Source organism: Ursus maritimus, unplaced genomic scaffold (genome assembly GCF_017311325.1).
Source record: "Ursus maritimus isolate PB19 unplaced genomic scaffold, ASM1731132v1 scaffold_6, whole genome shotgun sequence".
Lineage (NCBI taxonomy): Eukaryota > Metazoa > Chordata > Mammalia > Carnivora > Ursidae > Ursus > Ursus maritimus.
Window position 1 is genome coordinate 37369248 of NW_024426774.1, and position 120426 is coordinate 37489673.

Here is a 120426-nt window from a genome sequence, read left to right on the forward strand (position 1 = left end):
TTATCACATTCTGAAGTCCTCTTGCTTGTTGTGGTTCAACTTCCCGTCCACCTACCCACTGAAGTGTCATTTGCTTGGGAGCAGACCTTTGCCCCACTCACCACTGTGCCTACAGATCCTGGGCCCAGCACCACCCACTGAAGCTCTTAATAAGTGTGGGCTTGGGCAGGTGTGACAGCCATATCTGTTTTCTAGGAGTGAGAGAGTAGATGGCCTTTGAGCAACTCTCAGAGCTCACCCTTCCAAGCCGCCACCATATGGCCCCATTCCATTGTCTTTTTTTTTTTATGTTCAGTTAGCCAACATATGATACATCATTAGCTTTTGATGTAGTGTTCAATGATTCATCATTGCCTATAACACCCAGTGCTCATCACCACACGTGCCCTCCTTAATACCCTTCACCGTTCCATTGTGTTCATGGCATTTACTACATTACATTCTTGGGCTCATCAGCTGTTTTCTCCCCTCTCTATTGTAACAGGAAGCTCTCTGAGGACACAGACCTTATGGGCTGTGTCCACCACTCTCTTGCCGGCACCAAACAATTACTGGCCTCGCTCAATGTGTGCTTACTGAACGAAGGAGTAAAATGTATAGAAAGCAAAGTTGGCTTGCTTAAGTTGTCAGCCACTTCAATGTCGCTGGGTTACTCATTTAGCAAAGGCCAGCCTGCCAAAGGTGGTTGGAGCCTGATAAGAAATTCCATGATTGGTGGGCAAGCTAACCATCCCTGGAACACAATGGTCAGCAAGGACGTTGTCAAGCTGCAGGATGAGAACATGTGTTTTGCAGATGAGTACACTGAGAACTAGAAAGTCTGCATGGACTGAAGTGGTCTCAAGCATAGAAAAGGAACCCGCGGCAAGCTGCACAGCTTTCTTCTTCTGGGCGAGCCAAGCAACCATTTCCTGTGGCCTCAATCTGAGCGTAGACCCTATTCTAAGAATACTTACTCTCACCTATTGATAGTGTTAGGTCAGTGGTCCTTACACTCCAAGGGGTATAAATACCACCTAGGCCCCTGCTTCTCAAGCTTTAACACCCAAAAGCTTCCCCTGAGGATTTTTTAAAATGTGGATTCTAATTCCATAGATCTGGGATACAGTTGAGATTCTGCATTTTAACAATTTCCCAAGTGAGACCAATGTTGCTAGAAAGCTTGTTTAAAATGCAGATTCCTTGGGGCGCCTGGGTGGCACAGCGGTTAAGCGTCTGCCTTCGGCTCAGGGCGTGATCCCGGCATTATGGGATCGAGCCCCACATCAGGCTCCTCCGCTATGAGCCTGCTTCTTCCTCTCCCACTGCCCCTGCTTGTGTTCCCTCTCTCGCTGGCTGTCTCTATCTCTGTCAAATAAATAAATAAAATCTTAAAAAAAAATAAAATAAAAATAAAATGCAGATTCCTGGGGTGCCTGGGTGGCTTAGTCATTAAGTGTCTGCCTTTGGCTCAGGGCGTGATCCCAGAGTCCTGGGATCGAGCCCTACATCAGGCTCCTCAGCTGGGAGCCAGCTTCTTCCTCTCCCAGTCCCCCTGCCTGTGTTCCCTCTCTCGCTGGCTGTCTGTCTTTCCATCAAATAAATAAAAAATAAAATCTTAAAAAAAATTAATAAAATAAAATGCAGATTCCTGGGCTCAATCTCCAAGCTCCGAATCCAGAAGGCCAGTAGGAGGGGCCCAGGAATGTGTTTTAACCAGCGGCCCAGGTGGTTCTGATTCAAATGGTCTGCTGACACATTTAGAGACATTTTGCACTTGACCATTGTCGTCAAAAAACTCAAGAAGAGTGATGAGCTAACAAGCTGCCTTGAAGAAAGGTAGCAAATGGCAGCTGGAGAAATAGCAGAAGGGTTTGGGCCGTGGTAGAGAGGGGGCTCTTTACGGATACCCTCTCGTGGGTGGTGAGGAAGAGTGACACAATTAACACTTGCAATACAGTGTTCGCAGATGGCCCCTGTTCACACACCTGAAAATGTCGCGCCCAGAAGCTCAGGCCTGGGCTACTGAAATCTTAATACAGAGCAAGGCGTCATTCATGACAATACAACGGGCCTGGGTTCACATTTAGGAAGAAACAGCAATAGTCTCTTTTCACGGGCGGTGAGAAATGGGGAGTATTCGAGTCTAACTCCATCTCCTACACGCTCCCTTTTGCTCTCTCTGCTCCAGCCACAATGGCAGCTCCTCTACCCAACAAACACAGCACCACCTCGGGTCTTTCCACTTGCTTTTCCCTCTGCCCAGCATGCTCTTTCCAGAGAGGCCTTCCCTCTTGATGCAGCCACGTTTCTGCTCTGTGGTCTCCTACTTGGAAAGGGCTTCCATAATCCCTCGGTCTAAAGCAATGTTCGTTATCCCCCTACCTTGATTTATTCTTCTGCATAAACTTATCACCACCAGACACTGTAGAGGACCATTGTTTCTCTTCACCATGATGGAATCTCCCAGAAGAGCTGGGACCTGCTCTGTTCCATTCTCCTGATTAATCCCCAGTGCTTTGAACAGTGCCTGTCATGTGATCCATGCTCAGTAAAATATTTGCTTAAGGAGAAAGGAAGCCATGACCACAGTGATGGAGATGACTGCCCCTCTCTGTACCCTGATACCTTTCCTTCCTCCCGGTGCCTCCAGGCCCCAAGGTTCTTACCACCACCCTGCCATGGATAAGAAAAAGCATTTAACTCTCCTTAATGACTAATGCTACCCTGAGTGTGATTACATACGGTTTTCAACAAATTTGGAAGAGACCAAATAGGGTAAGGTCAGCATGGAATTTATTACTTCAGGTGAATAGAAAACTACAGGTGAGCTTCAAGTCGGCACAGGTATTGGACAGGTATTTGGACGGCATGGGTCTGGGTCACAGGGAACAAGCCCGAGATAACATAGGACGGGGATCATGGGAAGTTAAGAAAATACGAATCAGGCAGGGGCTAGCTGCCGATTAAGCCCAGGATGGGAGCAGATGCTGACTGCCTAGAACAGGGGTCAGCGAACCAGGGCCTGCAGGCCAAATCTGGTCCATTGCCTGTTTTTGGAGATGAGGTTTTCCTGGAGCCCAGCTGTGCCCATTTACCCGAGCACATCGGGTGCTTGCTTTTGCACTAAAACAGCAGAGTGGGGAGACTGCAACGTAGACCCCAGGCTGGCAAAACCTAAACCTGGTCCCTTTACAGAAAATGTGTGCCCACCTGGGTTAGAAGATTTTCCTAAGTAGAATTACAGTCAGGGAGGCAAAGGTGGGCAGTACCTACATGAACACTTTGGAGGAGACTCAGAACTTGTCAACTCTGCTTCTCATGACAGGATTTCACAAGAAGACTCGGAAAACCAGCTGCTCAGGGGAAGGAAGGCAGGCTCGGGGACCAGGAGACGATGCAAGTCACGCAGGGACCCGAGGCAAGGGGAACAGTTTACCGCACAGGCTCCATTTCAAAAATACACGATACTGAGCTGAGCTTGCCTGACAGGAGCAGGAAAAGGAGTGGGGACACTCGACAGCGCGAACCCCAAGCTGTGGGAGGGGAGGAGCGAGCGGCATGTTTCCCCAGGTGTAGACGGGGACAAGTCACTCAGGGCTTGAAAGAGACAGAGGCTGCTGGGGACAGACCTCAGAAACACCCCAGCCAGCATCCTCAGGAATTGGACATGATTCTGTAAATGCGGGCTTTGCCCTCCCAGGTTGGTTAGTCATTGGATACGGCTGTCCCGGAAGGAGGCATGAGCTTGGGCGAGGCGGGTACCGTCGGTGTCTACAGCTGTATTTTCAGCTGATACCATCCCCAAAGAAGGCTGGGGGCTGAAGGCCTTCCCCCCGCAGTTCCCAGCAGCTGGGGAAGAAGCTCTCTTCCTGAAGGAGGATATGGGCAGCACGTCACAGCCTCCACTGCATTTAGACGATGATTTCAGAGAGTAGGTGTCTCATTCTCTTGGAGCTGACATTATGAAGGCGATAGGCATTTACTCTGCCATTCACTCATTGTTATTAGTTATATACAATTATACGTATGATGTCTGGTGTATAATTGTATTCCATATATATTGCACAACTACGGAGTGGCTGGCACCGGGCCAGGCTCTAGACATGAAACAAGACCTCTGCCCTTCAGAACCCCACAGTCTGGGGAGCAGAGGGAGAGGGACACGCACAGCCCAGCTGAGCAGTGCTGTAAGGGAAGCAAGCCCAGGCCTGGCTCAGCACAGAGAGTTGGGGCTCGGGAGTCACACCGAAGGCTTCCTGGAGGAGGTGGCTCCTGGTCCAGCCTCTGTGACTCAGGTTTGCAGCTAGAGGTAGAACAGAAGAGGTCTTCTTTTTTTATTTCTTAAGATTTTATTTATTTATTTCACAGACAGAGAGAGTGAGAGAGAACAAGCAGGGGGAGCAGCAGAGGGAGAGGGAGAAACAGGCTTTCTGGTGAGCAGGGAGCCCAATGCGCGGCTCAATCCCAGGACCCTGGGATCATGACCTGAGCCGAAGGCAGATGCTTAACCGACTGAGCCACCCAGGCGCCCCAAAGAGGTCTTCTTTTTACCCACTCACACCAGGCAGGAAGTTGGCTGATACAGAGCGTTTGGCTCCCTTCTCTCTTACCTGGAACCAACACCCCAGGGTCGCCTCTGGTTCCTGGTTCCGTCGTAAACCATGGTGCCTGCATTCCCTGCCGCTAGATGGCAGTATTGGGTCAGAAGTGCTGGCACAGCTAAGCTGCTTTATTGCAGGTCAGCCCCAGATCCCGTTGTGGTTTATCCTGGGGGTGAGCTGGTGGGAGTGGTGGTGAGTTCCTGGGAGTGGCAATAGGATTTTCTTTTTTTTTTTTTTTAACTTTAATTTATCAAATTGCATATGGCATATATATTCGTGTGCCCAAAAAGATTGAAAAATCAAGCGAATGGTAGAGTATTGCTCTCCATAGTAGACTGAAACAACTCTTCCATGGTTTCCTAGAAAATGGGAAACTGGAATTGTCACGGGAATGATCTTTTCTTACTACGTCCTCCCTCCGTCCTGGCCAGGTACCAGGTGTACACATTGGTGATGCTGTACTTAATTGCTTCGTGATCTCCAGCTGGCACCGCCTTCTATCACTTTTGCCTGTTCCTCCAGCTTCTCTAAGTAGATGATGATTGGAAAGCAGCTATTGTCTGCAATGTTCATGATATGTTAGAATCAGAAGATAGGTTGGATTTCCCTGATAATTTACAGATGCAAAACCAGAGTTGGGAGTCTCATCTCAAAGGTAACCTGGCTCATTTCCAGTAATCTCCTTTTGACGGGATTAAAATTCTCATTTCTTATTGACTAAGCCAGTATTGTCTCTGTGTTTCATAACTTTAGGAAAATTGTATTTTAGAGAATACCAGCAGATATTTTGCAAAGCAAAGTTACTCATTCAACAAACATGCATCAGGCATTTGCCAGATGCAAAGTGCTGCGTGAGGGTGGAAAGTCGCAGTTCACTGGTGGTCTCAGCCTTGCAGACATTTGCCATCAAAGTGGGGGAAGCAGAGGATATTACAGCACCAAGTGCCTTTATGGAATGACCTTTTAAAAAAAAAGAGAGAGAACACAAATGGAAGAACAACATGTTAAAAAATGATGGACAGTTGTATCAACTCTCATGAGTTAGGGAGACGATATAGAGGAAGAAGGGTGCAAGCAGAGGAATGAAGCCGACACTGGGATTGAGGAGCCGGTGGCAGAGAGACACTGCAACCCAGGAGAAGCCAGGATCCCCTCTCTTACCCACATGTGCCTGGAGAGAAGGTTGAGGAGGGATTCCCAGGTTTCTTGAGGGTTCAGAGCAGGGGTGGAAGGCAGCAGGGAGCACAACACGGACCATGCACAGCAGGCCACTCTCCAGCACCCCCCAGGGGAAGGGGGATGGACTTGCTGTGGCAGGTGAAATGGGTCTAGAACATTCACCAAACAGAAAGATGGCAGAGGTGAGCCCCGATGGGCACCTGGAAACCACCAAAGAAGTCTCATGATCCTAATCGCCCATGATAATAACTTAGTTGAGAATACCTATGCTGAAAAGGGAAGGAGAGAAGGAGGACGAGAGAAGGAAAGATCATAAATCAGTGTTATTTAGAAATGTGGAGAAAAGTGCCAGGTAAAGAAAGCCAAAAGAGTTGTAAGTGGTTTCAGTAGTCTCATTACCTTACCATTTGGGTGTGGTTGTGTGTGTGTATGTGTGTGTGTGTGTGTGTGTTAAGTAGTTTCCACACCCAATGTGGAGCCCCTTGTGGGGCTTGAACTCACAACCTTGACATCAAGACTTGAGCTGAGATCAAGAGTCAGGTGCTTAACTGAGCTACCTAGGCACCCCTAGGAGTGGTCCTTGATTCTCAAAATTTAGTGTGCCCTCAAACCCTGAGGAACCTTGTTCTAGATTCCAAGCAGGGATAGAGAGCAAAATGGAGCCAAGCCCCAAATTCTCTCCAGGCCCACCTCCTCCTAACTGTGGGACTTTGAGCCGAGAACTTCACGTTTCTGTCTTCCCATCTTAGCAAGGGATCGAATCAGGTCAGAGCTTCTTGAACTTTTTGAGAGGTGGAGTTTGAGAATCTAAAGCATTATCAGAAAAACACAGTGTACTTTGCACACAAATTCAGCGTGTTCCTAGACCATTCAGGGTCCCTGGATTTTTTATTTCACTCTTTGGGAAAGAATGTTCTCCAAGCACACGTCCCTTTCAGCTCTGATGTTCAGGCTGATGTGGATTCTGGAGGCTGTGGGCAGACTGGCTGGGGAGAGAGGGCGGCACCACCGGCACAGCCGCTTTAGAGTCCTAGCCCCTGGGTCGTCTCCCGCATTGAATGGGCACCTCACACTGCATTTTATGGGATGGAAGAGCTGGTCACTAACTTGGCAGATATAAATCTCTCCCACCCTGACCAAGACACTGGTGGCCAAGTCTCCTGGGAGTGATGAGGGACCAAGGACATCCCGGGCTAAAAGAAAGCAGAACATCTCAGACGAGTTTTATTTAATTAAAAACTGAGGAAGATAAGTCAGCTTGGGGAAGTGGCCCCAGCTCTACCCTTCTCCTTCAGATCCTAGAAAGAATGACTTTTCCAAATAAGTAACGATTTTGATAATGGCCTTGGTGCTCATTCCTCATCCAGTTCATGGCTCAGATGTTCTGATAAGGGCTAGGACAATCTGTGAAGTTGTGAGGCCCAAAGGTCTTCAGTCATCTTTTCAAACCTAAGAAGACCTTTCATCCAGACAGAAGCCAGGGTACGGTTCTGCCTATTATCTCGGGCCATTGGAGGCCTCTAGATTGAGTGCTGAGTTCAGACCATTTCGGGCCTAATCAAAGGAGCCATTGGCTCCTGATGCTTCCCTAATCTCAATGAGATTAATTGAATCTGTGGCACATGGCCAGCTGGTCAACGGTCACAGGGCCAAGTTCTTAGATAGGAAGAGCAAACTCAAGGCCACTAAAGGTGTGAGCCACCCACAGGGACATGTGTGCTGGCAAAGGACTCCTGACCACTGTCCATCATCCTTCCAGCCTGGAGGAGAAGCCATACCTAGAAGGATGCTGTGACTTGCCTGCCCAAGATATCTATGTCCTGCATCATCAGCCTACTGTCCTCCTCTTCTCATTCTCAGCCTCAATATCCCACTGTTACATAGTGACGGTTATATAACATAGCAGAAGAAGGTTGTCAAGTGTCCCATCTGAGATTATGCCATCTTTGTGGGGTTTTTGTTGTTGTTGTTGTTATTTATGGTATGATTTGATTATACTAAATTAAATGTCAGACAAAAAAGCATATATACGTTATGATTGCATTTAGACAAAATTCTAGAAAATTCAAAATAACCCAGTGACAGAAAGCAGATCAGTGGTTGCTAAGGAACAGGGGCAGTTGGGTGGCAAGGAGTGAGGGGAGGAATTACAGTGGGCCATGAGGAAAACCTAGACTGTGACAAATATTTCCTTATCTTGATTGTGGTGATGGTTTTAGGAGTTCATACATATGTCAGTCTTATCCAGTTATACATTTTAAATATGTGCAGTTTGTTACATGTCAACTAGATGTCAATAGAGCTGTTAAAAAAATGAATCTTTTAGGGGCGCCTGGGTAGCGCAGTCGTTAAAGCGTCTGCCTTCAGCTCAGGGCGTGATCCCGGCGTACCAGGATCGAGTCCCACATCAGGCTCCTCCGCTATGAGCCTGCTTCTTCCTCTCCCACTCCCCTGCTGCGTTCCCTCTCTCACTGACTGTCTCTCTGTCACATAAATAAAAAAAAAAAATGAATCTTTTAGTGTGAAATAGTTCAACAAGGTTGCCAGATTTCTGTCAACAACAACAAAAGAGCATTTATCTATACCAGCAATAATCAATTAGAAAATATAGTCGCATCTACGATATCAGCAAAAATCACAAAGCATCTAGGAGTTGACTTGATAAAACATAGGATACCGCCGTGGGGAAATTTTTAGATTTTTAAACTCTATTAAAGAATTTAAGAGAACACGCATTTGATGGGATCACTCAATATTATAAGGATGACAATTCTCTGTAGGTTGATGTCAACACAGACACAGGTATAGAAAGTCCTTGATTTATCAGAAATGCACAGAGCTCCAAGTGAGAGAAAGTACAGTACCATCTGAACAAGGATGGGGTTTTATTAGCAAAGAAGATGTTAGGATGCAATCCAGTGTGTCTGCTGCATGACTAAGCATGGTGGAGGGAAACATTTCTGACCTGGAGTCAAGAGCCTCAGGTTCGAATACCAGCTCCCATATAAGAGCACTGGAACTTAGAGTCAATCTCTTAACGTGTTTGGCCTTTTACCATCATCCATCAAAGCAGAGTCTAGACCATTTGATCTCTGTAGTATGTATATTTAGCTCCGCATTTTGCCATTGAAATAACAGGCTTCAGAAAGGTTGAGTGAGTTGCTTCTTCCCCAGCTCCCTGTTCTATGCCATCAACTTCCGCATAGCGACCCAGGTAGTAAGGAAGCACCTCCAGCCCCCGGAACCTCAGCGCTTGTCCTTTACAAAGATAGCACAGGACTGATCTCCATTAATCCTCTCGGCAGGGGCGCCTGGGTGGCTCAGTCGGTTAAGCCTCTGCCTGCCTTCCGCCCTGGTCATGATCTCAGGGTCCTGGGATGGAGCCCCACATTGGGCTCCCGGTTCAGTGGGGAGTCTTCTTCTCCCTCTGCCTCCCCCCAGTGCTCTTGCTCCCTCTCTCTCTAAAATAAATAAGTGAAAACTTTTTAAAAACTCCTCTCAGCAAAGCCCAGGGACAGCCAGCGCTGACTCATGGGAGGATCAAAGCTCTGCAAACTTCTCACAGACAATGGCCGCAGCGCGTTATTATCTTGGATGAACAAAGTCCTGGCACGAGGTAAATGCTTGATAAATATTTGTTGAATGAGTGAATTTGTAGAATTCCATTCTACAAATGGGAAAATTGTGGTCAGAGAAGCTGATGGGGCCCCAGGACGGCATAGCCAGGGATCCAGGGTACCTGACCACAAATCCTACACTCTTTTCAATGGATGGCAATGCCTAGTTCTCATGTCCGTTAAAGATGGGGAGCAGAGGCGGGAGTAAGAAGCAGGGACCCTCCCCAAGGGTCCCTGAAGAAGAAGGGCAGCAATAAATTGTAAAGGCTGCAGGCTGAGTCTGTGAATGATTCAAGATACAAATCGAGGCGGTCTTGTTATACTCACTTGAGGACCGGAGTGGTCTCCCGAGGCCAGGGTGCAATGATCTCTGCTGGAGATTGGCATGGAGAGGATAGCATGCAGGGCTAGTGGAGGCTTTCCAAAGGGGGCGGAGAAGGTAGGAAAGGGAGCACCCTGGGGAGATCCCGGGACGCCCAGACAGGCCTCCAGCAACACATCAACCTTATCAGCAGAGTCAAGGGCCGTGCTTTACTAATGAGGTACAGAAGTTTCCTTGTTTGTTTGTTTGTTTGTTTCTCTTATAATGTGGATTCAAGCTTCTTTCTATGATTATGGGACACTCACCCCTTGGTCCTGACATGCACCCTGAGGATGAGAGGAGAAATGGCTCACACTCAAAACCAGGCAGGGCAGTGAGTGTAGCTTGTGTGGAAGCAAAAGCCGCAGAGGCCCCGTGCGTGGAGTGGGCAGGTGCCTGGCGCTCAGCATGGCTCTGAGAGCACCAGCCAAGGGGGTTTCAGTGGCTGAGAAGCAGTGGTGACTGGGGCAGACCGGGCCCTGGGAGCCAAGGGGTCTGCTCCTCCCTGGACAGCTCCCCCCTGGGCTCAGCTTGGGCCCGAGCTGAGCTGAGAGGAAAGGTTGGGAAGGGGGGGACATTGCTGCTGCAGCAGGGGGGCTTCTGAAACAGTAGCAAAACCTCATCTGTTCATTCATTCATTCATTCATTCACTCACGCATTCAATAAATGTTTCTTTAGCACCTGCAGTGCGCCAGGCACTGATTTCCCCGGATCTTTGGTCTAGTAGCCAAACTTGCTGGTGATGAACTAAAAGAGAAATTTCCAAATGTTGAGTATGCATCCTTTTGCATTTTTTGCATGTAGAATGAAAATGCAAAGAGAGGCATCTCTGGCATAGAGGAGACAATTCTAGCATCACTCCCAGAAGGGCTGCTTCTCTGCTGTTCCCTAGCTGTGCAGCCTCAGACAAGACACTTACCCTCTCTGGATCTCAGTTTTCTCTGGGTGAAATGGGAGTAGTAGTGTGCATCATGCCTGCCCAACAGGTGGTTGGGAATGCATACGTCCGGCTGAGCTGTGCTGTGCAGATTATGGTTTGGCATTTTATTCTAACCTTTGGCGATCTGGATTCTCTTTCAATCGGTCTCCCCAACTACAATGAAAAATATCAACCAAAACCAGGATCAAGAGTTTGTCCACTTGGGCCTATTTGGAAAAGGAGTCAAGTAAACGGTTTGAGACATCAGACTGGTCGCATTCAGACCAACACATCTTTCTAATAAAGGTTTGATTCCCACTTAACATGGCCAATGCTGCCCTTTGTCTAGATACCGGGGTTTCCTCGGAAAACTTTGCCCTGACCTTGGAAAACAACTCCTATCAGAGCTATTTTCAGCAGACAGCCAAAGAAAGCTGACAGACTCCAGGGCCCTGAGTTACAAAGGGGGTAGTTTAGTCAAATAATACTTAGTTGAAATTTAACCAAATTGTCAAAAGCTTTGGTCAAAGGAGAAACTTGGGCCAGAGCTGGACATGTGATTAAAAATGTACCTAGCCCTGAAACACACACACACACACACACACACACACACACACACACACACACACACCTGTCAGCAGATGGGGCGATCCCTCCTCTCAATGGACAGTGTGCGTGGTCATGAGCTCTGCCCACATCATGGAATCCTGTAACTTCCCCAGCTGTTTTTCCAGGGCGTGGGCTTTAGCATTCTATGAAATGTTTATAAGGATATTGCTTAAACAGACCTGACGCCCTTTCTCATGGGTCTCTAATGACTTCTCCACTCCGTGCCAGGCATTTGTTGCCTGTGTAATTGAAGATCCTGCCAGAAGGCAAATAAATGCCAGGAGAGTTGTCACTTGTAGGCAAAGTTTGTGGCATTTTATTCCTTTTTTTAAAAAAAAGGTTTTATTTATTTACCTATTTATTTATCTAGAGCACGAATGGGGAGAGGGGCAGAGGGAGAGGGGGAGAGTGAATCTCAAGCCGACTCTGCACTAAGCAGGGAGCCCGATGCGGGGCTGAATCTCACGACCTGATCAGAAACCAAGAGCCGGACGCCCAACCGACTGAGCCACCCAGGCACCCCACATTTATTTTATCTGTTCACTTGGCCATCCCACAGGCAGTTCCTGAGAGCTCTCTACTCTCAGACACTGTGCTAAGCTCTAGAGATACACAACAACACACAGCCCCTGCCCTCGAGAAAGTTACAAATTATAAACAAAAACAGAACTAGAAATGCCATTACAAACCTCAACCCTTCAGTGTGTCATTGCACTCCCGAGCTAATCTTATGCTGATCATTTCCTCAAAGTTGAAATCCTCCCAGGCATAGGTCAATAGACTGAAAGTGGGCAGTCAAAATTTTTTGGTTTTTGTGGTTTTTTTATAATAATTTTTATTATATTATGTTAGTCACCATACAGTACAGCCCTAGTTTTTGATGTAAAGTTCCATGATTCATTACTTGCGTGCAACACCCAGTGTGTGTTTGTGAGAACTTTACTTCTTAATCAAATTTCCACAAAATTTAAAATTTAATAATTCCACTGGAGTTTGAGGTACAAGAGGAGAGACAATACCTCAGGGAGCCCCAAGATTTTCCCTTTAGCCTCAGACCAAATGGAGCCTTGGATGTCCCTGTGCTCGCTGACCATGCCGGGGAATACCTCAGGCTTCCATCTTGAAACCTGCCACTCTCGGAGACCTTGGCCTCAAACAATCTGCAGAGCATTTGGTGAGCTATCACTTATTGTGAGGCAGTCGCAAATGTTTGGAGAACATTCGTGGGAAGCATCCTGATGAAAAATTTAGCATGGTTCCTCCTAAGTGAACTCACTCCCAGGGCCAGTATTAACAAGGAGAAGACCAGAATGATTTTGGCATTAATAAGTCCTTCGGCCCTGATTTCCGCTCAAGTGTCCTGTGAAGTTGGTGAGTGTAGGTAGGTCCCTGTGAATCAGGATGCCCCTGGGAAGTAAGATAGAGTCTGACTCCTCATCTTGCATTGATGTCACCAGTCTGGGCTGTGCAGCCAGACTCTGTGAGTTTGAATCCTTGTTCCTTCCTCTGTTTCTTACCTAGGAAGAGCTTAAGTTTCCTAACTTCCCTATGCCTTAGAGTTCTCATCTCTAAAATGGGTTTTAATGTGTTATGAAATGGGTAATTCATTTAAGTGTGCCCAGTAACAGTGAGCGTTCAGGCAATATTAGCTGGAACAGCAAGGACACGCGGGAGGGACGCTTGGGTCTGCAGCAGTGCCATCGGGAGGTGTCCACAGCTCCTCTCCCTGCCCACCCATGTGCCTACAGTGGACCCCCAAACAATCTCAGTTTCAGTGGCACAACGGTGCTCCGATTCACACCCGCCCCCCACATCTCCTCCCGAGATCAGGTGCTCCTCGTCTCTTCACACAGTTTTGGCAGGAGTTCCCATTTCTCCACCTCCAGATCTCTCCCCATCCGGCCAGTCTTTCCTGCTGCCTCCAGAGTAATGGTCCAAAACCACAATCACACCTCTCTTCTGCTCAACACTTTCGTTGACCGTCCATCACCTAGCATGGCAATATCCAAAATGCTGTCACTGGCACATCGGCCATTTCTTTTTGTCATCTCTTCAGATGTCCCTTGTGCCAGGATTTTGCCTGTGCCTCTCAGCCCCTTGCCCTCACTGAGCACTCTGCACTGTCTTTTAGGGACCTGGAGTCTACGCTCTACATTTCCTGAACTCCTTTGCCCACTGCATCTTGTTAGGACCTCGGGGATGAGGGTGAGCCAAGCAGCGGGAGTGTGGAAGGCGAAGGAGGAGCCAGTCTTGCTGGACAGCCGTCCCTGGCAGTTCGAGCAGCTGCTGGTATGGCAGCAGGAGTGCAGCGGCTCTAGGTTCCAGCAGCCTGCCTGGGGGGTGGCCCCTCTCAGGGGTTCAAGGCCAAGCCGAGGAAGCACCACTTTCCCGGATCCGGAAATGGAGGCACCAGCCACCTCCCACCCTGCAGAAGCAAGTGTAGACACCTGAAACCCAGCTCAGGGGCATTCACAGCCTTGAATCCCCTACTTTTGCTGTTCCAGCTCTTTTGCTGTTCCAGCTCTTCCAACAGCTCGGTGACCAATCCCCTGTATTAAATGTCCTCATTTGAAATGCCCAGGACAATATCTGTTTTCTGTCCTGGACTCCTGTCCTATGGGTCATGTATGACTTTTCTCTAAGTTGCTCCTAAAACAACAGCAACTCACCCTTGTCCTAAGCAATGACATCTATGAGCTCCTAAGTTGGTGTCTGTTTTTCTAATCTGTATTAGAACCAATGCATAACTATTAATATTATTATATTAATAAAAAAGTGTTCATCCATGTACCATCTAAAATCACGTCCTGGGCTGATACATACCCCATTCTGGGTATACACACACTCACCGGGGATACGATGCAGCCTCCCCTTCACCATCTGGCTGCGGCCTCTTTCTGGCTCCCATCCCTAGGTCCCCCCTATGGAGACTCCTCCCTTCTCCTCTCTCCTTTCCCTCCCTGAACCTCATGCTTTGTTCAGCAACAGCCTATTTTTCTATGCCTTTGCATGGTTGGTTCTCTATTCATGAAAGTGAATCTTTCATGAATCTTGACTCCTTCCCTGACCAGAAAATTCTTTCTTACTCTTAACTCAATCATTCCCCACATTTTGAAGTTTTATTCAAACTTCATCCTAGTCAAAAGGGAGCTTTAACTCTCATCATGTTCTCTACTATGTTTTAGATTCAAAACATAACTTCCCCCCAACACACACAAATTTCACATAGTAGGTCAGAATAGGCTTGTTGAGCGAATACTCGAGAAGTAGATGCATCGTCTGATGCTTGTGGCTTTGTTGGGATAGAAGCTGGGGAAAGGCTAGCCTGGAGGAGGGGACAGAACGATGTGTATGAGCACCATGGAGCACAAGGTGTGTGTTTCCAGAGTGACCCATATGGGATATCCCAGTAGGTCGAAGATAGGAAGAACTACAGATGCCAGCTTTAAAGAATGAGAATTTAGTGAAATACGCTTTGCACTGCGCCTTTACCGAACACAAGGGCCCAGCAGCCACCTCAGGATCTTTTATTTCTTTGAGTTCTCTCTTCATGCACGTGCACTGTCAGGTTATTTGGTCTAGAGTAAGAGGACATTTCTGAGCCAAGAGTAAGCCAACCATGAATGACTCAAGAGGTCAACAATATCTGGACTATTGTCCTGTCGACATTTTCTAGACACGTACTCCATGGAAAGTGCAATGCTAAGCTCTGGTTTAGAAGAATTTTCAGGAAAGTAACCAAGATTTACCTTTAAAAATTATAATATGGGAATAATAAAGGTCTAAAAACAAAAGCTTTGGAGTCCAACGGACTGGGTTCGTGCTCCCATTTGACAAATAGGAAGCAGTTACTAACCTTTTCATACTTTAGTTTTCTCTTCTGAAAAATGGCAATAATAACACCTTATAATATTGTTTTGAGAATGTGACGAGATAGTACAGAAAAAGCACGTGCTTAGTGTTCGGTTAATAGAAGCTATTGTTTTATCACTATGAATATAGCAGAACTAATGGAACAGAATAGAAACTGGCATTGGGGACATTGGTCTAGGAGAGCAGAGAAAGCAGAGACCTCGGGAGGGTTGTGTGTGGGGGGAGTGTGGAGCTGAGCCTTGAAGGATGTCTGTGGAGCGGCCAGCCTGGCTCCGAAGGGCTGATGACTCACAGCTCTAAAGCAGAGAGAATGCAGGGTTATAAGGTGGGGGTGACAGGCTGGCCAAGGGTCGCTTGGAAGAGATTTTTCTTTGAAGTGTCAGGCTGACTTTGAGGCCAACTGGGCTAGCTTTCAACCCTCAGAGGGCAAGGGACACAAGGACACAGGGATATAGGACAAGCAAACACTATTAGCTTTACAGCCAAAATAGGAGCCTTATAAACAGCCTTACAGGTAAGTTTTGAGTTCTGTTTTGATTACATCAGCCTGCAAATCATCCCCACTGCTTGTCACGTAATCCACAGGATTTGTCTCTACTGTGTCACAGTGAAGGAGAACCCACAGGGGTCCTTCAACTAACACATAGGAAGGTCTCACGTTCCACAACAAGGTTATTCCTAAAAGTTATTTGTAAAAGGACATTTGGTCGAGTACACTATTCAGGGCAATCTGTGCAGGAGGATTTTTTTTACATTGCAAACCACCACCCACGATATTTGTTTATCATATTTGCATTTTCCCTCCATTGGGTTCTTCAAGCAGGCAGACCTCTGAAAATGCCAAGGATATTGGATGGTTGTTTTTTGGTTTTGTTTTTTTAAGATTTTATTTATTTATTTGACAGAGAGAGAGACAGCCAGTGAGAGAGGGAACACAAGCAGGGGGAGTGGGAAAGGAAGAAGCAGGCTCCCAGTGGAGGAGCCTGATGCGGGGCTCGATCCCAGAATGCCGGGATCACGCCCTGGGCCGAAGGCAGACGCTTAACGACTGAGCCACCCAGGTGCCCCAATATTGGATGGTTTTAAGGCAGATTCCATTCTAGGTACTGGACAGTTGTTTACGGGGGGTTCTTTAAGGAAATTCAATGATCGAAGACGTAAAATACACATACGCAAAGCAAAGCTTAAGAATGTCTTTTAAAATTTTTTGTTGAAGGCTGTACATCCTGAAATTCCACCGAAAGGACTTAAAACGGCACATAATAAAAACACAAGGTTTCCAGGACCCCACAACATGGTCAACTGAGCTAATACAAGCTCTTCCCTCAGCACAGCTAAAATGTGCAGGTTGAACCATGACAGTTTTTCAGAAATATAGCTGAGGTCACAAGAAGGAAAAAAAGAAAAATCCCCAGGTGCCAGAATCAGAGAGAGAACTGAAAGAGCAGTCAACAGTGCGGTGAGGCTGGGGTGCCCGGGGTGATTGCCAGACCTGGAAATAGGCCCGGGTGGTCATGAGTGTGGATTTCCATACCCTCAGGAGCAGGAGATGAGGTCTCAGGGCCTGTGAAAGACCCAACATGGGCACTGAGATGCCTGGTAGGCCAGTGCACCTTAGCATACCAGGCAGGGATGGAAGACACTACCCCCCAGCCCAGGGAGATGGGAAGAAGCTTGTCCCCAAGAGAGAAACATAAAAATCAGTCCAGAGCTGGAGATAGCTCTGAGACACCCAGCAAAGGCCAATGCAAAGCCCTCTGATCCCCTCTGACAGGCGTGTCACATTCCTGAAGGACTTGACAGTTTACGCAGGGCATTCACAGGGCAGAGAGTGTCACGACCATTTCACAGATAAGGAAGTGGAGGCTCAGGAAGGCTGAGTGGTTTGTCCAGGATCACAGGTCAGGTAGAGAAATCTGGGCCCAAACCAAAGTCCTTCCTGTCCAGAGCCCTTTGTCTAGCAGAAGGACGGGCAGCTCAGGGCACCTCGGGCAACACCCAGGACAGGGCAAGCTGGCCCTGCAGACACCCTGGGATCAGACACTCTTGTGGAGGGGCCGGGCCTCAAATGAACGCCAGTCATATTCTGATCACCAAGAGGCACGTCACCTCTTCTCTCCCGTCTCCGCAGTGCCCATGCGAGTAGGGAGCATGAGGAGAGGGGATGTCTAGTGGGACCTGGGGAGGCATTACACTTTTGGAATTGAAAACTGTTCCCATGAAGTGAGTCTTTTTTTTTTTCCTTGAAAGCCACTTGAACTTTGTCATTGCAATTACGCTTATCTCTTCCTGTGTTTGCTTAGCTTGTGGGCAGGAGATGTCATTACCCTCTCCTAATTTTATGGAAAACTACTTACAAGTGTTAAATTTTGAAATAGCCACAAACCTCTTCTCCCTCAAGACTCACACACACAAAAATCTGGCCCAAAGGAGGCCATGGCAGATTGCCTGAGAAGGCCCCATCTGGAATCTTGGGGAGAGAGGAGGTCCTTGCCTCGTGTTTGTCAGGCTGTCCATTTGTGGTGAGAGCTGGCAGGTCTTCACCACTTGCCAGCCTCTGGACCAGCCTCTGAGTGAATCTCGCCCAGGTGCTGCCCAGACTGGGTAGGCAGGGAGTAAAGGGCCAGGGAGAAGGCTCTGGAGGGAGTCAGACGCCAGAAAAGGAGTACCCACCTCAGCCTTCCTGTGAGGGCTCTGGGATGGGTGCTAACTTGCCCTAAGAGAAAAATTCATGACCTTCCTTCCATTCTCCACCTTAAAGCCCAGAGTGCAGTACTGTGGGGTGAGGTGACGTTCGTGGTCAAGGGGAGAGTGTCTGGATGTGGACCCAGGTATCCCTTTATCGGAGGAGAGATGCTGGGCAGGCAGTGGCTGCGTGGGAGAGCATGGTGTATCCAGGGCACCGCCAGGAGATCCTCCCAAACTGAGCACTTAATGGCCTCAGGGAGAGGGGGTTAAGGGCCTCATCATCGCCATTTCCTTGGTGATTGTTTCATTGGTTTTAAAAGCTCCCATTCTCCCCATTGAAGCAAGTTTCTACTGATTTGCTCCCTGATAAGTGTTTGAAAAGTTCTTTGGATAGGTGGTGGGTGAGATGGGGTGGGTAGGGTCTCAGGTATGACTTGAATTTCGTCCAGCGCTCAGCCACTGCAGTCACTAGACAGACACACACCAGCTATCAGCCTGTGGAATTAGTCTATGCACCCAGATACCATCTGGGATCACATGGCACTCTGGGATTTGGGTAAAATTAGCTTGAGTTCTTCCAAAGCCCTCGCTAAGATTTCTGAGGGTCCTTGGGGGGATTTTGCTCCCATACACACCCTGCTTCCTGATACAGATTGTCCCTGACTTATGTTCAACTTAGGATTTTGGGCGTTTAGGGTGGTGTGAAAGTGATACTCATTCAGTAGGACCCATACTTTGTGAATTGTGATCTGTTTCCCAGGCCAGTGATAATGCGGTACAATCATCTCTTGGGATGTAGGGTGGCCACTGTGAGCCTTGGCTCCGTCAGCCACGTGATCACAGGAGTAAACAATCAATACACTTATAGCCATTCTGTACCCTGTAAACTTTGTTTTTCACTTTCAGTACAGTAGTCAATAAATTACACGAGCTATTCAATACTATGTTATATAACAGACTTTGCGTTAGATGATTTTGCCCAACTGTAGGCTAATGGAAGTGCCCTGAGTACGTGTACGGTGGGCAGGGCTAAGCTAGGATGTTCAGTGGGCCAGGTATAGTAGATGCGTGTTCCACTCACGGTATTTTCAACTTACAATGGGTTTGTTGGGACATGACACCATCATGAGTTGAAGAAGATCTATGTGATTCCAGGCGTACTGTCTCATCTCCATGGCATCAATCCCGAAATGAAACTTAGCCCTTCATCATTTTCCATTTGCACCTGTATTGATTAATGAATTACCTTTACCGAAGCACCTGAGGTCGTCAGGAGGGAATTAAAGAAAGATGGCTGCGGATTCCCTTGGCGGCAAATGAGCGGCTTCACGTGCAACAGGACCTTTCCTGGAAGAGCTTCGTGCCTCACTGCCCCTGGGGGTGTCTTTGCGCCCCATCACCCCACACCCACGCACTGGTTCCCCTCCTTCCTGCACTGCTCTCTTTCCTTTCCTGATGTCCAGGGGGAGAAGGGAGGCCTCTCCCAGCGTCCTGCGCAGCCCAGCAGCCTTCCCCGTCACCGCCTGACCCCTCGCTGATCACAGATCTTGGGTTTCACTCACTCTCTCTCCCAAGGAGCTTCTCCAGCCATTTACACACACACACACACACACACACACACACACACACACACACACACAGTTTCCTCTCAGAGGGGAATTCTGATGCCAGTTCTTAAGATAATGGATTTTTCACTTCCTTACATATACATATATATGTATATGACAAAATAAAAGTCATTGTCCGTGGGGCCCCTGGGTGGTTCAGTCGGTTGAGCACCCACACCCAACTCTTGATTTCGGCTCGGGTTGTGATCTTGGGGTCGTGGGATCAAGCCCTACATCGGCCTCACAGCTTGGGATTCTTTCCCTCCGCCCCCGCCCCTGGCTCTCAAATAAATAAATAAATCTTTAAAAAAATCTTTGTCCCACTTGGAGGAGAATAGGATCTAATATGGGTGCCCTCAGTACAATGAGACATATTAAAAGGTACATAATCAAGGTTCAGAACAAGACATGCTTGTCACCCTTTGAGCCACTCTCCCACTGCCAGCTGGGTGCCGGGGCATTTGTGGTGCCTAAAAATGGCTGTGAGTTCTGGACTTAAAAGCCTGCTTAGCGTTCTCCAGGGACCGTCCTGACCCGTGGCCTGGAAAGCACTGTGTCCTGGGCACTGGCAGAGGAGGACCGAGCAGAAAGGGCCGAGTGGAGCACCCCTCCATGCCGGAGAGAAAGGCTTACTGGTGCTGGGATCTGCGTGACAGCCGTCAACCAGTGCCCTCTGCCCATGCCGCTCAGAAGGCAGTGATCTCTCCATGGCAGGGCGTATGCTAACACCACCTGTCAGGGATGCCGGAGGAGGGCTTTGACATGGAGCACATGCGGGGATGAGAGGACTTCTCTGGTGCTTTGCGGGATCCACCTGTCCACGTTCTGGAAGTTTGGAAGAGTATGCGTGAGGGAGCTGGAGATAACAGGGCATGCCGCTCCTGTGGACTGACACGCTTGCGTCAGTGCTGTGCTCCCAGGCTTGTCCTCTTGTAGTGTCAGTGCCCTGGCACAAGCCCTCAAACACTCACGTGTCCCCTGACTCCTAGGCAGCCAGAGCAGATGCCCCGGCAGCCCAGACAGTTGGCAGCTGAGGGAGTGAGCGTGCAGTCATCCTGGTGATTGTGCTGCAGGTGAGGACAGACAGGGTCCCCTGGCAGCAGAGGGCACCGTCCAGGAAACAGAAAGCTCTGGCTGCAATCTCACCACCTATCCTGGTACAGGCTGGAGTGGCAGAGCAGGACTGCAGAGGAAGGAGTAAGAATGGACAGGGAAGCGAAGAGAGGAGCTGGCACTCGGGCCCACGGTCACCCACTGCCAGCCCTGTTCACATCATCTCGTGCTGGAGTCTCACCTTTGCATACTTGCCTGGTTAGACACACATACATATGCACACACACACACACACACACACACACACACACACACACTGACCCTGACTGCCCAGCCCCAGTGATTCAGTGATGGGAGGGGATGTGCCAACCTAACTCTCCATATTTCTTATTTTCCTTTAACAAGAAGATCCGTGGCCTCATTATCTTTTGACGGTTTTTATTTACTGACCTATCATGGACACCTACTAGGTGCCAGGTATTGGGAATACCAAGGAAGACATGAAAAAGAATACACAGAGAAATAATCCCAGTAGGATTTGGAACATAGGTATTTGCAAAGCGCTCTATGAGGCCAGAGGATTTCTAGAGGAGGTGAACAGGTGGAGAAGGTGAAGGAAGGGCAGAGGGTGCAGCGGGAAAGCAAAGCCGGGGCATGGCCCCTCTGACGTGTGCAGTTGGCCCAGCAAGTCCTACCTGCTTTCTCTCTCCCACCCCATCTCTGCTGATAAAATGCATCTCGATTTCTGCACGCCCAGTTTCCATGGTTCCCACTGCCCGTCAGTACGCCACGCTTTGTTCGACACCTTTAAACGGAGACTGATGTGGACGGCGCAGAGCTTGGAATTATCAAGAGGAATCCCAGAATACAAAATAGCACTAGGGGCTTATGACAGCTTTCTAAAAATTAAGTTCGTGTAATGATAAAGATGGAAGAGATCGTAAGGTTATGTAAATAAGGTGAAGTTTTGAGTTTAAAAGGACTTTTTGGTATTTTTCTGTGTGTCTAGATCTAAGTACACACACGTATATATGGACACACATACGTATATATGCACACATCTCTATGCACGCAGGTGCATACGTCTGTGTGTACAGATATGTATGCACACACGCACACACACACACCTGAATGGAGGATCGGCACATTAAAGGTGGCAGGAATTTAGGGCTTTGCACTGGACTGACATCCATTAATGTTTGCTGGATTAGAGCAAACCTCTGCTGCGCCCATCCTGTTTTTTTATTGTTGACCATTGCTCTTAGCAGTTAATGTTTGAACCTGGCCATAAAGGAGTCGACAGCTGCTGACCTATGTCCAACATCCGAAGCGGAAGGAGCCCCCTATAAATCGGCCCACACTGGGCAGCCCCGCCAGCAGAGCTGCAGATCCGCTGTGGAGCGAGCCTTGACGCCACCATGAACTTCTCCGGCAAGTACCAGCTGCAGAGCCAGGAAAACTTTGAGGCCTTCATGAAGGCAGTTGGTGAGTGCTGGGCTGGACACCAAGGCTGGGGGTCATGGCCGTGAGGGTCATGGCGGTCTGCTGGCGGTGGTCAATCAGAGTCTCGACGCTGGGATGGAAGGAAAGTTTCAGGCTTTGCACGGACCACAGGCCATGTTCTGCACAGGACTTTTGTAGTCATTTGCAGCTTGCGCTTTTGCTCACTGGCCAAGGCCATTCCGTAGGCAATCTCTGCAGGCACCTCACTGGGTGACCTCCCTCATTCATTCATTCATTCATTCATTCATTCATTCATTCATTCTTCTAACAAATGTTGATTCAGGGCCAACAACACACTGAGCTCTGTGCTGGATGGGTACCAGAGAGACAGGCAACTTGGAAATGAGCCCCAATTCCAAGTCAGAGTTTAGAGAGAGAAAAAGAGAAGAGATAAATACAGTAAAGTATCCCGTCACGTGTACTGAGCACTGACTCACTACCAGGCACTGCGCTAAGCCCTTAATATGCAATATCCCATTGAACCCTCACCAAAAATCTCTGAGTTGGGTACTAATATTTTTCCCATTTCACAGTCAAGACAACTGAGGCCTAGAAAGGTTAAGTAATCCCGGCCAAGGTCACATAGGTAGGAAGCATTTGCGTTGGGATTTGAAGTGGATGTTGGTTCCAGAGACTCCACTTTACTCCTCTGTGCCCCCCAGAGTCCTGTGCAGAAGGATTGGGGCTCACGGGGGGCACGGATGGAAGGTTTGCTGGTGGTGAAGGTGAGCCTTGTCTGGGCCTTGGCGGATCAGCAAGTTGTTCCTAGGGGCAGGGGGAAGGGAGCGTGCTGCGGATGGAGGGAACCCTATGGGAAAGGGGCAATGTGACAAAGAAGGGGGCCAAGGGGGAAAGTGTGGGGAAGACAGCAAAGGTGGGGAGAGGAGGACCTTCAGGGCTAGCCGAGAGCTGGGCTCTTCTCCTGTAGCACGTCACACCACCTCTGTTCCAAACCCCTGACCTGGGCCGCAGGACCCTCTACCCCTGCTGCCAACGTGGACCTCACTTTGCTTAACGGTGTAGATGTGCCCTGAAATGTGTAAAGGTCTGTCCCAGGGCAAGGGACTCCCACCGCGTCTTCCTCAAGAGCCTCGACGGCAGAGGTCGAGGCGGGGACGGGTGGCCAGAGGCTCGCCGGGCATTGTCCTGGCTGGCCCGTGTTGTCCTGGCATTCATTGCTCCCTCTCTCACTCTCAGGAGGGACCTGGCCGGAACACAAACTGTGTGGTCACTCTGGGTGTGGAATGAAACACTGACACTCGGAGCAAAGTCTGGCGTGAGATAGGAGAGCGAGCGGGAACCAGGGCGTTCACTAGAGGAAAGGTGCTTCGGGACACAGGAGTGCCTTCTTTATAACCACCCCCCTCCCCAGTGAAATAGTGGGCTGCCAGGTCAGGCCGAGTCAGGCCACAGATCTTTCCTTTCAGAGGTCAAAGCCCATGTTGCTCACAGAACTCAGTCCGTGCCTCTGGCCTCTGCGGAGACACGGCAACTTCCTGTCTGGCTCCACACCACAAAGTTTCTCTGTGACCACCGCCCTGCAGCTCCCACCTCTGCTCATCTCTGAACCTCAAATGATTTCCACCAGGTCTGCCTGAAGAACTCATCCAGAAGGGGAAGGACATCAAGGGGGTGTCGGAAATTGTGCAGAACGGGAAGCACTTCAAACTCACCATCACCACTGGGTCCAAAGTGATTCAAAATGAGTTCACCTTGGGGGAAGAGTGTGAGCTGGAGACCATGACTGGGGAGAAGGTCAAGGTAGGAGGTGCCCCCTCACACCACCCTCTGCTTCTGGAACTTTCCCTGGAACCTGGCCCCAGGGCTTCATCCTGCCAAGCTCCCACCTCACAGTTCCCACCATGGACACCTTATCTGTGACTCCCACTTCTGGGGTGGGAGCCAGAGAGACCAAGACAGCTCTAGGGAAGACACTCTAGGGAGGCCCTTCCTATTTCCCTGTGACTGTCTGTCTGGGTGCTCTGGCCCAAGAACCCAAGTTCTCTCACATGGAGGATGTGGGGGGACCAGGCACAGCTTCTCCCAGGCCCAGCAGTGGACAATCAGGAGTCCGTGAAAAACCCTAAACAGAGCTGTGACGTCATCCTTGAGCCCAAAGTAAACTGGCCTTGCTGAGCCCACAGCTGCTGGTCATGGGAAGAGACTTCTTGAAGGAGGTTCTTGAAGAACACCAGAAAACCAAGGCCTCAGGCAGGCCTTCACCCCAAGCGTCAGAGGTCACTGAGCCCCTGGCCTCAGCTACCTCATCTGTAAAATGGGTATAGCCACCCTTCCCTGACTGAAGGCAGTGGGCAGGGTGGCATCACTCCACTGGGCTATGGCTCAGGGTGTGCCCTGAGAGCTGGGTGTGCACTGTGAGAATGGCCAGGTGATGGCAGAGAGATCTAGGCAGTGGGGTGCCCCTCACTAGAGACTTTAGTTCCCCTGGGAAATTCCACACACCTAGCCTAGCCAACAAACAGAGCAGCTGTCTTCACCCCTCCCCCTCCAGGCAACTTTGTGCCTTGGCCTCAGCATGTTGGTCTTTTAACCTCTTCTGACAGCCTCTTATTTCTGCTTCTACACATATGACTTTACAGGTCAGGAAATCTGTGATACACTTTAGGAAGGAAATTCTTTTGATATGCCCGTAGTAAGGGGCAGGCCATCATGGGTTTTACCACAGGCCTCTTCCAAGTGTCCATCTTGGAGGCATTTTTAACCTTGGCTAGGGTCTTCTGTTTCCTGTTGGGTTTCTACTGTCTCTTCCTGGATGCATAAAGCTTAAAAAAGAGACCACAATAGAAAATATAAATGTGCTGGAAGAAACATAAAGCAAAGCTAAATAGGTATTCTCCCAACCAGCCAGTATTTGGAACTTTGCTACTCCCTCCATCCATCAGCTTGGAGAACTGGGATTTTACCGATGTAATCTTGGTGCTTGCAGCTGAGGCCACTTAGGTGTCCTATGCTCATTTCTAGTTCATGTACCATAAATTAAAAGTTTGATTAAAGAAGCCCTGGCATTTTCTTTAGCTTTTAAATGCACCTCCTGCCTTTAGAGCTGGAGGACTGGGGGACCTGAGTGGCTTGGCTGTTGTCACCAGGACCCAGGCAAGGGAGCCAGTGTCACTGGCCAGGGTCCTGCTCCCTCCCCAGACTTTCCTCACAGCTCATCTCTTCTCTCCCCTGCAGGCTGTGGTCCAGATGGAAGGTGACAATAAACTGGTGACAACTTTCAAAGGCATCAAGTCTGTGACCGAACTCAATGGCGATGTGATCACCAATGTAAGTTGGCACTCTGAGCTGGTGGCTCCCAGTGCTTGAGGGGAAGGGACAGGTAAAGTGTGAGCAGCAGCTCCCCACCACCTTTCCTGTGCTCCACCTCGGCTACCACTTACTGAGGACCCAAGATGTACCAGGCAGTTTACACATATTAGCTCCATCTTCCCATCAACCCTGACTTTTCTAAGTGGGGAAACTGAGGCAACAAATAGCCAGGGAATGGCAGAACGAGGGTTCTTCTGAGCGGGGCCTGTCGCACAGGGCTGTCATCCACAGCTGCACACTGCACAATCCTACAGGGAGCCACTCCCACTATAGATGGTGTGGACTCGTGTACTTATTACCTTCTCGAAGCAGGTGCTCGTTAACCACCGACTTGTTGTTGTTTAACATTTATCCATCCATTTCCTTATTTATTTATCGGGGGTGGGTGGGGAGAGAGAGAGTGGGGAGAGTAGCAGAGGGAGAGGGAGAGACTCCCAAGCAGACTCCCCACTGAGTGCAGAGCCCAATGCACGACTTGATCCTGCAACCCCGAGATCATGACCCGAGCTGAAATCAAGAGGCAGACGCTCAACCGACGGAGCCACCCAGGTTCCCCAACCATCTTGTCCTAACAAAACTAGTAGAGTGTATTCGGATAGCGTTCCAACAGATAGAAGTACAGTATCTTGAGGAAGCGGTGTTCTTTATTTAATTCATCAAAGACCCCACAGATGTTGGCAGTGGCCCCCTGCTGGTGCTTCCCCACCTCTCTTGAGTCCTTTCAGGCTCTCCTTCCATCCCCACTTTCCAGGTCGGTGTTGACCACCCCAACTTCCCCCTCTTCCTGCTCTCCTCATCACTATCCCCCTTTCCGTACCTATATCCAAATAGGATGGGGTAAGAGAGGTGCTTGGTAGAAGGAGAAACAGGGTCCTGCAGAGCCACCAGCATGACCCACCTTTCTCAGTCTCCCTGGGTTGTAGCCATAAGACTCGCTCACACGTGTTTACAAGGAGAATCATATTCATAGCGATTTTACAGCAGCTTATAGGAGTGGCACACTCCACTTGTGCAATCATCCTTGCTGCCTGATTCGGCCATGTCCTGTCCCTGATTTGGGGGTGAATAGTACAGTGTTTCTCCTGCAATTCTTTGCCCCCATGATGTGCTTTGGGGAGTAACAGAAGGCAGAACACTACCCAAGGAGTCTGTCACACCCCTCCTTTTTCAAGTGGGAAAATCCCTCAACCAGGTAGGGTGTGAGGAGCACCAAGTAAACATGCGGTTTCCACCCTGCTGGGCACATTCACAGCAGAGCAAGAAGGCACCAGCAGGGTGGAGGGAGATGAGCTGGTCCTGGACTCAGTCCTGGCCAAAGTCCTTTGATAGGCTTTTTTTTCTGCTTTGATATGCTTTTAATATTTCCCCAAATCTTCCCCTCAGCTGTGAGGCAGGCAGGATGAGGGATTTAATAAATAGGTTGACCTGTCCAAGGTCATCCAGCTAATGAGCTATAGAACCAGGGTTCAAACCTAGATCTTTTCATTCCATTCCATTGCTGCTGAAGCTAAGGGGCTCCTTTGGTACATAGTAGGCACTCAATGAAACTTGGAGAAAATTGGATTGGACTGGACTTCTTTGGATGGTCTTGTTCTCACAGCCATCGATATAGAAAGAAATTCACTAAAAGGCAGGACAACCCTTCACATGAGGAAGTGAAGTGACACAGACCTGGCATGGGATTTCAGAAAAGATTGCCCACCCTTCCTCTGATCTCACAGAAGACAGAGAAATCTTTGGGTTGTTTCATATGCTAGCATATTTGGGATGTTTTTATAGCCTTACTTACCTTTTACGATTCAACATTAGAACATTTTGTGATTTTTTTTTTTTTTTTTTTTTTTTTTTTTTTTGCTTTCAGACCATGACGTTGGGTGGCATTGTCTTCAAGAGAATCAGCAAGAGAATTTAAATAAGTCTGCACTTCATATTCTTTTACTGTGTAAAATTAGTGTAATAAAGTGAACTTTGTTTTAAAAAAAATCTTTTCTTCTCGATGGCTTGTCACTGATGGTGCTATTGGTATCAATGGGCCCTGATCACTCCCCAATTTTTGTAAATCTTGATGCCCTGCGTGTTCCATCCTGCTGGGTCAGGTCTGAAGGGTGATTCTCACCCTGAAAACAGACCCCAGGCTGCCCACGCAGGTGATCCTACAAGAAACAGGAGATGTGGCTGCATCTGTGAGGCAGCCCTGGAATGATCCTTCACAGGCAAGGAGCTGGAGCAAGACAGCGTGCTGGCTCCCTGTGGGGACAGAGAACGGCAATGCTGGGCAGGCAAAGGGGAGCTATGCCCACCAGTGTGGTCACAGCAGCCCCACCCACCAGGGGACATGAACAAAAAGAGCAGACCCTGACCCACCAAATGAATAATTTGCCCTCCTCGGAGAGGGCTGACCGAGGAGCTTAGCAGGAGGCACCAGAAGTGGACAGAGGAAGCTCAGGTGGAAATTCCCCCCATGCTATGGGCAGAGGCAGAATGTGGAAATAGGATTTCTCTGAGCAGCACTTTGTATCAGGCTCTGGGAGCTGCTATAGATTGGGTTGCACCCCCCCCACCCCTAAAATTCACATGATATAGTCCTAACATCCAGGACCTCAGACTGTGACCTTATTTTGAAATAAAGACATTGCAAATATTATGAGGTAAGTTAAAATGAGGTCATACTGGAGTAAGGTGGGCCCCTAATCCCATATGGCTGGTGTCTTTATAAAAGGGAGACATTTGCAGATAGAGACACCCACACAGGGAGGACGCCATGTGAAGTTTGGAGTTCTGCTGCCACAAGGCAAGAATGTCCCAGAAGCTAGGAGAGAGACCTGGAACAGATCCTTCTCTACCTCTTCAGAGGGAGCATGGCCTTGGCCTCACCTTGATCTCAGACTTCTGGTCTCCAGAACTGTGAGATAATACATTTCTGTTGTTCAAGCTGCCCAGTCTGGGGTACTCTGTTATGGCAGCCCTAGCAAGCGGACAGGGTGCTTGTTCCCCATATCCAAAGAGCTGCCAAGCTCGGACATTTCTACCTTCACCATGTCTTTCAGCTCCCAGAACTATGCCAGCCCACAGAAAGTTCTCAACAAAGACACCTTAATCTGAACGAACCTGTCACTTTTCCCGCCACTGCTCTTCCCACTTCTGGAGCTGAAACCCCATTACTCATACTCGTTCCTTGGATGGTCTCACAGGCCTTATCTCCCTGCTCCTCTCTCTCACCTACCAGTCTCCACTAAAAGTCATCTTCCTTAAAAACAGCACTGATCATAACGCTTCCTACGTCATTGCCTAGCACACAAGAGTCAAACTCTCAAATCTTCACGTCTCTGTATCGGGGGTTGGGAAACTTTTTTTTTTTTTTTTTTAAGATTTTATTTATTTATTTGACAGAGAGAGAGACAGCCAGCGAGAGAGGGAACACAAGCAGGGGGAGTGGGAGAGGAAGAAGCAGGCTCCTAGCGGAGAAGCCTGACGTGGGGCTTGATCCCAGAACGCCGGGATCACGCCCTGAGCCGAAGGCAGACGCTTAACAACTGCGCCACCCAGGCGCCCCAGGGGTTGGGAAACTTCTGTAAAAAGCCAGAGAGTAAATATTTTCAGCGTTGTGGGCCACCCAGACTCTGTCACAAATCCCCAGTTCTGCTCTTAGAGCATGAAGCAGCCATAGGCAATACACCAAAAAATGCACATGGCTGTGTTCCAACAAAACTTTATTTATGGACACTGACATTTGAATGTCATAACATTTTCCTATGTCATAAAATAGTATTCTTCTTTTGTTGTTTTTTTTTTTTTTTCAGCCATTTAAACATAGAATACCATTCTTAGCTCACACACCATATAGAAACAGGTGGCAGCTGGATCTGACCCAGGCTCTATAGGCTGCTGTCCCTTGCTTGATATGGCCTGCCCCACCCTATCTAGTTGCAACCCTTTCCTATAATATGCATTCCAATAAAACTTAACAACCTCTCATCCCCCCAGCAACTTAACTGCCACCTCCTTCAAGAAGGCTTCCTAAATTGGACCGCTGAAAGGACTCTTTCCCTCTGGCATTTTACCAGCACGTCTATTGGATGAAATTCTTCCTGCCTTACACTGTACACAGTATTTGCCTTATGTTCTCCCTCCTTCTCCTGTGTGGAGTGGGGTCTTGGGGAAAAGGGAGGCCATAACTTGGGGAACTAAGGCACCCTTAAGAAAAGAATTTCAGAGCTTCAGTAAGAACTCAGAGTTGGGAGATACAGGGGGGAAAATCCTATAGCACACTACTATATACCATTCACAAAAATAAATTCCAGATGAACTAAAGAGCTAAATGAATAAATGTGAAATATTAAAAATAGATATTGTAGATAAACAAGTATATATTGATGTATAGAAGACTTTTTTTTTCCAAAATGTTATATATTTACTTGACAGAGAAAGAGACAGCAAGAGAGAGAACACAAACAGGGGGAGTGGGAGAGGGAGAAGCAGGCTTCCCACCGAGCAGGGAGCCCCAATGTGGGGCTTGATCCCAAGACCCCAGGATCACGATCTGAGCCCAAGGCAGACGCTCAAAGACTGAGCCACCCAGACACCCCTACAGAAGACCTCCTTAAACAAGGTGCAAAAACCATGAAGGAAAAGACTAATTCATATTACTACCTCAAAAATATAAAGTTTTGCATGAAAAGACACACTATAAACAGAGCTTCAAAAAAAAAAAAAAAAAAGCAACAGGGGTGGCTGGATGGCTCAGTCAGTTAAGCATCTGCCTTCAGCTCAGGTCATGGTCCCAGGGTCCTGGGATCGAGCTCCGAGTTGGGCTCCCCGGGGAGCCTGCTTCTCCCTCTCCCTCTGCTGCTCCCGCTGCTTACGCTCTCTCTCTCTGTCTCAGATAAATACATAAAATCTTTTTTTAAAAAAAGCAACAAAGTGGAAGAAAATATTTGTGACTTACATAATAGAGGTTAATAGAATATAAAAACCAGTAAGAAGCCCAGCAAGTCAATGGGAACGTGGGATGAGCACATTAATGGGCAACTTACAGTGTGACATAGGCTGAGTCTCAAAGTAATCAGGGAAGAGGGAGGTAAGATCAGAGAGATATCATTTTACAAATCAAACTAGTAAAAAGTAAAAGTATTGATAACATGGAGTGTTTGCAAGGCTGTGAGGAATGGCTCTCCCATCGCTGGTACAGATGTAAATTGTTACAGTCTGTGTGGAGCGCCATTGAACAATACCCACTAATATTTTCAATGTGAATTCCCTAATGCCTAGCAATGCCGTTGCTGTATGTCTCCCTAGAGAAGTGTTTAAACACATATGAAAAAAAAAAAAGCATATAAAGGTTACAATAACCAAAAACTGGAAGCAAATGCCGATGAGTAAGAAAAGGTTAGCTAATCTGTGGTATAGCCATACTTCAAAATAACCTGTGGTAGAGTAAATGAATGACGTAGCTCTGTAAGTACTGTCATAAAACTCTCTCTCAGACAAAGCTTTTTTTAAGAAAGCAAGTTTCTGAACAGTATCGCCTATAAAATATGTGAATTTCATTAAAATAGGAAACAAAATTATTTATATAGATACACATGCATGTTTATGACCATGGATTGTTGGGATGCCGGATGGTAGCCATCCCCATCTGGTGCGGGAGGTCAAGAGAACTTTTTGCATTATTTATATTGAATTTTCTGCAAGGAACTACTTGTGTGGAACTATTTTTTTAAATGAGCCATGAATTTCTTTAGAAGTAGATGATTTAGAGTGAAAATATTGGGCTTGAGGGGCCTGAGTCGCTCTGTTGGTTGAGCGTCTGACTCTTGGTTTTGGCTCAGGTTGTGATGTCAGGGTGGAGAGATCAAGCCCCAACCTCCCTCCCCTGTCCAGGCTCCATGCTCAGCGTAGAGTCTGCTTCAGATTCTCTCTCTCCCTCTTCCTTTGCCTCTCCCCACCCACCGCTCCCGCATGTGTGTGCTCTCTCTCTCCCTCTAAAACAAAACAAAACAAAACAAAACAAAACAAAACAAAAACAAAAACACTGGGCTTGAAGACATGGTTCTAATTAGCTATCCCTGATTTTGGACCATAGTTTTCTCATCTGGAAACTGGGCAACACAATACCTCTTCTTGTGGCTTTGGTAAGGGACAGATGAATTGATGCACATGGGGGTGCCAGGGTGGCTCAGTCAGTTAAGTGTCTGCCTTAGGCTCAGGTCATGATCCCAGGGTCCTGAGATCAAGTCCCGGGTCAGGCTCCCTACTCAGTGGGGAATCTGCTTCTCCCTCTCCCTATGTCTGACACTCCCCCTGCTTGTGCTCTCTCTCCCTCTCTGTCAAATAAATAAATGAATAAAATCTTTAAAAAAAATGATGCATGTGCCATCCAAACAAGGCATGTCATTACTGCCCCTTGGATTCCTGAGAGAACTGCAGTGGGGTCTGACCCCCAGACCATTAGCAGCAGCTCTGTTGTGCCCAGGGAAGCATCCGTGTGCAGATGAAGAGGCACAGAGAGGAAAGAGGTTTTCTAGGACCATGCAGCTGATGAGCTGCACAGGAGGAGGAATGTAGTAGAAACAAGGTCTCTTCAACCAAGCCTCTCGGGATCTGACAAAATTCCCAAAGCCGCCTCCTAACTGAGATTTTCCCCGGGAACAAGTCTTGCTTTTGAAGGGGTTATGTGTTTATGCCCAAAAAGAAATTTAATTTTATGCTGAATTTGGATTTTGTACAGTTGCCCAGGAAACTCTGGGTCTGAAGTCAACTTTAAATAAATTGAATAAACAGCTGTTGATGGTATCAGCTATTTTCGACTTGACCCCTCTCCCCTCCTGACCCTGTCCCCTCCTCTCCACTTGTCCTGTGGGCATTCCAACAACGGAGCACACTCTGTACAACCCATGAGTGCTGATTGACTTGTAAAGAGCCAGTTTGGGCATCTATATTCATGCAAACGTAGACTTTTCCAATTATCTTCTTTTTTCAAAACTGATTCCCATTAGGGTAAAGAAAGCGATTTGGGGGGTAGGGTGTTGAACTTAATCTATATTCGATCTTCAAAGTACTTTTCCTATATATACTCGAGGCACATTGACCACCCCATGATATTCTGGGATTTCATGGAGTAAACATGGGGTAAACATGGAGATATAAAATTAAATGTATCTTCTCCACACAACCTGGCCTCTTTCAGTCAAATCGGAGCATAGTACTAAGCTCTATGATCCCCAGGAGACTTGCTATCTAGGGGAGTGGAGATCAACCCATAATCCATAATGGCGACAGCAAGATCCATGCTGTGATCCTGGGGGGTACAAGCTCCAAACATTTCAGCTGACTCTCAAAGCATTCAAGGATATTTGCCTGGCCAGGAGGCATGGTATAAATGGAGACTTGGCAAAAGATGAGGCAGAGAAAGGATACACAGTCTCTGTCTTGAGCTCACTGAGCCCTGGAGCCATCAGAGAGCCACGCAACAGGAGCTGAATCCTGGACAGGCAGAGAGGGATCAGGAAAGGAAAGAGGGGTTGCTATGGGGAATAACACTCCACCTCTCGATCCTTCTGCCTTCCCAACTGGGGCCTTCCATTGGCTGAACAAGAAAGCAGAGATCAGCCTTCTGAGAGCTGGCAGAGAGGGGTGGGGGACGAGTTCACACCAGAGTTACCGAACACATGTGCTGGCCAGAGTTACCGAACACATGCGGTGTGCTGTGCTTCTCTGAGACTGATGAGGTGCTCCTGGTCAACCTGAGATTGGGTGATGTGTATGTAATGCAGGGCCAGGAGTAGGCAAGGGAGTTTCCAGAAGTACTGTTTATCCCGTGCAACTGTGCACACCTCGGACCAAGAGCTTGCACCTCTGACTGTCGTAATGGCCATTCTCTCTGCTGTGTGCCCCAACCTACTGATTCCCTCCTGCATCCTTTATTTATTTTTTTTTTTTTTAAGATTTTATTTATTTATTCGACAGAGAGAGAGACAGCCAGCGAGAGAGGGAACACAAGCAGGGGGAGTGGGAGAAGAAGAAGCAGGCTCACAGCAGAAGAGCCCGATGTGGGGCTCGATCCCACAACGCCGGGATCACGCCCTGAGCCGAAGGCAGACGCTTAACCGCTGTGCCACCCAGGCGCCCCCCCTCCTGCATCCTTTAAAGAAGCAAACCCTGAACGAGTGGCCCAAGCCGTGGCTATATCTGGCCCTAAATACATGGTCTGTCAATACACTCATTGGTGGTGCCATGAGTGAGTGGCTTAATCGGAAGGAGAGTAACCAGAGGTCTTAGATTTGTTAGGCATGGCCCAGAGGGGTACAGGCTGCAGAATGCAGATTTCACTCCAGTCCAAGTAAAGATTTCTTTAATGCTGTTTTTAACTATTCATTCTGTTACTTTCATGTAGCAAACCCCATTTTTATAAATTGCCAACACCACAAATTAAGGTGTTCTTCTCAAGTTGAGCCGATTGCCCTGGTATAAATATTCTCACCCTGGCCAATGTCAAGCTATTAATGTGATGTTGCCGACTGCAGAGTTTGGAAGAGAAGTGCACAGTCAGCTCGCAAGAGCTGGCCACCCCCTGCTGCTCCTGTCTACCCTTCACCTTCACTTTCTCTGTAGGGGAAGGGATCCTTGACAGAACCAAGGCTGGAGTGCCCATGGAGCGCTTAGGATGGGCCAGACGCCGTTCAATGGGCTTTCACATTTTATTTATTTACTTTTAAGATTTTATTTATTTGACAGAGAGAGGGAGGGGCTGGCAGAGGGAGATGGAGAAGCAGGCTCCCCCTGCAGAGCAGGGAGCCCAGGACCCTGGGATCACAACCTGAGCTGAAGGCAGTTGTCCAACCAACTGAGCCACCCAGGCGCCTGGGCTTTCATATTTTTTTTTTTTAAGATTTTATTTATTTATTTGACAGAGAGAGAGACAGCCAGCGAGAGAGGGAACACAAGTGGGGGGAGTGGGAGAGGAAGAAGCAGGCTCCCAGTGGAGGAGTCCAATGTGGGGCTCGATCCCAGTACTCCAGGATCACGCCCTAAGCCGAAGGCAGATGCTTAACGACTGAGCCACCCAGGCGCCCCTGGGTTTTCACATTTTAAAAGCTTAATTCTCACAGCACATCTGTGTGGTAGGTAGAAATGAAGAAACGGGCCTGGGTGAATTCACCAGTCCCAGGTTATATAGCTGACCTTAGGAGAGCTGAGATAGGAACTTCACTGGTCTCAGTGTCCCCAATCTTAAAGAGTATACTATTCTCTAAAACTGCATTGTCTAATACAGCAGCCAGGAGCCACATTGGTTATTTAAACTGAAATTAAATCAATTTAAAATTCAGTTCCTCACTCATACTAGACACATTTCAAGAGCTTGAATAGTTCCATGTTGCTAGTGGATACTATATTCAACAACAGAGACACAATATATTTTCATCATCACAGAAAGTTCTGTTAGCGCTACTCTAAACAGACTGTCAGAAAGAAAGAAGCCACACATACTTGCTTGGAAATACAGATGATTTAAAGGCCTTTGTTGACTGCTGTATCATAAAAACTCAAAATATGCAGTTTTATGTCTCTTCTGCTCTGAAATAAGCAAATTCATTCACTTATCCATTCATTCAACACACATTAACTGAGCACCTACTGTGTTCCAAGACCTAGGCTAGGTTCTGGGGCTAAAAAGATAAATAAAGGGACACGACTCCTGCTCACAATCTGATGGAGGAGGCAGACATGTAAAAAGGCAATTATAATGCCATGAGGAGATTGTTCTGGTGTGGGGTCTGAAGGTGATATGAGAGACTCAGACAGGCAGCCAGGAGAACCTAAGGCATTCGGGAAACTTCAGAGAAAGGATGATTTCCCAACTGGATATTGAAAGATGAATAGGAGTTGACAGGTTTCAGATACTTTAGATAGAACATTTCAGAATTCAAAGAGAGGGGGCGCCTGGGTAGCACAGTCGTTAAGCGTCTGCCTTCGGCTCAGGGTGTGATCCTGGCGTTCCGGGATCGAGTCCCACATCAGGCTCCTCCGCTGAGAGCCTGCTTCTTCCTCTCCCACTCCCCTGTTGTGTTCCCTCTCTCGCTGGCTGTCACATAAATAAATAAAATCTTAAAAAAAAAAAAAATTCAAAGAGAGTCCCTAGGAGAACATGAGTCACTCAGGGACCCGTGAGTGAGTGGGTTTGACTGGTGTCTAGGATGCAATGGAGGTGAGTGACTAGAGCAGAAGTCAGGTGTTCTTGGGCAGTCTGCTGAGGGACAGATGTGGGGGAGGGGACAAGGGAAAGAAAGAGTTTCATTTTGGATGTATTGAGTGTGGTGTGCCTGGAGAACATTCGAGAGAGCATGTGGGGCTGGAGCTCAAGAGCAAGGCTGGGAATATAGAGTTAAGAATATCAGCCTCAAGGTGGTGATTAAACCAAGAGCCTGGCTGGGCTCATGCAGGGAGTGTGTGCAGAGTGAGATGAGAATGAGCCAAGAATGACCAGAAGGAACAAACCCAACCCCAGGAAACACCGACATATCAGGGACAGGTAGAGAAACGGGGTTAGGGAAGAAGATGGAGAAATCACATCAGAGGATCATCACAAGGAAGTGATATCCAGAAATCAAGGGCTGGGAGTGTCAACTGATGCAGAGAAGCCAAATAACATATGGACTAAAAGCCACCCGCCAGAGTTGACCTTGTATGAGCCATGTTAGCGGAGCTCAGGAAGCCAGCCTGCAGTGGGTTCAGGAAGAAATGGAAAGTGAAGAAAGGCAGATAATAACTATGAGAGGCAAGTCCTTTAAAAAAAAATACTCAGCTCTGAAGATTATGATCAAAGAATCCTCAGCATGTTTGTTGATGAAGAAGGCAGTGGATGGAGGAGGAAGGCAGTGGATGGAGGAATGTCAAGGATCCAGGGTGGAGAGGGCATTACAGGTGAAGCAAGGCCCGAGGATATCAGAGGGAAAGGGGTCCAGAGCACAGGTGGAGAGTTAGCTTTGTGGGAAGAGAGGGGCTCCCTTTCCACTGATGTGAGAAGGAGGGAAAGAGGGTCAAGCACAGACAAGATGTGCATGAATGTGGGAAGAGGATTGAGGGCGTCCCATCTTCTGACCTCTGTTTCTCTATGAAGCAGGAGATGAGCTTCTGCTGAAAGCAGAACACTAGAGGACAGGAGTGAAGGCTAAAATAGCTACTGGGCAAAAGGGAGAGAGAGCCAACGAGGGGCACATGAAACACTTCCGGGCTGCACCCAAAGGCCAGCTGAGGTTGGCAAGGAATCTGTAGAAGTGCCTGTGTTCAGAGAGGTACTGTTCTCCCTGGCATCTCCAGGAGCAACAGAGGGAAAACAAAGCAGCTGAATGAATCTAGGGTTGGGACTCTGCAGGGCAGGAAGAGAGAATGGACAGAAAGGAAGGAGGGCTGATGAACTGGCTTATCTGGAAGGAAGTAAACACAGGAGGAGGGTGAAACACTACAGTATACATGATATCATCTAGTAATCTGGGGTGGAGAAAAAAAGACAGAGAGGTGAAAACGTAGGAAGCAATGACCAGAAAGTTAGACATCAAAAATGGAGAAATTATAACCAGGAGAGAGTATTAATGGAGAAACTGGAAAGACATCTGTCATTGAGTAAATTAAGAATCTGTGAAGCAAGAGGATTAGATGACTTTTGTAAGTGGACATTGAAGGCACCAAATTTGAAGCAGAGGGGATGGAAAATAAGACCATGAATATGGGAGAATAACCAGCAGAATGGCAGAGGACAGTGACAAAGAAAGGAAGAGGCTTGGAGGAAGGTTTTACAGGAGGGCAGGAGAGTGATCATTTAAATGTGCACTGGGTTTCTAGGAGAATGCTGGTGCCATCTCTAGGCCTGTTAGTATGAAGGCATGGAAGACTGTCAGTCTCCCTATGACAGCTTCTAGAGAAGGTGGTATCCTTGAAGAGCTGAATGCCAGGTATGAGTATCTGCAAAGAGGTAGCACACTGACCAACTTTGGGCCAGTTTTTGACATGTTTGCAGAGCCACTGGAGAGGTTAAGAGGGAGGCAGCAGGTGGTTCTGAGGATGAAGGGGGGGATGGAGGAGCTAACACTTTAGGCAGAGATGATAAATATGGGGTTTGGGGGGATCACTTGAAGATGGTAGCTAGAGCTCTGGAGTCAAGGGTGGCCCAGATGGTATGGAAGACTTGGTGACACCCCCAAATGGAGAGCTTTACTCCAGGATTCCCCTAAAATATTGGTGAGAATTTTAGAACTCCAGAAGATAACAGGACAACTAGATTGGCTGATTCCAAGAACCTCACTCTTGGGTGAAAACCTCCCAGGACATGGTGGCAAGTTGAACACGTCCCCAAGGAGATATTAACCTAGGCTTATGGAGTCCGGATTAGACATTCCTCCTGATGAGAAGAGCAGAGGTCCCAGGGCATAGGCAGTGAAAGAAATTAAGCAAGGGAAATCATAATTATTCCCTACTAAGAACAGAAATTTCCTGGAGGCCTATGATGATGTCTGAGCTGGTAAAGACCATTCAGGCACATGTAACCAAATAAAACTCCCAAAACCCAATTCTGCTAAACCCAAGACCATCAGGTGTGTGTGTTTCCAAGTTTCTCCCTCAGCTTCATCCTGCTAAGACTTCAATCTGGTTGGCCAACAGCCAGGAAAATCTTAGATATTGTGCTAAGTGGCACCCACATCTCGGGGAATCAAGGCTTGGCAGTGAGGGTGGGGGAAGCAGATTTCTAGGTGTTTTAGAAATACTTTCCGAACAATACTTAGAATCCCGACCTTAAACTGAGGCCTCAAATGGCTAGGGCAAAGCTCCACCTCTTTCTGCATATTCACCTCATTCTCATATTTACTAAGAGGTTTGGGTTCTCTGAGTAGAACCTAAATGGCCCAAACACAGCCCCTTCTTTGTAATTCCACGCTAACTGGACATCACCCATCCTCGTCATGAGTATTCAGACCAGGAGTAAGACCAGCAGTGCCAGAGACACGCACAGATAGCTGAGCAGCCCCCTGAGACTCCAGGCACCTGCCACACTCAGCTCAAATGTCATCTCCTCCATGACACCCTCCCCAATGCACACACACCCCCACACCCACATACCAGACACATGCCCTCCACTGCACCTCCCATATACTTTACCATTGCATTTATTATACTGGGCTTTAATGGTTTGCATTTTGCCTCCCCAGCTACATTTGAAGCTTCTTTACCCCTAAGGCCGTCCACCCAGTAAAGATTCGTAGGACAAGTTGGGCTAGGCTGGGCTGGGATAGAGTTCAATTGAATTGAACTGAGTTTAAATGAACCAAAATGAACTGAGGAACACAGAACAGTACATTCCCACAGCAACAAGAGTGCACATCATCCCCCCTTCCTCATCCAGGGTCTTCTGAGAAACCCACTACCTCCAGAATGTCTCCCCGCTTCCCCAGCCACGGTGCGCCCCCGCCCCCCCACAGGTCCTCATTACTTCTTATGGAACAGAGCCGGGGCTGGCTCATTGCTGGGCTCGGCCATGACCTGCATGGGCTGGTTGCTCAGGGCAGCCTCGCGCATCTTGTGGTACATGAACTCGTTCTGGCGGAACATGCGCAGCTCCATCTCCGTCTGCACCCGCATGGCCTGTGGGACACAGATACACCATAAGCAGTGATGACAGGTCGCCGGAATATATTGGCTTCTGACCTACCCTGGTCCTCTTGCAAAGGGCAGACAACAGAGTAAATGGCTCCCAGTCACTGAGATTCAGCTGTATCCACTCACAGGACACACAGACACACACACTCATACACACACACACACACACACACACTCATCCTCTAGGGGCCTAATGTCCTGGGAGTGGGCTCGGTTTGTTGGGGAGAGGGAGTCAGACCCCTGAGAGAGTAGCTCGAGGGATTGTTCTCAGCAGAGAATGTTCGTTTGCAGTAACTGACAAATGGGGACCTAGATTTGAACCCTAGATCCTGCACATAGGTCCCAACGAACATTGTGGGACGTTAGGCAAGTGACAATCCCTTCAGGGCTCAGTTTCCTCACACATGAAGTTGGTGGGATTCCTTCATACTTCACAATGGACCAGGAAGTTTATAGTATGTGACATACAGAAAAGCCCCCACGCTCCCGTATTTCTATTCAAGAAATATTTCTTAGGCTGAGGACAGAGCAGTGAATAAGAGAACAAAGGCTCTGCCTTTGTCAAGCTTAATATACTAGGCATAAAGTTAGTCTTCTCAGACATTTTATGACACCAAAGTCTGTCCCTTTCCCTGTACCATACTGCCTGAGGACAGTCCTTTGAACCCTGTCACCCTCAAATAAACCAGCCCTTCAAAGCACAAAGGAAACTAGCAATTATTAAGAGCATGCCATTTGCTAGGCACTGTTCTGAGTGCTTTTCACACATTAACTCACGGAGCCCTTATCACAACCCTATCCCTTTACTCCATTTTACTGATGAGGAGACTGAGGCCCACACATGCCACGTCTGCGCTCACACAGCTGGACTTCAATCCCAGCAGCGTGCTCCCTGGGCCTGTGTTCCCAGCTCCACTCTACGCAGCACGTCTTCCAACGTACGCGGCTGCACGCACACTGCTGGGTAGGCCTTCTCTGTTCACGCCTGGAGCATCTCGGGCTTCAAACCTCACCTTTGCCATCCACTCGTTATGTGACTGTGGACAGGCTAGGCCCCTTCCCGGGGCGTCAGTGTGCTCAGCTATAAAACAAGGGGAGCGGACTAAAGCATTTCTGAATCCCCTTCTGGTCCAGTGGGCAGTCTATGGACTTTCCAAAAGCAGAGTCCAGAACCCAGTTCCCATCTGTAGAGAGAGCTCAGACCAGAAGAGGTGAGCCCTGAGATGCTACTTGCCTCTAAGTCCTTGGTGATCGGGTGGGAGGGTCCGTGCGTCACCAGGAGGATGGCGTAGGCTTTGCAGATCATCCCGTGCCCCACCTCAATGTTACCAGCATGCCAGTTGGTCAGCCCTGCCCGCATCACGGCCATGCCCAGTTGGGCATTGTTGGGATGGTAGAGCTTCCTGTGCGGACACAGCACGTAATTGTCACAGATAATCCCAACCTTCCTTACATCTGCACAGCATCTGACCACTTACCAAGTACCCTCATTGACGTGGTCCATCTGCTCTCCCACAAGTGCTGTGAGGCATCCGCAGCCCATGGGGCAGGACTGAGCCACAGAGAAGGGGAGGAGCTACCAAACACCCCACATGGTGAGGCTGTGGGAGCTGAGACTCTGCCCGGGGCCATGAAGCCAAGTCCTCCTGGGCAAAAGAGTCAGGACTCTGCACAAGAGTACAGGAAGCGGGGAGCTCTCGGGGACACCCCAGCCCTCTTCCTGGAAAGTAGAAGTTCAGGGAAATAAAAAGAACTTGAATATCCTTCTTGGGACAGAACTGTATTCTCACCTCCTTGGCACCCTCCTAAGAGAGCTTCCTTTTAGCATATTGTATCATTTTCCTGGCTTTTGTTTATGAGTAATATTTGCTCAAAAAAGGGAACCTGCTTGTGCCAACTTACTCATTTGGCCAAAGATACAAAGTCACATGCCAGCGTGGACATGGAAGGCAAAAGAAGACATTGGCAGAGGGAAGGCAAGGGCTTTGCATTTTATAATCTGTAAGCAAGGATGGCTAATACCTCTTTTATTCATTCATTCATTGATTCATTTATTTATTTATTTTTAAATAAAAGGTTGCCTGTGCTGACTGCTAGGGGGACAAACTTCCTGAAGCACTTAAAATCCAGAGGGACTTAGCCTGAAGAAAACCAAAAGCAGAAGATGCTGCCCAAGTGATAGATGAGATGGAGGGTTTGGGAAAGACCAGGGATGACAGATAGGTTTCATCGCAGGTGCCAGCCCTGATGATTTGTTCATTACTACTCAGAGCACCGCAGTAGAAAGGCTCAGTCGTAAAGATAAGGCGGACCAGCATCCACTACCGATGCCTGCTGTGGGTTACAGGAGGGAGAGGACGCAGCGTGTGTGCTGTCTGTTTGGCAGCCCTGGAACAGACACACTGCAGGACACTTTCTGAGACCCAGCACGGCTACCTACATATAGCCGTCCACCATCCTCCTGGCGTAGTATGAGGCCTCCTCAAAGGCCTGGAGGTAGGAGAGGACCTCGGACACGGTGCTCAGCATCCGCAGCGTGTAGAGGTTGGTGTCGGCAAACACTGGCTCCTGCTTCTGCAGGCACTCCCGGCACAATTTCACAACCTGGAGGAGACACAGGCTCTGTCCATTACCGCCTCACTCACACAGGGGACCATCACCATGACACTGACGCTCATTCTTTTAAGGTTGAGGACATTGCTGACAGGGGTGGAAAAGCACCGGTTTGTGATCTGAATAGTTAAACGGTCCTATTTGGCTACAGTGTAGGGATGAAGAGGGTAACGGTGGGAGATGGGCTGACGTGGCAAAGTGAGGCGTTCTCATGATCAGCAAGTAGCAGAGAGTTACGAAAGGGAGAGACTTATTGATTGATTCTCACAATGCAGTGACATAGGTACTACTAACATTCCCATTTTGCCAGATAAGGAAACTGAAGCACAGAGAAGGTAAGTACTTTGCCAAAGTCACACAGGTAGTAAAACATGGAGCAAGAATTCCAACTAAGCAGTTGTGCTTTATCTTAAGCACCATTCCTGTGATTCTCCACCCTAGTTGCGCTCTAGAATTACCTGGAGACCTTTTTAAAAACAGCGGCGTCTGGGCCGTACCCCAGACCAAGTGCAAGCAAGTATGTGGGGGAGGGAGCCTGGCATCCGTACCTGGGTGGTCCTTATGCACAGTGCGGTTGGACAATCATTCCCCCATGGAAATGTTCTAGATGAGCCGGTAGAGAGGTGGGTCCCAGGAGGCTGGGAGAACCACTGGGAGGATGTCGCATTGGTTCCGGTGAGGAATAAGACGGGCCTGACCCCAGTCAGCCTGGAGTCAGACTTTCCTGACTGATTTACGTGTCCACACAAGCTTCGGTTGCCCCTACAAAGTCAGATGGTCTCTAGATTTTAGTTTCTCATGGTTCTCCTCTTCTTCCCTTGCCACTGTCATGGGAGAAATGCCACACAATTCCTTCTGTTTCAAATGAGTGGAAGCTAATTTGACTTTGAGACTCTCCCAGTCCCATGAGGCAACTGGGTCGGGGTGTGACAAAATGTGGGCTGGCAATCCATCCATCCGGAAGACAATCCTCTTAAACCCATGGGGCCAGTGTCCAGCCCTACACCTGACCCTGTTCAGTTCACACGGAAGAGGAGAAATCAGAGAAATGGAACCAGCAGAGCCCTACTGGTTGCTCCAGCTCCTGCGTCATGTGTCTGACGTGGGTTTTCCGTATTGTACAATAATACCCTATCGATGCGACCGTCTCCCTGCCTGACAGAACTCCTGGGAGGCAAGGAGCAGGTCTTGCGTCGGTCACCCCACTAAGGGCTCAAAAATGTGCAATGAACGAGTAAATGAGGAGGATGAAGATAAAGGAAAAGCAGATAGAAACGAACACAAATTAACCTCTCGCGGTGCCATTCCTTAGTGGCTCCCAAACCCAGCCACACGCCTGCGATGTTTAAAGAGCTGGGAAACAAACTACTGATTCACGGTCTGCTGCAGACTGGCCGAATCACTGAGGGGGTGAGACGCAGGACTGCGCGTTGCCAACAAGCTGCCCAGGTGAATCTGATGTGAATGCTCCGTGGGGCAGTGTTTGGCGGGGGGCGGGGGGTGTCTCAACTTTGGGTGCCTGATGCGATCTCTTGAGGGTTTTAAAAATCCTGACGTCTGGGTTGCACCCCAAGAGATTTTGGTCAAGTTGTCCTGGGTTGTGTCTGAGCATCAGGAGTTTTCAATGGTCCTAGTGTACAGCCAGGTGACAACTCTCGCTGTTTCCAGAGCCGGGGCTGAGAGCTCAGTTAGTAGAGACTGAGAACTGTAGCCAGGATGTGCATTCAACTACTAAAAGCCAGCGACCCACTGCCATCTCCATTCCTCCACCTCTGATGCCACCCTGAGGTATCACAGATCCCCCAGGGACATTCGTCAGGCTGCCTGTGCTCTCCCCACACCCAGTTTCAGGAGGCTGAACAATCACGGAGAACATACCTCTAAGAGGCACAAAGGCAAGAAGAGTCACAGAGCAAACCAAGGGACATCCTCCAGAAAAACAACCTGCTTCGTAGCCTCCCCATCTCCACCCCACCCCATTTCCCCCCTCTTACCAGAGAACCTTTCTGTTCTCTTCCCCATCCCATCCCTACAAAAATGAATTCTTACCTCATGGTACAGACCCTCAGAGCGAGCCTTGTCAATTTTTTCCAGTGTATCCTTGGAGAATTGTATCATCTCCTTTACCACCTCCTGAGACGGCTGGGAAAGAGAGGGACGAGGAGTTGGAGACCCCTTCACAAAGCACCCCACTGCATCCCTGAAGTCGCCATCTTTGACATGCAGTGTCGTGCAAGATTGATGCCTTCCTCCTTCTGAATGCTTCGCTCCCATGATCTCTACAGCTCCAGATCTCTACAGCTTTTGCAGCTCCCTCACCAAGCTTCCGACTCAGGTACATTTTCCACTGGCCAAGCCCCAGAGTCTTGCTGCCAGCCAGTCATTCCCCACCTTGTGCTCATGTCTGGGTTTTTGGACCCCAGAGCATAATCTGACCTTGATCTCTGTGGTATTTTCTCTGGCATTTTGGATTTTTATTCTGTCACCTGAAATATTTTCCATTGTTCCTCTTTACTTCACGTCAACCACATATTCCACAGGTACGCCCTTGCATTTTAGTCTTCGCTCAACTCACCGATTTAAATACTGACCAGCCCCAGGCTGAGGACAGAAACTTAAGGCTTGACCAAAAAAATCTTACTCAGTTTGCCATTGAAGTTTATTAAAGAGGGGATTTGTGACTGTGGGCATTCAAATCCTTCCAAAGTATCTTAGCATCAGTTCCTATTTCTTTGTCTTGACCATGTGATATCATGAGAGAGTCTGTCAGCTGTCTCTGTGAAATCTGGATTCATTAGGCTTACAGTGTTTGCCTGAGCGATCTAATGATCTTTTTTTTTTTAAGACTGACTTATTTATTTGAGGGGGGAGGGGCAGAGGGTGAGGGAGAGTGAGTCTTAAGCAGACTCTGCACTGAGCATGGAGCCCAATGCAGGGCTCAATCTCATGACCCTGAGATCCTGACCTGAGCCAAAACCAGAGTCAGACACTTAACCAACTGCACCACCCAGGTGCCCCTCTAGTGATCTTTTTTTTTTTTTAAGATTTATTTATTTATTTACTTTTGTGTGCGAGACAGAGAGAGCACGCAAGGGCATGAGCAGGGCAAAGGGGAGAGGGAGAAGCAGACTCCCTGCTCAGCAGGGAGCCTGATACAGGACTCGATCCGAGGACCTGACCTGAGCCAAGGCAGACGCTTAACTGACTGAACCACCCAGGCACCCCTCTAGTGATCTTATTTTTAAAGAATGAGGCTTTGATATTTCAGGGAAAAGGGTACCTTAATTAAAAAGCCCATGAGGGCATCATAATTTTGAAGAAAAAAAGTGCAAACTTCTTACTGTCCAAAGAAAAAGTTTACTTGCTGTGCTCATCCATACCAGAAACTCTTTCCTGGAATTAACTTTTTTTTTGCTTAGGTAAATCTGATAAAACTTTTTTCCAAAATGAAAATAACTTTGTTATTTATTTGACCATAAAACTGATACATGGAAACTAAAAAATTAAAACATATGAAAAAAGCATGGAATAAAATAGAAAGCCCTAGAATCCACCCAAAAATGAACACAGCATTTTAAGAAACATTTTCCAATGCATATATACAGGAATAATATTTAAAATATTTAACAACTGGCATAGGAAAGGCACTGACCAATCAGAACAGACACTGTGACCATAAACAGCAAGCACGTCAATCACAGCCTTATCAGTATGTACTGGCCGAACTGCATTCCTGTAGGCGTGCACATGCATGTGTGTATATGCCAAGAGCACCAAATATTTCTTCTAACTGGAAGAGGACCAGATTTCTGTCTATAGCCTGTTCTTTCACTCAGTGGGTATGGATATTTTCCCATACCAATATAAAAATATGTCACCACTTTTAATAATTGTAGCATTTTCCACTGTATAAAGCCAGAATAATTTATTTAACCAGTTCTCCAGTTTTCCACATTTTTCACTATAAGGAATTGAGTTCAGTGGCTCCATTTAGATTTGCTGCTTACAGTGTTTTGTAAGGTCACCTTCACTAAACTACCAAAAAGTAACAGAAGGATAGGCATTCGTTCCCTTACAAACTCCCTTAATAGATGGAGATCGGATCTTCCCTTAGTCTCCCAGCTGTCCTGAGCCAGTTCTACAGTGTCTAGCTTGCCGTACGAGAGGCCCCTGGCCAGGGCCGCTTGCTTCTGGGTCAGAATCTCCTAAAGGAAGGGGCTTCTCCTCACCTCACCTACTTTGGCTTCTATGGAGTTCTGGTCTACCCCCACATTTTTGACTGTCCTCGTTTCCTTCTGCACCTGGCCTGCCTGGAATCCTTCTGCCTGTCTACCTTGTTGCATGGCCCAACTCCAACCATTGATGCTTCCACCACTGCTGTGACTTCTGCTCACAGACCTCACCCCTCACCTTTGTCTTGATCTTTGATATGGGCTGAGACTTCTGGCTTCTGGCTATCTTCTAGTCCAAAGAGTATTACTTAGCCTTCTGTTAACTCAACCTTGTCTTGGTTCCAGACAAGTAATTTAAGTGCATAGTCCCTTTCCTAAACTCATTTGAATCAAGCACATAAATAAGAGGGGGTCCATGTCTCACCAGTTGTACAGAGCTCTGTAACTGGCAGTCTAGCGGTGTACCACTCGTCTGCCAAATCTAGATTTTTGGTATCCTCTGTAGCTTGTTGCCCAAACAGTGGCTCATAAAATCAATCTAGTTTATGACCACTGGTCTCTAATCTACTGTAAGTTCCATCATCTTTAAAACTCAAAATTCTTAGTGAATCTTCTGGAGTAATCAATAGCTTGCAGGGTAGAGTTGGAGAATACCAAGAGGTCAGATGTTAATAAAAAGTCTTGTTGAATTTGATATTGTAAGGAAAAGTGTGACTTCAAGCACTGGAAGTGAATCAAATTTTTTCAAGGAGGCAACTGCCAAGATTCTCAAAACAACCTGGCTAGAAGGTTGTTAATTACATGTGCAACATGTGATAAAGCTATTCTGAGAAGGGAAATGGGGCTGTTCCACTTGGCTCCACTTTTCAGAGTAAAGGCAGGAGGAAAGCATGATCTGCACATAGGATTAAAGGAACCCTACAGAGAGAGACTCCCCTCCCTAGAAACACAAAGTAAATAGAAAACCAGGAGGAAAAGAGTGAGGAGCTGGAGCAGCGGGAAATGCCAGTGAGGAGAAGCCAGAGGAAGGCTAGAGGAGGAAGGGTAAGAATCAGAAGAGGGGGAAGAGTCAGCAGAAGGGGAGGAGCCACTGGAGGGAGAGGAGCTAGAAGAGGAAGAAAGGAGCCAAAGAGGGATGCTGGTTCCCCAACCTTGAAAAACTAGTACATTCTTATTGTGAAAACCAGGGGTAAGGGCTAGGGAGAGAGAAAAAGAAAAACCTAATCAACCTAAATAAGGAGGCTCCAAAGCTACTGCTGAGGGGAATTTTCTACATTTTGGTGTTATTTTCTCATTCTTTTAATGTTTGGTTTTTATTTTTATCCAGGTTACCATATACATTTAACTTTGGAAGGGAGAAAAAAGTCTGGTCTCTTAATAAAAAATTAAGTAGTGGTGAGAGTTATGAAACAAATACTCAGGGCCCCACATCACGAGGGAAGACTGGCTGGCTTTCAGATAAAACGCACAGTATCCCACAGGTTCTAGAACGTCAGGGTGAGGGTGGACAGGAGCTTATTCTTTCCTGTAGCTCCTACAGTACTGTGCCCGGTGCCCTGCACATATATGCCCATATACATTTCCTAGAATACAGAACCTCTGAGTCTGTGAAAAGAAGGTTGTTCCTACCAAAAAAACTCATGTTAAGGGTGCCTGGGTGGCTCAGTTGGTTAAGCTTCTGCCTTCAGCTCACGTCATGATCCCAGAGTCCTGGGATCGAGCCCAGCATCACGTGCCCTGTTCAGTGGGGAGTCTGCTTCGCCCTCTTCCTCTGGCCCTCCCCCCACACATGCTTTCTGTCTCTCACTCTCGCTCTTGCTCTCTCTCTGTCTCAAATAAATAAAATCTTTAAAAAAAAAAAACCTCATATTAATCCACAGGTCCCAACTACTTTGTATCCTGCCTGGGAAGGGTGACTCTCGACTTGTCCACACTAAGCATCATTGATCTGTTGCTTATAGCCTTCTCCTCCTCCTTCTGTCTGTATCAAGCCTGACTATGCTTACATAGGCATATGTGCATGGATCTGTGTGTGTGTGCGTGTGTGTGTTGTCAGTGTACGTGTCCCTTTTATTTTTTATAAATGGTAGCATACACAGTGTTATGGGTTGAATTGCATCTCCCAAAATTCATATGTTGAAGTCCTAACCCTCAGTACCTGAGAATGTAACCTTTTTTGGAAATAGGTCACTGTAGACTTAATTAGTTAAGATGAGGTCATAATGGAGTAGGGTGGGCCCTTAATCCAATATGACTGGTGTCCTTATAAAAAGAATACCAGGTGAAGAGAAAGAGACACACACAGAAGGCAGACAATGTAAAGAGATAGGCCTGAGAGCCAAGGAGAGAGGCCTGAACGGAGCCTCCACTCACAACCCCCAGAGGGAACCGACCCTCTGACACCTTGATTTCAGGATCCAGAACTGGGAGAGCGTACATTTCTGTTGCCAGCCACCCACTTTGGGGTACTGTGTTATGACAGCCCTAGCGAACTAATGCACATGGCAATGTTTGGCCCTTAATTCTTAAGAAATAGAGCTCATTCCATATTTATACACAAATATCTACCTCATTGGTTTTAGTGGCTACAAGGTAATTTAATTTAAATACTTCCTTATTGGTGGTTATTTAGGTTTTACTCAATTGTTGTTCTCAACAATGCAGCAATGTATCTCTTTATACACATAACTTCGTGCACGTATGCAAGTAAATCTGCTAGGTAAATTCTTAGAGGAGAAGTGCTTGGGCAAAGAGTAAAAATTATTGTATCTTAAGAATAAAAATAAGTTAGTGGCAGGGCATCTGAGTGGCTCAGTAGGTTAAGCGTCTGCCTTTGGCTCAGTTCATGATCCTAGGGTCCTGGGATCAAGCCCTGCTTTGGGCTCCCTGCTCAGCATGGGAGTCGGCTTCTCCCTCTCCCTCAGCATCGCCGCCCCCACTCGTATGCACTTTCTCTCCCTCTCTCTCGCTCTCTTAAATAAATAAATAAATAAATAAATAAATACATAAATAAAATCTTTCCCAAAAAAGTTAATGGCAAAAAAAAAAAAAGTCTAGAATGGCCAGAGGATGAACAAGAGAAATGAATCAAGTGGGGAAATAGTGTTATCCAAACATTAGCACTGACAGCATCGAGTAATGAATTAATCGAGAGTGGCCCCGCCATCTGTACTGAGAAGTCAGTTTTGCTTGTAGTCTTTGCTCTAATCAGAGACAAACTTCTGCCCACACATACGATGCAGAAGTTAAGTTCATTAAGAAGCATATTTGTGTATTTGTATCTTAAATGCACCGGTGGACTGTGGGTTATAGAGAAGGGCTCGAACGGCGTCTCCAGAGGAGTCCAGCTCCTGGTTAAAAACCTAGGTCTAATTTTTCAGACCTGACCGCAGACAATTAGAAAGGTTCTACCTGTGTCCTCCCAACATGTCTGAAGGGAGTCCAGTCGAGGACCCCAGCACCCTCCGCTGCTCATGCTCTTTACACAGTTGCATTCTGAGCCAGGGGCCTTCATTTCTAGGTCTCTTTATCTGAGGCCCTGATCTCCTGAGGCCTCCTTACAGGAGAGGAGGGGGTAAACTTAAAGACACTCTCACTCCAACTCAGAACCCAGCACTTTTCCACTCATAGCCCTTCCCCTGTGCCCTCTCCCTCTCTCTCCCCACCTCAGGCTCCATAAAAGTGCTGGAGTCCTTTGTTCTGAGCCCCTCAGCAGTGAGAAGACCCCCACATCTGTGCTGATCCACCTGCCCGCCACCTGTGCACCCTTCCATGGGGCAAAATGGAACAGGAGGAGTCCAGTTTTAGCCTTTGGTTTACACCATGGCTGCGCTCTCTCCCAGCTTACCTGAGCTTCCGACATCCCCCTCCATAACCCTTTAGCTGCTCAGTGGTGTCCCCACCAACCACGAACAGGCTACTCAGGGGTTCAGCATATTAACCAATCTCCACATTGCCCGATGTCCACATTACCCACTCCAGGGGACTAGGAATATCTTTGTGATAACCAGGCAACTAATCTCTTTGCCTATCTGGTCTCAATATATGAAATTCTCAGCATTACTTAACCAGCAAAAGGGCAAAGAGAGGAACTAAAATGTACTCAGTGCCCACCCTATACGCCACTCCCTTTACATGTATCATTTTGTTCAATCCTCCTAACAACCCCTTCTACTGGGTGCTATCATTCCTATTTTACAGATGAGAAAACTGAGCAACTTCCCAGCGCAAACTCCTGGCAAGGGGTGGTCCCAGCTAGCTGGGACCTGTCATCAGCGCTCTGTCCACTACCCCGTAGCAACAGCTCCGGCTGGTTCTCCAGGAACTAGCAGCCAGGGTGCGCTGGTTAGTGGGGAACTCCAGCCTCGCCGGTGCCTGGAGAAGAGGGTCGCAAATACCCCAGTAGCAGGGCCACACGTACCTTTGGGTCATCTTTCACCCCCAGAAACAGGTCATCCTTCAGCTTTTTTTGGCAGTGCTCACAGGTGCAGTCAAAGTAGTACTGTTTCTTCAGCTGCCTCTTGCGCTCTTCACTGACGTTAAGGAAGTCGATATAGGACACTGTCAGCTCCTCTCCTTCTGAGATCTTGCCCAGGGCCCGGAGCTCAATTCTGGAGAAGGTAGAGGAAAGAGGAAGTCAGACCCAGGGCCATCAGAGTGGGGTTTCTGCTCTTCAAGGTCTCAAGGAGTTGAGTCTCAAAGACAACGTCCACTAGTGCTCCAAGAAAACTCCCAATCCTCCCTCCGCCTGGCCCCGCAAAAAAGGGGAAAAGTGACCTAAAGGACAGTTTTCTGGATAATTCTGTGCTACTCATCGTAACAATCAAATCTGTTCCATTGAGTTAACTGCTCTGAAATCCAATTAAATAGATTCCGGGTAGAGGGCTGGGCCTGGTCACAAAGCCATAGCTTCCATGCCTGCAATTATCTCGGTACATTTAGCTACTGATTGTCTGCAACAAAGGGGATCGACCTCCCCATTTCACAAAGAAGGGCGCTGCCACCCTGAGACAGGAAGGAACTTCCCCCGAGGTCCCACAGCACTTTGGCAACAGTCAAGATCAGAAATCAAGTGCCATTCATGCTTCACCTCATCATGCGACTCTCCCTGGACTGTCTTCAGTCTGCCTCCTGGGTCTGCCATGCGCAGGAAAGGAGATGCCCCAAAGCCCTTGATATGTGGGCCCTGCCAATATTCTAAATAGTTCCATGTGGCCAACTCCTGGGCCAGTGTTGAGTGTGGATCTCTGGCGTCTGGTCCTGGGGTAAGTCAGCAGTTCTGCTCTTTTTTTGGGGGGGGGGGTGGTCGATTTTTTTTTTAATAATATTTTTTTATTATATTATGTTAGTCACCATACAGTACATCCCTAGTTTTTGATGTAAAGTTCCATGATTCTACCAACCCCTTCTACAGGCATGGCTCCATCATGATATTCAACAGTGATTCAGTGTCAGCTGAGTTAGGATTTCTAGCAGCTTTGCTTCCCGTCATGATTCAGCCAATTCTTGCAAGGTCTTAGAGTATCTCATATTGTTTCAATCGTGTTAAGAGAATTTTCAAAAATAAATTAATTTAATGTCACTTAAATATGAAAATATGCATGCCCCATTTTACCTTACTTGGAGTGGGGATCAGGGGATGAATAGTGACCACCACTCCATTCTCTCTTTTCTATCTCTAACGCCCTGCAATTCTAGAGTTCAGCTAATTGAGCCACACATGGACAATTTATTCAAGCTTTTCTTGGAGAGATTAGAAATGCAGCCCAGAGCCACGGAGACTTAGAACCAGGAAGGTCCCCAGAGACACTCTCATCTTGACCTTTGCTCTATAGAGCAAAATGGAATCAAATGCCCAGGGGATGATGGGAATCGTCCAAAGTCACGTGCAATGCAGGCCAACACAGACTCCAAGGCACCAACCACGCCTACTCCTGCCTTCCCAGAGCCCAAACTCTCATGCAGAGTTTTGTTCTTAATCCAAAGAACATTTCAAGTACTTTCAAACCAAACCTGAGAAAAAGACCCATCTGAGGCAATTTTTTTGTCATTAAGAAAAGTCAAAGCAAAATCTAACCTAAACCACTAAAATCACAATTTGCCAGAAGCAGTAAGCAGAATAGTGTGAATAAATATTTATCAAAAATATCACAGTTACGGGTGCTATTTTCAGAAGCCAGTCTGGGTGGGAAGTTGGGGGTTATAAACAAACACAGTCCTTTAGTAGGTCAGTAACATCAGCAGTCCTCATTTTATGATAGGCAGGACTTTGAGGGACAGTGTGGGCTTTGCTAAGGTGATGTGGACTAGAAGGGACCGTCATGCTTTGGGATTGCGAGAGTGAGAGAAGTAAGGCGTGAAAGATGGGGAAGAAAAGAAGCAAAGGAAAGCAAAGGCGCAGCAGGGAGTGGGTGGGTGAGGAACAAAACGATTCCTGTATATGCATTTAAAATACAGCATTCAGCAGAGACGAGACTCTGGGGATGCAGGAGGACATCACAGACGGAGAGCAGCCAGGAAATCGCGGGAAAGGGCGGCCCCAGCAAACCAAACAAGTGAGGGAGATGGGTCAGAGGAACAGGGATGTTTGCAAAGACTGACCCACCTCATCTGGGTGTGAAACATGGATTTCACTGCCTCATGACTGAAAGACAAAACAGATACCCGAATGGAAATCATTACCGTTGGCTAGTCCAGTACAGCTAGCAAGGGGGCACAGCATCCCAGCTGATGCAACCGATGTTTTGGCCATCACAACCACCTTGACATCCCAGCCCCCGCCAGCAGGGCTCCCTTGACAAGACGCAGCCTGGTATAGTGGAAAGTGCACTGGATTTGGAATGAGAAGTTCTGGATTCAGAGGTCCTCAGCCTTTCCTGGGCTCAGTGTTCTCAACTGTAACCTGGTAAGGGGATTGCCATGAGACAGTGCATTTAGAAGTAGGTGGTAAAAATGTAACGGGATGCTACTCGCCAGCATCTTGGCCGAAGAAGTGTTGCCTCTTTGGTGTCCATCTCCGGGACCGTGTGAACTGTGTGTGGAGACTGGTTATGTCACACAGGTCGTGTATAAAATTTGTTGGGGTTAGAACTGCGTTCTTTCCACTATGGCAGGCAGCTAGGCTGTGACTGCAAAGTCACCTTTTCTTGCACAACAGCCAAGAAGCCAGGTAAAATGTGGCTGCTCAAAATTAGCGGATGCAAAGAAGCCAGAGCAGACACCAGAAATGATCTGCAGAAAGGGCTCCCGGGTTCCTGTGGCTGTCACATGTAGTGACAAGGGGAGCCCTGGGTCACCACTGCTTGGGGGACTGGCATCCTGAAAGCCCAGCCCCATATGTGGCTGAATTTGATCCTTGGCCAACCAGGCTAACCTGGGACAACAGCCCCTCTGAGGAGGATTCCATGAGGTCCATGCCAGTGACCCCAAGAAACTTAGGAAGGGAAACGCAGATGCTGGGGGAAAATTATCATCTGGGTCCCAAATAAACTTCTCTGTCTTGAGTGACTTTCTTACTTGCTTAAGAGCCTGGTGTCATGCAGGCCCTTGCTTCCAGAAATAGGAAGGAAACGGGAAATCAGAGTCCCTGCTAGATTGGGGTTTAGGCTTGATTCCTGACTGAGAACCAGAAAGCATTGTCTCTGGTTTCCAGGAAGTTTTGGGGGGAAACCTGCTCATTGTTGATGGCTCAGAGTTGACTTGCATCTGTCATGAAATCTTCTCTTATCTCTAAGAGCAAAATTAGTAATATTGCTTAGGTCTTGTTCCCCCAAATTCCCCCAGCCCTGAGCCATGGACAAGGGTCTCTTCCTGTTTGCTGACTTCTCCACTTATGCCCACCCCCAAGACACATTCTTTGTCCGTCCCCCGATCTGTGCCTTTGGAGTGGGGGGTGGGGAGTTCTGGCCTCTAAAGGGCTTCATCACCCAGGGTCCTTTGCTCTCTGGCTTCTGGTTAGAGTTTGGCCAATGGTAGGAGACCAGAGAGTGGGAGGAGAGAGAGGTTGGGGTATTTAGTCTCCTGGCTCCCTCTCTGCCTCACCATGGTTCCAGCAGTGGCTGCTTTCTCTACCAGTATAGCCAAGCTATTGGGTGGGGGGTGGAGAAAGGAACCTCTCCCATGGCTGCAGCTCTCACCAGCTATAAGAACAGTATTGTACACCTACCCCTCTAGGTCTAGAGGGGGTAATGGTTTCATACTATTGCTAGACTCTGGACATCTCACTATTCCTTGTTAGTTTCTTAAACTTTACCCTTACTTCTGCAGATTGTCCTGTTATTAAATTCTCTTTGGGTAAACTCTGAGTGTGCCTTCTGATTTCTGCTGGGACCTTGACTACTGTATGCTCCTGCCAAGCACCTTCTCAGCTGATGTTGTTCTGCAGTGACCTCTAGATAGATAATCCCAGGCTTCGAGCTTTAAAACAGTAGTCAGATGTTTACTTAACACATCTAGGCAGCCTCAAGAAACATGCGAAGACTCAGAAATTACCCACGTGGAATTCTTTGCTATCCTCCTCATTACCCTTCTCCTATCCACAATGGTTCTAGAATGAAATTTCTATTTGCTGCCCATCCATGCTAGTTCAGGTTCCATGGTTTGCTTTAGGTCAAGTGGAGAAAACACCCTAAGGTCTCCCCATCCCCACACACCATCCCCAGGTAAAGACATACTCACTTGCCGTTGTTAAATATGACAGTGCAGTTGGGCCAACAGTTGTGGTTCACCAAGCCCAGGTTGGGGAAGATGCCCACACCCACGGCCTGCAGGCCTCTCTGGTCACTGAGTGTGAAGCCATTGCAGTTAATCTACGCAGAGGAAAAGATCAAAGAGTCAGATAACATACATAAATGAGGGACAGAACACCATCCTGGCTGCTGAAAGTTCAAGAAAATAGAAGACTCAGTCTCATCCTAGAGATGCTTAGAGAGTCTCCTATTCTCTAAGTCACTCCAAAGGACCCTCAAGATAAGCACCCTGGGAGAGTACCGTACTTGCTAGAAGGCAAAGCCACCTCGGAAGTTTTGAGTAGCTGTATTCTACAAAGGTCAAAGACAGAACTTTTGGTTCTGAGAAGTCTCCCCCTTTTCCTGATTCTGGGTCTCACATGAGTCTTCCCCGGTCACTGTCTTGGTTTCTCTCTGTGCCCTGCTCTGCCTGACTCTGTCTGTCTGTGTGTGTAGGGGTGCGGGTATTACGTGGCCCGAGCCTGTTTAGCCACTAGGCTTCTTGCCCCACCTCTTGGACTCTTACGGCTACAAGAGGTCTGGCTTTGCTGTGCCAAGGCAGCACTCTCCAAAAGTCCTTCCTCTCCTCTCCCTGATGTCCACAGCCCACGGCTCCAGGCTCTCCATTATCCTGCCCACCATATCTGGGAAAAGGAATGGTCTCATTTCCAAAGTGACCGGCGGGGGTGATTGGGTCTTTGCTTTCAATATGAACAGGAGAAAAAGCAGAAAGTGCAGATAAACAAGGAGGTAAATTTCTACCCAAATCTACCGTTTGGAGATAACAAATCGTTTGTGTGTGGGATGAGAGCTTCCAAGAGGGAGGGAATGACTTCCTAGTAAGCAAGGCCAGAAAGAAAGGGGATGAAAGTTCTTTACTTTAGGCCTCTGTCCCCTCTAGTCCCTCTCTCAGCCTCCCCCGCCCAGCAGCCTCTGAATAGGTCTTGGCTGACCAATCCCAGCTTCCCCCCCTCCCCACCCTGGCCACGTTACGAGGCACCCTACCACGCCAAAGACGTGCGAGATATACTGCATGCTGAACTGCTGGCTCTGGGGCGGCCAGTACTGCAAGAAGGTGTCCACGTCCATCCACAGCTCCTTTTGTTCCTCCTCCCCAAAGTGCTCCACGTGGTTCTGCAGCTCATCCACAGCGACCAGGCAGCCCTCCGTGAGCCCGGTGCCCTCTCTCTCCACCCGCCACAGGATGCGGGCTGCCAGCCTGGGGAGAGGGGCAGGGTTAGGGTTGCCCCGACACATTCATTCCTTCCGCAAACACTTACTGAGTACCTATGGCGAGCCAGGCAGTATTGAACTATACAGACGGGATTTCTTTTACCACGGAGCTTTTTACAGTAGGGGAGACCTAAGTTAAAAATTTCAACTAATGTTACGTGCTATGCAGAGAATAAAATAGGGTAACATGATGGAGAGTGGCTGGGGGAAGGGAAGCCACAGTGGTCAGGGGAGGTGACATGGAGGAGGAGCACTCGAGCTGAAAATGGAATGAACAGAAGGAGCGGGCTCTGTGCAGATGGGGAAGGAGCAGTGAGTACGAAGACCCTGAAGGAATGAGCTTGGCACAATGGAGAAACAGCAAGAAGGCCAAGGTGGCTGGAGCATAGGGAGTGAGGAGTAGAGAGCAAATACAGGTGGAGAGGTGGGCAGGAACCAGGTCATATGGGGTCTATGAGACTATGAAAGGGATCTGGGGACACTGAGGTGTGGCAGCCTGGGTCTCTCCTGATAGTACGGCTAACTGAGAAGGCCACTGGAGAAGGAGCCTAACAACCTGGGTTCAAGTCCATTTCCAGTTACTGTGTGACCCTGGGCAATTCATCTGAACTTCCCTGAACCTAGCCCCAGGAGGGATAATACACATCCCCTGATGTGGTATTTAGAAGACAAAGTAATGTAAAGGATGTCCACGTGTGTGAACTTATTTATAGTCTTAGTGATTAGAGAAAGAGGTGGGAAAGACAATCTAGGTGGGGAAATAGTAGGGGCAAAGGCTCGGAGGCAGCCAGAGCCTGGGCATATGCAGGAAGCAGGGAGGGGCTGGCCTGGCTGGGGCACAGGGCTCTGGAGGAGGAGTGGAGGCAAGGTGGGACAGGAGGGAGCCCTGGAGAGCACAAGGCATTGAGTGTGAGACAGGGGTGCACTTCACCTTGAGGACAGTGAGGGTCCTCTTGTTAACTGTTCAGCCCATGCCAGCCAGATGAAGCCTATGACTGAGGGACATTTTGGAAACTCTCAGTTACTCCCTGAATGCACACTGGATAGGGACCTTCCAGAGGCGGTGGCCTAAGGCAGATCCAGTCCCTGAGGGACCCCCTTGGCAAAGAACAGGCCTGCTTCTCCTCTGGTTTGGGTCACAGAGTTATTTCTGCCAAGATGCCCTGCTGGGGATCCCAGGTGCTTGGGAACCAAGGTACCCCCACATGGAGCTCAGGACAGCACTGGAGAAAATAAGGGTCGGGTAGGGTGTCTGTTACCTCTAAATATTAGGGAATGGTCACAAAGCTCAGAGGGTAACAGATTTCAACTCAGTATCAGAAGAAACCACCAACTGGGACTATGCAGATAAAGTGAGTGAGCTCCCCATCACAGAAGGTAACATTTACTTTGTGCTTTAAAGACTAAGTAGGATAGTAAAGAGCCATCTGTACTCCCACATTTACTACAGCATAATTCATGAGAGCCAAGATATGGAAACAACCTAAGTGTCCATCAATGGATGAAAGGATAAAGAAGATGCAGTAAACAAATATAATGAAATTTTATTCGGCCATGAGAAAGCAGAAAATCCTGCCACTTAAGACAGCGTGGATGGACCTTGAGGGTATTATGCTAAGTGAAACAAACCAGACACAGGCAAAAACTGCATGGTATCAGCTATATACGGTGTCTGAAAGAAAGAAAGAAAGAAAGAAAGAAAGAAAGAAAGAAAGAAAGAAAGAGGAAAGAAAGAAAGAAAGAAAAAAGGAAAGAAAGAAAGAAATTAATTCAAACTCATAGAAACAGAGTAAAGTGGTTGCCAGGGTCTGGGGAGTGGAGGAAACAGGGAGAGGCTAGTAAAAGCACAAACTTTCAGCTATAAAACAAGTAAGGAGGATGCCTGGGTGGCTCAGTCAGTTAAGTGTCTGCGTTTGGCTCAGGTCATGATCCCGGGGTCCTGGGGAGTCCTGGGGGGTCCTGGGATCGAGCCCAGTGTCATCTCAGGCTCTGCTCAGCGGGGAGCATGCTTCTCCCTCTCCCTCTGCCTGATGCTCCCCTTGCTTGTGCTCCCTCCCTCTGTCTCTGTCAAATAAATAAATAAAATCTTTAAATAAACGAATGAATGAATGAATGAATGAATGAATAAGGCCTGAGGATCTAATGTAAACCATGGTGACTATAATTGATAACACTGTATTGTATCAGTGAAATCTGCTGGACAGTAGAACATAAAGGTTCTCACTTGAAAAAAAAAGGATGACTAGGTCAGGTGATAGACGTGCTAATTAACTAGGTGGGGGGCATCCTTTCAAAATGTACACATATATCAAGTCACCATGATGTACTGTTTAAATATCTTACAATCTTATATGTCAATTATACCTCAATAGAGCTGAATTTTTTTTTTTAATTTAAATAAAATTGCAAAAGAACATTTTTTTTTAAAGAAGCAGGAGTTCAACAAATGGAACTAAGGGGGATGTGGAGGCTGACTGAGCCGTTTCATTTTGTAGTTTCTTAAAAATTTCTAGGGTATGACGATTTCATTCTGCACTTTAACTTCACACCCTACACACCCAGTGAAAATGCTCCCAACTTCATCTTCCGCGTCTCCTCAGTTCTCCACTCTCACTTCCAAGGCACCGACCCGCAGCCCTATCTGGCAGTGTCAGCCCGGAGATTTCTGGCCACAGCCGCCCAGGGTCGCCACTAACTGTTGCAAGTGGCTTTTGCGTGTAATGAGTGCAGGGGGGGTGTGCACAAGCCCATGGACTAGTGGGCTATGGTGCTGGAAAAGCTCGGCATTTTTTCTTGGTTTGCCTCTCTCTCTTTTTTTTCTCTTTGCTCATTTGTTTTGTTTCTTAAATTCACATATGAATGAAATCACATGGTATTTGTCTTTCTCTGACTTATTTCACGTAGGATAATACTCTATAGCTCTATCCGTGTTGTTGCAAATGACAAGATTTCATTCTTTTCTATGGCTGTGTAATATGCCATTGTATATGTATATATATTTATATATATACACATCTTCCCTGTCCATTCATCAGTTGCTGGGTACCTGAACTGCTTCCATAATTCCATGATTGAAGATATGCTGCTATCTAACCATAGAGACCCACTGATGACTACCAGAGGGGAGGGAGGGGAATGGGGAAAATAGGTGATGGGGATTGAGGAGGGCATCTGTTGTAATGAGCATTGGGTGATGAATGGAAGTGCTGAATCACTATATTATACACTTGAAACTAATATTATACTCTATGCTAACTAACTGTAATTTAAGTAAAAACTTTTTTTTAAAAAGCTCTTCTTTAAAAAAAAAAAAGATTTTATTTATTTATTTGACAGACAGAGCACAAGCAGGGGGAGCAACAGGCAGAGGGAGAGGGAGAAGCAGACTCCCCACTAAGCAGGGAGCCCAATGCCAGGCTCGATCCCAGACCCTGGGATCATGACCTAAGGCGAAGGCAGACACTTAACCGACTGAGCCACCCAGGTGCCCCTAAAAAGCTCTTCATTTTTCAAAGGTAGCTGCTGCTATTGAGCTCTGGCTCATTTTGCCAAATCTTCAGATTTTTTTTTTCAAGAGAAAGCAGAAACCCTAATTTTTTTAATGTGGAAATTCCCAGTTTTTAAAACATTGGCAGATCAATTTTTTTTTTTTAATTAAACACTAGGGAGGCATTGAGAACGGGTCTGCAGCCAGCTCCAGCCAGTGGCTGTAGACTGGAATGGTGCTGTAGACACCCAGTTCTAGATGGGCTCCCAGACACAGAAGTGCCCCTCTCCAGTCTCTTTGAGGCTCTATCCTGACTTGCGCTCAGCCTGGCTTCCTTGGGCCTGGGAATAGTTGTCACTAAGGCCTTTTCCCGCCTGACATTTAGGAATCAAATGTCACCTAAGTCCCACCCCGGGGGCCCAGCTCTGACCTGATGTTCTCATTGGGCACCTTCCCATATCTCTTCATGGCCGAACACTCGTTCTTGTGATTCAGCCAAGCATCCTTCTGGCAGGTGCGGTCACAGTAGTGGGCAAACTTGCACTGTCCACAGCGATGCAGCTTCTCCTGCCTCTTGAAGCAGGTATGGCACACAAAGTTAACCAGGCTGGAAATGGAGGGAGAAACAGGTGATTGAGGTGGCACAGCAGAAAAGGACCACACTAGACATTGGGCCCCAATGTGGGAGACACTACTGCACCCTGCATATAAGTCTTTCAATTTAACTCAGCAAGTGAAGATTTATGACCCATATGCGGTAGGCACTGGGAGTACATAAGCCACCAGAGCAGTGAGTGAACCTGCCTGAGGAGGCTATGATAGCGGACCCATGGGGTGTTCCTGGGACACACTGGAACAGACACTTGAGGAGCCCAGGAAGTCTTCCAGGCCAAGGGACTGGGTGGAAATTCCTCATGGTCCCCTCGCCAAAAGCCACAGGTCACTGGCACCATGGCGTGGGAGGGAGCGCTCTGTGTGACATGACCTTCTCATTCTTGAAATGCAATGTCTCTTTCCCTGAAGAATAAAACTCATAACTATCCATAATATCATAGAACATGAAACATGATATATTTTACGCAAAATGGGATCCGTGCATTGTGATATATGTCACAGTTCTGTGTGTTTTGTAAAAGTAACAATTACAAGGTCACTGATGTCAGTGAGGTCATCCATTGTATTCTCCTAGCCCAGAGAGCGAGTGGCAGTGACACAGAAGATCGTGCCTGCCCACTCAGTGGGAGAAGGAGAGAGGCGTAGGAAGATGAGGTTCCTTACCCCGTGCTTCCAGCCCCCAGTGTTCCCAAGAGAGCTGCGTGTCTCCCAGGTGAGAGCCGTCTTTCAGGCAGAAAAGGGCATAGGTTAGCATGAAGGAAACAGACTTTAAGACATAACCTAACACCCAGAGCCAGTGAAATCTAGTATGAAGTACAATATCTCAGTATCTCTGCAATGTGGAAAAAAGAAATCCTGGCCACTAAATCAGAGAAATGGTGAGAAGAAGTGCAGCAGTATGCACAGAAGCACTGAGCTCCCCGGGAAAAATGGGTATGGAAACTCAGGCTGCAGTTTAGAGTCTAAAGAAGGATCTCAAAAGTAGAGGAAAACAGGGGCTTTTAGAATCACAGAATCCTAGAGCCTGAAGTAAGAACCTTCAATAGAACATACAAGTACAGAAATCCCTTGTGTCTATCCCTGACCATGCCTTTTTGAAATTCCCAGAGTGAAAAAGAGTGCGCTGCTTCCAAGAACAGTTAGTCCATTGTTGGCCAGTCCTAACTACGGCAGATTTCCTCCTTGTGATAGGCTCGAATTTGCCTTCCCAAGATACATTCTCCTGTCATCTAATTTGGCTCTCTGGATCCTTGTCCTGTGGAACAGGCGTGGGCAGGTCAGTGCTTCAAGAATTTGAAGACCGCTGCTGTGACGCCCCTTCATTTCCCCTTTCTATGTTAAACACTCCCAGTCCCTTCAACAGTCCCATTCTGGTCTCCGTGTGCCCACAGCGGGTCCCTGCAGCCAAAGGAAGGTGGGCACAACAGGGGAATCAAGCAAGATCCAGCAGCCAATGCCAGGGCATCAGGCTCAAGGATCAGCCCAAAGGTCAGGCCTTGTGGTCCCAAGACAGCATCAAGAAATGGAGAGACAGATAGAGAGCCAAGCTGAGGGCAAAGCACGGGATGTTGCTCTAAGCTAGGTCCTGGGTTTCCAGTTTTCAGTCTCTGGGTGGCCAACTCAACACACTGCTGTGTCCCCATCTGCTGTAAGGAACATTGCTAATAATTGGTTATTAACCATGAAGTACTCACAGGCATGGAAGGTTAGTGGTTATTTACAAGTTTAGAGCAGATTCAAGGTTATCCCCATAATAATGTCTTCCTCACTCCCCTGCAATCCCTTAAGCTTTCCCAATCAGAGAGGAAGGGTAGAATTACACTCACATATCTAGAATTGCAAAGAATCTGCAGCTCATCATAGCTACGCCACAGAGGGTAGTCCCTGCTTGAGAAGGTCATTTGCCATGAGCGCTCCAGCAGAACAGAACACACAGGCAGGGACCCTGACCATTTAGTGGAATCAACAAACCCCTAGAGATGGGAAGCTATGAATTTCTCGCAACTGCTTCAAGTCAAGATGGCATCTGGCAGGAATGTGAAGTTCAACAACAGAGACTGAACTGCTGAAGAACCCAAGTAATTTGGATCCCAGTGAGGTTCCAAATTCTGTCTCCTGGACACTCAAGGGTGGATGCTGGGTCACAGTGCTTTGTAATTATGGTGCCCAGAACAGAATATAGCATCCAGGTGTGGTGCTATTCACATTTCCTGGATCTGGACATTGTGATTCCATTAACTTTTTCAGCAAAAAATTCACAGTTATTTAAGATCAAATGACAAATCTAGTCACTAGAACCTCCCCAGTTTTCTTAAAGATGCTGCAGCCAAGTCAGAGCTTCCCCTGATGTGTCTATATCATGCTGCATTCTTAAAATATCTTTGAGGTATGACTGACATACATATCCAAAATCTTTAACTTGATAGACTCTGACATATGCACATACCTGTGAAACCATCACCATGACCTAGACAGTGAACCTATCCATCACTCCCCAAAATTTCTTCATGACATTGAATTTTTTTTAACCTGAAGTGGGGGCTTTCCCCTTTATCCCTAGCTCTTAGTATTCCAAATGGTCCAGATCATTTTGAACTTTCGTTCGGCCATGACTTCTATCGGTATGCTGAGCCCTGAGTCATCTACAAATCTGAAAGCAAGTCTTAGGTTGGGAAGGGGAAGGAGGAGCAGATGCCCACCTCTGGGGTATCAGGACCCAGAACAGGAATACAAACCCAAGGCAGGAAAGAAAGGGAAATGGTCTGGAGAGGGGAGAGTTAGAAGCAAGCATGATCATACTGGCTGTCACTTGTGACTTGTCACTTGGAGCTCCATGCCCATCTGCTCCAGGGGCGACCATCAGGGAACAACCCCACATTGGGACTGCTCTACCATTTCACACCCAAACTGATATTTTTAGAATATTCAAGCATAATATCCTCATATTTTTATTCATACAGATATATTCACATTCATAGACATATTTCATGTGGAAATTGAAATTTGCACCTACCAAATACTATGCTTTGCAGTTCTCACACTATTTCACTGTTTCACATTTTAAACAGAACCACACACTCCAGGTGGTCACCTAGAATAGCTTCATCTTTGTGGGCTCTACTTATTTCTAATATATTTAAACTTTAGGAAGATGTAGTAGCACAGGGGCTGGAGACATGAACCAAGGCCTGCACAAGCTCCAGCAACTGAGAACATTAAGAACTTGCTCTTGCAACAAACACATGGTGGAGGGGTCAACCAGATGACCGAGAGTCCTCCATATTAACTTCCAGGCAGAATACAATGTTTATTAAGGGATACCTGATTTTAAAATGTGCTAATCTGAAGTTTATGCAACAGTGATTGTTTTGAACCGAGACCAACATTTTTTTTCCCCCCAAGGAAGAGTATTTTATCCCTGACATTGTTTAGAATTGCTGGTGCATGGTGATAATAAAAACCAAATCTTTTAGTCAGGTTTTTTAAAATCAGTTTTGTTATTGTTTTTAAATTCTATGCAGACAACACCCCCTTACTGTCTTCTCTGGGGATGGACCTCTGCCATTACCACTTATAAAGCTCAAATTTTCTTAGCCTGGCTCAAAAGGAGACAATACATCTGTCCTGGAGCCTGCCTCAGGATCCCATGAACTGACTTAATACACTTCTAATGGGGCCTGATTATAGACTAATCTATCTGCCATGAACAATAGCTATAATATGTCCACAGAAATTCTAGTGGAAAGACCCTCGTGTCTTCCAAGTCACTAACAACCACTCTGACCAGGAGAAGGCTAGAGACAGAGCCCCTGTGCTGCAGTGTAAAGACTTCACCCCAGACTGGGTGATGGAGAGACCTCTGCAATCACTATACAATCAATTATCAGTCCTTTAATCAATTCAGCCTTCAGTTCAACAACATCTCACCATCATATTGTCTCATGAGAGTCTTTTCAAACACTCTATAATTTTTAATTACTTTTCATAAAACGAAAATGTGATTAATTTGGCATGATTTTTTTTTCTTATAGTGAACTCATAGTGGGTTCCAAATGTTAGCCACCAAACTATCCAAACTATTTTCTACAGGCTCACACACTTGTTTTATAATCTATCCTACAATTTTGCTAGGGCCTAGAGTCAAGTTTTAAATCCTGGTGAAAAGCATTGTGAGTTATCTCCTAATTTAGATCTCCTTGGGATGAAGCTGACCTTTCTCTCCATCACCTCACCTGCTTAGCCATGACGCTGGAACTGGGAAGGAGAAGGGGGTTGTGTTTGAAGCAGATCCGAGCTTCTCGAACTTTAGTGTGCACACACATCACCAGAGATCTTGTTAAAATTCAGGTTCCAGCTCAAAAGGTCTAGACTGGGGCCTGAGATTCTGCATTTCTAACAAGTTCCTAGGTCATGCTGAGCTGTAACTTCGAGTAACAAGAATGTAGAGGTGACAGAAAATCTGCTCCTTCTGGTGGGGTATGCACGAAAGTGTTGGGCAGGCAGGAAGGGGAAATTTAATTAAAAAACAAAACAAAACAACAACCTGTTTCTCTGATCTCCATCTCCCTGACTGGTGTCAAAATGGGTATTATGGAAGGTCAGACCTGGAGTCAGTCAGAGCTGGGTTCAACTCCTAATTCCAGTAACTACCAGGGGTGTGACTTCAAGCAAGTACTCTTAACTCTCTGAGCCTTTGTTTCCCTATGTGAAAATGGCAATAACAACACCTTGATCTTGAAATCTTTCAGACAGATGAATATTACTTGTTAATGAAACATGCTTACTATTTTAAGAAATTCAAGCAAGAAGAAAATTACAAAGAAGTTCCAAAATCCCACCACTCTCAGAGTGATTTTGAAGACTAAACGAAATGTAAAGCAGCCAGCTCAATGAGCCTTGCACAAGGGGAGTGCTCAGGAGCTGCCGGCCTGGTCCACCTGCCCGTCTGTCACGTGGGGAGGTCGGGCCAGGTGATCTCAGAGCTCCTGATCCCGTCCAGCACCCACTAGTCCTCAGGCAGCGACCAGCGAGCAAGACCTCCTAGCTAGAGGAGAACCCCTGCAGGAGGGGCAGGTAATTCTCTGACAGAAATACCTCCCCTCCTACTTACTTCCCCCAGTGAGAGAGAGAGAGAGAGAGAGAAAGAGATCCAGAAGACAGGCAGTCCTAAAACCACTTTTTGGATTCCAAGAGAAAGATGCTTCTTCCAGCCAGGCTTAGCCAAGCGACCTTTGGCAAGTCCCATTTCTCCTCCGAGTCTCTTTTTCCAGTGCCCACAGAGCATATTAATGCCCATTTTCACAACACCTTGCAATTTTCAAAGAGATGTTGTAAGCAACTCTCCTTTATTAAACCTTCACAACAACCCTTTAGAATAGTGATCACTGTCCTCACAGGGACATTATTCTTATAGGGGTTCCTGCTGCCTGCCACTGTGCCCCGCACAGAGGACAAAGGAAGCCGCCAAAGCCCACCTTTGGGCTCTGCCTGCAGCCCCGAGTGTGCTTTGCCCTGGCCAGTGGGTCCTCACTCACTCCTTGCTCTGCAGTCCTGCCCTGGGTTATGTCATCTGTCAGAGTCAAGAGGCTGGAAGGGCAGCTGCTGCTCAGCTCCTTGTATGGAAATAACCAGTTACTGGACAGATAAATGCAAAGAGAAGGTGCCTGCAAGGTGGACAAGCCCTCCAAAAACACAGCCAGAAAGGACTAAACCAACAACTCTGGCTTTCTGGACTGCTAAAAAACCCCTCAGCCTGCCAGGGGCTCTTTCCTCAAAAACGGAGGGGAAGGAAGCATGTCTTAAAGAACACCCCATCCCTCAAGTACCCAGAGGATTTTACAATATTTTCAATTCCTTCTTTCCTTCCTTCCTTGTTTCTTCCACTCTACCTTCCTTTTGCAAGCATTTATTGGGCATCTACTATGTGCTGTGCATTGAACTTGGTAATAGAGGGCCTTAAAGATAAACAAGACACAAACCTTGCCTTCGAGCAGTCCCCAGGCTGGGCTGAGGCATAAACACATATAGGCAAGGTAAGGCATGCCATCCAGGAGTGCAGGTAACTTGCTGCAGGACTCAAGGAAGGGAGACCTAACTGACACTGAGGTAGGGGAGGCTAGGAATCAGGGAAGTCAGTCATCTACAAGGGGAGGAGGCACTGTTCTGACCCTCTAAAGATGGGCTGAGTTTATACTCAGAGAATGTCAAGTTCTTCCATGGAGTGGCTCTGGCCTGAGTCAAGGCATCCATGTGGGGGGCGCAGGCATGTATTGGAGACAGGAGTACCTATCTGACAAGATCATAGGATACACCACACTGGGAAATAATGCTGGAACAATGACCAGACACGGGGGCACCTGGAATGTTACTCTCAGTAGTATGTCCTTATTCTCTAGGCAAAGGGGAGCCACTGAAGACTTTTGCAGAGAGCAGACACACGCCCAGGCCTGGGAGATTCATTTTCCTTTTCCCCGTGGCATCTACTTAATGTTGTTTTTAAATGCCCCATGTCAACTCATAAGGGGATCGCTGGATTCATGTTTGCATTACACATACCTCAGCATAAGAATTTAGGTGATACTGCTTCCTTAGGTCAGATCTACGTATTGCCTATTTACAACATCTCTTCTATATTAAAGTAGCAATTCTCAAGATTTTCTCTGCCACAACTCACACGACGAAGTTCACACACCCCACTCAGACCTGTCTGCATTTCCCACACTGGGGCTGTGATCGTGCCCCATTTCCCTTGCTCAAAACACATCTTCGGATGCACGTGACTGAAGATGACATCATTGTGGGGACAACCCAGCATTTGATCTAATTTATATTGAAAAAGCAATTATTCTCAAACTTCTGCATTTAAGGATTATTTCATAAAATTTAGCAATACAGCTCATAACAGGTCATGTGACATTCCACGGTGTCTTGCCTCTGCATCCGAAGTGCCGAACTAAAGACATATTTCTAAAGGCGCCTGGCTGGCTCAGTCGGTAGAGCATATGACTCTTGATCTCAGGGTTGTGAGTTTAAGCCCCACGTTGGGTGTAGAGCTTACTTAAAAATAAAACAAAATAAAGACATATTTCTAAACCTGCTATGGTTATTCTCAACATCAAGTGTAAATGTTTAACAACTCTAAGTTGAATAACAAACAGTGACTCAATTCATTTTCTGAATACTGAGTGTAAATGTTTAACACTACAAGTTGAATAACAAACAGTGATTCATTCATTTTCTGAACTAACTGTTCGGGAATTTCCCTAATCCCTTTATTAAATGATTTCCATTTATAGCACCAGTTGCCCTCACCACCCATCCACCAGCTGTTATCAACTTCAAGGCCACAGTGTGTTGGTGTGTATGCCACACTAATCCTGGTGTTCCCACAAGCCCACATAGAATCACAGCAGCTAACAGCCCAGCTGTCTCCAGTTATGACCTGAAGCTCATAACTTCTCCAATTTTCAAAAAAGCCTGGCTGGCATTAGTTTCTTTTAAAGTATTCTGCTTTTTCTTATGTTCTCACCTTTGGTTTTTCCTACACACATATGCATGATCTCCTGGGCACTTTGAATTCTTTCAACAGAATCAGTTAGGATCCAGTCCGGTTTTTATTTATAGAAATTTTTTGTAAAAATCCACTATCCTTGATCCTTCTTAACATCTTCTGTGATGAGTTGGATTAATATGAAATTCATCTTACTGGTTGTGATAGGCTGAATGATAGTCCCCCAAAAATGTCAATGTCCTAATCCCCAGAGCCTGTGAATATTTTATACTACATGGCAGAAGGGACTTTGCAGAGGCAATTAAGATGAAGGCTCTTGAGAAGGGGAGATAATCCCGAAGCATCCCGGTGGGTCTAATGTAATTACAAAGGTCCTTATAAGGAGGAGGCAGGTCAGAGGGGGAAAAGATGCTATGCTACTGGCTTTGAAGATAGAGCCCAGGAATACAGGCAGCCTGTAGAAACTAGAAAAGTCTAGGAAACATAGCCCTACGGACCCATTTTAGATCTCTGACCTTCAAAAGTATAAGATAATAAATTTGTGTTGTTTAAGCCACTAAAATTTGTGGTAATTTGTTAGCAATGGTAGGGAATACATTGGTTTGTTATTACAAAAGCACTTTTCTTCCTGGATAATCACATGTATATTCCTGTTTTTTACCTATTAGTTTCTGGATCTAACCCTTCTCTGGTCCCAGAACCAGATTCTGATTGTTTTGAAATTGATGGATGGGTGTCGTTTCTTTGATTAAGACTAAATATTGTTAATGGGACTGATAAGAAAAGAAGAAATTAAGTAGGCAATGCTGGGGGGTGGGGGGCAGTGAAAAGTGATGGCTGGACAAGATCCCAGGAATCTCATCCTGCCCTATGACTCGTCTGTGTATGACCTGGGGACGGCCTGTCACTTCACTAAGCCTGTTTCCCAATCTGTAAGAGAGGACTGAATATATTCAATGGGTCTCAACCTTCTCCTGGGTTGAAAGTGATTTTGTAAGTCATGAAAACTATAGGCTTTCTCTCCAGAAGTAAAAAGCATGGATGCATATCCACATAAACTTTGATTCTCCAAATCTAGGTCTCTCCCTAGCTAAGGATCCATGAACCCAAAAGCTAGATGTGCTCTAAATTCATGATGTCTAGGATTGTTAAAAAAGGAACCATCAAATAGTATTTTTGGCTCCTAGAACTGCTCATGAGCACCATTTCCATGCCATTTCTTGTGTTTATGCTAAAGTAAAATAATAATCAGAATAAGCTCCATTTATATATTAGCCCAGCACCCCTCTGGTGCTGCACTGGAGTCCTTCACATGTACTGAAGAAATTGTACAACCCATAGAATCTCATGCCGGAAGGGATCTTCAGGGTCAAATGACTCAATTCCCCTCTATTGCCCGACTCCCCACGGACATCGTCTCTGCCAGGTTGTCATCAGGAACTACACAACCCTGGAAATAGCCTTTCCACCTCCAGACAACACTGGCAGACCTGGTCTCCCATTAGGCAACAGAGTCTCAGTGTTGGGCCTAAAGGGCCTAAAAGCTCGTGGTGACCCAGGAAAAGGTTTGGGACTCATACACCTTTGAATAGTCCCAAAATTTTCTTAAAACAAAAACAAAAAATGCAAAATGGACATCAGTAACAATCACAATAGCGAAGTTATAAAAATCCATTCATCGTAAGGTGGTATCTCTACAGGTCCAGGGCCTACTTAGTTCTTAGATGGCTTGAGCTCTAACTAGCACTACGCCCTCCACACTTCATTTTGATCAGAAATATGACTGTAACTTCTGCTCAAGGTGTTAGGTTCTCACCCTTCTGTCAATTAAAAAAAAATGTTCAGAATCCTCTGTCTTACAAACAACAGTTCGTTATTTGTAGATGGCTATTAGGAGAAGAAGCTCTCCGATATTATTGTAAAACATGCTTCAAATTCCTATCCTGGCCAAATCTGATGCTATGACAGATTGGCCCTGAATCTATTTGGTTGTGGGTTTTTTCGAAGATGATGATGATGGTGATGGCGGTGATACAATTTTATACATAGTGTAATAAATCATGCCCCATGGACCTTGGTCTGTAGGTCAACTGGGTTAACCAACTGATTTTACAGTTTGGAAAGGATGGGGATTCTACTTCAGAGAAGTGAAAGAGTCCTTCCAAGATGAAGCATCAAAAAAGATAAGGATCTTATCTTGCTGAAGACCTGAGTCATTCTTAAGGTTAGAACCATTTATCTTCTTCTTTTTTTTTTTAAGATTTTATTTATTTATTCGACAGAGAGAGAGACAGCCAGCGAGAGAGGGAACACAAGCAGGGGGAATGGGAGAGGAAGAAGCAAGCTCATAGCGGAAGAGCCTGATGTGGGGCTCGATCCCACAACGCCGGGATCACGCCCTGAGCCGAAGGCAGACGCTTAACCGCTGTGCCACCCAGGTGCCCCAGAACCATTTACCTTCTTATTCCCCTTGACATAAAATGAACTAAATAAGCTATAAAAAGGAAAGTGAAAGAATGCAATGACAATAAGTAACTGAAATAAAAATAAACTAAAAAAAAAAAAACACCTTACGCTTGGATATCATTTTGAAAGATACAAGTAAGATAGAAAAATGAATAGTTTTTTAAATAAAGGACATGAAAAATTAAAGAAAGTCAAAAGTGGTTGAGGACAAGGTGTGCCTGGGTGCCTCAGTCTGTTAAGCATCCAACTCTTGATCTTAGCTCAGGTCTTGATCTCAGCGTTGTGAGTTCAAGCCTCACACTGGGCTCCACACTGGGTGAGGAGCCTATGTAATAAATAAATAAATAAATTGATTAAAATAAAAGCAATTGAGAATTACAAAAGAGGTAAGATCAAAAGAGCTAATAAACCAAAATGATGCAGAAGGAGTCAAACAATTTAGAAGTTCTGAACATTAAGGAGTAATAAACAAATGAGTTACACATACAGTTTTCAAATGAGGGCATCAATAGAAAATAGACGAAAAAAATCACACAAAAAAGGAAGGTGATGACAAATAAATGTATTTTTTTAAAAACCTTTCACCTCCCTAATAATACAAAGATTGGAAACAAAATAATACTAAAATAAGTTTTTATAGATGAAGTTGGAAAATATAAGTCTAAGTTAGCTCTCTGTGTTGGCCAGTGCTGGGATAAGGAGGCAAATGCTATATTGCTCATGGAGAAAACTGGTATAATTCTCTTTGGTGGGGTGATTTGGAAATCTATATTAAGAGCCTTATAACTGCCTTTTGAATCCAAAATGTAGACTTCTAGGAGTTTATCTTTAATAAATAATCAGAGATGTGTGGAAAGATCTATTAGGAAAAGTAGGAAACAACCTTGATATCCAAAATAGGGCACTTGCTAAACTGATATAGAATAGTCAACAAAAGGAATACTATACAGTCATTAAAAATGCTTTAGGAGGATAATAATGGTTTGAAAAGTTGCTCACAATTTTGTGAAAGGAAGAAATGTATACATTAATTATAATGAATCTAAGATATTGCCAATTATTAAATATATCATTTTTTACCATTAAGAAACAAACAAATGCTCCCAATTAAACCATGAGCCACAGATTGTAGGATACATCATGAATTCAGAGATGTCAAAATGAAATATATATCCTAGATTTAATAAAATCCTATATTGTGTCATATTCCTTTCATTGTAAAATAAACTGCCCCCCCCCCATGTTTTAATACAGCACGCTAATTTTAGGGAAGCATTTTACCATCAAGGTGTACAAGGTGTACATTTAATGTGTTTCTTCCACCACCACCCCGCCTACAAATCATTGAGAATCAAGAAAATATTTTATATGCATATTTGCATGAAACAATTGTAAGGATCCAATTACACTTCAAGTAAAACAAAACAAAACAAAACAATCATAAGGATATATGCCAGAATGTTAACAGTAGTTTTCTGTGAATGTTAAGGGTGCAGGAATTTTTATTTTCTTACTTTGGTTTTTCTATAATTTCTACATTTTCCAAAATAAGCAAAAAAAAAAAAAAAACTGAACAAGACAACATCATGAATTCCCAGATTAGTCCGATCTCATGTAGAAATTAGCAGGATCACTCAAGCTAAGATATCATGGGCTCCTATTCTCTGTCCTCCCGAAAACTGGGCGCAAGAGAGCACAAGGGGTCGAGAGCAACTTTTAACAGTTCATCTACTACCCCGGGGGGTTCATCCACTTTAAAAGACCATGTCCATGAAAGACAGCTCCTTGGTAAACTGACCTTACCCACCTACTTCACCTTCATCCCTTTCCAGCACCCAACCAAAACACCTAAAAAGGATGGCAAATAGCTTGTTCTTTTAAATGCCAGTTTTGATTGATTAGTAAGGCCTGCTTGGAGCATCCTGATAGAAAAAATCCTTAGGCTAAGTTGGAATTCAGGAAGGAGATGCCAATTGATTAGCTATACCTGGCAGGGATCATGGTGGCCCAAGTGTTACATATTTGCCAGCCCTAAAAAGATTGTCTCTATTCTTGCTCCTTTATCTTTAAGGAGACCATCTGTTTTTCCAACCAGCAAAATTCCAGAGATCCTAACCAGACCAAGGACTATATTATAAGGGCATGGATTGTTGCAGTTAATGCTAAACTAAATCTATCCTAACAAAGACAATGCAAACTTGCAAGTCAGTCTGAGACATTACAGCATTATATCTTAAAGCTGAATATCACATACATTATGATCGGGTATTTCCACTCCTAGGATACACACCTCATGTATCTGTTTACCAAGAAATAAAAGCAAAAATGTCCCTTGCAACCACTTGCAGAAAGAATGGAAAAATAAACTGGTACAAACTGACACTTCAGTTACATATAACCATAAGGATGAATAATAAAACTAACACTGAGTGAAAGAAGCAAGTGGCATGAAGTCATATATTATACCATTGTTTCAAAGATCAAAAATAAAACACAAAAACTAAGTCATATATGGTTTAGGAATACGTACACATGTGTAAAACCATTACTCAAAAGGCAGGGGAATAAGAACATAAAATTCAAGATACTAGTTACCTTTGCAATAAGCTGGGGACTGGATAGGGAAAGATAGAGAAGACGCAATGTAATGGCATACTCTAGTTAAGCAGGATGATGGTTTCATAGGTGCTCATTTATTGTTACATTTCATGGATGTTCACTTATTGTTATGCTTCATAACACTCATATATACAATATATATCACATATTGTTGGAAAGAATTTTCATTTAATATAGCACTCCACTAAAAATAAAATCTTTCCTCATGTTTGTATTTGGAGGGTAGGGCAGAAAGCCTGGATTGCAATAACATGGATTAGAATGTGCCTCTTTCGTGAGTGACTCAGTCCTACCTCCCCACTCGGGTTTCTCATCTACAGCGGCGGAGTCTCGGCAGGAGGCTAAAATAGGAGGATACGATGGGCAAAGGTTTCCGTTGCTGCCTCTCCAGGCTATCCAGGTACACCCAAAAAGCAGCCCCCTCGTCTTTGCGGTGACAAATTTGGGAAAAATCACTTTTTAAAAGTATCTCTTTTAGATTTCTTTCAATCATTTAAAGGATCATTTACCCCAATTATCCCAATTTTTATTACTGTAATAATAATATAACATTTTGTTAGCATATTATCTAAAATGTACACTGAAGTTGTTTTGTAGTTGTTACTTCAAATGAATAATGATTTATTTATGGTAAGAAAAACACGTAAACATCCTAAATGCTCAGTCATAAAGAAGTGGTAGGAGAGCACATCGCGATTAAATACTATGTTTATGAAGAGAACTTGGTAACAAAGAAGTGGCTAAATTGTTAAATGTAAAACATCAGTTTCTATAATAAGATCCCAGCTGCGTAGTACAAATGAAACCTATGTTTTAAAATAAACTGGAAGGAAATACACAAAAATGTTTAGGGTTAGCATCTTTGTGTGAAGATATATTTTTTTTCTTCCTTAATTTTACTTTTATAATGGAAGGAAAGTCCACTCAATTCCAAACACTCTTAAAAGGGATACTAATTGGCTATATTGGCTTTTGGGAAATGGAGGCACCAATGGATGTATTCTATATACGGCAATGTGGCCATTCAGTGGCAGCACCAAGATCAGGGTTCAGAGTTTCTGTTTTCTAGCTTTTTAGTCTTAATTCCGAATCCAACTGATTCCTCAACTGTGCTCACCTCCAGCCACGAAACATGCACAAGTACATTAATCAAGTTAGACAAGCTCCCGGTGAAGACTTATTACTGTCACCTCAGCCCCCTTATATTCCTCAGGTGACAGTCAGCCATATACTCCGTTCATTGCCTTCTCCCTGAAGGTCCTGGTAGGCAGGAAGAAACGAAAATCTGAATGCTAATCAAATGATCTCTGAAAAGCAGTGCCCATTCTCAGGATGGTGAGTACAGGGAGCCAACCACAAAGCCTAGATTATCGGAGGCCATCTTGATTCAGACCACATCAATGTCAGGCAGGTCACCCCAACTTTGGGCTCAGAGAATATTGTTATAATCACTTGGCAAGGTTTTTTTAAATAAAGATTTAATACTAATTTAAAAGTTTGGTAGTCAAGTACAGATATGGTTGTAGGGAAATGGGGATATAAATTTAATGCAGACACTTTGGAGAGCCTATTAAAATAGAAATAGCACACTTTATGGCACAATTCCTCTTCTAGCCATATATCCTGGAGAATAATCACACAAGTGTACAAGTGGGAAAGGTCAAGGATTTTAAATGTAGAAATGTTTGTTTTCATGAAAAGCAGGAAACCACCGAATGTCTCTCAATAGGGAAGGAGATAATTAAGTTTCCATGTATTTATAGGGTAGAATATCTACAGCAGTCAAAACTGGCAATCCGCGTAGCATATGGATCAACATGGATAGGTCTACACGTGGGTAAAAGAAACAGATCTTTGAGGATTTAAAAGAATTATCTATAGACTTATAGTTCCCATAAGAATATATATCAAAAACATGTTGTTTAGTGAAAAGAGCAAGTTCTAGAATGACATTTGAAGTACGATACCACGTCTGTTAAAAAAAAAAAAAGACAAACTACAGCTATACATTTCTGATAAATGCAGATATATGTATATAACAGTACAAGAACATTCTACAAGGAAACACGTTAAAACATAACAGGTATTACCTCCGAGGAAAGACAAAGAAGATTGGGATTAGGGGTGGGAGAGGTAAAAAGAGCTTTCAGCTTCATTGGTGATATTCTAATTTTTCAAATGTAAATGGATTCCAGTGTCACTTGTGTATTTACAATTGCTTTTTTAAAGTTTCAGCAGCTACTTTATGCTCTAATATATTGATTATACTCAGGGAACTAAAAATTTGGAGACTTCTATAAGCAAATGTTTCCTATAACACCACACCCACCTTTCCATTCCCCTTCCCTCTGCCCTCCCCACACACAGCACACCCATTCCACCAAGTTCAACGGTACTGTGAGAAAGTGCCCCAAAGCCTTTGCTCACCTTTACAACCCTCCTAGGGACCAGAGCAAATCACATTAGAAATGACTCTTTGCAGAAAAAGTGATGCCAGAAAACAGCTGTCAGAAGTGCCATTTTGTTAAAAATGATCACACGGATTCTACCTNTTTCCCTGATGATTTTGAGAGCAAAGGATTTTAGAACCACACCAACAGAGACAAAGCGGCAACGCCTCACATTTCATACCTGTCAAAAACCACTGCGGAATAAGCCCGCTCGGCGAAGATGACATCTGCAGCCCAGAACTCCTTAGTGGCCTTCAGACCTCTGCCCTTGCCCTCAGAAGTGAAGACTTCCACGTTCTCCATTCTCCCTATTGTCATCTCAGAGCCCTTCAGGCAGCTCGGTGGGTATTTCACACTGAGCCAGGTCCCTTGTCCTTGCTATTTCAGCACCTTCAGCATCCCAAAGAGCAAGCCTATAAATGGACAAGCACCTCCCCTTCCCTACCCCCTCTCAGCCACTGCGCCCTCACCTCCCCCTCTGCCACATTTCCTGGAGGTAGGAATGGGGCAGACGAGAAGACAGTGATCTGACAAGGGTCTCGTTCATCACCCAGCAAAGCTGACAAGGCGGAAATGACCATGGGCTAGTGTGCCTCTCAAATTGGGTCCGAAAACTTTGAAAAGTTCCTTTGCAAGAAGCAGCTCAGTCCTGCATGGCAGTTGTGCTCAGCTTTAGTTGGAATAGGGAGCACTTGGTCAGTAGGGTATTTTTAGCAGCCAGATGCCTCTGTCAATCCAAAGCAGACAGCTGAAATGGTCCAAGAGAGGAGGTGATGCTTGCTGCTCTGGGAACCTTCAGCTGTCAGGCTTCTACTTTCTCAAGTGTGATGGGCCCCTTATCCCCCTCCCACCTCCCCCATAGGCGGAGTGTTTGCAGAATACAGCAGATGCCAAACTGACCCCCTTGGCATATACAAAACAGTATTATTTAAGCTCCAAGGGGCATCCCTCTTCTTCAGTACTACCTGGGGCTCCCACAGCACCCCCACCCAGGACATGGAGGTCTGGGAGCTCCCTGATGATGCAGGTATGTTGGATGTAGGCTGTATTATGAAGAGGAGGCAGGCTTTGAAAATGAAAACCCTCATGTCTGTCTTTTTATCATATCTCCCTTAAACATATGTCTGCTGCCAGGAAAATACCAACATGCTCTGTCTTTCTTCTTTCCCAGGAATGAGGACATTGGTGGGGTAATTCTAAAACGTCCATTGACCTAAATGCCACTGTTCTTTTTTTTTTTTTTTTTTAACTAAACCCTACACCCAATGTGGGGCTTAAATTCACGACCCCGAGACCAAGAGTCACATGCTCTACCTACCGAGGCAGCCAGGTGCCCCTAAATGCCACTCTTCTTGATTGCCAGACAGCTGTTATTTAGGTTGAAAAGGCAAATACCGTATGATTTCACCTACACGTGGAATCTAAAAAACAAAACAACCCAACAAAGCTGAAATAGACCCTCAAATACAGAGAACATGCTGGTGGCCGCCAGAGGGGAGAGGGGTGGGGGGATGGGCAAAAGGGGAAGAGGAGATACAGGATTCCAGTTATGGAATGAATAAGTCAAAGGGATAAAAGGTACAGCACAGGGAATACAGTCAATGGTATTGTCATAGCGTTGTATGGTGACTGATGGTAACTATACTTTGTGAGCATAGCATAACATACAGAGTTGTCAAATCACTACATTGTACGCCTGAAACTAATATAACATTGCATGTCAATGCTACTTCAATTTAAAAAAATACAATAAAAATAAAACGATTTTATAAATAAATAAAATAAAATAAAATAAAGTTGGGTGCCCCCAAAGAGTAAACATTGCACGCTCCCAATGGGGGAAAAAAAAGATTAAAAAGGAGCTCTTCAATCCAGGTTAGCTTCAAATGAATACCTGGACTCACAATGCTGGGCAACTCAGGGCTTTGCCGCAACCGATCTTCCCTCGGGATCCAGGGGCTCAGCCTGGGAGGGATTAGGTTGTTCTCTAGATACTATACCCCTGGAACAGGTTCAGCCCCAGCCAAGGTCAAGAAAGAAATCTAGCTGTCCCAAGTCAGAAAGAGAGGGAGCATCAAGCCTAATGCTTTAGTTATATCTGAGTCTCAACCGTACCAGAACAAGTATTCTATTAAAGTGTGATAGACAGAATAAAGCCCACCCCCCCGCCCCGAGGATGTCTAGGTCCTACTCCCCAGACCCGGGAATATGTTACCTTACACAACAAAAGGAACTTTGCAAATGTGATTAAGGATCTTGAAGGAGGAGATTATCCTGGATTATCCAGGTGGGCCCAATGGAATCACAAGAATCCCTATAAGAGGATGGCAGGGGGTCAGAGTCAGAGAAGGAGATGTAACAATGGAAGCAAGAGGGTCAGAGTCAGAGAGACATTTGAAGATACTATATTGCTGGCTTTGAAGATGGAGGGCTGGGCTATGAGCCAAGAAATGCAGGTGGTCTCGAGAAACTGGAAAATGCAAGGGAACAGCTTCTCCCCCTAGAACCTCTAGAAGGAGAACAGCCCTGACGATACTTTGATTTAAACCCAGTGAACCCCATTTCTGGCTTTTGACCACAACCTGTAAGATAATAAATTTATGTTATTTTAAGCCACTAAGTAATTTGTTATGACAACAATAGGAAATAAACATATAAAATGTTATCATTTCACATTCTGGTAAATATTATATAACATCCCTTTCGCTACTCTGAAATGGCATACATAATTTCCTAGCTCTTACACCTAAAAAATATAAATTATTAGTCCTGTAGTCTGAATGTTTGTGTATCTCATCCCCCTCCACTCCCATCCCAAATTTCAAAATGTTGAAGTCCTCACCCTCTAAGATAAGGGTCTCAGTAGGTGGGGCGTTTAGGAGGTGCTTAAATCATGAACATGGAGCCCTGGTGAATAAGAAGCTCCAAAGAGGTCCTTAGGCCCTTCTGTTACATGATGACTACAAACGACCTGGAAGAATCCTCACCCGACCATGCTGGTGCCCTAATCTCAGACTTCCAGCTTCCAGAACAGTAAGAAATAAATTTCTGTTGTTTATAAGCTACCCAGTCTGTGGTATTTTGTTATTGTAGCCCGAATGGACTAAAACATTTACCTAACCTAATAAGGGAGAAATAAAATGAAGGTTAGCTTATAATAAAATAATATATATTCATGGTAAACTAAATATGTCAATGAGCTCACTAAGTATACGCTCGGGCACGACTGCAGTAGAAAACATGATAAAGTGGTCAGACATTTGCGCCTCCACATAGAATCATTGTGATAGTGAGAGCTAAACATGTAGATTGATTTTGGGGACACAAATACTGCACAGGGCACTGTTGACTGTGACATGAGTTTTCTGAAATGGTGAATGACTCTTAGTCAAGTTCTGAATGAAAGAAAGCATAATCCTTCAGTTAACAAGAGGCTGCATTCCTGGAAGATCGAGCATATATTAAAAAGACTCTATGATTACATATAAAACACAATCCTAGACTGATAAATATTAACAAAGTTCCACCTACCTAAAATGTACATCTGTATATTTGAGGTTGTGAGGGCCAGGCAAAGAATCTTCAATGCATAAGGCTGTTTCCTGCTTCCGAGGATATCCTGCATCTCTGGCCAGGATCAATGAGCTAGGGGATGTTGGCTCTAGTTACGAGGCTGGCGACACGGAAGGGGGCACGTGGCCCTGCTGCACTGCTCATCAACCTAAATCCTATATAAAAATTTTCGCTCACCTGCTCCCCTCCAGTTTTTTTTTCCACACTGGGATCCAAACGTTTGTGACCCCAGTCCCACGCACAATATGCCAGTAGCGCTGCACAACCGAAAGTGTTCCCCCCCCACACACATATTTCTAAAATGCCCCCTAAGTGGTGGTATTGCCTTCGTGAGAACTGCTGGTCTTCATCATCAGGAAACAGCCATCTAGAGTTTTGGAAGGACTTCTTCTTGCCCTACCAGAGATGTTTAGCAGAAAAGATTCAGAAAGAACATTAAGAGTTTTCTTCAACATCACATATGGAGGTATGGAAAAAACAGATTTATTCAATGTTTCCTGAGAGATCAAACCCAGGGCCAGAGTAGGCATAACCACATAACAGACTTGAGCTTCACAGACTTTGAAAGTCATGCTCCTTTTGAGCCCTTTTCTGCTCCAAGATAGAAATTTTTTCCATTGTTAATGATTTTCATAGCCATCCAGGCTCTTTCTTTTGTGTGTCTGGATAAAGAAGGGTGGTGACAAAGGGACAAAAATGGGACAGCTCAAGCCAGAGGACTCCTAGTCTGGGAGACAGATCTGAGCTGGGAGATTTCAGACAAGAGGATGACAGAAATAACCACTATGGTTCTATTTACTTCTATTTCAGCTGAACTTCCCTTGCACCTCAGGCCACACATACATGCCAAAAATACCACTGTGGCTACCAAGTACTCCCACACACTCTAAAAATTGTGAGGAAACTTGCAGAAGATGCTGGGCCAGGGTAATGTCGGGTCCTGTCATGCACCTTAAGGGTAGAAGGTGACATGAAGAGGCCAAGAATGGGGGCTGATTTGGAGTTTTGAGTGTATCAACACTTGGGCTCCAAGTATCCTCTTAATACGAGCTCCACTTCTTAATCTGTATCTTGGGTAGCAGCTGTTCCCAGATACCAAGTTGCGGCCCCCAAATCTTTAGCTATAGCCTGTATTCACATTATTTTCCTCCTGAGTCTTTGAGCAAATAATCTCAAGAGGCCTTGAGAGTGGTTGCGTTCCCTTCAGCTGGATATGCTGCAATAGAGGGAATATATACAAGTAAGTGTGAGGTGGAGACATAAATGAGACCCAGAGGAATGGTTCTGAAACTGGGACAGTTTGTATGCCTGCATTAACATGGTAGTGGCTCATCTACCATACTCCATGGAAAAACTCCAATCATCCCTTCTATTGGGAAGACTAGCTCGCTGAGCCACACACGTACAAGGGACCACCATCTAGTGGCAAATCCAGAGAACTGCAAGATTTCTTTAGTAAAAGAAAGCCCTTCATCACTGGCTTCCACCTCCTTTGTACCTGGAGCTGAGGTTCATTTCCTCCAGGGGTCAACAAGTTTTCTTTGAGAGCTTCAACTAAGAATGGTTTGTACCTTCTTTAATAGTTGGGGGAAAAATTCAAAAGAAGAATATGTTGTGACACATGAAAATTATATGAAAGTTAAATTTCGGTGGCCATAAATAAAATTTTATTAAAAAACAGCCATACTAAGGGCGCCTGCCTGGCTCCGTCAGTGGAGCATGGCACTCTTGATCTTGGGGTAGTGAGTTCGAGCTCCACATTGAGCGTGGAGCCTACTTAAAAAAAAAAAAAAAAAAAAAAAAAACAAAACACCCCAGCCGTACTCATCTGTTTACATATTTTCTGTGGCTGCTTTCACACTATAACAGCGGAGTTGAATACTTGCAACAAAGACCATATGGCCCACAAAGCTGAAAATATTTACTCTCTGGCCTTTTACAGACAATGTTTGCCAATGCCTGTTTTAAACTAATAATAACTTAATGCCTAGTAACCTTAAATAAGCGAGGCTTCTCATTGCTGTCAAGTGAATTCACTGGCTGATTCATTCATTTATTTCGTAATCACTATGAGTGACAGAATCAAAGAAAAAGTTCTTGTGCACATCTAGCACTCACATTCCAGAATGACAGGGGCAGGTTTCCTCCTTAATAGTCCATTATATCCTGTATAACTACACCACTGGCGAAACCTCAAACTCTCTGGGCTCTGTGTTCTTAATAAAACAGCATGTTTGCTTCCATCCCTCCTCCTTTGGCCCCAAGCAATCCTTGGCTGCAAACTGCTTTCTTCCCAAGAATTCCTAAATTTGCTCATTCCACATGCATTTATTGGCACATGTATCAGGCACTGTACTCAGTGCCCTGAAACAAGATGAACAAAATGTGGGCCCTGTCTTTAAGACACTGACCATTCAGGGACACTTATGGAAGAGCATGTACAGATGGTGAAAGAGATACAGGAAGCAAAGGGGAAAGGATATCCAGGGCAGCCTGAGGAGTTGGGGAAGGCTTCAGAGAAGTAGCCGACAAAGATAAGAAGGCAGGGAGAGAACCAGAGCTGGAGGTGACCATTTCAGCCCCAAGGACATAGCAGCATGAGCAGAGACATGGAGAGAGAAAGAGTACAACGTGCAAACAACTACAATAGGTTGGGTATTGTAGGAGCTACAGAAGCACACATATTCTGTTTACCATTTGCGCACCAGACTGTTGCCTTTATGTCCCAGTGTTTCATATACATTTGAGAGTTTTCTAACAATGAATGTTTGAATGTCTGAAATTGTGCTTTATTAACATTACCTTATGGTTTTCATAATACCCTTTGAAGTGGGTATTATTGAGGCCTCTAGTTAAAAAAGCACCATCATCTCTTAAGTATAAACCCCAGAGAACCTCTCACATGTGTGCACAAGAAGACTACATAAGAACATTGCAGCACTATCTGTATTTGCAAAAATGGGAAACAAGTTCAATGTCTATCAGTAAGAGAATGGATGGCTCATGGTGTATTCATGCAATGAGATGTTACAGAGCTGTGAAGGTGAATGAATTAGAACCTCACATCTCAGCATATGTTAATACCAAAACATAATAAGTGAAAAAAGTAAGTTGCAGGGGAATAAACAGTATGTATAATAACATTTATGTAAAGCTTTAAATCATGCAAAGCAATGCTTCCTGTTATTTAGCCATACATACATATGTAACAAAAGTATTAAGAAATGAATAGGAATGAGAAATGCTGAACTCAGGATACAATTTACTTTTGGAGGGAGGAGGAGTTCATTAGGAAGTACAGAGAAGGAATTCCAGAAGAGGGAGCAGCATATATAATAAACTGAGTCACACAACAGTTTGGTACTTATAGGAATTAGTAAAGGTTTAATGTTGCTAAATCACAAAGTGAAAGCAGGGTGGGGAGGTGACAGCAATAGGAAGATGATGAGATCAAGGTGCACAGAAGCCCAGGAGTACTCCGATTTGACTTTCTCCAAAAGACAATGGAGAGCCAGGAATGGATAGAACGCTTTGGCAGCAGTAATGAAGAGTAGATTGGACTGGTGCAGTCAGAAGTTAGACATCTGTTGCCATGATTCTAACAAGAGATGATAGGCACCTGAAACTAGGCAATAGCAGTGTTGACATTGGAAAGGAGTGTCTACTCAAGAGAAACTTTTGCACAGCGTACCAGGAGACCTGCCCATCAACAGGCAAATGGGTGGAATATTGTACAGCAGTGAAACAAATAAGTAACACCTATATGCAACGGCTTGAATGATCCTCCAAATGTTGAGTGAAACAAGTTCCAGAATACTGCATAGAGGAAGATATAAATCTTAATTCAAAAATAAACTTTTTCTAGCCACACATGTGTGAGATAGATAGATAGATAGATAGATAGATAGATAGATAGATATGAAAGGAAATGAAGACTACAAACCAGGGTAGTGATTTCTTTGGGAGACGGGCATGAGATGAGGTGAGGTTGTGTATGTGTGTGTATGTACATACGCATATACTGAAGGAGGGAAGACAAAAAGTCATTTATGGACCAATGACGACAACATATCACGACCAAGGCTTCTGCTTACTCTAACTCTGTACATTAAAGACCCTAACAAAGGAAAGACAGATAAAGGAGATGATGTATTTCTCAGATACTTTGGAGGAAGAATCCAGAGGTTTCCAGACTTTTTCTTTCTCAGTAGTTTTTAGATTCACTCACCCCAGGCGAACGGCCCCACGCGCTCTCCCGTACCTCGAACGACGAGAGGCAAACCCCCGGGAGAAAAACACCGGCAACGTGTGGCGCAAGCCCAGGAAAAGAGGAGCGAAGGTGGCGGGACACACAGGGGGCGGGGCAAAAGGGCCTCTTTGGAATCTGGGCGAGCCGCGCAAGCGCAGTAGCGCGCCTTGCCGCCATGGCGCCGGCGCCGTCCAGTCAGCCGCCGGTGGTGGCGGAGACTTCCCCTCAGGAGACCGGGTCTCCGCCTCCTCCTCTCACCCCGCCTGCTCGGCGGCGGAGGCAGCGGTGGCGGCAGCGGCTGTCCTGCCTCTCCGCCACCTCCACCCCGGCCTATTCTCCGGCCGGCGGCGTTGGCGGGGAGGGGGAACAGTAGTTGTAGACGCCCGCCCCTGCCTCAGAGAAGGTGAGTTCCCGCCCCGGCGGCGGGGGCGGCCCCGTCTTCAGCCCCTCAACTCCGCGGCCCAGAGACGGCTGGGCGCGCCCCGAATGTGCGCCATCGCAGACCGGGTCGGGGCGGGAGCCCGTCCGCCCCCTCAACCACCCGCCGCCCCTGGAAAGGGGCGCCACGGCCCCCAGGTGGAGAGTGGAGGGGAGAGGGACGCCTCGGCACGCTCAGGAAGCTGAGGATTGAGGGGGCAGAGAGGTGGTAGGGAGAAGCCGAACTGGGACCGTCAGGGAAAGGGGAGCGGGATTGATGAGGGAAGTCCGAGGTCAGGAGAGAGAGAGTCCGAGACGTGCGAGCGAGGAACTTCTACTGGGTGCAAGTCAACATCCGGGAAAGTAGGTACTTAGGCAGAAGTGGAGGACTTTGCCGAGAGTAGGAAGTAGCCCGGGAGCTGAAAACTGCGGGGGCCCTGAGGGAGGAGAAGAGGGGCAAGGGTTTTGAGACGCCCCTTTGGCGAGCTTTTCTACGCTTTTTGAGGGTAACACCCTGTAAAACAGCTTCCAAGATTTATAGGCCTCTCTTGTCAGTGGTCCGAGTTCAGTCCGGATCTACCGGTGTCAAAGATCGCAAAGCGGACATTAGTGAGAGCAGTGAAAAATAAACTTTATTCAGAAACTACCGACAGTAGGGGAAAGAGCTGAGCTCCATTCGGATTTGCTCAGAGCTGACTGGGAGTTTAAAGGGAAAATGAGGGGCTGGAGGAGAGGTGGGGTTCAAGAGGAGTCAGGGAAGTTAGAGATTAGAAAGGGTTGTTCCTTGTGGATGCTGTTAGGCCAGCTGTGTCTGTTCGCTGGCAAGTAAGGAAGTTAGGATCTGTCCTCCCACGGCCACGGAGACCTAGTAGGCCTATCCTTTCTGATGATTACACTCGAAAGGAATGGCTTCCAGATCTTGGAGAAGGATGCTCCTGAGTTGTAGGAGGTACACATCCGTCTCAGAGACAGGAAGGTTTCACAATCCAAAGCTCTTTTTAGTAAAGCACTCTCAAAAAGAGAGGTGGGGGCCTGTCATCAGGTGTTGACTCTAAAAACAGTACATATATTTTGACAGCCCTGCGCTTTTTCTCGCAGGAGCTCCAAAGGGGACTGAGTCATCTCAGGGATTCAGCCTTAAGCTGCTGGAGGCCGTGTTAAAATTGGGGCAAGTCTTCGTGCAGGAGTTTGGAAGGAGTGTTTCTGCCCAAAGTTTTCACAGTTCTCACCAACACGTTTTCCCCTAACACAAAAAGCTATTTCTTGATCATCTCAGTCTAACAGATGTTTGAATTTTTACAAGTACTATATGCCTGTGAACAGCCTGCTTGTTCCAAACTAGGAGGTAAGGCTGTAAGGCAGTTTGGGAAATGATTTTTAGATGGTGGAGCTTGATCACATTGCAGATCTCAGTAAAACATTGTAACCCTCTTCAGTTTCATAATTTTTAGTATTTGCTGTGTTACCTTTTATTGCTTTTTGTCTCCAGAGTGAAAGATGATGGAAGCCAAGATACTGTAGAATAATTTAGGCTCCTTTTTTTGGGAGAGACATCAATAAATAAAATAACCTCATGAAAATAATTTTGTTTTCACCCTCTTTCATGATATAGTCTATTTTTCTGTGCTATTCCATAATCTTTTACATATTTCACTTTGGAGAAATGGCAAAGTAGTAAAAAAAAAAAAAAAAAAGATTTACATTTCTTTAAACATTTCTGTAAGCACCTTACATAAATTCCATACACTAAAAATGGAATTAGTCATTGCAACCAAATGATGTTCTATTAAAGGTCTCTTAGTGAAAGCAACCTTTGGAAGACTAGATTTAGTGTCTTCAATCAGCCTAAGGTTATCATTGTTACCAGATAAAAAATAAAATCTGGATTTATTTGTTTTCATACCAGACTTAACTGCCTCTCACCAACAAGTAAGCCTGAGCAGTTTATAGGTGTCGAGACTACAATTCAATTTGGCTCTCATAGCCAGATCACAGGAAGATTTGGAAACAGTTTCTCATGGAAAAACAGTTTTTTGCCAGATGACATTTTTTGTTTGTGTGTGTGCGATGACTTTGAATCTGTGCAGTTACTTAAGACTTTATCCAGTATCAGTTCACACAATGCTAGCAGTAACCTTTCTATGCAACTTCAGGGTGGTATAATGAGAATACTGGAATAGGACTTTTAACAAGTAATAGTTTGCAGTGTTAAGTTTGTCCGCTAGCTGTATGACCTGAATAAGTTCCAAACTTTTCTTTCAAACTCAAAGTCCCAAATTTCTTTTTTGAGTTTTGTCATCTCTGGGGAGGGAGAATTAGATTAACCTGATAGAGTGGTTCTCAACCAGGGGTTATTTTGTACACCCACCCCAGAGGACATTTGGCAATTTCTGGAGACCTTTTTAGTTTCCACCACTGGGCAAGTAGGGGCAGGGTGAGCACGGGTGCTTCTTGGCATCTATTTGATATAGGGCAGAGATGCTGGCAAACATCTGAAAAATGGACAAGGCTACCCCACCTCACCCCAACAAAGGATTTTCCTACCCAAGATGTCAGTAGCATCAAGGTTAGGGACCTCTGCAGCAACTAAACTCTGAGGTCCTTGACAGCATTAAAATTGTGAACTGACTTTACAGTTCTATATTGATATTCTTTCCATGGGTTGGCTGTGTACGAGAACAGCAGTTACTAAAACATGGAACTTCAACCTATAACGGCTATAAGGTAACATTCAAGAGAGTGATGAAATCGCTGAGTTAAGACAGAACATTCACTAGGATTTGAAAAGATATAATTCGTTACCTAAAAAATTACCTCTTGTCCCATTATTTTGGGTAAATATCCTTCATTAACTGTTCAGTTAACTGCTACCTAACAAATAGCCAATATTTGGTATATTATACTATTTAAAACTGATAGGAGTCTATATATTTTTACTTGAGATATTTGTAAAAGCCTTAAATAATTGCTGGTCAAGATAGTACATAAACAAGAAGGGGGGGGGAAATGTTGCTTGTTACTTATCCAGTATTTTTTTCTCTTAAAAGATTTTGTTATCATGCATCCAGTTACTAAAATTCTAGTCACTTTCAAGATCCTGATAGGACCATTAAAACGGATTTGAAGAACATCTTCTAATCCATCTTCAGCTACAGCTGTAACACTCCTAAGAGGAGCTGTTCTGTATTGGACTTGATAATGAACAGATGTAAGGATTAAATATTGGCAAGCAGGGAATATATACAAGGTGTAAGATTACAAATAGGAAATTGAGAAACTCAATCACAAAAAAACCAAAGAAATACCATGTGACCAGACTTATATGAAAAGAAATATACACAGAATTTATGATGACGGTGTCATAAGATTTTCCAGGACACTGTTAATTCAGTGAGGTTTCTCAGATATTTTTCACAGTTAAAAAATTTTTCACCCAGTAATGATATTCCTGAGGGATCAGTAAAAACAAAACCACAACAAATTATTCTTGCTTATTTGCTTCTCTAAGAAAAAAAATTAAAAGGACCTAGTTTTAGAATAAAGGATTTTTTTGACTCCTTGAGTCATTAACCCATTTACATAGCAATTGCCTAAAAATGTTTTCCTTTGTTTTCTTGATATTAAGCAGGGATTTGGGTCAAATGACAAAAAAATCTAGCTAATAGCTAACATGTTAACATTTATTCAGAAAACATTGAGCTCCTGCTATGTACCAGTTACTCTGCTCAGTGTCAAGGTTGTACAAATGAATTAGGCACAGCCCTTTTAAAGAGCTTAGTATTAATGTTTGTTAGTGAAATTAGAAAGAAAAAAAAAGTGGAGAAAATGCAGGGTTTTTAAAAACACAATAAAAGTTTATTTCTCTCTCAAATTACAGTAAAGGTGAGGCTCCAGAGCTGGCATGGCTGCTTTGCCATTCCTGACACACAGCTTCCATCTCTGAGTCTGAAATGGCTGCAGAAGAAATGTGGAATAGTAGTGTAAGGCAGTCAGATTCTCCATGGGGCGTTGGAAGGAGACAGGTTAATTGACAACCTCTAAAATTGGTAAGAAATAGCAGGATGAGCACATTAGAGAAAATGCAGTTGTAAATGTGCATTAGCTAGGACTCCTGGAATAATCAGGAGTAGTTCATTGTTTTGTGTGAATCTGTGCTCTGCTTGAGACATTGCTACATGCACACCAAAGCACATTATGTTGTAAATCTAATTGACAGCTGGATAGAATGGTTGGGGAGGAGGATGTCTGGAGAGGTATTAATGATTATTTGTGAGTTTCAGGTTTGTTGCCTTTATTAGGTGTCAATATGTGAAAATATTGACTAAGCATACTAAAACAAGATTTCCCCTGCTATATTCATCAAATATATGCTAGGACATGAGCATTGGGATTTTTTCCCCTTCTTACAGACCCATTCACATTTACTAACCCTTCAGAAGGAATGGAGTACTTTTGGTGGCATTCTGATGTAGGAATGTTTGGCCTTGGGTCCAAATAAAATTAACTTCACCAGCATGATACTCGAGCTAGCTTACTGATGTTCAAAGGCTTAGTTTAGGTAAAGACATAAATATTATATTAAATGTGTAACTATTAAATGTGAAGTACTCCCAATTAATGATTTTGTAATTGTTTTGTATTTCATCATTGGAAATAGGCCATAGTAGTAAACCTTAGTTATTTTTGTGATTGTTGTATTAGTGTAGAATAGCTAGAGCTTAGCAAACTCCTAGATCAGATACTAATTTCATTTCCTGAAAAGGCAAGGTTAATAAACAACATAGCTAAGAGTATGATGCTAACAGCTAGAGGGCTGCATTTCTTTTTTCTTTTTTTTTTTTAAGATTTTATTTATTTGAGAGGGAGAGAGAGAGAGAATGAGCAGGGGGGAAGGGGCAGAGGGAGAGGGAGAAGCAGACTCCAGGGAGCCCAACGATGATTAGGCGCTCCATCCCTGGGCTCTATCCCAGGATCCCAGTGTCATGACCTGAGCCAAAGGCAGACGCTTAACCAACTGAGCCACCCAGGCGCCCCATAGGGCTCCATTTCTATTTCAGTTAAGATCTCTAAAAAACACTTAAATAGGTAAATAATAAATAAATTAATTAAATAAATAAATAAAAACATGCAAAGATAACAAATAGTTACAAAAGATAGCAAAGATAACAGAATCAGTTACCTAGTCTAAAACTTAATGCGATGCTCTGCTTAGTCTTTCCTGAGATTATAGTAATGTTAAAAGAGTGCGGAACTCAAAGAGTAGGAACAATAGAAGGATATCCATTCTCACCACTTCTATTTAGTATTGTACTGGAGGTCCTAGCCAGTACAGTCAGACAAGAAAAACAAAAGGTGTTCAGATTGGAGAAAAAGAAGTAACACTGTTTCTATTTGCAGATGATATGATCCTATATGTAGGAAAGAGCAAGGAATCTAGGAAAAGGCTACTAGAATACGTTTAGCAAGGGGGTAAAATATAAGGCCCATATACAAAATTGGTATTTCTAAATGTTAGCAACAAGCATTTAGTAAGTTTGGATTTTAAAAAATACTATTTACTACTGCATCAAAAAAAAAAAAAACCCAAAATACTTTTAGATAGCTTTAATGAAATACAGAGAATGCTACATAACATCTCTGAGAGAAAGGTGCAAATAATGGAAGAATATAAAATATCTCCTAATACTTCGCAGTGAATCAGATTTAAAAGTATAAGACCATGCCACTTATTTGGTGTATTTTTTGAAGGAGAAGAATTGAGCTAAAACTAATCAGATTAACATCCTAATTTTGCCCTTTTTTTTCTTCAGAGATATTTAATAAACAGACCTTCATGCTGTATGATGTTTAAATGCCATTCCACAACACAAATGATGTGCTGTGGGGCCTAAAATATCTTATTAGCTTTTTCACTTAAATTCAGTTGATTTATTCACCAAACCTGAGACTTACTGAAAACATTTTATACAATGCGAAAGTTCAAGTTTTGCATTTTCTAAATGGGTGCTTGGAATGTAAGAAATTCTCTGACAGTTCTAGAATTAGAGTGGTTCTTAGTTTTTTATTAAGCTATGAAGCTCTTTTAGGCAGTTTTTAATTACGAGTAACATATTACTCATGTGTTTCATATTTAACACAATAGTTGATATATAATTTTTTTTTTAAGATTTTATTTATTTATTTATTTGACAGAGAGAGACAGCCAGTGAGAGGGAACACAAGCAGGGGGAGTGGGAGAGGAAGAAGCAGGCTCCTAGCAGAGGAGCCTGATGTGGGACTCAATCCCAGAACGCTGGGATCACGCCCTGAGCCGAAGGCAGACGCTTAACCACTGCGCTACCCAGGCGCCCTGATATATAATGTTTTTAACTTTTACTGAAGTAATAAAGACCAAGCCTTCTCCGGCTATTGAATACCTACATAGTTTCATTTCTCCAAAATAAAAGATTCCATATTCTTGCTCTTTTCACTATGATGTCTTTCCTAGAAGTAAATGAACAAGTAAATAACACTGTGGGTGTTCATCTATAACTAGGCTTGTGGTATATGTGAAGTATAAATAGAAACTCAAGTTTTCAGAATTTTGCTAGATTTGGTCCGAAAATATTAGAAGGTACATCTTAAAAAAATACTCCAGATGAGTTTCAGTGAAGATAAACTATTTCTTGTTTGGCACCTAATAGAGCCTATAAATAGTAAAATTAGCTAGTATCCTAGGTGTTTCTGCATGATACTCCATACTCTTTTGGATATTATACATGGTACACATTAACACGATATAAACTGAAATCTTCAAAGAATTGGTTCAAAATCAGAGCAATCACAAAAGACAATCAAGTCTAACCTTCAGCTTTCATTTTATTATTTTTAAAATTTTACTTATTTTAGGGATGCCTGGGTGACGTAGTCGGTGAAGCATCTGCCTTTGGCTCAGGTCGTGAACCCAGGGTCCTAGGATCAAGCCCCGGGACAGCCTCCGGGCTCAGCAGGGTGTCTGTTTCCCTCTTGCTGTGCCCTTGCCCCTGCTTGTGCTCTCTCACGCGCTCTCTCTTTCTCTCTCTCTCTCTGTCTCTCTCTCTCTTTCTCAAATAAAGATTTATTTATTAGAGAGAGAGGGGATCCCAAGCAGCTGGGAGGCTGACTTAGAGCTCGATCTCATGACCCCAAGATCATGACCTGAGCTGAAATCAAGAGAAGTCCCTCTGAAACATGAGTTGGCTTGAAATAAAAAGAATTAGGTACTCCTGACAGGCACTCTTGTTCTGTTTACACATAATCTTTCCTTTATTTGGCTTTCTGTAGTTACTAGAATAATTGGTTGGGAGAACATTTCACTACATCGTTAAATAGATGAAATCCTGAATAACAATACAAGTCACTCATTCATTCAGCACTTACCATGTGCCATATACTCTTCTAAGCATTTTACATGTATTCATTTCCTTAAGGCTCACAACAACTCGTTGAGGTGTATATTATATCCCCATTTTAGAGATGAGGAACTTAAGACACCGAGAGGTTGAGAATTTCGCCAAGCTTACACAGCTATTAAGTGCCAGAACTGTCTCCAGAGTCCTTGTGTCTGGCCCCTAGGAGCAACGATATAAGCGACATAATATGACTGACAATAGTTTTGCATAGGCTAATTGGTCTTTGTTAGGTGAATAATTTTTCTGGAAACAAAGCCAACATTTAAAAATCCAGTTTAGCAAGTTAAGGCAAAATTATACCTTTTTCCAAAACAGCACATCTGTTATAGATCTTTAAACTCCTCTGGTACACTTTATTGAGATAAACTTTACTTAAAATATACATGTATTTGAAGTATACAAGGCAATGAGTTTTTGACAGTATATACTCCCATGCAACCATTGTAAACAAAATGCCAAATATTTCTGTCAACACCAAAAGTTTTCTCAGGCCTCTTTACAATCCATTCCTCCCTCTACCCCTGTCCCTAATAACCACTAATCTTTCTATCACTATAGATGAGTTTATATGTCTAGAACTTTTTACAAATACAGAATCATACAGTAGGTACTCTTGTGTCTTGCACTAAGCATGATTTTGAGATTCATCCCTGTTATATGTATATTGCTGTTTTGTTTCTTTTTGTTGCCGAATAATTATATTGTATAGATACCATGTTTTGTTTATCCATTAGCCTATTGGGAGACATTAGGGTTGTTTTAGTTTTGGGCTATTACAAATAAATCTGCTATGTACATTCGTGTACAGGTCTTTGCGTGGATGTATGTTTTCATTTCTCTTAGACTAATACATGCAAGTGAAATGGCTGGGTCACATGGTAGATGTTTAATGTTTAAAGAAATTATCAAACTGTTATGCAAATTTGTCCCATTTTAAATTCTAACTAGTAATGTATGAGAATTCCAGTTGTTCAACATCCTTACCAAATTTTGGTATTTTCAGTCCTATTAATTTCAATGATTTCCAGTGATGGTGTAGGGTTTTAAGTCGTATTTATATATATAAATTATTTTTTGAGGTGTCTGTTCAGATCTTTTGCCCATTTGAATTTGAATTTGTCTTATTGAGTCATAAGAGTTCTTTATATATTCTAGATAAAAGTCCTTTGTCTGATATGTGAGATGGGAATAGTTTTCCTATTTTATGGCTTGCTTTTCATTTTAACTTTAAAGTCATATGTAATTAAATTGTATACCTTAAAACAACTCAGAAATAATTTAGAGAGATACTATATATAATAAACATTTTTAAATATTCATCATCCTTTCTAAAATGTTTCTGATTTATAGTTCTTAAACTCATAATGTTTTGTTTTGTTTTGTTTTTTAGCTTTTATTTATTTATTTGAGAGGGAGCACACGAGGAGTGGGGAGGGGCAGAGGGAGAGGGAGAAGCAGGCTCCCTGCTGATCAGGGAGCCTGACACAGGGCTCCATCCCAGGAACCTGGGATCATGACCTGAGCCAAACGCAGACGCTCAACTGACTGAGCCACCCAGGCATCCCAAACTCATAATATTTTTAAGCAAACCTTTTTAATCTATATACTGGTACTGAAAGTTAAGCTTAATTTGAAGATACCCTGTAGAACCTTTAAATCAAATTTTTAAGGAGTTTTTAATTACAAACAATGCTTTTTGCAGAAATTAAAACAATATAGACATATGCAGAGAGCAAAAAGTTCAATATTGTCTATTACTCCTTTCCAAGCCTGTTTCCCAAGCCCCATTAAGTTTATATCTTTTCTGATTTTTTCTATGGATATTGCAATATACAAGATCAGACTGTCAAATCAGACTAACACAAATCAGTAATATTACCTAGTATCAAGGTTTATTAAGTATTTCAAGGATACAAGCAATCAGGCAACTCTAAAGAAGCAGAGATATCTAGGACATGAAAGATGTCTCCTCAAACCATGTTTTCCTGCATTGGTCATGCATCTCTGATCCAAAATAATAGATGAGGTTTCTAAGTGAGGGTCACCTCACACAGTGGAAGTATTCAAATTATGAATCATCTCCATTTTATACCTCCTAGCTTATGGGACATTCTTCAGAGAGCTATGCCTCATAGACCCTGAGTTTATTTACTATAAATAATCCTTAGCCAGGGACATCTTGCTAAGGGCATATCAAAGATAAGTTCCCTTTCTCCTAGCCAATATCAGTGGTCCCTTTAGTCAGAGGTCCAGAAGTCACCTCCTACCTTCTCTCCCCCACCCCCGCCCCGCCACCCAGGAGACAAAGTAATTTGTCTGAATTTCAGGCCAGCTCCTTTAACTCCTCCTTACAATAAAACATACGTGACTATATTTAGTTTTTTTGTTCTGTATGTTGAGTGTTTTTACACTAAAATTGGATTTTAGATTGATCAATAGGTAGGTAAATAGGTAGATAATAGATTTTTACATCACTTTTCCCCCTTAAGATACCATGGACATTTCTCCACGACAGTACATGTAGTTCCAACTCATTCATTTAAATGGCTGCATAGGAAGTACAATTTTGATGCTCCACGATTGGTATCATATTTATAAACTGGTAAATTTCTATAAAATAAATTTCAACTGTTAGGAACTTTTAGATAGTAGTATAGACCTCAAGCGTAAATGTGGTCATTTTGGTATAGATTGTTTATTCCGGTGAGGAATACTTTGAACAAAAGTTCTGGAAATTAATATGTGAATATGACTATAGTTTTGAGTGGCTTACGTGAGCCTTGTAAGTGAGCCTTGCTTATGATGATGTTTGCACCAACTGTGGAGGACTGTTGCCCATTATAGGTAAAGATGGTTTGTGGTTCTTCTGTGTGATTCCCAGATGACATTAGGGGTATGGTTAGAATCAGAGGCTATCTTAAACTGCATGTCTTGAAATTGTTTGCTGTAAAACACAAAAATGCCAAGGCCAGATTTCTTAGTCCAAGCTTTCAATACAGATTATTTTCCATAAAGTCCAGACTCCTGCCGGTCACCCAGTAACTTCTCTTTCTGAATAGTATTTTCTGGACTAAATAAAAATATATTACCATATTAAAGGCTAGAGGCTTACTAAATGTTTTCATACTGAAATTTCATTCTAATTAGGAAAAAGCTAGTATATAGCCTTGCAAGCACTCAGGAAATTAAAATTTGAGATGGTATATGAAATGATATCTATTTAAAGATTGAAAATATTACCTTAAATGTTTAATGATCTTCTGTCTTACCTCCCTTTATTTTATTCATAGATACCAGGTTGAACGAACAAATATAGAACTTTTACAGATGCCCTTTGTAAAAGGAGTGTGGGGAGTAGGGATATAGTTTGAATTGCAAAGTATTTCCTTTATGAGGTAGGTTGAAAATAGAGATCTTCTAGATCATAGGATTATTTCTACAAAGCTGATACTTTTATTTGAAAGCTAACAAAACCCTATTCTTAAACTCTTAGTTCAGACTAAATATATTAAAAATCATGAATGCTCTCTGCAAATTTAGAGGTGGAAATTTAGGGTCACTTTGTTCTAAAACAAAATATTATTTATTTTTCTGGGGTAAAATACACACTCAAAGAGTTAGCCTAAACTTCAGACTTACAGGAAGTAAAATGATAAGAAATTAGAGATAGATTTGTGAATTTTCAGGTGATGGATCTATGTTGATGGTATAGTTCTAAACTTTGAACTATTTAATCTTTATAACCAGATTGCACTTGATTTCAGATGACTGGGAGTAGCGTATTAGACAAAAATCGATTTGGGGATCTCTGTGTCATGTTTTTTAGCTTGCTGGTTGTTACACAGTCTCACCATGTGGGGCAAGTTCATGCTACAAAATGAAGCAATTATCGGATGACTATGATCAGATTTCTTCACCAAGTTCCCAGCCTGAGAAGGGTAAGTTTCCATTCACCTCTTTACTGAGCTCTGCATGATCTGTGGACTGTGGGGGCTGGCTTTTTTCATTTAGCACGCCTTCAGGGTTTATCCATGTTGTACCATGTATCAGCACTTCATTCCTTTTTATAGCTGAATAATAGTCCATTGTATGAATACACTGCACCTTATTTATCCATTCAGCAGTTAATGGACACTGAGTTGTTTCTACTTTTTAGCTGTTATGAATATTGTTGCTGTGAACATTTGTGTACGAGTTTTTGTGTGAACATAGGTTTTCAGTTCTCTCCGGTGTGTACCTAGGAGTGAAATTGCTGGGTCATACAGCAACACTGTGTTCAACATTTTGAGGAATTGCCATTATTTTTCTTTTTTTTTTTCTTTTAAATTAGGAAATATTTCCAGTGGTTATTCACAAAATTATTAATCAAAACAGCAAAAGTAGGTTTGCAGAGCCACATATCAATAACAAAACAGGAAGTAAATGAAATATTCGAGAGATATCTTGAGAAATTTCAAAGGATTACATACCAGGCTAAAAATCTAGTTACACTATGGCTGCACAACAGGTTATATTCATTCTGGCATTTTTCTCAATAAGTTCTTCCTTATATTTGCCTTTCTTTTTTCCAACTTGTCAAGATTTGGCTTTTCATTCAAGATTTTTTTTCTGATCTTTGTCCAGTTTTAGCCTGGTGATAACCACCTTGCTTGGGTGAATGTCCACATGGACAGTTGTGCCATTAGCCTTCTCACATTGTACCCGCTTGATGTAGATGACCTATTTCTTTCTCCATACCTGGACTACCTTGCTGATTTGTTGACCTTTTTAGTGTCCTCAGACCACCTGGACCTCACCATCCCTGCAGATGGGCATGGAGCAGATGTTGTACTTTTCCCAAAGCTCCTTGGAGGGTGGGGAAGATACGACCTTCCTGCACACGTGCACGGGGGCGCTGAAGTGGCATTTGGGGATTTTGCTGCCATCTGAGGTCACAAAGGGGTTGAACTTCATGGTGACCATCTACCTGGCTCCGGGTAGGCTCAGACCTGTGTGCACTGGGCTGGAAGTCCAGACTGTTTTTCAAAATAGCTGCATGTTTTACATCCCCACAAGCAATGAATGAAGTTACCAATTTTTTCACATCCTTGCCAGCACTTAATATCATCTGGCTTTTTTTATTATAGCCATCTTTGTGGATATGAAGTATCAAACATTTTTAAACATAAAAGTGGAGAGAAGAGTATAGTGAACCTTCATATGCTCATCATCCAGTTTCAACAATTATCAACATCTTTTTAATCTCGTTAGTGACTTCGTAAAAACGGCCTTACGGAAGTATAGTTAACATAGAGTAAACTGTACATATTTAAAGTACACAATTTGTTGGGTTTTGACAGATATGTATACCATCAAATGGTCAGTATAGTAAACATATATCCAGACCCCAAAAGTACCTTTTATAATCATCCCACCCACCCTTCCTGCCTCATCCCCAAGCAAACACTGTTCCTGTAGATTAGTTTGCATTTTCTGGAGTTTATTTAATGGAATCATATATTATGTACTCTTTTGTCAGGTTTCTTTCACTCAGCATAATCATGTTGAGATTCATCCATATCGTTGACTGTATCAATGGTTCATTCCTTTTTATCACTGATAGTATTTCAGTGTACGGACAGACCACTATTTGATTGTTCCATTTACCTGTTGATCATCATTTCGGTCTTTTCCTTTCTGGGGCTATTACAAATAAAATTGCCGTGAGCATTCATGGATCAGTCTTTGTATGGACATATATTGCCTTTTCTTTTGGGAGAAATATCTGGGAATGGAATAACGAGATCATATGGTAGGCGTAGGTTTAACTTCCTCAGAAACTACCAAACTGTGTGCTAGTGGTTGTACCATTTTACATCGCTAACCAGCAGTGTATGAGAATTCTAGTTGTTCTGTATCCTCACCAACAACACTGACACAGTCATTCTAGTGAGTGCTCTTACTGGTGTCTCATTGTGGTTTTAATGGACATTGACTTGATGACTAATGGTATCTTTTCATGTGTTCATTGGCCATTGTATATATTCTTTTCTGAAGTATCTGTTCAAATCTTTTGCCTATATTTAACCAAATATTTGTTATGTTATTTGATTCTCGTTAGAATTTTTATACTATTTAAGTTGACGAGGAGCTAAATTTTCCGACTCGCCAAATGAGGCTTCATTTAGACATTATTTTTAATCTCAAATTTCCAGAAATGATAGCTGATCATTAGTGACTGTAGAGTGCTATGGTCAGGCTTATTTCTTTCTGTTAAAGGGAAGAAATGTTCTGTTCTACGTGGGTTATGCAGCCTCCTAATTTTTGGAGACAGAGTATGTCACCAAAAATATCTAGGGCATTATCATCTTGTAGTAAGTGTGTTTTCTGCTATATTTGCACTTATGCAGGATTTGAGGGAGGGGAAAGAAATAAATGAGGAATAGTTCTGCCCCCACCAAAAGAATCAAACAAGCCAACAAAAAACTAGTACATCTAGTTTATATTTCTTCTGAAACTTTTCTCTGCATCAGTCTGACCCCCTCTCGGCTTTCACCTCCATTTCCTCCCTTCACCCTCCCACCAGTACTTTAACAGAGCACAAACCAGAAGACATTCTAGAATGCTTTTTTCACCAATCAGAAGTAACAGAATGAAATCCAAGCCCTATGCAGAAGGTATGGAACTCTGTTCCCTCATCTTCTCTCATGCCCTATACTAAAGAGTAGTTTCATCTCATAGGTGAATTTCTAATTTCCAGCATTCCCAAACCATTTTGTAAATACCCTTTTATTAAGTCTTACAGTACTCTAGGCAGGTAAGTATATTTGTTTATTTTATTTTGTTTGAGTAAACTGAAGAGTGTAAAGATTAAATTAATTCTCTATGGTTCTATTACTTCTCTTAGAAAACAATATACAAGAAACCGATTAAATCAGAACTTTAGAAACTATATGAGCATTTGATCAGGCCACTTCTCAGGGATGTGAGTCCTTATCCACACATCCCTGTATGTCTTACATTTTTAGTCATACAACAGAACCCTATATTCCATCTCCTTTCTGCACTCTTCATCCCACTTCTGAGAAAGATAAAGCTGCTTGTGAGTAGGCCTGGGAGATACTTGGCTATCCTAATGTACCTTTTTGACATATAATGTCATGGTATTTAACTTTTATGCTGAATTAGGTTTTAATCTGTTTGGGCTTTGTTTTTTGAAGCTCTCTTCAAGAGCAAAGGAAATATTCAGAATAAAATAATCTAGTAAGAAGAATTTTCTCCCATCTTCTCTATAGAGAATCCCTTGTTGTCAACCTAATGAAGCATTCAAAGAAGACATATGACTCTTTTCAAGATGAACTTGAAGATTATATCAAAGTGCAGAAAGCCAGAGGCTTAGAGCCAAAGACTTGTTTCAGAAAGATGAGAGACAACTGTTTGGAAACCTGTGGATACAGAGAAGAGGTTTATTACCAACCAAGGTATAGAATGTTTGATCAAAGACTCTCATTTGAAACCAGGCAGACCTACCCAAGATCATGCCCTAGTTCACAAAAAGTGGAAAACCGGTTACCTCATTGGCTACCAGCTCATGACAGCAGGCTAAGACTAGACTCCCTGAGCTACTGTCAGTTCACCAGGGACTGTTTCTCAGAAAAACCAGGACCCCTGAACCTTAGTCAGCAAGAGTATAACTGTGGCTCATACAGTCTAGAAGCTGGAGTTCACAAGCGCCTCTCCTCAGAAAACGGTGCCAGTGGCCAGCCAGCCAGTCATCAACAGCTACATCAGAAGGGGAAGAGACACCCGGGGGAAGGCAGAGAAAAACCAGAGGAGGAACAGCCCAAGCATAAGAGAAAAAAAAGTTGTGAAGAAACAGATTTAGGTAAACATAACTTCCAAAGAAATAAAACACAGATGGAAACAGTCAGGGTCAGTACAGAAAAGCTTAAGAATCGAAAGGAAAAGAAAAGCCGAGATGGAGCCTCTAAAAAAGAGGAACGTAAGCGTAGAAAAGAGAAAAAGGAACAAGGTAAAGAGAGGACAGAGGAGGAAATGCTTTGGGACCAGTCTATCCTTGGATTTTGAAGCTTGTGAGTTGGTTCTCCTGAGGTTAAATTGAAAAAATAGTTGAGGGGCTTGGTTTTCTGAGGTTTATGTTCAGATCGATTTTTTGGATGAAAACAGGTAATTAAACTTCTAACAACAGGCCAAGTGAACAGAAAGTATTTAATATGCTTACTCTCCAACATGGAAATTGCATTTCCTCGTTTTCTAAAAGCATCCTTAACATTTTTCTTATATAATGTAATTTCCCTTAATGAGAGTGGCTCTGCTTTTACTCATCAAATTGCTATGATAGAAGTATTTTTCCCTTGAGGGGTCATTTGTTTTAAATTGGAGTATTAATAGGCTTTGCAGAATCTTTTTCTTGATTGGGTTTGTTTTAGTGTTGGGTGGGGTATTTGTATATTCATTAGTTTATGACACAGTTTAGACTGATTTTTTTTCCTTTTTAGATCTAACTTGCAGCATATTTTCTATATTGGAAAGTGGGAAATGAAATACATTATAATAATAATAAGCTAAGGTTACATAAAGTTTTAAAAGTTTCAAAGAGTCTTGATACAAAATCAGTTTATATTCTGGAAATATTTATAATAAAGTGTTCTAATTTCTGCATTTTGTTGTTCTGTGTCAATGATCTGTTCCCATTCAACAATGATTTTGTTTTGGAAGAGAAATAACTGAGCAGTTTGTACTTAAGAGGCAAGATCTTTTGGGGAGGTCACACTTTACAGTTGTAAAAATACTTTATTATACCTTGCTTTTCATTTTTAAACCCACTTTTGAGGATAGAAATCTATTAATCACCACAATTTTTCCAAATAGCTGAAATTGAAGAGAGAGGAATTTATAAGAAATAAAACGCTAGTAGATTATTCTTTCCTAACCAATGTTTTCATTCTGATAATCCCCCTTTTTTATGATAAGCATATGAAGTATTTGAACATCCATATCTTGTAGAAAGAACTATGGCCTGGGAATCTGAATCCCAGAATTCTAGTCTAAGCTATGCCATCAAGTTGTTACGTGACCTGGGGGGAGTCACTTAACTTCGTTTTCCTCATTATCAAATATGACCAGAATCGGCCTCTAAAATGCCTTGGATAACAAGATTCTATGATATGGAAATTCTCTGCATCCACAATGCTGTACTTACATATCTATTTTAATATAAATGTCAGAATTATTTTGCTAAAAGTGTTTTTAGCTTATACACTAAAAGATAATATAAATATAATAAAATATATAAATATGTCTATCCCCCAACCCCTACCCACCCATCCTCTTGTATGTAACCAGTCTCCCTACCCTTGTTGAGCAGCTGCCTTACTCAGCCCTGACCCTTCCCTGGGTCACACCACCTTGCCTAGCCTCCTACCACCCTGGGCCCCAAATAGCAAAGAAGGAAAGATGGGGAGGAGGTAGGGAGAGAGGGTAGATGACCCATTTTATTTTATTTTAAACTAACAACCACAAAACTCCAATCCATTGAGTTTCCATAGTAAGTTTCCCGCTCAGATACCACTTCTATATTCTCTCTCCTCAAACCTTTCCCTTCCTCGCGCCTCCCATATAGGCCTCTATTCTCAGCTCGTGACTTCACCTCACACTCCAGTGAGGAAATAGAAGCCTTCAGAAGGGGCCTTAATTCATTGCCGTACCACCAGATTCATAAACTTCCCTCAACTCTGTTCTCTGTCTTCCCTCCTGTTACAATGAAGGCGAAGACGAGTCTCCCCTCATGCACTGTATCCTACCCTTTCACCTTCTCAAGGTCTTCATCTTTCCTGCACCATGAATCTCTCCTACTGGATTATTCCCGTAGTATGCAAACATGCTTCTGTTTACCCTCTACACAAAACCAAAATAACTCCCTCGACCCCCATACCCTCTTTCAGCTACCTCCTTTCTCTTTGACATCAAAACTTGTCTACACCAACCGTCTACACTTTCTCACCTCTCATTTTCTCCTTTACCATCTAATTTTCTGTCCCTACTGCTTCTTGAAGCTGTTCTTGTCAGTTAAGATCTCCAATGGCCTTCATATTGTCAAATCCAATGGATAGTTTTTATTCATATTGAGTACAGCCTCTCAGCAGCTCCCATCTGGTTGGTCAGTCCCTCTCCCTTGAAATGCTACATCATAGCATTCATACATCAGCCTTCATCACACCACATTCTCCTGATTTTCCTTACCTCCATAACTCCTCCTCCTCATGGGCTCCTTTCCTGGTTCCTCCTCCTCCCTCCCACCTCCCTCTAAATGCATCATCATGTATGGTGCATCAGGGACCAGTCCTAGACCACCACTCTGTAATCTCACACCCTAAGTGATCTTATCCAGGCCCATGGCTTTAAATTTACCTGTATGTTGTACATTACATGTTCCCCACCCTCCAAATGCATATGTTGGAATCTAATCCCCAATGTTATGGTATATGGATGTGGTGTCTTTAGAAGGTAATTAGGTCATGAGGATAGAGCCTTCATGAATGGGATTAATGCCTTTGTAAGAAGAGGCCAGACAGCTAGCTCAGCCACCTAGCCTATGGTAATTTGTTACAGCAGCTCAAAGTGTCTAAGACAGTTGATGACCTCTAAATTTCTATTTCTAGACTAGATCTTCTCCCCAAGTTCTAGACTCATACGCAACTGCACTAGTTGATATTTCCACTTAGAAACTCAAAAGAGTACTTCTTCCCTTATCACCAGTCATTCCTACCCACCTCCTCCACGCCCAGTTTCCCCATCTCTGTGAATAACAACACCAACTCAGTTGTTCAACCCTTCCTCTCCTACATCAGACGCATCAGTAATTCCTCCTGGTTAAATCATCAAATTCTCTCTCCTATTGTCCAGTTCTCTGCATCTTCATTGACACCATCCTGTCCCAAACCATCACTTATCCTTGTACCAAACAGGACAAACACGTCTAAAAAGAACTGCAAAACTGGAAGAACTCATCACAGGTTCTGAGTTGGTGAGTGCAAAACTGCAACAGAGGCACCCAACGATCAACTGCTGTCATGGTCATCTATGTCCTGAGGATTTCAGAGATACCCAGCAACTATTTCCTTCAGAAGGACAAAACTTTGCCTCAAAACAAAACAAAAAACCTGCTAGGTTGAAAAACCACATCAAGCAGGAAGTAACACTAGAAATAAGGAGAAGAAAAGGTTGAAGTAGGGAGCAGGGAAAGGTCCCAGAGGAAGCAAAACCTAGAAACGATTGTAACAGCAAAATATAACATCAAAGGTTCTTACCTTGGTGGGCAAGGCCTGTAGGCCAGTAGGAAATAGAGCAGACTTTTCTGAAGCAGGCTTAGCCCTGAGAGGCAGAGAAGTAACCATGTTTGGCACCCTTCAGAGTAACAAAGAGGAAGCCCTAAGCTGTGAAGCTGGGAAAGGTACCCTATGCCATTCCCTTGTCCTCAGAAATGCCCTTCCAGTAGTCAAGGTTAACACATTTCATTTAAATTTTGGAAAAGAGGAGGAGAATGTGATCTCACCACACAAAGTATTACAAGAGAAAAATGAACTGTAAACTATTTTGACAAGAAGACACCAGAAAAATGCAGACACAAAACAGATGAAAACTCTGACCTAACACTTCAGAAAGGGCTGAAGTAAGACAGTAATGAAAGCTTTGAGAAAAGCACATCAACCAGAAAAATAGCTCTGGAATAAAATGGCCAGACAACTATGCAACTGAAAAAGAAAAATAGGGGCGCCTGGGTGGCACAGCGGTTAGCGTCTGCCTTCGGCGCAGGGCGTGATCCTGGCGTTCTGGGATCGAGCCCCACATCAGACTCCTCCGCTGGGAGCCTGCTTCTTCCTCTCCCACTCCCCCTGCTTGTGTTCCCTCTCTCGCTGGCTGTCTCTATCTCTGTCAAATAAATAAATAAAATCTTAAAAAAAAAAAAGAAAAAGAAAATAATTATTAATTGCAGGGAAAATAAAATGTGATGCAGTAAAAAAAAAAAAGTAATTCTATTTTTCAGTCAGAAATATTCATGGAGCATCGACTTTCAGCTAGACATGGTTACAAAACAATGACCCTGACAGACACAGGAAAAAATTAGCAAAAGAAAAAAAAAGCATTTTGGACATAAAAGGAATACAAGAGAGGATAGACAACATAGAAAAAAAAGTAAAGGGTAAAAAGGATAATGAAGATAATGCAAAAATGTAAGGCAAATAATACAAAAGACTTGCAAGAAAGTGATAAAGATAAAAAGTAAGCCGAGGAAACTCAAATATACTTGGAGAATCTAAAGAAAACAAGCAATGAAGCAGAACAAACACTTCAAACCGTGTTCAGTGAGGTGTAATTCGTGTTTATTAATGGCCCTGTGTAGATACATTTGCAGAACAGTTGCAGGTGTGCATGCAAAATGTTGTTGACTCGTTTAGGCAATGCATGGAGGGCTCTGGATTCTCAGAACCTGGGCAATAAGTCCCAAGAGAGTTTTGAACTTTCAGATCTAACAAACTTGGTTTTGAACTCCAGTCGGACACTTACCAGCTATGTATGGTACATTCTTTGTGGGGGCAAATGGCAGCAAAAATTCTCCCTCCCCGTACCACGCGCGTGGTAGTCCTTCCCGCACTGCTGGGCTTGGCCATGGGACTTGGTTTGGCCAATGGGAGACGAGCAATTATGATGCAAGCTAGATTTGGAAAGTGCCCTGCTTGCCCTCATGCTACTTTTGGAACTCGGCCACCTTGCCCAAGCCCTGCTGAATCATGAGAGACTTGTGGCCACATCTCCATCACCCAGCTGACCTTGAACTAACTCCTCCTCTTCCCCACATACCAGGCACCTTGGCCTTCCAACCCCCACTGAGCCAGGCCAGCCAGCTCACAAAATTGTGAGAAATAAATGCTTGCTGTTTTAAATCCTAAGCTGTTGGGTGGTCTGTGATGCAGCAGACGCTAATTTATACACTACATGATTTAGGTGAGCTTCTTAATCTGGAGATAAGACAAGTACCCTTACAGGGCTATTCTGAGGATTAAATAAGAGGATATATGCAAAGGGTTTGGCACAACATAAATACTCAACATAATGAAAACAACCTCCACAGGCTGGAATGGGGGCAGCCCGCAGGCTGGGGCACACTGCTTTAGTACTTTGTAAGCAGTCCTCACACCTAGAATGCCAGAGGAAAACATGCGAAAGAACAAGAAGGATGGCTGGGGTGCCTGGGTGGCTCAGTCGTTAAGTGTCTGCCTTTGGCTCAGGTCATGATCCCAGCGTTCTGGGATCGAGACCCACATCAGGCTCCTCCACTAGGAGCCTGCTTCTTTCTCTCCCACTCCCCCTGCTTGTGTTCCCTCTCTCGCTGCCTCTCTCTCTGTCAAATACATAAATAAAATCTTAAAAAAAAAAAAAAAGAAGAAGAAGAAGAAGGATGGGGCAGCAGAGGCCACGATATGAGGGTGCATGCCCCAGGTCACGGCGCTAATCGTGGAGAAGGGCTGCACTCTAGGCTTTTCCCTGCCACCCACCCCCATGCTATCAGCCCTGGAAGCGATGGATACAAGGTCACTCAGCATCTCAGCTGGCTCCTCCAGGAGCATAAAGTATGGACCTCCCTGGACAGGAAACAAACCAAAGAACACAACAACCCTCATAGGTAGTATAGATATCTAAATGTGTCTTGGATTTCCTAGAGACCCGAGCCCCTAATAAGAGTGGATTTTGACGTTATTACATCTTATCCCCAGAGCTACCATAGAGGGAACTGCCATCACTACATGGAAGAAAGCTCAGACTCTGAGAATCACTCAAAGTAATTTGTCCGGGGTTACACTGGAACCCAGCCCTGTCTCCTTCCAGGCTTGAGGTTTGAACTCTAGCCCTGTAGGGAGCTGGGATAGAATCTGTGAGGAGGTGTGGTGGGTAGGGGTACCTGGCAGATGGGTACTGGCTGGACTTCACAGGATCTAGGGGCTTCCTGGAGGGGCCAAGAGTGAGGAAACAGGTTTACCATCCATAGACCTTGAAGGGAAACAGGGAGTCACCTGAGCGTGTATGAGAGAATACGCAGAGAAGGTGAGGGCACAGAAGGCCCTGGAGGGCTTTCAAAAGTGAGGTCAAAATCTTGGTCTGATAGGAAAGGGGTGATGGGCTGTTTCTAGGCAGAAAAAGAGAGCACTGGACCAGGTGGTCTCAAAGGTCCGCCTCCAAATGGGGAGAATGGAGCCAAGCACCATGAAATTTCACCCTTTATCATTAGCTGTCTATCAAAAGATGCCACAGAGAGAATGAAAACACAAGGTAAAGAGTGGGAGATCTCACAACCAGCAAAGGGCTCATTGGCAGAATACAGGGAAAATGCAAACAAGGCAGCAGGAAAATGTCCAAGAGACCTCCACCAGAACTTCACAAGAGAGAAAAACCCAAAAAAGCCAGTAGATATGAGGAAAGGTACTTGGTATCCTTGGAAACTAGGAAATGCCTGTTTCTTGGTTTGGTTTGGTTTGGTTTTGGTTACTCTGAATTTTACTTCAACTATTACAATCAGAAACAGAATTTAAGGTCTGATAATTCCAAGCATTAGAAATCATGGGAAGCAATCAAACACTTCTGGGGGAGGATTTCAGTTGGTAGAACCTCTTTCAAAAACTATTTGGTGTTACCGTGTTTGACAAAGCTGAATATGCGATGCTGTGCTACACAGAAATTCTGCTCTTAGGCAAACAGCTTCTAGAGATGCAGACTTACGGTATCAGAAGATATGTATCTGAACATTCATGACAGTGGTGTTTAAAATGGCCCTAGACTAGAAACATTCATAAGCCCATGAATGGATAGATGATCTGTGATTATGTATTTTTTTAACAGAATGGAATACTGTACAACCATGAAAAGGAACACATTGTGGAGACGTTCAGAAGTGTGTTGAACAAAAGAAGTGCACGCTGTGTGATTCCACCTATGTAAAGTTCAAACAGGAAAAACTAGGGGCGCCTGGGTGGCTCAGTTGGCTAAGCATCTGCCTTCGGCTCAGGTCATGATCCTGGGGTCCTGAGATTGAGTCCTGCCTCAGGCTCCCTGCTCCATGGAGAACCTGACTCTCCCTCTCCCCTCCCCGCCCCCCCCCTCCCCGCTCATGCTCTCTCTCTCTCTCTCTCAAATATATAAATAAATAAAATCTTATAAAAAATAAATAATTGAACAAACTAAACTAAATTATTTCGAGATGTCTTAAGGGATAAGCTCTACAGAAGGACGAGATTCCCACAGAAGTCAAGCTAGTGCCCCGCAGTTAACATGTGAAGGCAAAGGAGCCAGACTTCTGGGGTGTGGGCAATGTTCTATTTACTGACTTGAATGTGGTTTGATGGACATTTCCTTTGTGATAAATCATTGTGCTTTATATCTCTGCATGTGTGCCATACTTTAAGAGTGGTGGATTTTATTTAAAATTTTTTTCACAATAAACTTTAAACAAGCTATAAAAATGTTGATTAGGCTGAGAGATCGCATTCCAAGGTGATGAGGTTGGATGGCTTGGGTGTTCCTGAATCACCTTAAAAACTTGACAGGATTTGTTTCTCCCGATAGCCTGGATCTGTAGGATGGTGGGGTCTAAAACCCAAAAGCCTGAGACAAAGGAAGGGGCGTGGCTTGCTGCTTCCTGACTTCCAGGGGCCTGGCTGAGAAGTCTGAGCCAGGAGGAAGCTGGGATTCTTCCCCTGGAGCTCGGAGTGAAGCCCAGCTTCGGCTAGGGCTCCTTACTTCCTCTTGAGGTTCTAGCCTGGTGACCTCTGCTCTCTGTGGGCCCACAGGACTTCTTACATGACCTCAAAGACTTGTAAGCTGGAGGAGGGGAGGGTTCCATCTGTCTGTGGAAATTGCTCTCAGTAACTAGTAGATTCCAGGTAAGAGGTGAACCAAACGTGTTTGTCTGTAGCTCTGTTTGGTGGCATTTGGAGTGCTAGTTGGGAGGGAAGGTGGCTGAGGTGTGAACCCGAGGAGGTGGGGGGGGGGGCAGGTAGGACTTCCTGGATCTGGGCTTCCCAGTGGGCCCGCACATTGAAGATGAAGTGTCAGGAGAGGTCAGGGCCTCTCTTCACTCACGTATTCATGGTCATCGGTCCGTACTAAGCATCGGCTTTATGTCAAACACAATTTGATATGGTAAGGAACTTCTTTTCCAGGGTCAGAGATAGACCGGATTTCCAAGTTAAATTGTATTCAGATGCCTGCTACTCCGAGTGTGGCCTGGGTACAATCAGCATCAGCATCACTGGGGGTTTGGTAGAAATGCAGAATCTCAGGCCCCATCCCAGACCAACGATGCAGAATCAGCATCTTCACAATTATCTTGAAGCACTGTGTGAGGTCACAGAAAGTGCCGTGGAGAAAAAGTAGGGAAGGGGCCTAGGCTGTCCCAGGGGTTTGGGGGTCGGTCAACGCTGTGAGAAGGTGACATTCCAACTAGGACTAGGAAGGAGGAGTCTTCAGAAGGAGATTAAATAGATAAAAGAGCTTTGCAGGCTTCAGATGGAGAAGGACAAAGGCCCTGAGGTCAGGGTGTGCCTGCTTGTTCCGCTCCAGCCTGGAGAACAGTGTGGCGGAGAGACCTCTCGTCAGTCAGTGGGACCACCGGTAGTGTCAGGGCGTTCAGGCACTTGGGGGATCCGGGCTTCCTCCTGTGTGAGGTTGGACACCTGATGGACTTCGAGCAAAGGAGTGACTTTAGGCAGGATGTCACTGGAGTTAAAGGATTCTTCTGGCTGCCGGTTTGGAAACAGACTTGGTAAGCAGAAGCTAGGAGACGAGTCAGCGGGCGACCCGCCTGATTCGGCAGAGATGGGGTCTGGCCCGGGCAGGAGCCATCTGAGTGGGGAGAAGTGGTCCGATTCTGATGTCCTTTGAGCGTAGAGCAGCAGGCAGGACCCCCCGACGGTGCTGCGGGAGCCCCGGGAGAACAGCAGGGGAGCAGCGCGTGTCTCCTGTGGTTCTAGTCTGAGCGTTGTAAGCAAGAACAGGAGTTGAAGGAGAGGAAGAGCCTTTAGGAAGAGCAAGCCCCCCACGCCTCCCACAGGCTGCCTCGGAGAAGCACGGTCTGCAGTCTCCCGGCTCTGGGGCGAGCCCGACGCAGAAGGAAATGCCTGAGCGAACTTGATTTCACCTGCACGTGAGTCTGCACATCCTGCTCTCCACGGTGTAGCGTAGCCACGTGTGTCTTAATAGGCGGCACCCCAACTGAGAAAACCAAGCCAGAGGGGCAGACACGAGGCAGAGAAGCAGGCAGGGCCGTGACAAACTAGCAGACGCTGGAGAAACATGGAGAAACGTAGCAGTTGAGGGAAGGACTCAGGAACGGCCTGAGGGAGCGTGGCTGTTAGAGGGAGGCTGGAAAAAATGGGGGACAGCAGTCGTGGCTTGTACTTGGAGACTGAGGAACAGGTCCAGGCCAGCCGGGGGGACTTACTAAGGACTATTTTAAAACAATAGGAAACACAAGGGGTTTGGCTGGAGGAGGCAGAATCAGACTGACTTCAAAAAAAAAAAAAAAGACTCTGAAAAAAAAAGTAATTCCTCTGGCTGCTCCCCAGAGCGTGAGTCGAGGGTGTGTTGAAGTGGACAAAGGCTGATCTGTAGCACAGGTGAGGGAAGACGGGGCTCAGACCGGGAGGGAGCAGCGGGGACGGAGGGAAGGCAGGGGGTAAATTCCAGGGGCCTTTCTTTGGTAAAATAGGCCAGACATGATGGATCCCACGATACAGACAGTTCTGCCAACACCTGAGAGCTTTCTAAGCAGGGCCTGCTTCAGTCTGCTCAGCACGCCTCCCCCCTGCTCAGGGGCCCTCCCGTCCACCTCCCAGGGCACAACCAGGACCTCGCTCTCCCTACCCGCATCTGTCTTGGCCCGTGTGCACTGGCTCTTGTGCGCTTCCCCGGGGCAGGGAACGCGTCTGTCTAGTTCACATACGTGCCCAATAGCACGCGTGCCACCGGGCTCAGAGCGCCTGCTCAGGCGAGCGTGCGTGCCGGCAGGGCAGAGAGCAGTTGCACACCTCACACCACCGGGGACCCTGCAGGGGAGGAAACGGGCCCGGAGGGAGGAAGACAATGATGCAAGTCAACCCGTGCGGAAGCGGCCAGGCCGGCTCCAAATCCACGGCTGCCCACAGTGGTGGCCTGCCCCAAGGCACTTGCACCTGAAGTGAAACCCGGCCCCGCCTGGGCCTGCGGGGTGAGTCCTCCCAGGGGATGGGCCTCCCAGCGTGCACTCTGGCACCTTCCTCTCAGGCTAGGTGCCCTGGGCTCTTAACCACAGCCTGGACTAACAGGCCCTTCGCTGGAGTGTTCACTCTTCTTCCATTCTGAGGAAGTGACCGAAGGCCTGTCTTGAAATTATTATTTCACTAGGATCCAGAATCGATGAAAAAACCTCTACCAGACATTGAACCCCTCTCCTGGCTAATTCAGTCTCACTTTAGGTTCTATTTAAGGAAGGAGGTTTCCCTGCTGACCAATGATGTTTTAGGACCAGACCAGCCAGACCTTCCCCAGGCTGACAGTCCTGGCCCTGCAGCCCTCCCTCTGGGTGGGCCCCCAGAGTGGGCCCAGAGCTCTGGGTGTGTGCAAAACACTGCTGCCTTGCCGATCGGTTAAAAACTAGGAGCACCTACATTTGCAGGGACTTGATTTTTTTTTTTTTTAATCACAGTCCGCACCTGTCACAGCAAGCAGCCCTCTTAAAAAATGAAGTCAACCCTTTGTGCACTGAAATAGAAAACGGGTCTAGACAGATTGTTTGGGAAGAAAAGCAGAGTTGAGAACCAGAATGTACCCTCTGACCTCACACCTGTTGGATCAGAGTTTAGATAAAAGCCTGCAGGAATACCGTAGTTACCTCTGGAAAGGGAAACCAGGGAAATTTGGTTTTACAGTGTGTAATTGTCACTGTGATTTGGTTTTTTTGTTCATTTGTTTTGGGGTTTTTTTGTGAGGTTTTTGTTTTTTGTTGTTTTTACTTCTAGCACAAACAAGTATTTATTTTGATTAAATGAAAAGACAAAAACAATAAGGTAGAATGGGTGCAAGTTCTCCAAATAGACCACCGGTAGCCCGTTTGCCGTTAACCTGATTCCATCATTCCAGCATCCCGCCGAGAGTGTTAATCACTAACGGCCGCTCTCTGTACCCAGCACCTTCCAAGCCCTTCATTTGTAATCGTTCTTTAAACCTCACAGCACCCATAAGGTTGGTACCAATGTTGGAGCGGTTAAGTGAGCAGGCCTTTGACCCTGTCTGCCTGGGTGCAAATCTTGGCTTTTCCACTTCCTAGCCGTGTGCCCTTAGGTTCTTTGAATCCTCTGTAACTCGGTTTCCTCATTTGTAAAAAAGGAATCATGATAGGTCTAGATCGTGCGACAATTAACATCTTCCTCTTCTTTCATGCCAGCTATGAAGATACACACACACACACACAGACGTGTGTGTGTGTGTGTGTGTACATACAAACATATAGTGTGTGTGAGAGAGAATGTTTGATGACCCCTATTATTTCTTGGTGCATAAGCATAGGGACAAGCCAGTTCTGTTTTTATAGAATTTATGAATGATTTTAGTTTAAATTAGTTGCTTGATATTTTTTTTGTTTTCTTATAAGTAACTTGATTTTTTTTCATTACACAAGTAATAGTATTTATGGCAAAAAAAGTTATAACATACAATTAAGTAGAAAAGCTAAAAGTATCCATAATCCCCAGACCTAGGGATACCCACTGATAAATTTTACACATTAATTCTATATTTCTAACTCTCAAATTTACAGTGTTTTTAAGACTCATTTTCTTAGTCTATTATATTTTATGATTCTCAGCCTCTGTCAAAAATATACACTTTCAATATCACTGGCTACACAGTATTTTTAGTACATGAACATAATACAATCTCCACTAGAAAACTGAGAGCCTGATCTTTTCAACGACAAAGACCACATCTGTAGCAAAATGATACATTTAACAGAAACTTTTTCCTCCGTCTTCCCTAGCAGAGATTCATCCCTAGTCAACATAATTGAAAATTCTAAGATTTATGACTCTTTTCAACATGAACTTGAGGATTATGTTAGAAAGCAGAAAGCCAGAGGATTACAACCAGAGGTTTGCTTTAGAAAGGTGACGGAAGACTCTGAGTACAGAGAAAGGGGCCACCCCGCACCCAGACCGCTAATGCTGGAGCAGGGACCCTCCTTCACGAGGACCCACACGTTCTCCAGCTCCCACACAAGGCCAAGAACAGCGGAAAACCAGTTACCCCCGTGGTCCAAACTTCAACACTCCAGACTGGAATCTCTAAACCACTGTCACAAAACGCACGACCATTTCTCCAAGCACCTGTGGCTTCCAAGCCCACCTCTGCAAGGAAAGACCCCTGACCCCCATGTGGCACGACGCGGGAAAGATACCAGCCGCATCCGGGAGGAGGGTCCCACCAGAGCCCATCAGGCCGGAGATCAAGATCAAGGCCAAGGGAGAAGGTCCAGGGAGGACACAACAAGGGGGAGCAGGGAGAGGGGAAGAGATAGCATTGCGAGGATGGAGATTCCCACAAAGAGACCAAAAAAAAGGCCAAGGTACAGCCAGTCGGCACAGAGAAGCCCAAACTCAGGAAGAAGCACAACCAAGGCACCGCAAAGGAGGGAAGAAGGTTCCAGAGGGCAAAGAAGCGACCTGGCAAAGAAAGCACACAGGAGAGGGACCTGTGGGATGAAGCTGTCCTTGGCAGTTGTTACTGATGGGGGAGGTTTGGGGTCGCCGATATTAAATTATTTGGATAACGTTGGAAAGGCTGGATTAAATGGCATTGAAGCAATTCTGTGGCCACCACTTGGAAGAAAATAAAATTTGATCCCCACCTCAGACTCTGTTCAAATATAAAACACAGGTGGCTTAATGATGTCAGTGTAAAAACTAAAATATAAAACCATTAGGAGAAAATATAGGAAAATCGTTTTTAATTTTGGAGTGTGAACAGCCTTCCTGAATGAGACACATTATTCAGGATCCATAAAGACAAAAAAATAATAAATGTAATTGCAGAAGCATTTAAAATCTGTCTAACAGAACATCTTTTTGCAAATTTTTTTAGAACAAATTAGAAGATAAGCATTGTATATATGCATAGAGCACCCCCAGAAAGATCACTGAACTGTTGACTCTGGGGGCAAAAACCAAGTGGGTGGGGGACAGACGTGGCAGGTAGACTAACTTTTCAAAGTGTTCATCTTTCTATTTTGAATTTGGTAATATCTACTACCTTTCTTTTTTTAAGATTTTTAAAATTTTTAAGTATTCTCTACACCCAACGTGGGGCTTGAACTCACAACCCTGAGATCAAGAGTCACCCACTCCACCCACTGAGCCAGCCAGGTGCCCCAAGATTATTACCTTTTAAATAAACAAATATTTTTTACAGGCAAGCAACACACAGGGAAAAATATTTGCAACACTCTATATTAATATCTCTTGTGTCAATTATCAAATTATTGCTTCTTATCTCCAAACAGCTTCTTTGCCCCTTTGTGAAACTGGATAGTGAAAACTGGTCTCCTTCGCCAGCTAGCTCGATGTTATTCTCAGCCAGTAGAGGGCGCCGGAGGGACATTGTAAACTGGGAGGAGGAGGGACTTTTTTTTCCTTTTCTTGAGGTTGCTGGTTTCCTGTAGCCACAAGTCCTTGCCTTTGTGTGTGTGATGTAGCTGCAGTCCATGCCCTGTGACAAATTTTTTGTCCCTGGTAGGCTGTGTGATCTGTGAGTTCCATATTCTCTCTGCAGCAGTCCAAATCTCAGTCATGTGGGGAGCCCCTCTTCCAAGTTTCTCTCTTCCATGTTCACCTTCCTCAAGGTCAAGGGTAGGCAAACTGCAGTCTGCAGTCCAAATCCAGCCCCCCACCTGCTTTTATATACTGCTCCTCATCTAAGAATAGTTCTTATATTTGAACCTCAACTAAGCAAAATGTTATCCCAACAAAGTGCATCCCATTCTTCTCATTAAAGAACTTTATTCCAAAGCTTGTACTCACTATTATATTTTTATTTATTATTTTAAAAAGATTTCACTGATTTATTAGAGAGAGAGTGTGTGAGTACAAGTGCAAATGGGGGAGGGGCTAAGGGAGAGGGAGAGGATCTTAAGCAGACTCACCCCCCCCCACCCCGACACCAGAACCTCACTCAGGGCTCCATGTCACAATCCTGAGATCATGACCTGAGCCCAAATGAAGAGTCAGGCACTTAACTGACTGAGCCACCCAGACACCCCTACTATTATATTTTTAATTTTATCAGTACAAAGGTTGTGGAGATTTGTATTCTGTATTATTATACATAAATATTCCACAGAGCCTATACTATTTACCACCCGGCCCTTTACAGAAAAAGTTTGCCAGGGGCGCCTGGGTGGCTCAGTCGTTAAGCGTGTGCCTTCGGCTCAGGGCGTGATCCCGGCGTTATGGGATCGAGCCCCACATCAGGCTCCACCGCTGGAAGCCTGCTTCTTCCTCTCCCACTCTCCCTGCTTGTGTTCCCTCTCTCGCTGGCTGTCTCTCTCTCTTTGTCAAATGAATAAATAAAATCTTAAAAAAAAAAAAAAGGTCTTTACCAAAAAAAAAGAAAAAAGAAAAAGTTTGCCAATCCCTGCCTCAGAGTTGCCTTGTACCACTTTTGGTAGTTAACATTTTATTAGTTTAAATTTTTTTATATTTAATTTTCTCTGTTTAAATTAGTGGAACAGTTTGTGTTCTGATGGAGCCCTAACTGATAATAGCCTTAATAGACAAATAGCATTTACCAATTAATAAGAAAGTATAAATAACTCAACAGGAAAACAGGCATTTACCTCTACATTTAGTTAACAAATATTAAATTCCAATTGTTGTTCCAGGTACTAAGATAAAAGAGAATGAGATACAAAGACAGAAAGAAGCAAGGAAGGCTTTGTTGATGTATAAAACGGAGCTCATTTCTGGGCTCGGGTCATGATGGACGAGTAACTCACCTGGATGTGGGCCTGGAAGGACTTTGAGAATCTTGGAGGTTGGGGAGTATTCACTGTTTGCTGATTGGTCCCATCCCACAGTTGTAGAACCTCTGGCACCCCTGCTCCCCACCTACGAAATGCCGGTGGCTCCTCCCCACCTAAATGTTGAGACAATCGACATAGTCCCCCGGGAACTGACAGAGTGTGCCCCCTGCCAGAGGTTCCTACTCACTCAGAAAGCTTGGCTTAGCTTCTGGAAGTTCAACTGACAGTTTAAAATCAGATCGCTGATTTCCTCTGTCTCTGATGACAACCCACTTACCAGCAAGGCTGGTATCTTAACCCCATTTAGCAGATGAGGAATTCAAGGCCTGGGGGCTGGAAGAACCAAGAAATTATTCTCTAATCAAGATGCTCTGGGACCTGACCCACTGTTCTTTCCGCCCGCCTTTGTTTCCAAATGTTACCTTAAGCAGTGCACAGCCATATTAAATGACACGAAGAGGTTGCTCACATTGTTCTCTTTCCCTCCATATGCTCTGCAAGGAAAAGTCTCCATTCAGTGCAAGGAGTGAGACCCCCCTCCAGGAACGCAAGGTTGGTTCAACATAAGACACTCGATCTACCACATTGATAGAACAAAGGGAAAAAAGCCTCAATCGAAGCAGAAAAAGCATTTGATGAAATCCAATGCCCTTTAATGGTAAAAAAAAATACTCAGAAAACTAACACTGGATGGGACTTCCTCAACATGATAAAATACACTTACGAAAAACCATAGCTACCATCATAGTCAATGACAGAAGACTAAAAACTTTTCTAAGATCAGTAATGAGATACAGATACCAACTCTCATCGCCCCTATTCAATATTATATTGCTAGTTTTACCAGAGCAATTAGAGAAGAAAAAGAATTAAAGCCATCCAAATTGGAAAGAAAAAAGTAAAACTATCTCTACTCTCAGATGGCATGATCCTATATATAGAAAAATCTCAATCCACAAAAAAACTGCTAGAGCTAATAAAATCAGCAAAGTTGCAGGGTACAAAAGCAGCGCACAAAAATCAGTTGTGTTTTTATACCCCAGCAATGAACAGTCTAAAAAGGAAAATTTTAAAAATTTTCATTTATAATAGAATCCCCCCAAAAATATCAAAGAATAAATTTAATGAAGAAAGTCAAAGATTATACATTGAAAACTAAAAAATACTGCCGAAGGAAATTAAAGACGATTCAAATAAATGGAAAGACATCCTGTGTTCATGGATTATAAAACTTAGTATTGTTAAGATGGCAATACTATCCAAAGCAATCTACAAATTAAATGCAATCCCGTCAAAATTCCAATAGGTTTTTTTGCAGAAATGGAAAAGGTGATTTTCCAGTTCATATGAAAATATAAGGGACCCTAGATGTTAAAGCAATATTTATTTTTATTTTTTTAAGATTTTATTTGTTTTATTTGAGAGAGAGAGAGTGTGTGTGAGAGAGAGAGAGAGATCAGAGTAGAGAGGAGGAGCAGAGGGAGAAGCAGACTCCCACTGAGCAGGGAGCCCTATGCAGGGCTCCATCCCAGGACCCTGGGATCATGACCTGAGCCGAAGACAGATGCTTAACTGCCTGAGCCACCCAGGTGCCCATAAAACAGCATTTAAAAAGAAGAACAAAGTTAAGTAACTCACACTTCCTGATTTTTTTTTCACACTTCCTGATTTTAAAACTTATTACAGGGGCGCCTGGGTGGCACAGCGGTTAAGCGTCTGCCTTCGGCTCAGGGCGTGATCCCGGCGTTCCGGGATCGAGCCCCACATCGGGCTCCTCCGCTAGGAGCCTGCTTCTTCCTCTCCCACTCCCCCTGCTTGTGTTCCCTCTCTCGCTGGCTGTCTCTATCTCTGTCAAATAAATAAATAAAATCTTTAAAAAAAATAAAATAAAATAAAACTTATTACAAAGCTACATGTAGTAGTAAGGGTTCTCCAGAGAGATAGAATCAATAGGATATATATAGATAGATTTATCTATCTATATATATCTCATAGGATACCTTATTATATATGATTTATTACAAGGTATTGGCTTATGCGATTATGGAGGCTGAGAAGTCCCATGAAACGCTGTCTGCAAGTTGGATACCCAGGAGAGCAGGTGGTGTCATTTGAAGGCCTAAGAGCCTGAAGGCCAGTGATGTAAATTCCAGTCCAAGTTCAAAGGGCTGAGAACCAGGAGTGTGGAGGGCAAGAGAAGAAAGATGTCCCAGCTCAGGCAGACAGGCAGAGGGAGGGCAAATCTAACTTTCTTACACCTTTTTGTTTTATTCAGGTCCTCAGTGAATTGGAGGATACTCATCTATATGGGGAAAGGCCGTCTACCTTACTCAATACACCAATTCAAATGCTCATCTCTTCCAGAAACAACCTCACAGACACACCCTTACATAAAGTTTAATCAGATATCTGGGCATTCGTGGCCTAGCCAAGTTGATATAAAATTGACCCTCCCATTATAGCGATCAAAACAGCATGTTGCTGGCATAAAGACACATATAGATCAGTGGAATAGAACTGAGAATAGAACTGGAATAGAACTGAGAATCTAGAAATAAGCCCATACATTTATGGTCAATTGACCTTCAACAGGGTGCAAAGACTTTAATGGGGAAAGAAGAGTCTCTTCAATAAATGATGCCACGACAACTTGCAAAGGAATGAAATTGGATTCCTACCTCACACCATATGCAAAAACAAACTCAAAATGGGTCAATAACTGAAATACAAAACCTAAAATTATAACACTCTTAGGAGAAAACATCAAAGTAAATATGGATTTAGCAATGGATGCTGAGATATGACACCAAAAGCACGAGCAACAAAAGAAAAATACATAAATTGAACTTCATCAAAATTAAAAAGTTTTGTTCATTAAAGGACATTAAAAGTGAAAAGACAACCAACAGTACAAGAGATAATATTTTCCAATCTTATATCAGAGAAGGGTAGAGTATTCAAAATACATAAAGAGGGTAGAGTATTCAAAATACATAAAGTAACAAAAAGGCACCCCAATTTTTAAAAAGAGGAAAGAATTTGAATAGACTTATTCAAAGAAGAGATACAAATGGCCAATAAGCATATGAAAAGATGTCTAACATTAATCATGTGGGAAATACAATTTAAAGCCACGATGAGATATTACATCACAGCCACTAAGATGGATATATTAAAAAAAAAAAAGTAACAAGTGTCGGTGAGGATGTGGGAAATTAGGGCCCTCATACATTATTGGTAGGAATGTAAAATGGTGCAGCTCCATGGAAAACAGTTGGGCAGTTCCTCAAAAAGTTAGACATAGAAATACCATACAACTGAGCAATTACACCCCTACCTATATACCTGAAAGAATGGAAAACAAGTACTCAAATACGTGTTTGTACAAGAATGTTTATAGCAGCCTTACTCACAATAGCCAAAAGTAGAAATAATCCAAACGCCCATTAACAGATGAATCTATAAACAGAGTGTCCTACAGACATACAACAGAATATTACTCAGCTGTAAAAAAGAATGAACCAACACACGCTACATGCAGCATGAATGAACCTCAAAGTGTTATGCTGGTAAAGGAAGCCAGACACAAGAGGCCACATACTGCTGGACTCCATTTAGATGAGATGTCCGAATAGGTAAATCTATACAGACCAGGGGACGATTTGGAGAGAGGGACAAATAGAAGGTGACTACATAATGGGTACAGGGATTTCTTTTGGGGAAATGAAGATGTTTTGGAGCTAGATGGAAGTAGGTGGTGGTTTCATGACCATGTGAATGTACTGAATACCCCAGGATTGTACAATTTAAAATAGTTAATTTTATGTTATGTGAATTTCACTTCAATTAAGAAAAAAAAAAGCTCACACTAGTGTGGGTCTCCCCAGGGCTATCTGCCCTGTCTGTGCTCAGCCTCACAGTTGCTCATGGGAACAAGGGAAATATGGAGGGAGACTCTGGCCTCTGGCTGGGCCTCACAAGTGCGCACCGCTTAGGGCAAGGCCTGGGTCTTTTTTTTTTTTTTTTTAATTAGTTTCAGAGGTAGCATTTAGTGATTCATCAGTTGCATATAACACCCAGTGCTCATCACGTCACACGCCCTCCTTAATGCCCATCACCCAATCACCCCATCCCCCCACCCACCTCCCTTCCAGCAACCTTCGGTTCGTCTCCTGGAGTTCAGTGTCTCTTACTTATGGTTTGCCTCCCTCTCAATTTTCATCTTATTTTATTTTTCCTTTCCTTCCCCTATGTTCATCTGTTTTGTTTCTTAAATTCCGTGTATGAGTGAAATCATACAGTATTTGTCTTTCTCTGACTGACATTTCACTTAGCATAATACCCTCTAGTTCCATTGTTGCAAATGGCAAGATTTCATTTTTTGATGGCTGGGTAATATTCCATTGTGTATGTGTGTGTGTGTGTGTGTGTGTACCACATCTTCTTTATCCATTCATCTGTCGATGGACATCTAGGCTCTTTCCATAGTTTGGCTACTGTGGACATTGCTGCTATAAACATTGGGGTACAGGTGCCCTTTCAGAAAACCACATTTGTATCTTTGGGGTAAATACCTACTAGTGCAATTGCTGGGTCATAGGGTAGCTCTATTTTTAACTTTTTTAGGAACCTCCATACTGTTTTCCAGAGTGGCTGCACCAGCTTGCATTCCCACCAACAGTGTAAGAGGGCTCCCCTTTCTCCACATCCTCTCCAACATTTGTGGTTTCCTGACTTAGTAATTTTAGCCATTCTGACCAGTGTGAGGTGGTATCTCATTGTGGTTTTGATTTGTATTTCCCTGATGCCAAGTGATGTGGAACATTTTTCCATGTGTCTGTTGACCATTTGTATGTCTTCTTTGGAGAAATGTCTGCTTATGTCTTCTGAGGGCAAAGCCTGGGTCTTGGTCACCCTAGGCCCCACTGAGCCGGAGGGCCTCTCCGAAAGAAAAGAAGTTTAAAAAAAAAAAAGAAAGAAAGAAAAGAAAAGAAGAAAAGAAAAGAAAAGAAAAGAAAGAAAAGAAAAGAAAAGAAAAGAAAAGAAAAGAAAAGAAAAGAAAAGAAAAGAAAAGAAAAAAGGAAGAGGGAGGAGGATGAGGAAGGAAGGAGAGAAAAGAGTGACCAGAATTAGAGTCCCGCTCTACCCTGCATTTCTGGGGTACCCTGAGTATCCTGACTTCTGTGAGCCTCAGTGGCCTCAAGTGTCACAGGGAGTCATGACCCTCCCAGGGCAGAAGGCGATCACACACCTGCAATTGCGTGGCGCAGGACAGCGGTGTCACCTCCTCATCGGAAAGCATGGGGTCCTAGCGGGTTCTTTGGAAACGCACCCAAGACCTTTGAAATGCCGGGAGGATGAGGGCGGAGACCTTGCCAAGCTCACACCGGACTCCTTCCCCCACCCCTCCCGGCCGGTCCTTCCCGTCCCTCCCCCCACAACCCGCCCCAGCTGCCCCGCTCCGCCCCGCTCCCCACCCACCGCCAGCCTGGACGGTCTCCGCCGCGTCCCGCTGGGACCAGGTGTCCCGGGCGCGCCAAGATGCAGCCGGGGCTCTGGCTCCTCCTGGCCGCGCAGCTCGCAGGTAAGACGGGGAGACTCGCGCGGCGTGCGGGCTGGAGCGGGTGGTCAGCCCTGGACCCGGGAAGAGCCTGAGCCGTAAAGTTTAGAAAAGGCTGTCCCGGTAGGATGCAGATCCCAGAGGCCGGGGCTGTGGCCCCCGGCAGGCGGACGCGGTGGGCACAGACCCTGGGGGTGGAAAAGAAGTTCATCCTTCGACTTCATTATTCCAGGGATCCCTGAGCCCCAGAATTGAGGCTAATCTCCCCCAAAAGTCTGGAGGAGAGGGAGGGGGCGTAGGATTTAAGAAGGAAGAAAAGGGAAAGGGGAAGGAGGAACAGAGAGGAAAGAAAAAACTGCCTTTGACTAGGGTTCCCACAGGGACGTGCCCCCCAGGAAGGTTCCAGAGGCTCGGCTCTGGATTTGATGTCCCATACTTGGCCCAGGGTTCTGTATATACATTTGTAGTACGGTTCTCAGACCGGTGTGGCAGAGGACTCCCTCGGGGTTCCCTGTGTCCCCAGCTCTCCCTGGCTTGTGTGTGCTGTGTGCTAAGGCTCCCAGAACCAGCCAGCCATGCGGGACTCGGAATGTTGCCATCGGAATGTAGCAGGGAGTCTGCACTGTCCCTCTCATAAGCCCAACCAGGCTGCCTTTTGGGAGAAGCCCCTCCACACTCCAGACTCCCCACTAACCTGCGGTTGATTGCTCTCTTCCCCAAAAAGCCCAAAGCTAGTCATCCTGCCAACAGTGACAAGGTCTGCCAGCCCCCTGCTCTGACGCGGTGAGCTCAACCGCATCTCAAATAGAAGCTAGTCCAGGCCATTCAAAACCAGCTGCTGTTGCTGATGCTTTTAGAAACAGCAGGTCCTTCTGAGTGCGGGATCACTGGGAGAGGGTGAAATGAATCACATGAGACCGCATGGGTAGGGAGGCCTGGCTCTGTGTCCGGCACAGAGATAGACTTGCCCCTGCCGGGTGTTCAGCCTCCAGAGCCACGAGAGAGACCAGGGTGTGTCGCAGCTAGCAAGCCTGCAAGTCAGGACTCAGGAAGGGGAACTTACACACAAAGCCCAGGGTGCTTTTGGGCCCCTTTATCCCTAGAGGAGTCGCTTCTGGGCTTTCTTGCAAGAACTTCAGGAGTCTGCATATTTGCAGACCCACTATGTGCACAGGGGGGCATGACGGCGATCCAGGAGGGAATCACAGGTCTCCTTGATTCAGGGAGTGGCTCAAA

At 44.9% G+C, this 120426-nt stretch overlaps 4 protein-coding genes and 1 pseudogene across 6 annotated transcripts in view; 3 read left to right on the forward strand and 2 right to left on the reverse strand.

Annotated features, from left to right (window-relative positions):
- Window positions 1-20929: 20929 nt before the first annotated feature.
- Window positions 20930-25500, forward strand: FABP1 (fatty acid binding protein 1). The gene is made up of 3 exons (XM_008700103.2): window positions 20930-21974; window positions 23581-23753; window positions 25188-25500. Exons 1-3 carry the CDS (start codon window positions 21908-21910, stop codon window positions 25317-25319), a joined length of 372 nt encoding a protein of 123 aa, XP_008698325.2. The 5' UTR covers window positions 20930-21907; the 3' UTR covers window positions 25320-25500.
- A 12983-nt stretch (window positions 25501-38483) lies between these two features.
- On the reverse strand, window positions 38484-75212 carry SMYD1 (SET and MYND domain containing 1). 2 transcript variants are annotated; one of them, XM_008700102.2, is made up of 10 exons: window positions 75042-75212; window positions 59631-59807; window positions 55486-55699; window positions 54431-54561; window positions 52359-52397; window positions 50175-50364; window positions 43632-43724; window positions 41410-41573; window positions 40204-40372; window positions 38484-38954 (listed from the first exon to the last, which is right to left on the reverse strand). In XM_008700102.2, exons 1-10 carry the CDS (start codon window positions 75176-75178, stop codon window positions 38799-38801), a joined length of 1470 nt encoding a protein of 489 aa, XP_008698324.1. In that variant the 5' UTR covers window positions 75179-75212; the 3' UTR covers window positions 38484-38798. The 2 variants fall into 2 exon arrangements, with proteins under 2 accessions (XP_008698324.1, XP_040479150.1); XM_040623216.1 differs by lacking the exon at window positions 52359-52397 and having other exon boundaries at window positions 75042-75208.
- A 7647-nt stretch (window positions 75213-82859) lies between these two features.
- On the forward strand, window positions 82860-99190 carry KRCC1 (lysine rich coiled-coil 1). Of its 2 annotated transcripts, none has more exons than XM_040623215.1 (3): window positions 82860-83085; window positions 94356-94467; window positions 97804-99190. In XM_040623215.1, exon 3 carries the CDS (start codon window positions 97826-97828, stop codon window positions 98594-98596), a length of 771 nt encoding a protein of 256 aa, XP_040479149.1. In that variant the 5' UTR covers window positions 82860-83085; window positions 94356-94467; window positions 97804-97825; the 3' UTR covers window positions 98597-99190. The 2 variants fall into 2 exon arrangements, with proteins under 2 accessions (XP_040479149.1, XP_008698323.1); XM_008700101.1 differs by lacking the exon at window positions 82860-83085 and adding an exon at window positions 93904-93924.
- LOC103671474 lies at window positions 94666-96024 on the reverse strand (annotated as a pseudogene).
- A 19963-nt stretch (window positions 99191-119153) lies between the features above and the next one.
- The window catches only part of CD8B (CD8b molecule), a 16308-nt gene continuing 15035 nt past the window's right edge, over window positions 119154-120426 (forward strand). The window contains exon 1 of the mRNA XM_040623218.1: window positions 119154-119214. Coding sequence (XP_040479152.1) covers window positions 119172-119214 — 43 coding nt within the window. The 5' untranslated portion in view covers window positions 119154-119171. The remainder of the gene's footprint in view (window positions 119215-120426) is intronic.

Coding starts and splice junctions, on each gene's coding strand:
- SMYD1 (XM_008700102.2), bottom strand. CDS start 75,178: ATGACAATAGGGAGAATGGAGAACGTGGAAGTCTTCACTTCTGAGGGC. Junction 55,700..59,630: donor GTGCCCAATGAGAACATCAG/GTCAGAGCTGGG, acceptor CCCTCTCCCCAG/GCTGGCAGCCCGCATCCTGT. Junction 43,725..50,174: donor GGGTGAAAGATGACCCAAAG/GTACGTGTGGCC, acceptor TCTCTTTCCCAG/CCGTCTCAGGAGGTGGTAAA.
- KRCC1 (XM_040623215.1), top strand. CDS start 97,826: ATGAAGCATTCAAAGAAGACATATGACTCTTTTCAAGATGAACTTGAA.
- FABP1 (XM_008700103.2), top strand. CDS start 21,908: ATGAACTTCTCCGGCAAGTACCAGCTGCAGAGCCAGGAAAACTTTGAG. Junction 21,975..23,580: donor GGCCTTCATGAAGGCAGTTG/GTGAGTGCTGGG, acceptor GATTTCCACCAG/GTCTGCCTGAAGAACTCATC. Junction 23,754..25,187: donor TGACTGGGGAGAAGGTCAAG/GTAGGAGGTGCC, acceptor TCTCCCCTGCAG/GCTGTGGTCCAGATGGAAGG.